The sequence below is a fragment of the Coregonus lavaretus genome (genome assembly GCF_964263955.1).
Source record: "Coregonus lavaretus genome assembly, chromosome: 4".
Classification (NCBI taxonomy): Eukaryota; Metazoa; Chordata; class Actinopteri; order Salmoniformes; family Salmonidae; genus Coregonus; species Coregonus lavaretus.
In genome coordinates this window covers 12904401-13048579 of record NC_139991.1, presented here as the reverse complement: position 1 = coordinate 13048579, position 144179 = coordinate 12904401, and the positions used below count along the sequence as shown (strand labels likewise).

General features: G+C 44.5%; 5 protein-coding genes across 6 annotated transcripts; 3 read left to right on the top strand and 2 right to left on the bottom strand.

Annotated features, from left to right (window-relative positions):
• The first annotated feature begins 20039 nt into the window (after positions 1 to 20039).
• LOC311127149 (B-cadherin-like) lies at positions 20040 to 32264 on the top strand. Its single transcript, XM_084158925.1, has 17 exons — positions 20040 to 20137; positions 20448 to 20719; positions 21268 to 21382; positions 25853 to 26100; positions 26353 to 26493; positions 26601 to 26756; positions 26847 to 26991; positions 27097 to 27269; positions 27379 to 27507; positions 27617 to 27802; positions 29709 to 29953; positions 30052 to 30194; positions 30301 to 30525; positions 30602 to 30820; positions 30935 to 31065; positions 31251 to 31391; positions 31572 to 32264. The coding sequence occupies exons 2-17, from the start codon at positions 20669 to 20671 to the stop codon at positions 31776 to 31778; spliced, it is 2655 nt and encodes an 884-aa protein (XP_084015051.1). The 5' UTR covers positions 20040 to 20137; positions 20448 to 20668; the 3' UTR covers positions 31779 to 32264.
• A 3169-nt stretch (positions 32265 to 35433) lies between these two features.
• Positions 35434 to 37383, top strand: LOC311127915 (zinc finger protein SNAI2-like; the record flags this gene model as incomplete). Its single annotated transcript, XM_084159814.1, has 3 exons — positions 35434 to 35521; positions 36375 to 36986; positions 37121 to 37383. 3 exons carry the CDS (start codon positions 35434 to 35436, stop codon positions 37300 to 37302), a joined length of 882 nt encoding a protein of 293 aa, XP_084015940.1. The 3' UTR covers positions 37303 to 37383.
• An 8732-nt stretch (positions 37384 to 46115) lies between these two features.
• LOC311128280 (E3 ubiquitin-protein ligase RNF166) lies at positions 46116 to 64560 on the bottom strand. 2 transcript variants are annotated; one of them, XM_084160341.1, is made up of 6 exons: positions 64140 to 64560; positions 52988 to 53144; positions 52648 to 52760; positions 51326 to 51440; positions 50944 to 51051; positions 46116 to 50611 (listed from the first exon to the last, which is right to left on the bottom strand). In XM_084160341.1, the coding sequence occupies exons 1-6, from the start codon at positions 64307 to 64309 to the stop codon at positions 50543 to 50545; spliced, it is 732 nt and encodes a 243-aa protein (XP_084016467.1). In that variant the 5' UTR covers positions 64310 to 64560; the 3' UTR covers positions 46116 to 50542. The 2 variants fall into 2 exon arrangements, with proteins under 2 accessions (XP_084016467.1, XP_084016468.1); XM_084160342.1 differs by having other exon boundaries at positions 46116 to 50511.
• A 422-nt stretch (positions 64561 to 64982) lies between these two features.
• LOC311127840 (cytoplasmic tRNA 2-thiolation protein 2-like) lies at positions 64983 to 70132 on the top strand. The gene is made up of 15 exons (XM_084159720.1): positions 64983 to 65327; positions 65500 to 65574; positions 65797 to 65875; positions 65957 to 66016; positions 66193 to 66253; positions 66379 to 66488; positions 66666 to 66961; positions 67104 to 67239; positions 67426 to 67557; positions 67655 to 67746; positions 67977 to 68077; positions 68201 to 68405; positions 69108 to 69174; positions 69309 to 69367; positions 69533 to 70132. The coding sequence occupies exons 1-15, from the start codon at positions 65272 to 65274 to the stop codon at positions 69615 to 69617; spliced, it is 1614 nt and encodes a 537-aa protein (XP_084015846.1). The 5' UTR covers positions 64983 to 65271; the 3' UTR covers positions 69618 to 70132.
• Positions 69906 to 142196, bottom strand: LOC311127839 (piezo-type mechanosensitive ion channel component 1-like). Its single transcript, XM_084159719.1, has 50 exons — positions 142057 to 142196; positions 114272 to 114367; positions 101271 to 101393; positions 100356 to 100398; positions 99967 to 100123; positions 91985 to 92198; positions 90531 to 90744; positions 89441 to 89615; positions 89241 to 89348; positions 88930 to 89118; positions 88538 to 88798; positions 87994 to 88099; positions 87522 to 87703; positions 86783 to 86931; positions 86331 to 86489; positions 86010 to 86116; positions 85642 to 85805; positions 85162 to 85338; positions 84501 to 84626; positions 84076 to 84276; positions 83754 to 83958; positions 83531 to 83635; positions 83184 to 83340; positions 82716 to 82959; positions 82488 to 82584; positions 82162 to 82327; positions 81899 to 81988; positions 81450 to 81529; positions 81015 to 81086; positions 78441 to 78541; positions 78138 to 78267; positions 77970 to 78053; positions 77650 to 77822; positions 77427 to 77548; positions 77098 to 77256; positions 76653 to 76911; positions 76014 to 76202; positions 75601 to 75904; positions 75339 to 75462; positions 74901 to 75048; positions 74416 to 74630; positions 74087 to 74245; positions 73805 to 73952; positions 73509 to 73697; positions 73214 to 73306; positions 72814 to 72986; positions 72528 to 72650; positions 72342 to 72421; positions 71619 to 71817; positions 69906 to 71433 (listed from the first exon to the last, which is right to left on the bottom strand). Exons 1-50 carry the CDS (start codon positions 142118 to 142120, stop codon positions 71169 to 71171), a joined length of 7668 nt encoding a protein of 2555 aa, XP_084015845.1. The 5' UTR covers positions 142121 to 142196; the 3' UTR covers positions 69906 to 71168.
• Between the last annotated feature and the right edge of the window lie 1983 nt (positions 142197 to 144179).

The window sequence follows — 144179 nt, the reverse complement described above, 5'->3', positions numbered from 1 at the left end:
CCTTCTAGGCAGAGTTGCAAAGAAAAAGCCATATCTCAGACTGCCCATCTTAATCTTTTCTTTTTATTGGCCAGTCTGAGATATTGCTTTTTCTTTGCAACTCTAAAGCCACTCTGCCTAGAAGGTCAGCATCCCGGAGTCGCCTCTTCACTGTCGATGTTGAGACTGGTGTTTTGCGGGTACTATTGAATGAAGATGCCAGTTGAGGACCTGTGAGGCGTCTGTTTCTCAAACTAGACACTTTAATGTATTTGTCCTCTTGCTCAGTTGTGCACCTGGGCCTCCCACTCTTCTATTCTGGTTAGAGCCAGTTTGCGCTGTTCTGTGAAGGGAGTGGAACACAGCGTTGTACGAGATCTTCAGTTTCTTGGCAATTTCTTGCATGGAATAGCCTTCATTTCTCAGAACAAGAATAGACTGACGAGTTTCAGAAGAAAGTTATTTGTTTCTGGCCATTTTGAGCCTGTAATCGAACCCACAATTGCTGATGCTCCAGATACTCAACTAGTCTCATGAAGGCCAGTTTTATTGCTTCTTTAATCAGCACAACAGTTTTTAGCTGTGCTAACATAATTTCAAAAGGGTTTTCTAATGATCAATTAGCCTTTCAAAATGATAAACTTGGATTAGCAAACACAACGTGCCATTGGAACACAGGACTGATGGTTGCTGATAATGAGCCTCTGTACACCTATGTAGATATTCCATTAAAAATCAGCCGTTTCCAGCTACAATAGCCATTTACAACATTAACAATGTCTACACTGTATTTCTGATCAATTTGATGTTATTTTAATGGACAAAAAAATCGCTTTTCTTTCGAAAACAAGGACATTTCTAAGTGACCCCAAACTTTTGAACGTTAGTGTATGTAAAGAGAGATTTTTCTTTTTTTACATTGCTGTTTTATAAAACAGATAAGTCATTTTTTTCGTAATTTAACATGTGTTAAGGTGGCTGTATTCAAATTGCAGGGGGCAGGGACACCAGACGAGGCTGCTATGGTGGTGTGACCAGGGGAGACGGAAGAGGCAGTTGGTCCAGAGGAGGCCGTGATGGTGGTGACAGACGGGGGGGTGGTGTGCATCGTGGTGGTGGTGGACAAAACCGCCGACGATGGCTTGGAGGAGCTGGTGTTTGTAATGGTGGGGTTGAGGGGCCGACGATGGTGTGGCCGGGAGAGTAGGCACGTGGCCTTCTTCTGCAGCTGGGGACTCCGGCGGCTCCTACAGGTGTTGCACACTGGGAGGCACTGGCAGTGGTGATGCAGCTGTCAGGAGTGGTTCCAGCAGGGGGTCCAGCAGAAGCGATGGCGTCAATGGTCTCATCCATGACAGCCCTCTCCTGTGCCCTCTGTGTTCTGAGGGCTGCCCAACGCTCTTTCTCCTCTGCCTCGGCCCTCTCCTTCTCACCCCTCTCCTGCCACTGGCGCGTGTATTCCTCCCCGGTGAGGCATGTGGCGACCACAGGGAGTCTTCTGTATCGGTCTAGCCGTACTTCAGAACAGTAAGGATGTGCACCAGGTCCTTCGCTATCATCCCCCCCTCTAGAAGGTGGTGCTCTTCTAGAGCTAGGGCTGGGACTGGAGCAGGGGCTGGGACTGGAGCAGGGGTTGAGGGCCCTCCTGTTGTCACTGGGGAGGAGGTGCTGATGGACGGCACAGTGCTGCTGGTTCCAGGAGAGGCGGCGGTGGGACCCGGTAGGGACCGAGACGGCATTAAACGGGACCCTTCAATGGCTGAAGGGTCAAAAGGGAAGAGGCCACATGGGTGCAGTGTGGTAGAAGACAAAGAAGTATAACCCCTTCCCTTAGTGCCGCTGCGAGCACTTCCGGGTCCATGTGGCTCTTGTGCCCATCGAAGAGGAGAAGGAGAGGGCGCTCCTTCACTGCATGCTTAATGAAGTGCTGAAACCACTTCCTGAACAGGTCCCCGTCAATGTAGCCACTGTTTGACCGTCCATACAAGGCTTGGGGGGGGGGGCATCCCAGTGTGTAGTGGCCACCGGGGAAACACTTGGGGTAGATGATAAACAGGGGGACGTCCTCTCCAGCTGCGTTGAAGCAGGCCAGCACTGTGATGTGCTCCTTGGTCCCCGGAGCCTGCTGGTACACGTGTTTTGCGCCCCGGGGAGCCAGCACTTTGTGCCTACCCAGACTCATCGCAGTTATAGATTTGTCTGGGTTTCTCCCCCAACCTACTCTCCTCCAAGTGCTTCTCATAAGAAGTGAAGAAGGTGTCCATCGTCGGACGTGTGGCACACTCAGCTCTCCCTCTGTCCAGGGTGTCCGGCCTCCTCATGCTCAGGTTCTTGTGCCTCCTCCTGAACATTTCCCACCACCTCTTCCTCAGTGGTGGGATTGTTTCCCCTGGGTGCCGAAACCTACAATAGAATAGAATATATAACTGTCCATCCAGGATGAAAATGTTTGTTTTGGCATCACCACATTTACATCACACACATTGAGAACAGTCAGTCCAGCAATCTACATACATAAACACATAGAACACCAAATACCTGCGTATTTTGTCTGCGTATTTCATCAGCCTCTGTCTGGTGAAGGGGAACCCATGGCTGGCGCAGTAGATACAGTACTGCACCAGATCATTTTCATCCTGGTCCTCTGTAGCTCAGCTGGTAGAGCACGGCGCTTGTAACGCCAAGGTAGTGGGTTCGATCCCCGGGACCACCCATACACAAAAATGTATGCACGCATGACTGTAAGTCGCTTTGGATAAAAGCGTCTGCTAAATGGCATATTATTATTATTATTATTATCCTCTGGTGCAAGCAACGTGGGTGGTCCACTGCGACAACCATGGGTCACCCGGCCGCTCAGCCTGTCCGCCAGGGTCTGCCGAGGTACACCATGCACCTTGGTAGATAAGAAAAGAAAACTGTTACTAGCAGATAAAATTCACATACACGTGGTAATCTCCTAAAAATAAAAGATGCCTAACCTTGGCAGCCTGGCAGATAGACATCCCTGCCCCGTAGTCCTCCATGGCATGGAACATGTCCACCTCACTCCACTGCTTCCTCTTGACTTTCTCCATGCTGTTGTGGTAAATACATGTAGCTAAATAACTTGGCATACTATACACATTTTAGAAAGATAACTCAATCTGAATATGTATAAACATTTACATTTCAAAGCTAAGGCATTGAAAGGTGATGATGAAAGTTTTCACAATAACTGAAAGTGTACCCACGTTTTTGTTTGATGTTATCTGTAATGAAAATTAGTTTCCCAATTACTCTAATACTGATGCATACATTGTAACATTTGACTAAATACTGCCTCTTGTCACGGTTTCGGCCGAGGCTGCTTCTCTCCCTTGTGCGGGCAGGTTTCGGCGTGCGTCGTCTCCGGAATTCTAGCTGCCACCGTTCTATGTTCTTTGTTTCCTGTTTGATTAGTTTTGTCTGTTAGCCACACCTGTCTAGTGTTAGGTCTCATTAAGCACCCTATTTAGTTTCCTTGTTGTTTGTATAGTGTTGTGTGTAATTGTTTGGTCAAGTGTCTTGCGTACCTTTGCCTTGTTTGCCAGTACGCCATTTATTCAGTAGTTCCTCCGCTGTTAGGAGAGTTTTGCGCACTGTGTTTCGTGCGATTGTTTGTGGACGCCTGTGCGCGTCTGTTTGGCTTTCAGCCGCTTTTTGGATTATTGTTCATAGTAAAGTCTTGTTGGACTGTACCTCTGCTTCTGCGCCTGATTCCCCACCACACCAATACAACAACACTGACAGAATTACACACCTTAAATGGAATCAGCAGGAGCCGAAGCAGCGCCGACGAGACTGGAGGTCCAGGTTCGGGAGCAACAAGAACAGATCCTCCAGATGGGAACCGCCCTGCAGGAGGTAATCACCACGCTCCGAGGCTGGGGCGCACCTCCAACACCTTCCTCACCGCCAGCACAGCCAGCACCATCGGCCAGCCCGCCCATTCCAGCGCCAGAACACCGAGGGATCCGACTCGCTCTCCCGAGGGCCTATGACGGAACCGCGGCTGGGTGCCAGGGATTCCTCCTCCAGGTGGAACTGTACCTGGCCACCGTACACCCGGCACCCTCGGGGCATGAGAGCGTGTCTGCCCTGATCTCCTGCCTGTCCGGGAAGGCGTTGGAATGGGCCAACGCGGAGTGGAGGAAGATCAACGCCGCGAGTGTCACCTACGACGAGTTCTCCCGCCGCTTTAGGGCGGTGTTCGACCATCCCCCGGAGGGGAAAGCGGCGGGGGAGCGTCTGGTCTTCCTCCGGCAGGGGAGGAGGAGTGCGCAGGAATTCGCGCTTGAATTCCGTACTCTAGCGGCTGATGCAGGGTGGAATGAGCGGGCCCTCGTCGATCTATACCGATGTAGCCTAAGAGAGGACGTCCGTCGGGAGCTGGCCTGTAGGGACACCAGTCTCTCTTTCGACCAGCTGGTCGACATGTCTATCAGGTTAGATAACCTATTGGCCACCCGCGGACGTCCTGAGGGGGGTCCGTCCATTCCACCCTCCAGCGCATCCGAGCCGTGTCCTATGGAGCTCGGGGGCGCTGGCGCTAGAGATAGGAGGAGTCGGCAGGCGAGGGGGTCCATCCGCTGCACCAACTGTGGTCGGGGAGGACACACCGCGGCTAGGTGCTGGGGATGGCCTCCTCAGGGAGATGACGACAGGTCCCGCACTGGGGATTCCCTCCAGGTGAGTAGGCGCCCCACTCACCCAGAGCTCACTGTTGCCCATTTTTGTATACCTGTCAGTTTCCCACAGGTAGCACCTCATTCCCAGCATAAGGCGCTGGTAGATTCGGGCGCGGCTGGGAATTTTATTGATAGAAAGTTTTGTTTAAGGTTAGGGATTCCCCTTATTCCTGTTGATGTTCCTTTTCCCGTTCACGCCCTAGATAGTCGTCCGTTGGGTACGGGCTTGATCAGGGAGGTCACGGCGCCACTTAGGATGTGTGCGCGGGGGGATCATCAGGAAATGATTCAGCTGTTCCTGATTGACTCTCCTGCGTATCCGGTGGTGCTGGGCATGCCCTGGTTGAGTACCCATAACCCAGTTATTTCGTGGCAAGAGAGGGCTCTGATGGAGTGGTCTGCTCAGTGTGTGGGTCGATGTTTGGGCGTTTCCGTAGGGGCTACCTCGGTGGAGAGTCCAAACCAGGTGCCCGCATTGCACGTTCCACCTGAGTATGGGGATTTGGCTATTGCGTTTAGTAAGGCGAGGGCGACGCGGTTGCCACCCCATAGGCAGGGGGATTGTGCGATAGACCTCCAGGCAGGAGCTGCGCTCCCACGGAGCCATGTGTATCCTCTGTCTCAGGAGGAGAAGAAAGCTATGGAGGTTTACATAGAGGAATCTCTGAGACAAGGATACATACGGCCTTCCACTTCCCCTGCGTCCTCGAGTTTCTTTTTTGTGAAGAAGAAGGATGGGGGTTTGCGCCCGTGCATCGATTACCGTGGTCTCAATCAGATTACGGTGAAGTATAGTTATCCACTCCCGCTGATTGCGACCATGACGGAGTCGTTGCATGGGGCGCGTTTCTTCACGAAGTTAGATCTCAGGAGCGCGTACAACTTGGTGCGCATCAGGGAGGGAGATGAATGGAAAACAGCCTTTAGTACTACCTCGGGCCATTACGAGTATCTGGTCATGCCATACGGGTTGATGAACGCTCCGTCAGTTTTCCAATCATTCGTAGATGAGATCTTTAGGGACATGCAGGGGCAGGGAGTGGTGGTGTACATTGATGACATTCTCATGTACTCGCCTACCCGTGTCGAGCATGTGGCCCTGGTGCGCAGAGTGTTGCGGAGGCTGGTGGAGCACGACCTGTATGTGAAGGCGGAGAAGTGTCTGTTTTTCCAGGAGTCGATCTCCTTTTTGGGTTATCAGTTGTCAGCTTCAGGGGTGAAGATGGAGGTAGACCGAGTGTCAGCCGTGCGTAATTGGCAAACACCAACCACTGTGAAAGAGGTGCAGCAGTTTTTGGGGTTTGCGAATTACTACCGGAGGTTTATCCGGGGTTTTGGACAAGTGGCAGCTCCCATCACGTCTCTCTTGAAGGGGGGTCCGGTGCGTCTGCAGTGGTCGGTCGAGGCGGACAGGGCGTTTGGGAGACTGAAGGACCTGTTTACCTCGGCTCCGGTGCTGGCTCATCCGGATCCCTCTTTACCATTTCAGGTAGAGGTGGACGCGTCTGAGGCCGGTATTGGCGCCGTGCTTTCACAACGGTCAGGCGCGCCACCTAAACTCCGCCCCTGTGCCTTCTATTCTAAGAAGCTCAGCCCGGCGCAGCGAAATTATGACGTAGGGGACAGGGAGCTGTTAGCTGTGGTACAGGCCCTTAAGGTGTGGAGGCACTGGCTTGAGGGGGCTCAACACCCTTTCCTCATTTTGACGGACCACCGTAACCTGGAGTACATCCGGGCAGCGAGGAGGCTGAACCCTCGGCAGGCTAGATGGAGTATGTTTTTGACCCGTTTCTCGTTTAAGATCACCTACATCCCTGGGTCACAAAACGGTAAGGCAGATGCGCTGTCTCGGCGGTATGACGGGGAGGAGAGGTCCGTGGAGCCCACTCCCATACTGCCGGAGTCGTGTCTAGTGGCACCGGTGGTGTGGGAGCTCGATTCTGAGCTCGAGCGGGCATTACGCACCGACCCTAGTCCACCACAATGCCCGGAGGGTCGGAAGTATGTTCCGCTCGAGTGTCGGGATCGATTGATCTATTGGGCTCACACGTCACCCTCCTCTGGACACCCGGGTATCGGCCGGACAGTGCACTGTCTTAGTGCCAAATATTGGTGGCCCACGTTGGCCAGGGATGTGAGGGTTTATGTTTCCTCCTGCTCGGTGTGCGCCCAGTGTAAGGCGCCTAGACATCTGCCTAGGGGTAAGTTACTGCCCCTGCCCGTTCCACAACGACCATGGTCCCACCTCTCGGTGGATTTTATAACTGACCTTCCTCTCTCTCAAGGGAATACTACCATCCTGGTCGTTGTGGACCGGTTCTCTAAGGCCTGTCGTTTGCTCCCCATGCCGGGTCTTCCTACGGCCCTGCAAACTGCCGAGGCACTGTTTACCCATGTGTTCCGGCACTACGGGGTACCCGAGGACATTGTGGCTGATCGGGGTCCCCAATTCACCTCCAGAGTCTGGAGAGCGTTTATGGAGCGGTTGGGGGTCTCGGTAAGCCTCACCTCGGGGTACCACCCGGAGAGTAATGGGCAGGTGGAACGCGTAAACCAGGATGTGGGCAGGTTTCTCAGAACATACTGCCGGGACCGGCCGGAGGAGTGGTCAAGGTACGTTCCCTGGGCCGAGATGGCCCAGAATTCCCTACGCCATTCCTCCACTAACCTAACTCCCTTTCAATGTGTGTTAGGTTACCAGCCGGTTCTGGCCCCCTGGCAGCAGAGCCAGATCGAGGCTCCTGCGGTGGATGAGTGGGCGCGGCGCTCGGAGGAGACTTGGAACGCTGCACACGTCCACCTGCAGCGGGCCCTCCGACGTCAGAAGGCGAGCGCTGATCTCCACCGCAGTGAGGCACCGGTGTACGCACCTGGTGATCGAGTCTGGCTCTCTACCAGAAACCTGCCCCTCCGCCTGCCCTGTCGGAAACTGGGTCGGCGGTTTGTAGGGCCATTTAAAGTCCTGAGAAGGTTGAACGAGGTATGTTATAGATTACAGTTACCAGTGGAATATAAGTGTATTAACCCCTCGTTCCATGTGTCCCTTCTCAGGCCGGTGGTAGCGGGCCCACTCCAAGAAAATGAGATCTTGGAGACTCCTCCGCCCCCGTTGGACATCGAGGGGGCACCGGCGTACTCCGTGAAATCCATCTTGGATTCTAGACGTCGGAGGGGGGGTCTTCAGTATCTAGTGGAGTGGGAGGGGTACGGTCCGGAGGAGCGGTGCTGGGTGCCGAGGAGAGACATTTTGGACCCGTCGCTCCTGACGGAATTCCATCGGGAGTATCCGACGCGCCCTGCGCCGCGGCCTCCGGGTCATCCCCAAGGCCGGAGTCGGCGCGCGTCTGGAGCCGCGCGTCAAGGGGGGGGTACTGTCACGGTTTCGGCCGAGGCTGCTTCTCTCCCTTGTGCGGGCAGGTTTCGGCGTGCGTCGTCTCCGGAATTCTAGCTGCCACCGTTCTATGTTCTTTGTTTCCTGTTTGATTAGTTTTGTCTGTTAGCCACACCTGTCTAGTGTTAGGTCTCATTAAGCACCCTATTTAGTTTCCTTGTTGTTTGTATAGTGTTGTGTGTAATTGTTTGGTCAAGTGTCTTGCGTACCTTTGCCTTGTTTGCCAGTACGCCATTTATTCAGTAGTTCCTCCGCTGTTAGGAGAGTTTTGCGCACTGTGTTTCGTGCGATTGTTTGTGGACGCCTGTGCGCGTCTGTTTGGCTTTCAGCCGCTTTTTGGATTATTGTTCATAGTAAAGTCTTGTTGGACTGTACCTCTGCTTCTGCGCCTGATTCCCCACCACACCAATACAACAACACTGACACCTCTATGTAGCTGTTGTAAGTTGAAACATAGCCAACAGTGATAGGTGTCAAAAAATTAGCTGTTTTCGTGATATGTATTATCTAACGCTTACAATGTATTCCTTTTTGCTTACTTAGCAGTTCTATCAACATTTACCAACTAAGCTAACAACATTAGAAAATCCGTTAGCTATATTTCAGAGGTAAAAAGTTGGATATTAAATTATGTGCGCTCTGTCGCACAGTCGAATTTTACAATATGCAGCGTGTCCCACAAAATGTGTACATATATACTTTTATGAAAACTCTCCAAATCTAACTTAACTTACATTAATTGCACTGAAAATCGGTGGTCAGCTAGCTAGAAGGGTGTCTTTAGTCGCAAAACTTACCGTTATTTTCCAGTCCATTTAAATGTTGAACTCGAGGCGATTTAGTCCTCCAACCGCTAGAGAGTGTCCGAAGTAAGGGGGTGTCCGATGTTGGGGGAAAATGAGCTAATGTGAAAAAATGCAGCTGTTCACCACATAAACAGGACACAGTATTTCTTAAAACGACGCCTAGACATATCACTGGGGCCACAGGTATCCCACAGGACTCAGCAGGTGACAGGAAAGAAAGACCATGAAATAAATCCATTGTGATCCAAATTAATGATGATTTCACCTGCATGAGTCTCATTGAGGTTAGTAAACCTAGTCTGTAGTCGCCATCTGATGGTGGTTATGTGAAATGCACAATGTTATAGTAGGCTGCTGGGAGGGCAAGTTCTGTTTGTCTTTTACCATTCTGCTTCCTGAGAAGAAGAGAAGACCAGTGACAAAGGAATAATTACTAGCCTACTTCATTCCTCATGATTGGAGACAATGCTCAATGCATAAAGTCATTGGGTGGTGTATTGGTGGACAGACTAACGTTAAACGCCTTCTCAAGTGGCAATAACTGTAACACAGTTCCCAAAGGTTTTCAGTTGAATAGCACAAAAACATGTATTGGTCAGATCATTGATTTATGTTTTTCTTTGTTGCCAGGGCTTCTTTTGGTGCTCTATGAAACTTGTTTGACTCACAGGGTTGCTCTGACTCAGTGGTAGCCTGTACTTTTTAACTGGTCAGACAGTGTCATATTTACACTACTGAAACAGTTATTTACACGAAGAGAAGAACAGGCCTTCCTCGCCCAGGGTTGGATAAGCTTCTCTGGTTCCCCATCAGCGGGAAGATCAACATGACCTGTCGCTTTAACAAAGAAAGTCACCTTGCATAGGGCTCTTTAATATCACCATAGATATTTGACCAAAAAATCTTGCTGAGGGAAATGTAGTATCACAAACAATATTCCAATCTGTTTATTACTACATTTATCTTTGAGGATGTTAATATTGCCGATGAATATATTTTCATGTAAATCTATGTTACTTACATCAACCACAGAGGAATAGAAGAAAAAAAAATACAACCCCCCCCCTTGGAATCGCATCAAAAACAATAGAATATTCTTTCGGGGTTATTGGAATTCTAAATGTATCAAGTCAAATAAATACTTAGGGAAGACATTCCAAATACTGTTCTGGTTCTTAATATACTTCAGAATCCAATTGATTTTAAAAGTATTATTTAGAGTATTGAAATCTAAAACCTCAAGACCTCCTTGTTTAGTATTACTGAGAATACCTTTCCATAGATAGTGAGGCTTGTTCCTCCAAATAAATTATAAAGAATCTTATCTGTCCTTTACAATTTTAGGGGGTAAGTCAAGTGATAATGAGACATAAACCGATCTGGATAACCCTTCAGCTTCGGACAATAAAACCCAACCATATAATGAAATATCTCTCAGTAACCAGAGGTTAAGTTTCTTTGTTTTCTCAATAATGGGGTTAAAGTTTAGTTCACTCCTTTGTTTTTCATCCTTGCATATAACAATTCCAAGATAAGTTACCTTATCTTTAATTGGGATACCATATACTTCCTGTAAAACACAGTCCTTGAGTGGAAATAAGACTGACATTGATATTAATTTTCAAACCTGAAACCAAGGTAAAGTCTTCAATACAGGAAACTGCTTTAGAAACCTAATTCCGGTCTCTCAACAATATGGTGGTGTCAGCTGCCAGTTGACATAGTTTAAATTCCTTGCCAAGTGCTGAAATACCTTGAAAATTCCCTTTCTTGATATGAAGAGCCATAATTTGAGTAACCAATCAAAATAAAAATGGACTAATTGGGCAGCCCTGCCTAATGCCACGCCCAATATCAAATCTTTGGGATGTCCCGTGAGCTAATTTCACAGAGCTAGTTCAACCACTATATAAAGTTTGGACTGCTTTTTAAAAATAAGTCACCAAACCCAAAATAACGTATTGCTTTGAACATAAACACATGTTTTACAATGTCAAAAGCTTTATTAAAATCAACAAACATAACAAAACTATCATCAAGGATGAGGTCATTATTGTCAATCATATCTAAGATCAACCTGATGTTATCACTAATGTGTCGACCATGCATAAAACCAGATTGTTCTTCATCAATTATATGATGTAAGCCTTGTTTCAACCTCTTAGCAAATACAAGGGCAAATAACTTTCCATCATTATTCAACAGGCTAATGGGCCTCCAGTTGTCTATATAAAGACTATCCTTATTAGGTTTGGGAATCAAAGTAATTACACCTTGCTTTAAGGAGGCCAGTAACTCCCCTTTTTCTATTGATTGAATGAAAGGAATCAATCGATCATTGAATGTTTTATAGAACTCGCTTGTTAAACCATCATTTCCAGGAGATCTAATGTCCTTAAGGCTTTTAATACAATATTTTATCTCAATTTCGGATAACTCATCATCACAAAAATCCCTGAAATCTTTATCTATCTTCTTAGCAATGTTTGCTACATTGTCTAAGAAAGAATCCATATTGGAAGTTGACTGGGCTGATAAAATGTAAATGTAAAAATGTATACAGATTCTGATAAAACTGGGCTACATGCTGAGAGATTTATTTTGGATTTTCATTGGGAGTATTACTGATCATTAATTTACATATGGAAGACATTTCGCCTGCCCTTTTTTCGAAATTAAAGAAATATTTTGTATTTTTCTCTCTCTCTTCTATCCATTTTCATCTTGATCTTAAAAACGCTCCCGAGCATTTTCCTCGTAGATACAGTCTAACTGCATTTGCAGTGATGATAGCTCTAGTAATTCCTGTTTAGTTAGATAACTTTTTTTAGTATAATCCATTATTCCCTTTATGATGTTATATTCTTTCTCTCTCTTGGCACGAGCAATTTCTTCCCCATTGAAATAGCCAAAAGCCTTGTATCAAATTTCATTAGTTCGCAGTAACTTCCAAACATATTCATAACACACGCACGATTCCAATATTTATCAATAATTCCTGCTACTTCCTTCTTAAATACTTCATTCTTTAGTAAAGTCTTATTCAATTTCCAGTAACCTTTACTAACTTTTTTTGTTGACAAACCATGCATATTTATCTTTATTGAAATCCCTTTGTGGTCTGTTAAAATCGATGGTTCAATTGAGACTATCAATTGTCAGCCATATCTTCAGATTTCAGCCAGAAATCAATATGGGATTGTATAGATAAATCTTTGGTACTCCATGTAAACATAATCTTATCTAGGTTCTTATGTCTCCAAATATCTAGAACACCTAACCTTATATACATATAATTACATATATTCCTTATCTCACAATCAGAGTTGCTATCCTAAAGAGGCCATCTATCTAGATTATCATGTAATACTGTATTGAAATCTCCACCCCTGAAGGGAACCTATTAATTGAGCAACAATTTTGCTATCAAATAAGGGGTACATTAAAGTCCAATGTACTGGTGATGACTGGTGATGATGATACAGTGAGGGAAAAAAGTATTTGATCCCCTGCTGATTTTGTACGTTTGCCCACTGACAAAGAAATGATCAGTCTATAATTTTAATGGTAGATTTATTTGAACAGTGAGAGACAGAATAACAACAAAAAAATCCAGAAAAACGCATGTCAAAAATGTTATAAATTGATTTGCATTTTAATGAGGGAAATAAGTATTTGACCCCCTCTCAATCAGAAAGATTTCTGGCTCCCAGGTGTCTTTTATTACAGGTAACGAGCTGAGATTAGGAGCACACTCTTAAAGGGAGTGCTCCTAATCTCAGTTTGTTACCTGTATAAAAAGACGAATGTCCACAGAAGCAATCAATCAATCAGATTCCAAACTCTCCACCATGGCCAAGACCAAAGAGCTCTCCAAGGATGTCAGGGACAAGATTGTAGACCTACACAAGGCTGGAATGGGCTACAAGACCATCGCCAAGCAGCTTGGTGAGAAGGTGACAACAGTCGGTGCGATTATTCGCAAATGGAAGAAACACAAAATAACTGTCAATCTCCCTCGGCCTGGGGCTCCATGCAAGATCTCACCTCGTGGAGTTGCAATGATCATGAGAACGGTGAGGAATCAGCCCAGAACTACACGGGAGGATATTGTCAATGATCTCAAGGCAGCTGGGACCATAGTCACCAAGAAAACAATTGGTAACACACTACGCCGTGAAGGACTGATATCCTGCAGCGCCCGCAAGGTCCCCCTGCTCAAGAAAGCACATATACATGCCCGTCTGAAGTTTGCCAATGAACATCTGAATGATTCAGATGAGAACTGGGCGAAAGTGTTGTTGTCAGATGAGACCAAAATGGAGCTCTTTGGCATCAACTCAACTCGCCGTGTTTGGAGGAGGAGGAATGCTGCCTATGACCCCAAGAACACCATCCCCACCGTCAAACATGGAGGTGGAAACATTATGCTTTGGGGGTGTTTTTCTGCTAAGGGGATAGGATAATTTCACTGCATTAAAGGGACGATGGACGGGCCCATGTACCGTCAAATCTTGGGTGAGAACCTCCTTCCCTCAGCCAGGGCATTGAAAATGGGTTGTGGATGGGTATTCCAGCATGACAATGACCCAAAACACACGGCCAAGGCAACAAAGGAGTGGCTCAAGAAGAAGCACATTAAGGTCCTGGAGTGGCCTAGCCAGTCTCCAGACCTTAATCCCATAGAAAATCTGTGGAGGGAGCTGAAGGTTCGAGTTGCCAAACGTCAGCCTCAAAACCTTAATGACTTGGAGAAGATCTGCAAAGAGGAGTGGGACAAAATCCCTCCTGAGATGTGTGCAAACCTGGTGGCCAACTACAAGAAACATCTGACCTCTGTGATTGCCAACAAGGGTTTTGCCACCAAGTACTAAGTCATGTTTTGCAGAGGGGTCAAATACTTATTTCCCTCATTAAAATGCAAATCAATTAATAACATTTTTGACATGCGTTTTTCTGGATTTTTTTGTTGTTATTCTGTCACTCACTGTTCAAATAAACCTACCATTAAAATTATAGACTGATCATTTCTTTGTCAGTGGGCAAACGTACAAAATCAGCAGGGGATCAAATACTTTTTTCCCTCACTGTATAATGAGCCTTCACAGACACACATACAGTACTGAGTACAGCAACACAGGCTGTCCCTTTGGCTAAATCTGGGAACTCTCTCCTAGAGCTTCCTCACAGTCACGTGTTATAGCACAGTTTACTTTACCACACTCACTGTAGTATTTGTCCTTTGGGGTTAATATACAAGCACAGATAGCCACACAACCAAATAATGATTAACAAGATTCCCATAGCCTCCTTTCCTCTCGGACTGAAGAGTTGGGAGTCTTCCTCCTAATTAGCACAAAGTCAAGTCCAGCTAGGGAGTGTAGTTCTGGAGAATCTGTTATACATTCCAGCATAGATAAGGAAAACTGAAGTAAATACTGTCCTTCAGTGGCGACAAAGACATGGTAACATTTACAAGGACGTCTCATATGAGACGTGAGTCTCACACAATGGATAAAAAGTGCATGATATGCCTATCTAGGACTGCAGTAGCAAATTACCCTGTAGTGTGTTAATGTATTCATTAAGCAAGAAGTTCAAATGATTTGTGATGTTCTGAGTCAGAAATGGGATGTAAAGCCTAAAAATATATTCCATCAAACAATACGCTACTGTATCTATCTGCTGGGTCATGAAGTGAGGCATGTGATTAAGTCAGTTGTTAGATATGGACTACATACCATGTAATTTCTGATTGGCCTTCACTGTTCATACTTACTATGACAAAGCACAGACACGATTTGATTTACATTTACATTTTAGTCATTTAGCAGACGCTCTTATCCAGAGCGATTTATCATACAATACCAGCTGCTGTCCATTCAGATTGTGGATTCAGAGACGATCTACACAACACAAAGAAGGGAACTGGAAGAGAGAAGATAAGATCATAAAATTACTTGACTCACAATTTCCCACTTTCATGTCAAGTGACTGTGGAGCTGTGAGCATCAGATGAATTGTAAATGGAGGTTCTGATAACTGTCAAATGGTTTGAGTGGAAAGTGGATTATGTTTCACATGGCCTCATTTCCTCTTTTTACACCACTTTGTGTGAGGATCATTTCCTATTCAGAAATATCACAAACTGCTCAATATTACTTATAAAGCAAGTATAAAGCAACACATTACTTGTAAATTGAATTATGGGGCTACCTAGGCCTAGTCAGTGAGATTTCCGGAAAAAAGGGGGGAAATAGAAACAGACAAAAAACGACATGGGGTAAAGAGATAGTCAAATACAGTAACTAATCATCTGAAGCAATATGATAGAGCACGCATTTATGACGTTCACACGCGCCAATCTAAATTCTGCTAGCTACTGTCTTGCTTTGTAGTTATTTATTCAGCAATTGTAGCTAGTATAATAGCTAAGAAGAAGAAGAAGAGTAGAGCACATTATTCAAGCTAGTGGTAAGTGAATTTAAAACCAAAACCATATTCTCCACATTATCCATTGTTGTCAGACTTGTAACTTTTTACAGGGTAAATGCTAGTACCGTTAGTTAGCTAGCTAGTTGCCCCATGCAATGGCAAATGGGCCAGGGCTAACGTTTGCTAGCTAGTTAGCTAGTAGCTCAACTACATTACAGTATGTTTCTGACCTTTTCAAAACAGTTGTCAGAAATGTAATGGTAACGTCAATTCACAACCCAATTGTTGGATTGCATTTTTCTGTATGCTATTTAGCGTCATTATGCCGCATTCACATGACCAAATCACCAGATGGCATGCAAAAGATCGTGGCTAGCTAGCTCTTTTGAAAACCATGCTCTCATGTCCAAATACAGCGCTTTTAACGGCCTCAAACATTCGTTGTTTGACTGTGAAATCATTAAACATTTCCTGAGAATAAAATGGCAAATTACTTACAGTTCTGTTGTTTTAGTGAAGACTAGTCTGGAGGGCTAACATCCATGTTGGCTTTGATATTTCTACTTTCGATGCTATTGAAAACAGCATCTGTTAAATTGCAGTCAGGAGTCAGTAGTTTTGTGCATAGGTTTAGTGCCATGGGAATCATGGATAAACAGGGAGGGACTGCTAAAACAAATTCAGAGGTTATGATTATGCTAGCTAGCAATGCATACCAATATTGTGGATCATGAGTAGAAGCCTTTAAAGTGAAGGAAGAGATGTTTGGTTGTGGGTCATGAACTGAACACATTTGAAACTCATGATCCACAATATTCTCTGTACTCTAAGGTCACTGACTGAATGGATAAAGAAATATCTTGCATGTCATAGTTTCCCTTCCCTTTGGAACCCTCACTTTTATTTTCTCCAACAGGCCGGTCTCTCCATATTTTAATAATTTGATTGATATTATATAGGTTACTTACTACCAAAGACTATGTCTATAGGATGTATTTGGTTCTACAAGGTGACACCATAGACTTATGAGTCAACTCACATCCCTTATCATTCAACCATTGATTCACAAGGCTGCTGGGAATCCAAAGCAAGCAGGGGCTGTAATGTTGTTCTGCCACCATGTCTGAGGTGAGGATGATGGAGATGTGATAAAGAGGATGCATTGAGGACTTCCTGTTTCAATTTTTCCTGCATTTGTAGCCAATCAGGTCCACTGAAAACCTCAGGTACCCTATCTACAGTGAGGGAAAAAAGTATTTGATCCCCTGCTGATTTTGTACGTTTGCCCACTGACAAAGACATGATCAGTCTATAATTTTAATGGTAGGTGTATATGAACAGTGAGAGACAGAATAACAACAAAAAAATGCAGAAAAACGCATGTCAAAAATGTTATAAATTGATTTGCATTTTAATGAGGGAAATAAGTATTTGACCACCTCTCAATCAGAAAGATTTCTGGCTCCCAGGTGTCTTGTTTGGAGGTTTGTTAACACAGTGTCCAATGAAGGGCCAGATGTATACAAAATTGTGTCGTCTGCGTAGAGGTGGATCTGAGAGTCACCAGCAGCAAGAGCGACATCATTGATATACACAGAGAAAAGAGTCTGCCCAAGAATTGAATCCTGTGGCACCCCCATAGAGACTGCCATAGGTCCAGACAACAGGCCCTCCGATTTGACACATTGAACTCTATCTGAGAAGTAGTTGGTGAACCAGGCGAGGCAGTCATTTGAGAAACCAAGGCTATTTAGTCTGCCAATAAGAATGCGGTGGTTGACAGAGTCAAAAGCCTTGGCCAGGTCTGCACAGTACTGTCTATTATCGATCGCGGTTATAATATCGTTTAGGACCTTGAGTGTGGCTGAGGTGCACCCAAGCAAAATGCTTGTTGAAATTCTCGATTATTGTAGATTTATCGGTGGTGATAGTGTTTCCTAGCCTCAGTGCAGTGGGCAGCTGGGAGGAGGTGCTCTTATTCTCCATGGACTTTACAGTGTCCCAAAACATTTTGGAGTTAGTGCTACAGGATGCAATTTTCTGTTTGAAAAAGCTAGCCTTTGCTTTCCTAACTGCTTGCGTATATTGGTTCCTCACTTCCCTGTAAAGTTGCATATCGCGGGGGCTATTCGATGCTAATGCAGTACACCACAGGATGTTTTTGTGCTGGCCAAGGGCAGTCAAGTCTGAGGAGAACCAGGGGCTATATCTGTTCTTAGTTCTGAATTCTTTGAATGGGGCATGCTTATTTAAGATTGAGAGGAAAGCACTTTTAAAGAACAACCAGGCATCCTCTACTGACGGAATTAGATCGATATCCATCCAGGATACCTGGGCCAGGTCAATTAGGAAGGCCTGCTCGCTAAAGTGTTTTAGGGAGCGTTTGACAGTGATGAGGGGTGGTCGTTTGACCGCGGACCCGTTACGGACGCAGGCAATAAGGCAGTGAGGTGTATTTAGAGGGTAAGTTAGTCAGGATGATATCTATGAGGGTGCCCATGTTTACGGATTTAGGGTTGTACCTGGTAGGTTCCTTGATAATTTGTGTGAGATTGAGGGCATCTAGTTTGGATTGTAGGATGGCCGGGGTGTTAAGCATATCCCAGTTTAGGTCACCAAGCAGTACGGACTCCGAGGATAGATGAGGGGGCAATCAATTCACATATGGTGTCCAGGGCACAACTGGGGGCTGAGGGGGGTCTGTAGCAAGTGGCAACAGTGAGAGACTTATTTCTGGAAAGGTGGATTTTTAGAAGTAGGAGCTCAAACTGTTTGGGCACAGACCTGGATAGTATGATAGAGCTCTACAGTAGATTGCAACTCCACCTCCTTTGGCAGTTCTATCTAGATGGAAAATGTTGTAGTTGGGGATGGACATTTCTTAATTTTTGGTGGCCTTCCTAACCCAGGATTCAGACACTGCTAGAACATCAGGGTTGGCGGAGAATGCTAACGCAGTGAATAACTCAAACCTAGGAAGGAGGCTTCTGATGTTAACGTGCAGAAATCCAAGGCTTTTACGGTTACAGAAGTCAACAATTGATAGCTCCTGGGAGTAGGAGTGATACTGGGGGCTGCAGGGCCTGGGTTAGCCTCTACATCACCAGAGGAACAGAGGAGGACTGGAATAAGGATACGGCTAAAGGCTTTAAGAACTGGTCTTCTAGTGCGTTGGGTACAGAGAATAAAGGGGGCAGATTTCCGGACGTTGTAGAATAGATTCAGGGCATTATGTACAGACAAGGATATGGAAGGATATGAGTACAGTGGAGGTAAACCTAAGCGTTGGTTAACAATGAAAGAGATAGCATCACTGGAGGCACCGATTGAGCCGGTCTCCGCGTGTATGGGGGGTGGAACAAAGGAACTATTTGAGGCAGTTTGAGAGGGACTTGGGGCTCTACAGTGAAATTGTATAATAAGAACTAACTGGAACAGCAATAGGCAAGGCATATTGACATGGGAGAAAGGCATAAAGCAATCACCGGTTATTAGAGAGAGCTAAGACAACAACTGGTAATGGCAAGGAAAGTTTGGGCTGAGGCTAAACAGATAAACAGGACAGCGTACCGTGTAAAGGAACAGTCCAGCAGGCATCAGCTGTGCAGCTGAGTGATCATAAGGTCCAGTGAACAGCAATATGTGAGTCCGAGAGCAGTTCGAATTGGTGCTACAGCACAGCGAGCAGGAAGCACGGCTGTTGTTTGCGTGTGCTAGCGGGCCGGGGCTAGCAGATGGATCTTCGTGGTCGTCGCAACGGGAAGCCTGTTGAAACCACAGACGATTACGTCGGCAGACCAGTCGTGATGGATCAGCGGGGCTCCGTGTCGACTCTAGGAGGTCCCGTCCGGTTGACAGAGAGGTAGATAGCCGGGAAATGTGCCTGACTCGAGGCTAGCTCAAGGCTGATTAGCCAACAACAACATCCATTTGGTTGCAGCTAGCTAGTTGCGATGATTCGATGTTAAAGGTCCAGTGATTCAGTGATTCCGGCAGAAAATCCGATATGTTCTGTGCAGACAGTGCAGACTGGCCGATAATAGTCCAGGCTAGAGCTGGCTGGTAGGTAGTGCAGACCACGGACAATGGTGAAAAACCGCTAACGGTGGCTAATAGCAAGTAGCTAGTTAGCTGGCTACTCCCGTCCGGTAGACAGAGAGGTAGATAGCCGGGATATGGGCCTGGCTCGAGGCTAGCTCAAGGCTAACTGGTGCTTGCTTCAGGGGCAGTGGTGATTAGCCTACAGCAACATCCATTCGGTTGCGGCTAGCTAGTTGCGATCCGGTGTTAAGGTCCAGTGATTCAGTTATTCCGGCAGAAAATCTGATGTTCTGGGTGAAAACCGCTAACGGTGGCTAATAGCAAGTAGCTAGTTAGCTGGCTAGCTAGTTTCAACTGGAGATTCTAGATAAAGGTGAGTAAATAATAGAATCCATTCCACATTGAGTGAGGCGGGTTGCAGGAAAGTATATTTAGTAGAAGGATGAAAAGTGTGATAGGGAGATATATACGTAAAATACAAACAAATACAAAAAAACTGGCTATTTACACGGACACACAACAGAGAACACGACCGCACTGCTACGCCATCTTGGAACTAATAAAGTGTCCCAGTCTCATTCCCCAAACTGGACAGGCTTTAGGATCATGCAGTCTGTGGCCAAACTAGCAAAATTAATGGTTCCTTTGAGAGAAGTGGTAGTGGTAGGATAGTACAGGGTCTCTCACATTCACACACAGACTTTACTACAAGCTGGGGAAATGTATGGTGAAGAACATCTACAGCATTTATTTCGACTAGGCTAAATGGAGTAATGGTAAATGTTTTCTTTTACCATGACTAAAATATATGTATTTGTCAGTCATTTGTTAAAATGTAAAGCTTATTTTGACAAATTATAGATTTGGACAAATATAGACTGCTCCAGTCTGTGAAATTATTGTCAGTGTTGCTGACTGTGTTTTGTTTGAAATGGAATGACTGACATCCGTGTTTGATCATGAACCCACTCTTCCTCATCAGTGCTTCTCCTCTCGATCGGAATTCTCACATTCTCGTGTAATAATTTGGCACACAGGACCCTGCTGTGGGTTTCTGGATCATGACAATTTACCTGTGTTTCATAGGTGCGGGTATAAAGAGGCGTTCTCCTCCATGCCCATACTCGGAGCGAGCGGATGGGCGAGGTCACCTGCCTGCTGAAGCCACCTGATTAAAAGCTCATTTATCTAATTTAACCAACACCCAGAAAGCACACATTTGAACAAGAGAGAAGTGTGCCCTCTACGCATAAACGGATTACTTTTTACTGTTGGTGGAACGACTATCCAGAAATTATTCAAAACAAATGGGGGCCTTTTGGTTCGTGGAGTTGGGCATATTAATATTATTTCTCCAGGTAAGATTATTTTTGTTTCTACTCTGAAAGTAACGCGCAATGTAGGCTACGCCATTTACCTGGGAATACGTTGGCTACAGTCTGAACCAGTATCTGTGCTTAGAGATCTCTCTAACACACATATACTGGTTAAGCTACAGCCCTTCTTTAAAAACTTGTTTATGATTTAACTTTTCATTATTCATCGGGTACATTTGTTTTAGTCAGCGTTGCGTTGGTCGGTTATTTGTTTAATTACCAGGTTAACGTACCCGGAAACGTTTTTTTTTTTTTTTACACACCCGGTTATTTTATTATTATTTTGAGCTTCTTTTATCCAAACATATACTACATTTCACAATAGGGTGCTGTGTTATTTGTAGAAGATCAACAATAGTAGTGAGTGGTAATTATGATAGCATTTCTATGGTAATCTGGGTTATATTTATTTTGTGGTAATCTGGGTTATATTTATTTTGTGGTAATCTGGGTTATATTTCTTTTGTAACCTTGTGCAGTTGATTATAAATAATACAACTGACCTTTATTTTATTTTTTCCTTTTGTAAGGCTTTCAAGCCAGGGGCGTCGGAGGAGTCAAAATGTCTACCAGGTTTCAATTCAGAAATGTACATTTTCAAAGTGGAAAGAAATCACTTACAAAGTGGCCGGAGACTAGGAAAAGGTAAGAACTAACTAGTGGTAGCTTTCTTCTTCAGTGGGGTTTATCGGCGGTTGGCATCCAACGTTATGGTGCATTACCGCCACTGTACTGGAGTGGAGTGTGGGCCAGAGACAGGGAGAAACTAAATCCTACCTGCCAGCCCAGTTGCTCTTAAAAAAGATAACAAAATATTTGAGACTATATCTAATGATGTTCTACTCAATATACTCTTTAAACTAATTTCCTGTATCCCCTTCTCCCTCATACTAGATCTCATCCTCTCTCTTTCCCTCTGATACTGCCCACACTGTAGCAATACATGCTCCACGGTGTCTGTTTCCTGACAATAATCACACTTTCCTGTTGGATGCTTTCCTATCACATTTAATGTCTTATTCAATTGGCTGGGTCCCACCCTTACTCTTGTAAAAATAGCCTCCTCTCTTCTGTCCCTTCCTGCTGTCCTCCCCGACTTTCCTCTGTACTTGAAATAAATGCCTTCTTCTCTATTCTACTGCGCCTGCCATCTCTGCACCATCACTGTATATATCAGTATTTTTGCCTCTGCCTTGCTCATTGAAACTTCAACATCAACATCCCCACTACTAAGTGCTTGTTTAGCCAGTTCATTTACTGCCTCGATCCCCTCCACCCCAACATGGGATGGGACCCATGTAAATCTTATCTGAATACCCATCTGTTTAATCCTGCTATGGGTTTGTAGCACCTCATAAAGCAGATCTTATCTGCTATGTGAGCTAATTAACACTGCACATGAATCAGAGCAAATAACTACTGTCTTGTTTGACTTCCTCCACCCACTGCAAGGCCAACAGTATGGCCATCAGCTCCGCCATATATACAGACAGATGATCTGTAATACGTTTCCTGACTTCCACCCCACATTCCTGCACTACAAATGCTGACCCAATATGTCCTGTCCTTGGATCTTTTGAACCATCTGTGTAAATGGCCACAAAATCCTGATACACAGTATCCAGACGTCTCTTAAACAAATCAGATGGATCAACACCCTCCCTATTTGAAATGTCATCCAACTCAAAATTCCAACTCGGGAACTCAGGCCTCTTTCAAGAGCTCCAACTTTTCAACCTGAAGATCACCGACGTCATGATTTGACCTTTTATTCTTCCGAGCCCCAGTTGTTTTGAATGCTGCATAAGGCCTAAGATTTTTGAAATGAGTGTCATCACTTCAGATTACATTGTAGTTTCATTCATAGCAGACAGTGTTCTGCTTTGAATATTTCAGTACACATAGAGATTTTTTAAAAATACATTATTCAATTTGTCAGAAAAGTGGTTCAATTGGAAGTATTTTGTGTTTCAAGATTTGTTCCGTCTCCCCAGACAGCCTTCGTGATTCCTAATCAAACTGTGCATATCTCTGTACATTGTACAGGCAAGCCACTGAGCACACTTCGTTTTTAGATACTTGCAGGTCTTGCTATGATTGTGGGCCTTGTGTCTTTGGCTTCTCTATGAACTTACACTGTGATTCACAAAAATAATTTAGAGCTATAAGGTGAGTGAACTTGCTGACAGCAATTTATGTTCCATTTGGTGTGTCCAAGGTTGTCAGCCGTTGTTTAACGGCACAACAGATGATGAAACACAAGGCTGGCTAGTTTCACAAGGCTGCTTTGTTTCTAAGTAAATCATTGACTCATGTCTCTGGGACCTCCAGTAACTCCCTTTGATAGGACTTTGTAACTGTTTGTTGAGGTGCGGCTGGCAAGATGACCCTGTACATTACTTGGCAAATATGGCATGGCACTGGCCTTCCCCTGTTTTCTCAGTCTTAGTTTATTTACAATAGCATTGTGGTGTTTTGTCTGTCCAGCATTGGTGCTAATGGAGGCTCTTTTTTTTTTTTGGACTGCATGGCCATGCACGTCTCAACCCAATCATAGAGTTTGCAGACGACACAACAGTGTTAGGCCTGATTTACCAACAACGACGAGACAGCCACTTGTAAAACAAATGACAGATGGCCTGATTCTTTATTGTTGATCTGGATTTGAGCTTTACCACCTACAGCTTTCTTTAATTTGTTCAAGACTTTGGTGACGACCGCCATCTTGCCTAAAGAGTGGTAGTCGCTGTACCTTTACCTACCTGATTCTCTAGTACCTAACTATCAATAGAATGAGCAGAAAGCAGAAGTAGGTACTGTGGCATACATCCAATTCAGTTTTACTAATGAAAACCATATCTTTCTCACATCCAATTCAGTTTTACTAATGAAAACCATATCTTTCTCAACCACACATTTCTCGTTTTGTGTGTCATTACAGAATTTCTGCATAACATTTAGCCAGTTCATTAGGCTGGAAAGAGGTTTATTGATTTTGGGTTTCTAAACGGCAACTTTTATTGGGCAGTCTAGGCCTAAGTGAAAGAACTACAGAAAGATGGGGGGGGCAGAATTGTAGGTCATTTAAAAATATAAATAATACTCAATCAACTTATTTTGTAAAATAATAAGGGCATAATGAGACACTAATACCTGAGTGATTCAGACCTCTTTGTAGAGCTAGGCCTATGCCTCAGGATGTTTAGAGTAGTAATGTGAAGCAAGAGGTTGCTGCCCACCTGTCCTTGAGTCTTAACCCAGGATAACCCTGCATAATGTCTTTGCAGCGGATCAGAACTGCTATCATGAGGCGATTAGGCCTAGGTTTTTAAGAAGGTCATTTGCTGCTTTGTTACTATGACCAATATTCCATTTATACAGTGAGGGAAAAAAGTATTTGATCCCCTGCTGATTTTGTACGTTTGCCCACTGACAAAGAAATGATCAGTCTATAATTTAATGGTAGGTTTATTTGAACAGTGAGAGACAGAATAACAACAAAAAAATCCAGAAAAACGCATGTCAAAAATGTTATTAATTGATTTGCATTTTAATGAGGGAAATAAGTATTTGACCCCCACTCAATCAGAAAGATTTCTGGCTCCCAGGTGTCTTTTATACAGGTAACGAGCTGAGATTAGGAGCACACTCTCAGATTCCAAACTCTCCACCATGGCCAAGACCAAAGAGCTCTCCAAGGATGTCAGGGACAAGATTGTAGACCTACACAAGGCTGGAATGGGCTACAAGACCATCGCAAAGCAGCATGGTGAGAAGGTGACAACAGTTGGTGCGATTATTCGCAAATGGAAGAAACACAAAAGAACTGTCAATCTCCCTCGGCCTGGGGCTTCATGCAAGATCTCACCTTGTGGAGTGAGGAATCAGCCCAGAACTAGACGGGAGGATCTTGTCAATGATCTCAAGGCAACTGGGACCATAGTCACCAAGAAAACAATTGGTAACACACTACGCCGTGAAGGACTGATATCCTGCAGCGCCCGCAAGGTCCCCCTGCTCAAGAAAGTACATATACATGCCCGTCTGAAGTTTGCCAATGAACATCTGAATGATTCAGAGGAGAACTGGGTGAAAGTGTTGTGGTCAGAGGAGACCAAAATGGAGCTCTTTGGCATCAACTCAACTCGCCTTGTTTGGAGGAGGAGGAATGCTGCCTATGACCCCAAGAACACCATCCCCACCGTCAAACATGGAGGTGGAAACATTATGCTTTGGGGGTGTTTTTCTGCAAAGGGGACAGGACAACTTCACCGCATCAAAGGGACGATGGACGGGCCATGTACTGTCAAATCTTGGGTGAGCACTTCCTGCCCTCAGAAAGGGCATTGAAAATGGGTCATGGATGGGTATTCCAACATGACAATGACCCAAAACACACGGCCAAGGCAACAAAGAAGTGTCTCAAGAAGAAGCACATTAAGGTCCTGGAGTGGCCTAGCCAGTCTCCAGACCTTAATCCCATAGAAAATCTGTGGAGGGAGCTGAAGGTTCGAGTTGCCAAACGTCAGCCTCGAAACCTTAATGACTTGGAGAAGATCTGTAAAGAGGAGTGGGACAAAATCCCTCCTGAGATGTGTGCAAACCTGGTGGCCAACTACAAGAAATGTCTGACCTCTGTGATTGCCAACAAGGGTTTTGCCACCAAGTACTAAGTCATGTTTTGCAGAAGGGTCAAATACATATTTCCCTCATTAAAATGCAAATCAATTTATAACATTTTTGACATGCGTTTTTCTGGATTTTTTTGTTGTTATTCTGTCTCTCACTGTTCAAATAAACCTACCATTAAAATTATAGACTGATAATTTCTTTGTCAGTGGGCAAACGTACAAAATCAGCAGGGGAACAAATACTTTTTTCCCTCACTGTACATTTACCGAGTTTGTGGTGGCTCTAATCAGTTTCTCTCTAGAAAGCACTGATGAAATAGGGCTCTTGTGTTATTAATTTGAGGTTAATGCGACAGTGCTTTCAATCTGCTCCTGTTGTTGAAGTGCTTTTAATGGTTACTTTTTAGGCCCACATATGTATTATGGTTGTGAAATATTTTTAAAAGGAAATCCTCTGACCACCTTTCTCTTTATGACCTTGAAGTGGTTTTTGATGACTGCACCAGCCGCACCAGCTTTCTCTTTCACTCCGAGGATTCACGCTTCAAAGTAGATGGCGACGGGACGCTGAAACTGAAGAGGGGGGTGACTCTACATAATGGACATGAGGAGTTCTATATCTCTACCCACTCCAAGGGCAAGAAGATCACGGTTCCAGTCAGAGTGCTGCATGAGGCCAGACACGGCCACCACCACAATCACCATCACCATGAGATGACAACCCAGCCCCAGGTATACGACTGGTCAAATTAATAAGACAATGCTGTCCTCTAGGGGATAGATGGGCAACTACATCTCCCTGGAAGTGTTTCAATTACTTGTATAGCTGGAAATATTCTGTCATTGAAACTGATTTTTTTTTTCAGGTCAATTGATGACGTTTGATGGCAGTTTTTGTAAAATGCTCTTTCTGTGTGTGTGTGTGTGTGTGTGTGTGTGTGTGTATAGACTTGATATTTCATGGTTTTTGTTTGAATTCCACAGCCTGGAGCAAGTCTGTCTCTACCAGTTCTGAACTTCCCCAAGTCTTCAGGAGGTCTGAAAAGAAGGAAGAGGGACTGGGTCATTCCTCCCATCAACTTCCCAGAGAATGACCGAGGCCCCTTCCCCAAGGATATGGTGCAGGTAAGTGTCTTGTAGGTTAAGGATCGTTTTTTCCATTACTCTAATATCAGTGTCAGTGTTGCACATTTCTTCATTGACATGTGAATATTATTATCCTTGTAAACCAGATCAGGTCCAACAATGATAAAGAGGTGAAGATCCAGTACAGCATCACTGGCCCTGGGGCAGACCAACCTCCTGTGGGACTCTTCACTGTGGACAAAAACTCTGGGGTTCTCTATGTGACCCAGCCTTTGGACAGGGAGAAACAAGACAAATACATTGTACGGTTTGTGTATCCTAATTTTCTTCCCTTAACTTAATTAAACTGATATGTAGTTGAAACTACAGTTTTTCGCTACTTTTCTCTCTAGCTCCTAGCCCATGCTGTTGCAGTGGGTGCAGGTATAGCTGAGGAGCCCTTGGAGATCATTGTGAAAGTCATCGATATGAATGACAACAAACCTGTATTTACCCAAGATCCATTTACGGGAACAGTTCCTGAGGCATCAAAACCAGGTATGTTGTTCACACACGCTCACTATTTACAATACTTAATAATGTGATATTCTTTAAGGAAATTTATGCTAGAACGATTTTGCTTTAATTTATTTCACTGTTCAGGTGACGAGGTCATGAACGTAACGGCCACTGATGCTGATGAGAAGGGCTCTGCCAATTCTGATGTCAGATACACCATTATCAAACAGGACCCTCTACTACCAAGCCCCAACATGTTTGTCATCAACCCTGTGACCGGATGGATTCGGGTTAACGCACCTGGGTTGGACAGAGAGGTTGGTCTCTTTTCTAATCAATAGTCTTGTCGATCATTTATTCGTTGTGTACATTCTACTTGCGTGACATTTGTGACCCTGACTTAATTTACTACTTAATTTGTTTCAGAAAATTCCCAAATATACTTTGGAAATCCAAGCCGCCGATATGGAAGGAAATGGCCTTACCAGCTTTAGCAAAGCCATCATTACAGTGACGGACAGCAATGACAACGCGCCACAGTTTGTGACGCCTTTGGTAAGCACATTTCTGAAGACATTTCAAATTGAAGCCTTACCACTGTTGTAACACATAATGAAATTGCCCTTTCGTTGTTGCTTTATAATCATGCTTCTCTCCTTTGCAGTACACCGTGTCAGTCCCAGAGAATAAAGTGGATGCCTTGGTGGTGAAAATGCCAGTGACTGATGGAGATGAGCCTCACTCCTCTGCCTGGGCCACCACCTACAAGATAGTTGACGGGGACCCTCAAGGCCTTTTCAGTGTGAGCACAGGCCCTAGCAAGCTGGAGGGCATCATTACGACAGCCAAGGTATGTTGAAATCCTCTCCTATAGATATAATTGAGCTGCTACTCTGGGGGCGTAGCAAAAGCAACCTGTCAATGTAGCGTTTTAGCTGCTACTCTGGAATGATTTCCTGGAGGAAGCAACTTGCACTCCCCTTCGTATTTATTTGGACAGTGACGCTAAAACGTTTTCATTTGGCTCTGTTCTCTAGCATTTTTTTTATTTGAGATCCAATGTTTTATATGAGGCAACATTACATAATGTCACCTTTTTTATTTGAGGGTATTTTCATACATATGTTTTAACGTTTAGTAATGAAAGTACTTTATGTATCTAGTCCCCCCATTTTGAAGGTGCCGTGAGTATTTGGACAAATTCACTAATGGCGTATTGAAGTAGTCAAAAGTTTAGTATTTTGGTCCCATATTCCTAGCACGCAATGACTACATCAACTTTAACTACTTTGTTTTCGTTGTTTGATTGTTGTGCCCAATAGACCCTTTTCCAGTACACGACACACTAACGTCATGCACAGTTGAGCGCGACTCTTGGCAGCAGTAAGAAAGCCATCGCCATCTGCGCCCATTCAACACAGCCTAGATTTCCGTTTTTATTACTTCTAAACAAAATCACTTTTGGGGGTTCTCATATGCTTAAAATTATGTTTTGATTCTTGCTTGAACAGTCGCTAGGGTTATATTTGGTGATGGTCTTTGCAAAATACCTATTTTGGATGCCGCAATTGTTAGCTAGAATGCTAACGCTCATTGATATAGGCTGTAGCAAAACCTAGACAGAGCCATTTTACTTTTTGAAGTTCAAGCGTTTAAATTTTTTTTTATAATGCAGTTGATTTGCGATAATGACACGAATATTATATTAAGCAGGACATTCATACGAGTCTTAAAATCCGATTATAATCCAAAAGTAGTGTGAAATGCACTCGTAAGCAACATGTAAATAGAGGCTTTATTTTTGCTGCCGTTGTGTAAGAACTCCCCCTTCTGCCACCAACTTGAGCGCATCGCCCTTGTGCGACAATGTTTGCAAACACAGAAAGTGGTCTATAGAAATGAATGGTAAGTAATGTATTGTCATTTTGGAGTCTCTTTCTTCTTCTTTTTTTTGTGTGTAAATGAGAATAGAATGTTTCTAAACTCTTCTACATTAATGTGGATGCTACCATTGTGGATAATCATGAATATATCTTGAATCACGATGAGTGAGAGTTCGAGGGAAAAATATCATACACTCCAAAAAAAATTATAACCTCCCCTGTTATTGGTAATGATGAGAGGTTAGCATGTTTTGGGGGTATGATCTTTATGCCTCCAACTTTCTCACTCATCATTATTCACGATTCATTCAGGATTATCCGTAAACATGGTAGCATCCACATTGAAGTAAAATTGTTCAGAAGCATATAGTTATTTACAATAAAAGTGATTCTTATTTACCATTCATTTCTATTGGGCACAAAATAATCCGAAACTGAACCAAAACAAACTGAAAATGCATCTAGCAAGTTTGTAGTCGCATGCTTGATGTAGTCATTGTGTGCTAGGAATATAGAACTAAATAATACTACACTTTTGACTACTTTATTACACTGTGAATATGTCCAAGTATCTATGATGCCTTCAAATGGGGGGACTAGATAAATAAAATGCTTACAATTTATAAATGGTAAAACGGATATTTATGAAAAGACCCTCAAATAACAAGTTACAGTATGTTCTGTCGCTTCATATGAAACATTTGATCTCAAATCAAAAATGCTAGAGTATAGAGCCAAATTAAAAGTTTTGGCTACACTGTCCAAATAAATATATAGGGGAGTGTATGCTTGTAGATATAAACACCAATATCCTGATTCTATAATGTCTGAAGGATTCCTATGCTGATGGGCTATTCTGTTCTTTCAATACAGCCCCTTGACTTTGAGAAGAATAACAAGTACACTCTTCTGGTCACTGTGGAGAATGAAGTCCCATTCGCCGTCAGCATGCCAACCTCCACTGCTACTGTTATAGTGAATGTGGAAGATGTAAATGAAGCTCCAGTCTTCACCCCAGTGGAGAAGATTATCAGAACACCTGAGGATCTCCCTGTTGACAGTGACCTGGTTCCATACACAGCCACAGACCCAGACACTGCAAGGAATCAGAAAGTCACGTAAGATTATAACTTCATTTACATTTTCTTATATGTTTTGTAAGATTTGAAGAGGGGAACATTATTTTTATTTTTTTTACATTACATTTACTCAACAGATACAAGATAGGCAGGGATCTTGCTGGATGGCTCAGTATCAACAAAGACACTGGGCTGATCAAAGTCAAGAGCCTCATGGACAGAGAATCCCCTTTTGTCCAAGACAACAAATACTCTGTTATTGTTCTGGGCATTGACAACGGTACTTCAATTTTCCCTTTCTCTAATGTTAACTATTAATATTTCAAGTTTAGAAGATGACCACACCCTGAACTTCACCTTTTGAGTGACATTGCTCTAATTTGCAGATGAAGTCCCGGCAACTGGCACTGGCACCCTTATCATAGAGCTGGAGGATGTGAATGACAATGCTCCAACCATTGACGAGAGGGTGATTAGGGTCTGCAACAAGGAGTCCTCCCCACAGCTGCTGTCAGTCACTGATAAAGATGGCGCGGGCTTCGCTGCTCCATACACCGTACAGCTTCAGGGGTCGTCCAATTCTAACTGGACTGCCAGAATGAATGACACAAGTATGCATACAGTACTATCCCCCCTTTAAAACAATTGCGTTGTTTGATGTTAAATGTTACCTGTTTTCCATTTCAGAGACTGGTATTATCCTGACACTGAAGACTATGTTGGACAGTGGAGATTACACAGTTGTCCTGAGAGTGTCTGACAACCAGGGCCTGCACCAGGACAGCACCATCCAGGCCTCAGTGTGTGACTGCAAAGGAGCTGATGTCCAGTGCACCGATAAAGCTGTAGCAGGCTTCGGCCTCTCTAGCATTCTGGGAATTCTAGGAGCCGTCTTACTACTCCTATGTAAGTTGTTAATTTGTTAAACCCGTTACTAAAGTGTTTGGTCAATGCTGTCCTCGAAGCCTACATATGTAATTGTTAATAGACAATGAAGTGCTAGTTTGTTGTGCTCCACAGTGTTGTCTCTTCTGCTGCTCATGTTCCTGAGGAAGAGAGGTGGTGAGAAGAAGGAGCCTCTGCTGCAGGAGGACGATGTCAGGGACAACCTCTACTACTACGACGAGGAGGGAGGTGGCGAGGATGACCAGGTGAGGGGAGAGCACACCAGACTAGCTCAGAACAAGCCCACTAGGCTCTCCCAATGGTCAATTTATTATTGGGAAATGCAATGGTTTGCAATAACAAATCTGTCACTCAATGTTTCTAAAGTTTATGGTTCTGTATGTTCGAATCTTGGAATATAATACGTGTCTGTACATCTTTCCACTTTCAGGATTTCGACTTGAGCGTTCTGCACAGAGGTCTGGATAACCGTCCTGATGTTTTCCGTAATGACATCGCTCCAACCATGGCCCGGCCAGAGTATCGCCCACGACCCGCCAACCCAGCCGACATTGGCAACTTCATTGATGATGTGAGTAAAGTCTTGAACTGATTTATACTGTGAGTGGAATACACAGTTAAGATCATATCTAGGTCGTCTGAAGATGATTTGTCATTGAAATAACTGGATTTGACATGGATAAATGTAGTTTATGCTTGTTTAAAATGTATATTCACCAAGGTGCTAAAATGTAATCTTTCTGTTCACCAGAACCTGAAGGCAGCTGACAATGACCCCACTGCTCCTCCCTACGACTCCCTCCTGGTGTTTGACTATGAAGGAGGTGGCTCTGAGGCCGGCTCCCTCAGCTCCCTCAACTCCTCCAGCTCAGGAGACGACCAGGACTACGACCTCCTTCAAGAGTGGGGCCCACGCTTCAAGAAGCTGTCTGACATGTACGGAGGAGGAGAGGATTGAGAAGTCAGTCAGCCACTAAACCTTTCTGCTTGGCAGGCTTCCGGTTCTCTACACTTGAGTCTGTAGACTGAAGACACCTTCTTTATTTCCCCTTTTATGTGTTTCGGGCACATCTACATTTTGGCAATTCGATTTGTGCAGACATGGGACCATTTTTAGAAAAATGTGTTCAATGCTCGTCTTCAGCATGGGGAGGGTGGCACACTCTTGGCTCTGCACTAGCAGGATGTTGACATGGATTTTACACAGTTCAGCAGTGCTTTCTAATGGACTCTTAACAACCCCAGATTATACTTGAATTGAATTTGCTTTGTTTGCTGGTTTTTGCTTCTATGTTGGCATCATAAAGTTCTGTTTTTTTTTCTATAAAGACGATCCTTTGGCATGAAATTTAAGTTACTGAAAGCCAAATCAGCCTTAGGATTTTTTTGTTAACAGAGATTAATTATCAAGCTCAATAAATGCTTTTTAAAATGTTTGATTTAACGTCTAAGTTTGGTCGTTTTATTCCTTTTCATTTTAATCATATTAAGTATGTTTTTTTCTTTTTGCTTCTGAAGAAGCACACTTGTGAATTCTGTTTTTTTTTAATAAAGGATATCCCTTTGGTACAATGATGGACGTGAATAGTTTTATTAAATAAATTACAACATGTCAGTCTTTTTTTTATATATATATATATATACAGTGAGGGAAAAAAGTATTTGATCCCCTGCTGATTTTGTACGTTTGCCCACTATAATTTTAATGGTAGGTTTATTTGAACAGTGAGAGACAGAATAACAACAACAAAAATCCAGAAAAACGCATATCAAAAATGTTGATTTGCATTTTAATGAGGGAAATAAGTATTTGACCCCTCTACAAAACATGACTTAGTACTTGGTGGCAAAACCCTTGTTGGCAATCACAGAGGTCAGACGTTTCTTGTAGTTGGCCACCAGGTTTGCACACATCTCAGGAGGGATTTTGTCCCACTCCTCTTTGCAGATCTTCTCCAAGTCATTAAGGTTTCGAGCCTGACGTTTGGCAACTCGAACCTTCATCTCCCTCAACATATTTTCTATGGGATTAAGGTCTGGAGACTGGCTAGGCCACTCCACCTTAATGTGCTTCTTCTTGAGCCACTCCTTTGTTGCCTTGGCCGTGTGTTTTGGGTTATTGTCATGCTGGAATACCCATCCACAACCCATTTTCAATGCCCTGGCTGAGGGAAGGAGGTTGTCACCCAAGATTTGACGGTACATGGCCCCATCCATCGTCCCTTTGATACGGTGAAGTTGTCCTGTCCCCTTAGCAGAAAAACACTCCCAAAGCATAATGTTTCCACCTCCATGTTTGACGGTGGGGATGGTGTTCTTGGGGTCATAGGCAGCATTCCTCCTCCTCCAAACACGGTGAGTTGAATTGATGCCAAAGAGCTCCATTTTGGTCTGATCTGACCACAACACTTTCACCCAGTTCTCCTCTGAATCATTCAGATGTTCATTGGCAAACTTCAGACGGGCATGTATATGTGCTTTCTTGAGCAGGGGGACCTTGCGTGCGCTGCAGGATTTCAGTCCTTCACAGCGTAGTGTGTTACCAATTGTTTTCTTGGTGACTATGGTCCCAGCTGCCTTGAGATCATTGACAAGATCCTCCCGTGTAGTTCTGGGCTGATTCCTCACCGTTCTCATGATCATTGCAACTCCACGAGGTGAGATCTTGCATGGAGCCCCAGGCCGAGGGAGATTGACAGTTATTTTGTGTTTCTTCCATTTGCGAATAATCGCACCAACTGTTGTCACCTTCTCACCAAGCTGCTTGGCGATGGTCTTGTAGCACATTCCAGCCTTGTGTAGGTCTACAATATTGTCCCTGACATCCTTGGAGAGCTCTTTGGTCTTGGCCATGGTGGAGAGTTTGGAATCTGATTGATTGATTTCTTCTGTGGACAGGTGTCTGTTATATAGGTAACAAACTGAGATTAGGAGCACTCCATTTAAGAGTGTGCTCCTAATCTCAGCTCATTACCTGTATAAAAGACACCTGGGAGCCAGAAATCTTTCTGATTGAGAGGGGGCCAAATACTTATTTCCCTCATTAAAATGCAAATAAATGTATAACATTTTTGACATGCGTTTTTCTGGATTTTGTTGTTATTCTGTCTTTCACTGTTCAAATAAACCTACCATTAAAATTATAGACTGATCATTTATTTGTCAGTGGACAAACGTACAAAATCAGCAGGGGATCAAATACTTTTTTCCCTCACTGTATTTTTTAGCTAAATTATTCAAATTCACAGCTGAGGCACTAGATGGCGATGATTTGAATGAACAGGTCTGGGTCAATGAATGATGGCATTTCCTTGTCCCACAGAACGGATAGTACAAGTTATATTTAAGCAATAAGGCCTGAGGGGGTGTGGTATATGGCTAAGGGCTGTTCTTAGGGACAATGCAACAAGCAGTGCCAGGACACAGCCCTTCGCAGTGGTATATTGGCCAATAATCACAAACCCCCGAGGTGCCTTACTGCTATTATAAACTGGTTACAAACATAATTAGAGCAGTAAAAATAAATAGTTTGTCATACCCCTGGTATACGGACTGATATACCACGGCTATCAGCCAATCAGCAGGGCTCTAACCATTATGGCTATAAGGTGAATGCACTATTTGTAAGTCGCTCTGGATAAGAGCGTCTGCTAAATGACGTAAATGTAAATGTTATAGGCTACCTTAGACATTTAGACTCCCTGTGTGTGATTCAAGGCACAATGTCCAATTTTAAACATGTTATATAAATATTTGTTTTGTCTTACACTTTAGAAGTGTGGAGTAGGTGGTTAAGGTCAGTGTAATGTACCGTGAACTGTTCAAGGAAGTGGTACTTTCACACCATCATTAAAAAAAAGCAGTTACGGTTGGTTTTAGTCCTCCACGCTGCTGTCCTCCCCTCCTTGACCGCTAGTTCGGCTGCCTCCAATAGGACGGACTTCATGGAATGGAAAATGACCGGTCCGGGAATGCGCTTTGTTTCCAAAGCTTTCAAATGAGACATGGAAAGAAACTGAGAATAATAGACGTGGAACCTCTCACGAAACACTTCAAATCTGTTTTTCTATACAAGTAAGAATAAGAAACAAAAAAAAGTGCATTCATTCAAATAAACACTGTTAGTTGGCCTAATCATAGGTTTGGACAAAGAGCAATTTTTTTATGAAGGTGTCGAAAGTTTTTGTAGGCTTGTTCAACCAAAAAAACTAACATTTATTTGCCATTTTTTGCTATACCATGTGATAGTGAGAAAGTTTGTAGAGTAAAGAAAAACAAGTATAAAGAAATACCGGCAGGCCAATATTTTCAGTCAGGCAGGGCAAAGTCAGATCGCCTGTCTACGGGTTTGCAGACTACTGTGTACTGTGTGTATTGCTATGCACCTGTTTTGTTGGGGTATGCTGATCGACTCAGTGGCGCCGCCCCCGTGCACTTGTCCTTTTATTCTAATTGGTCCGACACGGTGTGTATGCTAATTCGCAGTGACCACTGCACCTGACTCTCTCTACTCCACTGAAGAATGCAAGGCAACAGACAAGTAACAGCTATTTTATTCAACAGGTCATCCTAATCAACGAGCGCTCACTTGTTACATTATAACTCAGAGCTTTATGATAAAGATGCCAAGGTCCTTTCTGGTGAAGAAACATCTCACTAATAAGAAGCCAAACTATGGAATTCTGGATTCAAAAGCAGACGGTACAGTTAACTTTTAAAATCGACTTAAATTATACGTTTCTGTCGTTGTGTTGTATATTCTCATCTAGTTCTATAAAAAAATACCAATGTGATTACCTTTGCTATTTTGTCTGTTGGCTAGAACTTGCATTATTTCAGAAAAAAACTATGAACTTATCATTATATATTATATTTTATTCCATTCATAGCCCATTTTAAAAATGATTTTTATTTTTGCCTTGAGTAATTGAACACACTAGGCCTATAACTCAAACAATATGATTACAGCATAGTCTAAAATTATGTTAGTTATAGGAAAGTAAATAATGATGGATTGAACTGATGCCTTGGAATAGGATACAACAAATGCGGTTTTGTAGTTTAGCAGGTGCAAAATCTGTCACACAAAAGAAGGGCTTATTGTTAGTCCCTCCTTCTGGGATCTGAAGGGTCCTATTAAGCGCGTTCAAGAGGCTAATGTAGTGCCCTCCGAGGCTCCTTTTACCCTGAAATTTGCCTGGGTTTTGTTCCAATTCACCCTTTAAAGCAAGCTAGCCTCCCACCCTCCTCTATTTAACTGTCAAGATTACCGTTATAGAAGTGGAAAAGAAAATTAATGTGACTGAAATCAGATGAGTTTTTTTAAAAGGAAAATAGAATAGTTCCTGTTGGCTATGCTATGTGAATGCATTGGAACTTTGGAACTCTGTTACTTTGAGACTGCTCCTAATATTGTAAATTAATGTCAAATGTTTAACTATATGTTTTAACGTATTACTGAATCCTACCTAAATATTCTCATAGAGCATGATTAAAACATTTGAATGTACTTGTAAAACAGTTTTAACATAAAATGGTGTTTGTGTCATTACAGCTTTCCACACCAGCCTGGTCCAGCCTGAGGTACCAAGTTACATCCCCAGCAGTCCTCAGACCCTGGAGGGTTGGCTGCCAGGACCAAGTCTCATCCCCACACCAGCCTCCATGCACTCTCCACAGGTAGACAGGCTGCCTTTAAGGGACACAAGCTTGTCCCTGCATAGCTCAACACAACAAATCACCTACCCCCTGTCAGTGTCTCACAACAATCCACTAAGAGACTCACACTCCGGTCTTGAGCCCCTGGGAACCATGGAACCCCAGACCTTCCTGCCCTCACAGGACTTCAGACACCTGCAGGAGAGGGGCAGCATGCCTAATCCCCTCCTGGGCCTTGTCCACTCTGGTGTTAGTCAGGAGCGCTTTGAATGCTTCGACTGCCACAAAGCCTACTTCACCTTCTCTGGGCTGGCCAAGCACAGGCAGTTGCACTGTGAGTGGCAGTGTCACAAGTACTTCAGCTGCAAGTACTGTGACAAGGAGTATGTGAGCCTGGGAGCTCTGAAGATGCACATCCGAACACACACACTGCCGTGCGTCTGCAAGCTCTGTGGGAAGGCCTTCTCCAGGCCTTGGCTGCTCCAGGGACACATTCGCACACATACAGGTACGGCCGGAGTAATGTACAGCCGGCAACACTTTTTACCTTTATTCACCAGTTTCATGAATTGAGCTTGACTTCACATCGTCCCGTATTCAGTTACCCACTAGGGCTCTGAGTTGATCAATTCCTTTTTTCAGGTGAGAAGCCCTTCTCCTGCCCACACTGCAGCCGGGCGTTTGCTGACCGCTCCAACCTCCGAGCACACCTACAGACACACTCTGACATCAAGAAATACCAGTGCAAGAGCTGCTCCAAAACCTTCTCCAGGATATCTCTGCTCTCCAAGCATGAAGAGGCTGGCTGCTGCCCACTGTCCTGATGCCATTTACTGCCTGTGCTGCCCACTCTGTGCCTGTTGTCTAGACTATGTCTGGTTCTACTAATACCCTCACAAAGCACTGGAGATAAACTACTATTCGTGACACAGAGCTCTGACTACTGAATGTTTTTGGTCTCTGACATTTCAGGCTCATGAAATAAGCTCAGTGGACTGTCCAAAGACTGTATGTCATATATTTGATATATGAAGTAGTTTGACATCAAGAAAAAATTAGAAAAGTTATTGGATGCTGCCAAAAATACTTTAAATGCCTTGAAGTTTTTGATTGTGTTATTGATGATTACCTGTGCCTTTTGTGGAAATGTATAGCTGGAGTATACAATTTTGTATGGACTTTGTTTAAAAACAATACCTATTTTTGTACAATTGCCTTGTATTATGCCTAAATATGAAAACATGCATCATCATGGGAGACATGAACCACTGAGAGGAAAGCACAAGCCCTAGTCTAAGTCAAGAAATATTGAAGAAACCCACTTTTCTAAAATCAAAACGAAGACTGAGTGACTGCTGAAGAGTACACAAGTAGAGTATTAGAACTAAATGTTAGCGCTTTCCTATCAGTGACCCAGCCCGTTCCTACTTTACGACCATTTCTTGGCATTGTGAGATCACTGGCATACTGTAAATATCATCATGGGCGCACAGGAAACTGGAGAATAAAGCGATTAGGATAAACAGAAAACAGTGTGGGTGACATTCTGGAAGTGTTCTTGTGACACCCCTATCCCCAGGCAGGATCTCTTCGGGGTCTCTGAGACTGGAGCATTTAAATCACATTCCCCCCCCCCCCCCCCCCCCTCAGCTAATTAATGTATTTTTGGAGGGCAGCTGGTGAAGGTGGATATTTTAAGAGTGTAAATAAAACCGTGATGTTTCCCATTTTTAATGGTGGATGGAAAATTCTTATTCAATATATCTGTTTATTGGCAGGTGGAGGGAGGCCAGCTGCATGCCGCTGTGGCGCCATGCCAGGCCTTGCGGGAGGGGAGACGGGGGGGCTGGGTCGACTCTTTCCAGTTGCTCAGCACAAGTGGAGCAGCTGAGTGGAGAGACCTCCCCAAACACATTGCCAGTCACTGCCGGCAGGGAGAAACGCTGCTTTTCTCCAGCAGAATCCAAAACATGTCAGGCATGTCCCAAGGCACTCCAAACTTGCACAGGTTGGAGCAGCTTGGTATCAGGACTCAGGCTAAGACCCAGATGCAGACAAAGGAGGTGGATAGTAAGAGTCTCAGAGTTTATTAAATAACAAGGAGCGGGCAAAAGGTAAGTCCAGTCAGGCAAAGAGTCGTAATCTAAATCATGATGTAATCCAAATGATGAGTTGGTTATTTGAATTTAGGTGTGTAGTGTTAGGGCAAAACCAAAAACGTGCACCCAGGGGGGGCCCCAGGACAGAGTCTGGGAAACCCTGCGCTAAATGACTAAAATGTTAATATATACAGTAGGTGACATAGTTGTGGGACTAAAGAGATACCTGGAAGTATCTTTGGCCACAAAACCCATAACGTAGCAGGAAGCCCACGCAGAGCAGAGCTCATCGAGACAGGCCAGTGTTTTCAGGAGGCCAGGTCCCGTGGGGCAGGGCTCTGGCACCACCGTCACAGCTCCCTGGGGTGTTGCTGGGAGTTTTAGTGGAGACTGACATGGCAGACACATGGCAGACGCATTCCTCAGCATATCCTGGCTGGAGCCGTCTCAGCCCATCCTTCACCTCTCTGACACACTAAATTTATACCAACAGAATTCTACAGCAGCAGGACACCATGGACCCGGTCAACCATGGACAACTTCTACTACTACTTACATTGTGGAGATCAATATGAATGTAACCGTTTCAGAGGTTTGGTAGAAACGTTGACCAGCCTTACTGGACAGACCCAGAGGATAAGGACGGTAAACAAACACAAGGCTCCGGCTCCAGACGTGATCTTGACCTCTGTCGCCGTTCTCCATGACGTGTGCGTCAGCTGACGCCGCAGCAGCTCCTAACTATAGCCACTGTGACTCCACAAAAGACCCCTCTCGCCCTATAAATACCCTGTAGCCAGGGCAAGAGAGGCATGGACCTGCTACCCATACAGCAGCAGACGGGTCAAAAATAGAGGCAGTGGGGCTATTTCTGGCCCAGTGTGAATTGGGCCTGGCCAAACGCTAGCGCCTGGGTTGGGCTGACAGGAGGCTCCAGTCCTTCTCAGGTCCCTGGCACTGATGAGTGGAACCTAGAGAGTTTCCAATGCTCTGTGCGAATGAGTTAGGTTTCTCCAATTCCACAGAGCTGTGTCTCGCTGTTTTCCTTTGGAACAATCCCTGGGCCTGATCCAGGGATTCGCCTGTCAGTAACCCTCCCTAACCCCCCCATACTGTTTCTCAGCTGCTGGGGATTTCACCCCCATCTCCACTTGTCCTGCTACTCTGCTGGATACAGCCACCGTATCAGCTCCTGGGATGATTTGATAGCATAGAGGTTGACGAGTTCCCATCCATTGAGATAGAGAAGGAGCTTTGATATATTTGTCTAGAGCATTTATGTTGATCTGTTGGGGGTAGTGATGAGAATCTAGATTAGTGATTAGATAGTATTTATGTGTGTTAGATAAAACTAGTGACAGCTATCTCACGATAAACTCATGTCACAGACCTAAAACATCACAGAAATCATGAAAAGCACATGTACTCTAGAGAAGAGAGTGAAGGAAGATAAATCAATTGTTTGTCTTTAAAATGTTTGTTGAATTTTGAAACACAACTGACTTTAAACAAAATTAAATTAGTCTGTATTTCCTTCAACAGACACAAATTAAAATGCGTCGGTGTCATATTTGAATATCAAGCGCTTGATAAAAGTAATTGCAAAAGTATTCAGGCCCCTTAGATTTCTTCACATGTTATTGTGTTACAAAGTGGGATTCAAATGCATTTAATTGTAATTTTTTGTAAACAGAAAATACTCTGTAATGTCAAAGTGGAAGAAAAATTATATATGAAAAAATATCAATAAAACATTCATAGCTCAAATATAGTCGTTGCATAAGTATTTATCCCATTTGTTTAAGCAAGCCTAAATTAGTTCAGGAGTAAAATGTGGCTTAATAACTCACATAATAATTGACATGGACTCACTCTGTGTGAAATAATAAGGGTTGACATGATTTTTGAATGACTAACCCTTTCTCTGTCCCCCCTAAATACAACATCTGTAAGGTCCCTAAGTCAAGTATTGAATTTCAAGCACAGATTCAACTACAAAGACCAGCGAGCATTTCGAAAGCCTCATAAAGAAGGGCAGTGATTGGTAGATGGGTAACAATAACAAATCAGGCATTGAATATCTCTTTCAACATGGTCAAGTTAATAATTATGCTGTGGATTATGTAATAACCCACACAGACACTTCAAAGATACAGTCATCCTTCTAAACTGAGCTGCAGGACAGGAATGAAACTGCTCAGGGATGTTACCATGAGGCCTTTGGTGATTTTAAAACAGCTACAGAGTTTAATGGCTGTGATGGGAAAACCGGGGATGGATCAACAACATTGTAGTGAAACAACAATAATGGCCTAAAAGACAGTGAAAAGACAAATACAAATATACGGAATACATTTATGTAAAGTAATACTGCAAAAAAAAACGGCAAAGGAATACACTTTTTGGCTTAAATGCAAAGCCTTTGGGGTAAATTCAACGCATCCCTGAATAACTGCCTCCTTATTTTCAAGCATGGTGGTGGCTGCATCATGGTATGGGTATGCTTGACATCGGCAAATACTGTGGAGTTTTTCAGGATAAAAAGAAACAGGATGAAGCGGAGCACAGGCAAGATCCTAGATGAAAACCTGCTTCAGTCTGCTTTACACTAGATACTGGAGTTGCTTACCAAGAAGACAGTGAATGTTCCTGAGTGGCCAAGTTACAGTTTTGACTTAAATCTGCTTGAAAATCTATGGCAAGACACAATAATTTTTTTAAGAATAATCGGCAAATATTGCACAATCCAGGTGTGCAAAGCTCTTACAGACTTACCCAAGAAGACTCACAACTGTAATCGATGCCAAAGGTGTTTCTAACATTTATTGACTCAGGGAGCTGAATACTTATGCAATTACTATATTTTAGTTATTTAATTTGTATTAATCTTTTAAAGTATTTTGTGTAGTTTGTTGACAAAAAAAAAGACAATTCAATCAATTTTAATCCCACTTTATAACACAATAAAATGTGAAGAAATCCAAGGGATCTGAATACTTTTGCAAGGTACTGTATTTATGTATTTTCAAACTGGTTTCCAATACGCCAACGTGGCATGTGGTCATACAGTATTAAGTTGTAATCGATGCCAAAGGTGTTTCTAACATTTATTGACTCAGGGAGCTGAATACTTATGCAATTACTATATTTTAGTTATTTAATTTGTATTAATCTTTTTAAGTATTTTGTGTAGGTTGTTGACAAAAAAAAGACAATTCAATCAATTTTAATCCCACTTTATAACACAATAAAATGTGAAGAAATCCAAGGAATCTGAATACTTTTGCAAGGTACTGTATTTATGTATTTTCAAACTGCTTTCCAATACGCCAACGTGGCATGTGGTCATACAGTATTAGTCTATTGGAAAATCTGAATCAATGAAGAGTGTAAAAAGACCATCCGGTAATAGATCCATTTAGAATAGCACTGTAAATTAGAGATAGTGCCTACAGCCCTTAGACAAAAGAAGAATCCTATATCGGCACCAGGTTTAAGATTTGTGATTAGCGAGTGAGTCAAAGTTGACATTTTTCCAGTGTGTGTTGGCCTATGAGCGCATCATGGACACACCCCTACTACCTACACCCACATGTCGCCATGGCAACATTGTCAAATCATGAGTGCATGCAAGCTCAGCTTGACTTCAGGGGATATCCAGCCGGGTCATGTCTATATGGATATTAATACAAACTTTTAGGCATATAAATACTGGATAACCTGTTTATAATAAGCATGCCACTACTCAAAATGCTAGTATCATAGTAATACAATCCCAGTTGCCACTTATAGCCCCTTTGAAGACAAAATGGGGCTATTTTTAGTTTATCCAGCGGATGCTATATGGCCTGGTGGGATATTTCTATAAACGACCTCAGCACAGCCTTGCACCGACTCAGATTTTTGGAATATTTTCCACAGTGAGTGTTGGGCATTTATTAATATAGCTCGGTCCTGTAGCTCCCTGACACCCTGCGTATGAATGCAATGTGTTGCACTTGTTACCAAAACCCTGCCACTATGCTGCTGTGGACTGGAGATGGGAGGATTCAGGGGGGTAGTTATATCTGTCCACTTGTTGTGGAAGAAAAGCCCTGCAGGCCTGAACAGGTGCAGCTTGGTAACATTTAGAGGCCCGTCAAAATCGCCCTATTTTCCATCTGATATCTGAGATTGCTTTTAACCGCGATCGATAAAAGACAGTACTGTGCAGCCGTCTTCATTGACCTGGCCAAGGCTTTTGACTCTGTCAATCACCGCATTCTTATTGACAAACTAAATAGCCTTGGTTTCTCAAATGACTGCCTCGCCTGGTTCACCAACTACTTCTCAGATAGAGTTCAATGTGTCAAATTGGAGGGCCTGTTGTCTGAACCTCTGGCAGTCTCTATGGGGGTGCCACAGGGTTCAATTATTGTATATCAATGATTTCGCTCTTGCTGCTGGTGACTCTCAGATCCACCTCTACGCAGACGACACCATTTTGTATACATCTGGCCCTTCATTGGACACTGTGTTAACAAACCTCCAAACGAGCTTCAATGCCATACAACACTCCTTCCGTGTCCTCCAACTGCTCTTAAACGCTAGTAAAGCTAAATGCATGCTCTTCAATCGAACGCTGCTTGCACCCGCCTGCCCGACTAGAATCACTACTCTCGGCGGGTCTGACTTAGAATATGTGGACAACTACAAATACCTAGTTGTCTGATTAGATCGTAAACTCTCCTTCCAGACTCACATTAAGCATCTCCAATCCAAAGTTAAATCTAGAATCGGCTTCCTATTTTGCAACAAAGCCTCCTTCACTCATGCTGCTAAACATGCCCTCGTAAAACGGACTATCCTACCGATCCTTGACTTCGGCGATGTCATTTACAAAATAGCTTCCAACACTCTACTCAGCAAATTGGATGTAGTCTGTCACAGTGCCATCCGTTTTGTCACCAAAGCCCCATATACTACACACCGTTGTGACCTGTACGCTCTCGTTGGCTGGCCCTCACTACATATTCGTCGCCAAACCCACTGGCTCCCGGTCATCTATAAATCACTTCAAGGCAAATCCTCGCCTTATCTTAGCTCATTGGTCACCATAGCAACACCCACCCGTAGTATGCATTCCAGCAGGTATATCTCACTGGTCATCCCCAAAGCCAACACCTCCTTTGCTGCAAAAATCTCTGAAGCTGGAGACACTTATCTCCCTCACTATCTTTAAGCATCAGTTGTCAGAGCAGCTTACCGATCACTGCACCTGTACACAGCCCATCTGTAATTAGCCCACCCAACTACCTCATTGTTATTTATTTTGCTCATTTGCACCCCAGTATCTCTATTTGCACATCATCTTCTGCACATCTATCACTCCAGTGTTAATACTAAATTATAATTGTAATTATTTTGCACTATGGCCTATTTATTGCCTTACCTCCATAACTTACTACATTTGCACACACTGTATATAGATTTTCTATTGTGTTATTGACTGTACGTTTTGTTTATTCCATATGTAACTCTGTGTTGTTGTTGTTTTTACCGCACTGCTTTGATTTATCTTGGCCAGGTTGCAGTTGTAAATGAGAACTTGTTCTCAACTGGCTTACCTGGTTAAATAAAGGTTAAATAAATAAATTTAAAAAAACCAAAGTTCAAGTTGTCCCATTATTCAAAGGAGTCCATCTTCAGAGTGCATAGCAATAGTAATTGTGAAACACCTATATAATTGTCAACATTTGATTAATGACCAGCCAACAGTAAAGGTCCTGATGTTCCAAAATTATATGGCTTGCCATGCTAATTCTATTGTACTTACAAAACATTGTTTTTATCAACAACAACAAAAATAATTGTACCTGAAAATGATAAATGAACATGATCTGAAATATAGTATCATTGGTAAAGATTATGTGTGTGCACTTTTGCTGATAATCAAATGCAGCATTGTTCAACGACATTGTTTCATATGAAAGCTCAACAGACAGAAGGGTATTTCTGCATGATCCCTCACTATCCCCTCCGTTTGGTCTCTTTGCCTGTATGTGTGCGCCATTCAGTAACACACTTTCAGGCCTGGCCTGCACCTCATCAGTGGCTGACCCATGCCTGGTTCCCAGGACCCAGTATGGGGGTGGATAGGGAGGGAAGGGGGTTCAAGGGCCAGGTGTTTTGGGGACAGGAGAGCGCTGGACTACAATGGTGGTCACTCTCAAGGGTGGAAGATCACGTCGACTGATGCACTCAAGATTAATAATCCCATATTTAATGACAAACGGCAAGATGATAAACTCTGTATTTTGATAACATATTATTTTGATATTAAATAATTAGATAGGTTGATTATGCAAAAACACAAAATCCTTCTTTCTTCATTATAAGAAAGGTCATTGTAGTGTCACTTGTCATTTCTTTCTCTTGGGGTGAGTGAAATGTTTTTTCTTGACTGTTTTCACACTATGACACCAGTCATCATTAAAACCTGCATAGAGGTGAAACACAAACAGAGGATCTTAGAGATGACGACGGCTAATGAGGAGAATGTTTTCAACCAGTCTGAATAGTGTGTGTGTGGAGTTTGAACGGTCTTTATAACCAAGCCTCAGTTGTATTAATGTAACACAACAAACACCACCAATCCATAGCTCAATCAAAAGCATCCTCCAGTGTGGCCCAGGTCACAGGGGCTGCCCTCTGCTCTGTTTAGATTGTGGTTAATTGGACCACTTCAACTTGAGTAACTACTGTGTAGGACCCTTATGTCCTCTTATAGACTATCCCAGACTATAGCAACACCTCCACACTTGCTCAGAACACAAATGCCTAAACTTAACAGCTGGACAATGCCATATCCATTCACCTGGCACCCAGCTTCTGTCCCATGTAGAAAGGTAGACAATGACATTATCATTATTAATAGGGCCAGGGGGATAATCCCAAACAACAGAGAAACTATTGTTGGGTGAAGCGTTTACAGTTCTGACACCAGGCCAGGCCCCACCACAGAGTAAAGGTCTGAGTGCGAGAGCAGTTTTGCTTCAGGTGCTGCTCCTGCCTCCAGACACCACACCGGTTTGGAGGCTCTGCATGCTTGTCGCCTGTCTTCCGTCACCCCGGTGCTGCAGTGTTGTCACAGAAGGCCCCTGTCTCTTTCCATTTAGAGCATCTCCAAAGAGAGGCATCTCCCTGGCAACCAGTGGTTGTTTACAGGCCTCTTGGGTCCACAGTGAGCTCTGGGTCCCCCCATTCTCCTGTTGAAAAAGGCCCCCACTAAAGGAGATTGTCAGGCCTCTATTCACTGCCAGTAATTATGTGTTGTACGCAATGTCCCACACCTCCCTGTGTACGCTACTTGTTACATACCAGCAGAAGACAGGGATCTTCTCCTGACCATACTCCTGATTAAAGTTAGTCTCTAATTTCAGTTCAAAGATCACAACGCAGTAAATATGTTACCCATTCAAGGTGAAGGTAGTAGTGGGGGTATCAAATAAAAAAATCTAGTGACAACATATCAGGAAGGAAAAAGAGAGAGTGGGATGGGTCAGTGTTTTTATTGGGAAAAAATCTGCTACAAATACAATATCTTATTAAACTTCAAACAGTGTTGTAACTTGAATATCCACATTGTTAGCATCATAATCAACCATTGTTATTACTGGTATTATTACTATTTTTAAAGAATGCATAAATCCCATTTAACACACACACAGGCCCTGACAGTAGGGCCAAAGCCCAAGGGTGGGTCTCTAGGTCACAGTGGCCCTGAAATAAACTTCCTGGTTCAAGTGAGTGTAGCTCAGTCCCCCTGGGGAGGACAACATCAGCCTGAGTCTAGCAGAGTTCTCACTGTAGACTGAGTGACATATGACATTACATGACACTCCCAAGGCAGCCGAGTCCTGGGGGACACAGTCAGAGACACAGGCTGTGTCTAAGGACAGCCAGCCTTCGCTGATTGCTGTGATACCAGTCTATACGGCAGTCTGTTTCCTGTCAGCCTTACCAAGTTCAGAACAGACACAGTCGCAGTAAGACCCAACAAAGTTCATACAATATAGTTTCCTTTTTACTGTCCCTGTTTTTGGTGTTTTGGTGGATGTCTCTGTTGCAGGTGGTCTATCAGTGTGTGACCTGCAACATTGAGTTTATTTTACGGAGATTGGGCTGGTTTTGAACACAAGCAGGACATCTGGGATGATGATGCACAGTACAGTTGCATTATGCATGGATGCAACAATACACAAAGAGTGAAAAGTATACATTTCAGGTATACTCCATACAAAATCTACATGTTAGGCTACAGCTGTGCACATGAACGCTGATCTAAACATACAATACCTTTTACCTTACAAACATTTATAAAATAGCATCATTATAAGGTAGTAAAAATTATTTAATTAAAGATGCGTGACAATGCCCCTCAGGACTTCTCATGGTGACGACAGTTTTTCTCTAATGGCCACCCCTGTCATACCGTGCCATCAACCAGTACAATACAATTAAACACAGAAAATATAACATGTCAATGTCTATCAAATAAGGATGCATTATCTCCAAGAACACTTTGACTAAGCCGAGAGTCCATTTTTGTTTGCCACACTTTTGTATATCTGGGATGGTTTTCTCAGTTGGTTTTGCAATCTATACCCATGTATAAAATATTAACGACACAACAGATAAATTGGCTGTACATTTTGTACCATCCCAGTGCTCCAAAACATCACCATGTTATGACTGAGATAATACTTAACCTTCCGTCTGCTCTTACACAAAAACAGCCACAACTTACATTATCATCCATCATGAAATGTACACATTGGAATGAATTAACGTTACAAAAATAAAAACAATTGAACAAAATTCCTACCCTTCTTCAAAATATATTTTTGAATTAAAGTGCAATATTTCAACGCATTCCTCTGTGGAAAATATATAACTTACGAAAAAACGAATACATTCTCAATCTTAGTTACCACAGGGACCTAAACCTAAATGTTGCATTCTCTACCGTATGTACAATTCTCCTCGGAAACAAGGAAAAACACATAAATGGACAGACCATTATACTTTTACTAGTCAGTCTAGTAACAACTAATCACAATCCATAATATCTTCCTCCATTGGTCACTATATAAGAACAATCTAACTATTTCCCTATAAGACATCCTTCATCAGGATGAACCAAAACATTATCTTAAATCTCCATATATCAATGCTAGCTCAACGGGTACACTACTACTCAAACATGGCTTGTTATTGGACATGATCATTTTATCCCTTTGAAGCAAAGTGCCTTTAAAGAAATTGATCTCATATTATTGAATATGCAGCTGTCCTGCACAGTTCTGTTTAAATCCAACTTGAATAATTAGTGTGCTATCAGAAAGTGGATGTCTTTAACAAACCATTGGAACATAATGATTGCAACAGACCTGGAATGTGTATGGTATATTCAAACAGATTTTCACAGCTCTGACCAATGGGTTTTTGGGAGACCCCACTGAGATAGGAGCAGTGTGGATCGTGGAAGGTACAGTGGCTTGCGAAAGTATTCACCCCCCTTGACATTTTTCCTATTTTGTTGCCTTTTTTTAAGCAATGGCTTTTTTCTGGCCACTCTTCCATAAAGCCCAGCTCTGTGGAGTGTACAGGTTAAAGTGGTCCTATGGATAGATACTCTAATCTCAGCAGTGGAGCTTTGCAGCTCCTTCAGGGTCATATTTAGTCTCTTTCTTGCCTATCTGGTTAATGCCCTCCTTGCCTGGTCGATGAGTTTTGGTGGGCGGCCCTCTCTTGGCAGGTTTGTTGTGGTGCCATATTCTTTCAATTTTTTAATGATGGATTTAATGGTGCTCTGTGGGATGTTCAAAGTTTCTGATATTTTTTTATAACCCAACCCTGATCTGTACTTCTCCACAACTTTGTCCCTGACCTGTTTGGAGAGCTCCTTGGTCTTCATGGTGCCGCTTCCTTGGTGGTATTGCAGACTGTGGCCTTTCAGAACAGGTGTATATATACTGAAATCATGTGACAGATCATGTGACACTTAGATTGCACACAGGTGGACTTTATTTAACTAATTATGTGACTTCTGCAGGTAATTGGTTGCACCATATCTTACTTAGGGGCTTCATAGGAAAGGGGGTGAATACACACCACTTTTCCGTTTTTTAGCATTTTTTGAAACAAGTTATTTTTTTCATTTCACTTAACCAATTTTGACTATTTTGTGTATGTCCATTACATGAAATCCAAATAAAAAGCAATTTATATTACAGGTTATAATGCAACAAAATTGGAAAAATGCCAAGGGGATGATTACTTTTGCAAGGCACTGTAAATGGCCTAGGAACATTGTACTGATTCTGTACAGTGTTGCAATGTACACTTTTACATTTGCATTTTACTATCAGACCAACATTGGTGTTCAATAAAATAATGAACATAAAACTGGACTTTTACAGCGCAACAACCAATTCAACCACAAGGATAGACTTATCCAACAGTACTCACGTCATATTTCACTTCTTGCACTTTACAATGTCAATTTCCCTAACACTTCTCATAGTGGGCACTAAACCAAACAGCTCATACATTTAGGCAACACATGGGCCTTTTTCACAATACTGTGCATGGGTATAAACATGATGACTTGGAGTAACACTGACTGAAGAACACTGGGCTTTGAATGACTTTTGACTTGTGCCCGGTCTATTTCGAGACTGGGCTGCCCTCTTGTGTTTGGGACAGTGTATTACACATAGGCCCTAAGATCCTGCTAACAACTGTTTGATGCCAGCAGTACAGTACCAATGAATACTTTGAAAAAGGTGGTAAAACAACAAACACATCCCCAATAAACACGTTTCTTATTATTAGTACAGCATTTGAAACTGAAACATTTTCCAAAAATAGATTTCATCTTGTCTGGTGCTTCATAAAAATATCAGCAGAGCAACAGCAGAGTGAAGACTAAATGCAGTACTATAATTCTGTTTCTTAACTATGAAATAAGAACAATCTATAGTTCAATTATGTAGAAAAATGTGACAAGTGCAAGTATTCACAAGAACTCTGAATACAAAAGGGGATAGTTTGATAGTTTGTTTTGATTTGCAAATGTTAGTGTGTGTTGTTGTCGTGATGGGGATGTGAGAATGTCCTCCCTCTCTGTTTAACTGGTTATGTCTAGACTGTCACCCATCTGTAAGCTTATCACACTGACAATGGGGTCAAGCCATTCAACTGTAGTCCCTCTTATTCAAAAAGCCATCAAATGATTCACTTGAGAATAAACTTTAACAGAACTAATCTGTGGTACTTTTACCAGAACGTGTGTCATGTGATGGCTTTTTCCTGGAGTTTGAAAACATTTCATTTGAACAGTGAAAAATAAAGAGTCAAAGAAAATACCTTAAATCCTTATTTTTGGGAACCTTCATACTTTCTGCCGAATAACAAAACTTTTCCATGCTGTACTCATTGTTTTGCATTGCAGTGGTTTTGAATTGCAACATTTATTGGAGGCCAAGCTCCCTTTCTCCCCAGTATACAGGAAGTGAAGGGGCTGCTGCTGGCTGAGAGGATATGATGTAATGGTAATGGGCCTTGACGAGTTAAGCAGGTGAGCAGAGTGGATGAAGGGCCAGGTAGAGGATCGGGGACAGGGTTAGGAGATAATCCCTCTGGAGCTCTCCCAGAGTGGGAGTCTAGGCCAGGGCCAAGGTCCTTCCAAACTCTCCCTGTGAGGTGGCTGTGGAGGGGGCGGGATATGGGGTGGATCCAGAGAAAGAAAGAGAGCTAGTGGGGTGTCAGGATGGAAGTGCATCCCCAGACAGCAGAGTGGGGGACTCAGAGGACCAAGGGGACTCAGTTCTCTGCCATGGAGAGAGCCAGGGCTGCCTGTAGTGCCGCCTCTTCATCAATACTGTAGTCCTGCAAACACAGAGTCACACAGTCACTCACTTTAACATTTGATTTGACAGGACAGGGCCATGGCTGCCTGCAGTGATGACTCCTCGTCAATGCTGTAGTCCTGCAAACACAAAGTCACACAGTCAACCACTGAGCAAATAATGCCAGACACCAAATAAATAAAGCAGACTGCTTTGAGATATGCAGTGCATTCATGTTACAGTACTGGGATATTACAGTGACAGTACTAGGATATTACAGTGACAGTACTAGGATATTACAGTGACAGTACTAGGATATTACAGTGACAGTACTAGGATATTACAGTGACAGTACTAGGATATTACAGTGACAGTACTAGGATATTACAGTCACATTATTGACAACAGAACTGCTCTAGTCCTATCTAAAGAACAGACGATACAGAGCCCAGACCCCAACCCTTATCCTCACCACAAACGTGTCGTAGGAGAACTTGTGCCGGTGGAGGAGGTGCTGGAGGAAGTTGGAGCTCTTGTAGCTGGGGTCCCCCCAGGGCATGGCTGAACATACAGGACACACCTGGAGGCACACCAACCAATCAACAACCCTGTAATTACCTCACCAGTACACCAAACCAGAATGCATTAGAATCTGTTGGTTTAGGATGCACTCTCATGAAGAATGACGTCAACGTTGCGTAACACTTCATATCAGCACATAAATGCTTGAGGAAATTCAGACTAGGACAGTGTCCATGTTCAGACTAGGACAGTGTCCATGTTCAGACTAGGACAGTGTCCATGTTCAGACTAGGACAGTGTCCATAGTTCAGGGTATAACATAACAGACTGACCACTTTGTTGGGATCGTTGCGGTGGTTTTCCATACAGTGTTTGACCAGCTCCTGTTGGTCCAGATTGCGGGCTCCACAGAACGGGCATGAAAAGGTGGAGCGGTTTGGAATATTGCTGCAGGGAGGGAGAAAACACACGTTTAGTAGGAGCCATAAAGGAAACAACATGGGTATGCGCACACACACACTTTGCCAGACACACACTGATGGTGTGTTGTTGTGTGTGAGTAGAGCGCCAAAGTCTGAGGCCCAGTTCTCAGACACTAGCAGGATGCCAATCATGTCCAGCAGCACACCTAGAAGGACAGCTGGTCTGTGTGGACATGAGGGTCAGAAAGCAATGTGCTGCAGTGACATTTACGCTAGCCGAGCCACACCCCTTAACAATGTGTTCATTAACTCACTGCTCCATCAGCACTACAGCAAGACAACAGGGCCTATTCACACACTACACTCCACAGCTAACCAGGAGCAGCCCATTAGAGTCCCATCAGACTTAGGGTTGACAGGTCTCTCAGGTAGGACAGTCTACTAGCTAATGGGAAATGTCTATTTGACAGACATGTCTATTTGAATAGCCGATAAAGGTGCACACTGTACTGTAGACTTCATAGAACAGCAATGTCCTCAGAAAAACTATACCGACCAAACATCATTTCAGCCTTGGGCTAAGAAAGTGACAGTTTAGTCAGAATAATGACTTTCTGACAAGTAGACAACACCAGCAGATGGTCCACTGTGTTCTCTGGGCCTTCAACTAGATGAGACTCTGCCTTTGTGGTGCTGGCAACATCGCCCAATTAAATTGTGTTTTGGAATGTGGTAAAAACAACAACCTTGAAAACCGAGAGAAGACACAAGATAAGCTATTCTGTGTTCACCCGTGAGTTCCAGATGGTCACTATGGACGTCACAGAGCCTGATCACAGTACTCTTCCTCAGACTAGTAACTCAGTGCTTCTTGCACATGTTGGGAGTGGGACCTCCTCTGGCTGAGTTGTTCACAGACCCTCCAGACAGAAAGACCCTCCCGATAGACATACCCTCTAGACAGAAGGACAGACAGACATACCCTCCAGACAGAGAGTTAGACGTGACGTGATGTGACAGAAACACTGAAAGGGAGGGAATGAACCGATTCCTCTTTGAAGAGCTAATTAACTGCCTTTCAATGTATTGGGAGTGTGGTTCTGCAGATCAATGCTAGGACAGAAATATTGACTCAAATCTCTTCAGTCTGTCCAAATGGACCCTGATGTCCCATGTCACACAATGTCTGACATGGCTTCCAGGAGCGACTGAGAGCCCCTCAGAGAGCTTACCTGGGAATGGGCTGTGAAGTGGGGACCACAGGCACAAACTTTGGGCAGTTGGCCATCTGTTCCTGGACCTTTGCGCAAGAGGAGATGTGTGACCTCATTTTGACCAGAGACACCTGGAGCCCACCAGTGGAGAGAGGAGGAGAGAGAGAGAGAGAGAGAGGAACATGAGAGAGAGAGAGAGAGAGAGAGAGAGAGAGAGAGAGAGAGAGACATGTTATTAAGTGAATAAATGGGCAGGGAGATGTTTTGTGAGTGTGTGTGGTATTGTGTATCATCAAGTGTGCGTCTGTACAGTATGTGTGTTGGCTTGAGACTGGGAAGCCACAGTAGTGTAGTTCACCTTCTTACTGCAGCCCCGACAGGGGGCCTTGTAATTGGACAGCTGTTTCTCCACACTGGAGGACTTGTCCACCTTCTTTGGGTCAAAAGGCATGCGGCACAGAGGGCAGAGGGGAGAAGTCACCTGGAGACAGGGCTGCAGACACTCCCCACAGAACCTGCACACACACAGAGAGGCAGTCAGTCGTTGCACTGGAACCAAATAATCTAGCCTATACTCTGAGAGAAACAGACTGACAATCGGGACATGTGTCGATTGATACAGTTGAAGTCGGAAGTATACATACACTTAGGTTGGAGTCATTAAAACTAGTTTTTCAACCACTCCACAAATTTCTTGTTAACAAACTATAGTTTGGTTAGGACATCTACTTTGTGCATGACACAAGTAATTTTTCCAACAATTGTTTACAGACAGATTATTTCACTTAGAATTCACTGTATCACAATTCCAGTAGGAAGTTTACATACACTAAGTTGACTGTGCCTTTAAACAGCTTGGAAAATTCCAGGAAATGATGTCATGGCTTTAGAAGCTTCTGATAGGCTAATTGACATCATTTGAGTCAATTGGAGGTGTACCTGTGGATGTATTTCAAGGCCTACCTTCAAACTCAGTGCCTCTTTGCTTGACATCATGGGAAAATCAAAAGAAATCAGCCAAGACCTCAGAAAATTAATTGTAGACCTCCACAAGTCTGGTTCATCCTTGGGAGCAATATCCAAACGCCTGAAGGTACCACGTTCATCTGTACAAACAATAGTACGCAACTATAAACACCATGGGACCACGGAGCCGCCATACCGCTCAGGAAGGAGACGCGTTCTGTCTCCTAGAGATTAACGTACTTTGGTGCAAAAAGTGCAAATCAATCCCAGAACAACAGCAAAGGACCTTGTGAAGATGCTGGAGGAAACAGGTGCGAAAGTATCTATATTCACAGTAAAACGAGTCCTATATCAACATAACCTGAAAGGCCGCTCAGCACGGAAGAAGCCACTGCTCCAAAACCGCCATAAAAAAGCCAGACTACGGTTTGCAACTGCACATGGGACAAAGATCGTACTTTTTGGAGAAATGTCCTCTGGTCTGATGAAACAAAAATAGAACTGTTTGGCCATAATGACCATCGTTATGTTTGGAGGAAAAAGGGGGTCGCTTGCAAGCCGAACAACACCATCCCAACCGTGAAGCACCTCATGATTATATCTATTTTGTGAAGTGCACCAGTTCCTCCTGCAGCAAAGCACCCCCACAGCATGATGCTGCCACCCCCGTAATGAAGGAAAATGATGTGGATATATTGAAGCAACATCTCAAGACATCAGTCAGGAAGTTAAAGCTTGGTCGCAAATGGGTCTTCCAAATGGACAATGACCCCAAGCATACTTCCAAAGTTGTGGCAAAATGGCTTAAGGACAACAAAGTCAAGGTATTGGAGTGGCCATCACAAAGCCCTGACCTCAATCCTATAGAACATTTGAGGGCAGAACTGAAAAAGTGTGTGCGAGCAAGGAGGCCTACAAACCTGACTCAGTTACACCAGCTCTGTCAGGAGGAATGGGCCAAAATTCACCCAACTTATTGTGGGAAGCTTGTGGAAGGCTACCCGAAACGTTTGACCCAAGTTAAACAATTTAAAGGCAATGCTACCAACTACTAATTGAGTGCATGTAAACTTCTGACCCACTGGGAATTTGATGAAAGAAATAAAAGCTTAAATAAATCACTCTCTCTACTATTATTCTGACATTTCACATTCTTAAAATAAAGTTGTGATCCTAACTGACCTAAGACAGGGAATTTTTACTAGGATTAAACGTCAGTAATTGTGAAAAGCTGAGTTTAAAATGTATTTGGCTAAGGTGTATGTAAACTTCCGACTTCAACTGTACATAAAGTCTAAATACAAAGTGAATCAGGGTGATCATTCGGCGCGAGTGTCCCAGAGAAATGTGTAATCTCTATGCTTTAATAACATTCTATGAATCTCTTCAAGGTTTTCCCACACAGTGAACTCCAGTCAGTCTCATTCGACACACACCACAGTGCCAGTAGAGTAGTGGTGTGTATATTTGCTGGGGCAGCATCACTCACAGTCAGACAGACCCAGCATTCACCCATCATCATCTCCTCTGGCGGCTCTGAGCAACGTGGGCACCGCTTGCAGCGCTGGGGCCGAGAAATGACCCTGTGGTGGCATGCACACAGGCTGAGCAATGGGCAGTCACCTCCCATGATGACATGAGTCAGCAGTCAGCACTGCCAGGGGGACCACTGTCAGCAAACAGAGGGCCCAGAGAGCTGGTCTTGGGCTGGCCATGAAACCTCCCCTGACAAATGAGCCAGGAGTTTATACTGCCAGAGTACTGAATCACTGCAGATTTTGACAGCGCTGCCGGATGCTTTATGGCCCTGTCGGCCTGAATGAGAGCGGGTAGGGTAGGGAAATACTTAGTTTCCTCAGGCTCAGGGCTGCAGAGATCAGGGAAGGGCAGAGGACAAAAATGGTTCCCTTTGAACTTGACCGATTTCAGCGTGTAATCTGAACCTGACCCAGTCTGTATTTCTTCTCACTGTAGCTAAACATTTAAGACAGTACTACTAGCACCCCAGAGCCACACACCTGCTACTTCATTTGTTGCTTTGAAAGCACTTTCGGCAACTCTTTTCCCCATTAAAAACAACAAATCCTGTTCAGCAAATTGGTCCCTTCAAAAAAGTCCAACTAGAGAGAAAAGCCAGGTGTGGAAAGAGAGAACATAAGAATAATCATCCCCTCGATGCCCGAAAACAACCCCATCAAACCAGCTACATGCTAGAGAGCAGAAGAGCAGCCAGCCAAGCAGAGAAAGAGGCATGATGGTGAAGGAGGAGAGGAGGCTATTGGGGAGGGACGGACTCCATCAGCTCATCCTAACAGCATCCACAGCACAGCCCAATCTTGTACTCTGATTACCTGGAGGTGGGTCTCCACACAGTGAGAGGGAGGGTAAATGTTTCCATTAACATTACGTCCACAGAGGCCTGCACAGACACAGATACAATACTGCCCACACAGAGCTCAATTGAGCATGAAAACGTCCCTTCATTCAGAGAGAGCGAAGAGAGAGGAGAGAGAAGAGAACAGAGATAAAGAGAGTAGCAGAATATTATTAAAGCAAAGAGCTGAGTGGTCCGATATGCAAAGAGCCATGTTGCACTTCAGAATTCAAATCTCCCTGCATAGCCACAACCAGTCTTGGTTCTAACTATGTGGGTCTACCACTGTTCTTCTCTTTCAGCTGGTGGCCATCTCCACCTCTCTGCCAGAACTCACCACTTGTGGAAGAAACCATGCAGTCCGCCCTCAGGCAGGCTAATCAAGTGGCTAATAAACTCTTAACAACACAGTGGGCACTGTTTCAGCACCTTAGTTATCACATTAGCATGGGCTTAGTTTTAATAGCTAAACACCTCTCACTTCACTCCATCCATATTCAACTAGCTACATGACCCATGTGACCTCCTCTGGAGTCACTTCCCACTTACATAGGAAACCCCAAAACACAGCCAATCTAGTCAAAACATGGTCAAATATCCACTTAAGTACCAGATCTGTTTGTTTCCATCCACCCAACAACACTGTTGAGCGGAGATCTGGATGAAGCACAGCCTATGTGCCGACATTAAGATGAAAAGATGCTAATAATTAGGCCTAGTGCGTAGACCTAGACCTATTCTCAAGAGAGCCCACAATACTTGGAAATAAATTGCTTTGAGAAATTATACATGAGTGTATAGGCTGGTAATAATATTATCTGGGGCTATCATTGCCTCATAATCAAAGGTATACTCAGCTAGCCTAGGCTATATACACTAACAGTCAAAAGTTTGGACACCTACTCATTCAAGGGTTTTTCTTTATTTTTACTATTTTCTACATTGTAGAATAATAGTGAAGACATTAAACTATGAAATAACACATATGGAATCATGTAGTAACCAATAAAGTGTTAAACAAATCAAAATATATGTTATATTTGAGATTCTTCAAATAGCCACCCTTTGACTTGATGACAGCTTTGCACACTCTTGGCATTCTCTCAACCAGCTTCATGAGGTAGTCACCTAAAATGCATTTCAATTAACAGGTGTGCCTTCTTAAAAGTTAATTTGTGGAATTTATTTCCTTCTTAATGCGTTTGAGCCAATCAGTTGTGTTGTGACAAGGTAGTGGGGCTATACAGAAGATAGCCCTATTTGGTAAAAGACCAAGTCCATATTATGGCAAGAACAGCTCAAATAAGCAAAGAGAAACGACAGTCCATCATTACTTTAAGACATGAAGATCAGTCAATACGGAACATTTCAAGAACTTTGAAAGTTTGATGAAACTGGCTCTCATGAGGACCGCCACAGGAATGGAAGACCCAGAGTTACCTCTGCTGCAGAGGATAAGTTCATTCGAGTTACCAGCCTCAGAAATTGCAGCCCAAATAAATACTTCACAGAGTTCCAGTCACAGACACATCTCAACATCAACTGTTCAGAGGGGACTGTGTGAATCAGGCCTTCATGGTCGAATTGCTGCAAAGAAACCACTACTAAAGGACACCAATAATATAAAGAGACCTGCTTGGGCCAAGAAACACCAGCAATGGACATTAGACCGGTGGAAATGTGTCCTTTGGTCTGGAGTCCAAATTTGAGATTTTTGGTTTCAACTGCCGTGTCTTTGTGAGACGCGGTGTGGGTGAACGGATGACCTCCGCATGTGTAGTTCCCACAGTAAAGCATGGAGGAGAAGGTGTTATGGTGTGGGGGTGCTTTGCTGGTGACACTGTCTGTGATTTATTTATAATTCAAGGCACACTTAACCAGCATGGCTACCAAACATTCGGCAGCGATACACCATCCCATCTAGTTTGGGCTTAGTGGGACTATCATTTGTTTTTCAACAGGACAATGACCCAACACACCTCCAGGCTGTGTAAGGAGTGATGGAGTGCTGCATCAGATGACCTGGCCTCTACAATCCCCCGACTTCAACCAAATTGAGATGGTTTGGGATGAGTCGGACCGCAGAGTGAAGGAAAAGCAGCCAACAAGTGCTAAGCATATGTGGGAACTCCTTCAAGACTATTGGAAAAGCATTCCAGGTGAAGCTGGTTGAGAGAATGCCAAGCGTGTGCAAAGCTGTCATCAAGGCAAAGGGTGGCTATTTGAACTACATGGTTACTACATGATTCCATATGTGTTATTTCATAGTTTTGATTTCTTCACTATTATTCTACAAAGTAGAAAATATATATATTTTGACTGGTAGTGTAATTGCTGCCCATCTTAGTACCAGAGCAGTACAAGTCATCTGTCGTCCTTTTCTACTACCTTAATAAACCAATAGCATCATGAAAGCCAGATGTTGGCCAAATTATTGCTACAATGCTGACACTAGGATCCAAAAACATAAAATGTTAGTGTGTGAGGCTCGGCTAGCATAAATGTCACTGGAGCACATTGCTTTCTGACCCTCATGTCGGAGTCAGTTGCTCCGTGAGGTGTTGTTCGAATTGCGTGCCTGTGTCTATTTTGCAAAGTGTGGTGTCTATCAGGTTAGATAAAAATAAAGTTTGCAGTCTGTCCTCATACCTATTTACGTTCCAGACACTCCAGAAAACTATCCCAAACACCTATTTATAGATCAATAAAACAGATGGGTGGGAGGAAGGGACTCAAACATTTTTGCAGCTCCAAAACAGACCGTTTGGGGAGCCGTTTGATCAGCTCCCAATCACGGCCGGTTGTGATACAGCCTGGAATCGAACCAGGGGGTCTGTAGTGACGCCTCAAGCACTGAGATGCAGTGCCTTAGACCACTGCGCCACTCGGGAGCCCAATATAGGCTACCTAAGGAAGGTGTTAAAGGAGCAGGCGAGAAACTGCCTATTTCTCCAGGAGTAAAAGAGAGTCACCAAAGAACACTATTTTTACACATAGATAGGCCTATCTCCCCATTATAGATAGAGACAATGGCATCGCCTGCCGTCACAACGCAGCACACACCTGACCCAAGGATACGGGGAAGACTTGCTGATGCATATGGTATATATGATGATGTATGGTGCTATAAGGAGAGAAGCTCTATAACTGTGTATATTTTATCTACCCTCTCCACCTCCCTCCCTGAAGAAATGGAGAGAGCTGACCATATTTCCTGTGCAGAGAAGGGAGATGAAGCTCTCAGAGAGATATCTACTGCCACTTCAGGAGAGCAGAGGTAAGCTAATGAGAGCAAATTAAGCCAGGTGCTACTAGAACACAGAAGCCCCAGGGTTGGCTCCTCACCATCTGCACCTCTGCTCAGTTCAATCTATTCTCAGAACTACAGTACAGTAGGCACTGCAGCGCATAGAGAAGCAGTAGGATCTCATGGTTGTTTCCCCCCCTGAACAAACACACAGTATAGGAATAGGATACAGGCTTCCTCCTTAAACAAGCCAATTTAACAGAGCAGAGAGGGTCTGAGTTTGCGAGGGTATTTCACACATTCAGCAAGTTTGACACGCCAGAACATCTTTACATATGACTTTCAGAAGCTTTGTTCTCAGCTGAAATAAGGCTCTTATCGCACGCTGTCAGATGGGTTTGTCACTGTAACGTCACAGGACAGAATTAAAGGCTCGACGTCACAGAAAACCAGAAGCAGACGGCTAGATGGCTTCTAGCCGCACCACGCATGACAATGAATCCTATAAAAGAAGGTTTTCATTTCCAACCAGTTCTGTATGAACACAGCATCTGCTAGGTAGCCATACTGAACCGTACCAAGTTTCCAATCTGTCAGCGGTGTCGATTAAAAACCCTGGGGTAACATCTCTTGAATAGAAGAACCCTGGGATTTTACCAAATCAAAATATGTCTAAATGAGGGAATCCATAGAGCTAGCCTGTATAATCTCTTGCAGTGTCAGACGAGACTAAGGCTAAGACCTACTGGAGCTGAGCTCCTCACATATGCTTTTTACTGCCTCTGCAAGTTATTTTGTTTCACGACAACAGGTTTGTGGTCGTCCCCTTCAATGTGCAAGAGAATCGCTTCCTTGGATCTTACAGTATAGCCTAGTAGACTGTGTAGTGCAATGTACATCATAGTGTGAGCACTAGGAATGAAAATCCAGCAGTAGGCTAGGTTGTGAAACAAATACATTTTTCATAGAGAGGAAGCCAAGAACAACAGTCTCAGTACTCAGTAATGGCTTAAAAATAGCCACCTGCTCTTTGTAAAATAACCTAAATAGATCTGAGGACATTTAAGGACTGCTTCTGCAAATTACTGTCTGCATGAGAGAGAGGCAAAACAAACCCCTCAGTTCTGAGCATTGTACTGAAACTACTACATTTAAGACACTTAAGTAAGCCTTTCAGGCTACCACCCACATAGGAAGGTTCAGCTAAAGGTATCCTGATGCAACATCACAGACCACACAATCTGCATGATCAGTTTTCTGCCAGGTTGCAATGCCAATGGTGCTTAGCAACAGTCTTTAGTAGTCTACTGTTTTGTTGTTGTAGCTACAGTAGTTACACAGTATATTGTCCTTTCCCACAGACCCATTTAGCAGAATGGGGCAGTGGGGAGCTGATTGGAAAGCCATATTGGCCAGAGGAAACAGACTTCAAATCCACTGTGTGACAGTGGGCTCCATGCCAACGCCACAGGAAGCAAAGCAGGTGCATGAGTCTGTGTGTATGTGGTTGTGTGCGAGAGAGACTGCATGCGGAAGCAATGCATGCATACAGTAGTGTTGGAGGTAGAATGTAGTGAGTCACTAGAGTGAGTGGTCTCCTCCATGGCCTGAGGGAGCAGTAAGAGGCTCTCATGTGAGACCTGTGTTCAATCTCCCCAGCAGCAGCTCAGCTAGAGCAGTGGAGAGACACTGAAAGGTATGCCGGCACACTGCATAGCTGAGTGTGAGAACATGAGAATGCAGAACAACCTTGAAGGAATAAAAGCTCCTGCTTTGCTCCTTTCTTCCCTCTGTCTCACTCCCTCTCTCAATGGGCAAACTTCATCAAATTACCCAAGACAAGGAGGGAGGTGGGGGATGGGTCAGGAGTCAGGCTTCCAAGACTGCCTTGGGTTCAGCCCACTAACAACGCCACGTGAGGAAGCGAGGGATGGAGGGAGAGAGACACAGAAAAAGAGAGTAGGCGAGGGATGAAGCTTAGGTAAAGGCTTTGAGCAGGTGTGTTATTGGACTGGGTTATGCTTATGCACACTGTATGAGACTCAACCATTTATCCATTGAAGCTTTTGTCTATGTTCAAGAGAAGAGTGGGGTAAGGGGTTGAAACAGCCAGATGGAGACTTCACCACTGAGTGGGATAAGGATTAGTTCTGGCATCAGAGTTTTTAACAGATTAGGGTTTGCGATGAAGACTAAAGTGCATGCTCTGGAGAATTTGAGTGAGATAACATTGGGATTGTGGAGGGGTCCTTTTGGGGGAGGGATTTGGAATTTACAAACTGATATTCGGTTCCTATCTTAATCATAATATTGTCTATAATGCTGAATAGACCGGAGTCTCTCTGTTTTGTCCAGGGCAAGGTAATACACACACTTGAAAAAGTCATCTCATACCAAGATCAATGGCAAAAAATTAGTTGTCCACATGGATACATGCCTGTGAGTCAGTGGAGGCTGCTGAGGGGAGGACGGCTCATAATAATGGCTGGAGTTGAGTCAATTGAATGGTATCAAACACCTGGTTCCCATGTGGTTGACACCATTCCATTGACTCCATTGCAGACATTATTATGAGTCGCCCTCCCCTCAGCAGCCTCCACTGCTGTGAGTACGCCTTTAGCATCACCATGACAATGAGCAGCACCAGGACATGTGCGTGCATGTGTACTTTTCTACTCAGCTCTGTGTGTGTGGTACTGATAGTGCAATCATGACAACAGTGTGAAATTCCATCATCCCCAGCTCTTTTTTCTCCTGCTGGATTACATCCATGTACATTTCATGCTTCAAGTGTTATTGTCAGGATAATAGCACAGACAGGACTTTTAGTTCTGGGTTCAACCAGAACCACTGAGGTTTAATAGAAAATACATTAATTTCTATATTTAGACTGACTGTATGCATATGTCCTCAAATAACATTTATATGCCTCTCACTGGCCTTATGCTGTATGGATAAAGAGCAGAGAAAAATGTGTTGTACTTAAGAGAGACATTGGTAATATCTGAGTCAACGACATAACCACTCCTAGTTGAATTAACGTTAAACACAAAATATAATAATGTACCGTATTAGCATATATTACACAATGTCATGTTTTCTACAGACTTTCATGGGTCTTGATAACTGCTTGGACGCTTTAACTCCTGATGAGGAAGAGGATGGGTTGTGCAAGTGTTAACCTCAGCAATGGTGTGAGATGTTGACATCCACAGAGCCAATCTCACACAGATCGGACTAGCCTACATGCTTGTCAGATAGAAGCGAGCCACAGAAAAGCTGTATGTCCCTGAAAGCAGCAGGCAAATGAAAGAGAGAAGAGCTGCTCTGACAGTGTACCTCACCGAATGTCATCAGCAAACTCAGTACTGCTGGTGGGACAGGCCAACAGACAGCCACACAGCAAACATCTGGAGCAGACTATTCAATCAACCCACCAGACCCACGTTACATCATATCAAAGATGTGAGTCAGACAGAGCCCCGTCTTTAAATGAGCAGCCATATTAAAGCTCCCATTGTCACACTCATAGAAAAATGTCATCCTAAAAGGGCAGGAGGAACGGTTTGTTTGGCGAGTGACAATGCAGTCGGCTTCAAGTCAACCATACACATTCATTCCTGCAGACACACAGAAGGTGTCAAAAAGGAGAATGAAAGGGAGGTGTTTTCAAAATGCCAGTAATCTTCAGAGTTGACAGCAGAAGAATGGACATCAAGTTGCCCTCAAAAAGAGGCAGAAAAACAAACACAGGTGGTGTTACTTAGTCTACAGCGCTACAATGATGTTCACTAATGTTCAGTTTAGGGGAACTAGGCATAATTGGTCAATAACTGGTGATGATGTGGCTCCTCCAAATTGCTTTTTTAAACTCATTCCAAATGGCTTATAAAACTAGAGAGCTTTCGAACCCCATGGTTTCCAATAATCAACCTTGTGGTGTACTTAAAAAAAACAAGTGTGGCTAAAGATTGTAAAAATGAGTCTTATTGAGGCATATTCATGCCATGTTCACAACCTAACTTTTACAACCACTATTCAGCGAGCTTCCTTTCACAGCTGCAGTCTTTTCATGTACATGTGAAATGTGAAGTAATCACAGTGAGAGAATGGTGCAGGCAGAAGCTCTGCTCAATGTTCCAGAGGCAGCACCTCACAGATCAAAGGCAACTCTCATGTGCCACACTGGGGTTACATTACCCACGTGCCCGAGGCCTAGTCAATGACATTGTGGCTAGCTTATGGTGGAATGCAGTGGTGGGAAAACAAACTTCATGAATAATTCGGCTTTTCCTCTGACTGAGTGCTAAAACGCTACAGAAACATGATAGATCAAACAATGCAATGAGCACCATGAGAATCAAAAACATTTTAGCCTAGGCAGCCGATAGATAGCGCCCACTATCGGCTGCCCAGGCTAATCTAATTTGTGTTGAGTTAGCCACGCATTCCCCTGTCTGTAGCTATTACGTCTTTATTATGAAAAAGCTGTTGTCCAACATTTCTCATCAAATCCGCTATAATGATCCTAGCTAGTATTTCACGTCGATATTGCGTTCCGGGAAGCACTGAACTACCACCAAGCCCGCTTCGTTCTACTGTCTGAGCTCCCTTGCATTCCCTTTGGCAAGTTGGCATCCCTAGAAAAAAGGAAACATTATCCCTATCCCAGTATCAATGCAGTTTTTTCTATCATAGATGTGCCATTTCTGCTGTGAATCATAAGCATTTTATTGCAAAACCGTTACTTTAAGTGAGAGCAAAAATTAGCTTGACAGCTCTATCTGCAGACTGATAAGTGACAACATCTAATACAAATATTATGTGAGAATATATGCTATATACACAATAGCACGTTGTTGTTGTTTTGTAAGTGAGAGACATTTGTCTGAGAAGCAAGATATCACAAATCCGTCAACTTACGTGTGGGCACAGCTTGCAATGGTGACAGGTTTATGATACACCTCCAGGCAAATTGGGCACGAGAACTGGCTCTCGAGGCTCTCACCAGAGGCAGCCGCCGCTGCCCCGTTCTGTTGATGCTGCCTGAGCTGATGAGTTGCCGACACAAAGCTGCGAAACATCGCCATCATGAACGCGGATCTCTGCTCGCACTTCGTTCTCGACTATGGCTGTAACTACCTGGGAGTATTCACATCGAGTATTTACATCGATTGTGCGCGATGGACATCCTTCGTGTGAATAATGCGTATGAATAAAGCTACCACGCCTATGTATTGTTTGTGTAAAATAATTTAGCTAACATCAGTCCGCTACACAAGCGCTCGAGAGGACACGCCGAAGCACGAAATAAGTAAACATTACAAGACAGTGCTGGTTGACAAGAGTCGACCAGAGCAGGGCGCTGAACAGATTATTCGATCTTCAAATAATCTTTATTTACAAACAACTGACCAAAATATATCCAGATTATTAAAAGATCAGGGATTTTGCGCAACTGCTAGTTCAGGGCGACTCTCACGAACAAGCAGTACAGCTACAACAAAAAGATTACGTTTCTGGGCATTGAAGTCTAGTTCGCGATTTCACCAACTCAGTTTACAGCTTCTTCAAACTACACTCCCCAGAATACATTGCTTCATTTTGTTGTAAAATGTTTACGCTATTAGAGTTCTAATTTTCTCTTTTAACTATGTGTTGCAATATTGATTAATGTGATATGTTATACATCCACAAAAATAATAGTGTTCCAACTACAAAACGCTCTTCACATGAGTGTGGACAGAATCTCGCTACGTCATCAAAATGCGCGATGTTGTTATTCAAGCGCGAGCCTTTTGACAGCTATAAGAAATAGGCTGAATTAAATACATCTTGAAATAGCTAAATTAATCTAATGAATTTATCTAGCTAAATAGAGTTTCGAAAAACTCTGGTATCTGCTCACATAGTTTTAACTGGCTCGCTGGCAAGCTTGAACCGAAACATTTGTGACAGCTACATTCTGCAATTGTTAGCTAGCTAAAGTTAGCTAGCGAGCTACAAGGAATTAGAGCTCTTCATCACATAGCTAGCTAACTTGTTAAACTCGACCATGTGCCAGGTTGATGAAGAATACAATGGACAGCTAGAACACAGAGTGACCCCACGGTAAACTATTTGCCCATTTAACAGCTAGATTACCCAGTTGCTTTAGCTGCAGTCAAGCTAATGTCCACGTGTAACTGAGTTCAGCTCGCTAGCTAACGTTAGTTTAGCTACTTATAATTTTATCTGCTGTAGCAACTGCTTCCATCCACTCACAATACATTTTTGATCGCAGGGTCTCCAAGAAATGTGTCAAATGCAAAGAAAATACAGCTGTATTGATCATCCGAGCTGGAGATGCCTTTTGCAGGTAACGTTAATTGAACAGCGTTTTGTAATTAAACAGGAGAGGGTTGTCATCGCAAACTAGATGTATTTGTCTCAAGAACTGACCCCACAGAATTTACAGCAAAAATTAGAAAGTGGTAATTTATACTTAGTTGTGCATTTTTTGCTATCATTGTCAGCACATATGCTCTTTGTAGTTAATCATGAAAAGTAATGTATTTATTTGGGTATGTCTTCTGGCCAGGGGCTGCTTCAAGGAGTACTTCATACACAAGTTCCGGGCCATGCTGGGAAAGAACCGGGTCATATTCCCTGGAGAGAAGGTATTGAATATCCATCTATATCATTTTTGTAAGGTCTTACATAAATCAAACAACTGAATTGGCATTGTTTCTCTGTTGTAGGTTCTTCTTGCAGTGTCTGGAGGGCCAGCCTCTAGCTCCATGCTGTCACAGGTTCAAGAGGTAGTTGGGTCAATGTCTTTCTAGATGTGTAGTCACACTGTATGTTGCAATTACTGAAATATCACAGGGATGACATTTTAGATGTAACACATTGACAGTTTCTTCAAATTATTAAGGGTTTCAAACTGTCTTTGTTTTGTTTTTCTGAATGAAAATGAACCTTTTTCCTCTCTCAGGGTTTGAGTCGAGACGCACCGAAGAAGTTGAGATTTGTCCCCGGAATTATCTACATAGATGGTAATGCACAGATGATCATCGCTGCTCTTTGGCGCAAAGTTTTTTTATTTTTGTCAAATAACAGCTTGTTCTGGCCCATTAGACTTGCTCATGTGTGATGATTGTCTATTGCTGTGTCTTGACAGAGGGCGGTGCCTGTGGTCAAAGCATGGAAGAGCGGGAGAGGGCAGTGGCTCAACTGGAGTCTGTTTTCAGAGGCACTAATTACCATTACCACATAGTCCACCTGGAGCAGGTGAGCTGGGTCAGAAAAATGTTGTTTGTAATTCTTTCTGGGATGTGAGACTGAGGTTTGATCATTGGAATTAAATATGTATTATAGCTTGTCACTGTTTAGAATATATGGTTGCATCATCTACTCTTACAGTTGCATCATCATGTCTATTGTCTTTTGCTTTCCATGGTGTTTCAGGTACTCAGTCTCCCCAGCTCAGTGCTAGAGGCAGGATCCTCGGCCACAGAAAAACCTCAGACTGGGTCGAGTTATAAAGCTGCTGTGGACCAATTCATCCATACCAGGAAGAACCAGAACCAGCACCCAGACCTCTCTGTGGAGAATACCCAGAGTCACCTGTCCAGTCAGAGCATGCAGGAGGTCCAGAATGGAATAACCAGCCCCATCACCCCTGAACACAGCCAAGCCCTTCAGAGACTGTTTGCCTCTGTGAGAACACTGACAGCCAAAGAGGATTTGCTACATACACTGAGGTGAGAGATTAGACTGTATCTCCGAGACATGCCATTCAATTATCAGAGCAAATGGGGGATGAAAATGTCTGAAATGCTTCTGAAGGTCTAGTTTGTGTAAAGGCCATTTGACTAATGAGGTGTAATGCATTGCTTTGTCCAGGCAGCACCTGATTCTCCACACAGCGAGGACGCAGGGCTACACCAAGGTGATGATGGGGGACAGCTGCTCCCGCCTGGCCATCAAACTGCTCAGCAACATCTCTCTGGGGCGAGGGGCATCGCTGGCCACGGACACGGTGAGGAAAAAGACCTCACCTCTTTCAGCTCAGTGGAATAGTGAACATTATGTTTATGCCCTTCTATCGCAATATTTAAAGTACCGTTCGTAGCATCACTGCAGCATTAGCCCACATAGGCACACATTGTGTATTGAGCTCTGACAGCAGCAGCTGTGTCATTTAGAAATGTTGCTGTGTTCACAGGGCTTCTCAGATCCTCGCTACGGAGACGTGGTCATTGTCAGACCCATGAGGGACTACTCCTCTAAAGAAATAGCATATTACAACAGAATGTTTGACATCCCCTCAGTCTTCATCCCTGGCCTGGACACTAAGGTGAGTCGGCTGTGCTCTGATTACTATCATTGTTATGTAGTGTGGCGCTGTGTGCCAAGTCAGTATTTAAGTTTTCTTCCTTCACCGCCTCTTCCAGGCACAAGACAAGGCCAGCATCCAGCGCCTGACAGAGAGCTTTGTCACCAAACTCCAGACTGACTTCCCCTCTACTGTCAGCACAATCTACAGGTGAGGGTGGGTAGCACAAGGAGGCACACTAGGAACCACTTGTAAGAATGACTTCTATATGGTGCAGTATTTGTAAAGAAAATAGTGGTTGAAGGGGGATTTTGTTAAAAGGATACTATATCAATCTTAAATTAGCCTGTTATGTATCTAGACTAGTGTTAAGATAGCTGTTGATAATGTATTTTTGAGGATTTTGGTAATGAACACCTGTGTTGATGGTTGTCCTCCAGGACCAGTGAGAAGCTCCACACAGCATGTCCCCCAAAGAACACCAACACACAACCCTCTGTTAAGTGCCTACTGTGTGTCTGTGCCTTGGACACTAAACTAGGTGAGTCACACTGCCAATGTACTGTACTCACTAAATAAAAATACGGCATTTTGTACTGAAAGTAGTTTTTTTGTTTTTCGTAGTCACAGAAATATCTCATCTCTACCTCCCCCTGTTCTGTAGAGGAATTCTCTGCCTACCAGGCCACACTGATCTCAGAGCAGCTGTCTCAGAGGCGGGGCCCAGGCCCTGGGTTCACCCCTGGTACAGCAGCAGCTCCAGGGCCGCCTCCAGCCTCCTCGGCAGGCCAGGGCCAGTGCTGCTCCACTGGAGGGGGCCAGAGTCAGGGCTGTGGGACTGGAGAGGGGGGCTGCTGCTCCTCTGCTAAGTCAGTAGGCATTTATGTCTCCAATGTTTGCATTACAGTACAGCTGGATTGTGTACACTGAGTGTACAAAACATTAAGAACACCTTCCTAATATTGAGTTGCAGCCACACCCCTTTTGCCCTCAGAACAATTCGTCGGGGCATGGACTCTACAAGGTGTTGAAAGCTTTCCACAGGGATGCTGGCCCATGTTGACTCCAATGCTTCCCACTGTTAGGCAAGTTGGCTGGATGTCCTTTGGGTGGTGGACCATTCTTGATACACACAAATCTGTTGAGCGTGGAAAAACCCATCAGCGTTGCAGATCGACACAAACCGGTGCGCCTGTCACCTACTATCATACCCCGTTCCAAGGCACTTCAATATTTTGTCTTGCCCATTCACCGTCTGAATGGCACACATACACAACCCATGTCTCAATTGTCTCAAGGCTTAAAAATCTTTAACCTGTCTCCTCCCCTTAATCTACACGGATTTAAGAAGTGACATCAATAAGGGGTCATAGCTTTCACCTGGATTCACCTGGTCAGTCAGTCATGGAAAGAGAAGTTGTTCTTAATCTTTTGTACACTCAGTGTATATTCACACGTTTACATTTAGGGTGAAGTGCCAAGCAACTTGAGGTTGCTTGTACAATAAGAGGCTGTGTTTATTTTGCGACGTTGATGCTATTGAATTAATACAATACTGTGTGTTCTTTCAGGGAACCAGAGATAGTGGATCTTAAAAGCCTGTTGTGTTACAGTTGTAGACTGACCATCAAAGACATGGTAAGTGAAAGGACATCTATCACTTCACATTACTCCTAAACATCAACAAGATCATCTTTACAAAGACTACAGCAGGACAATGTCCAATGTGAACAATTGCCTTTGTTTAACCATGGCCTTTCTCTGTTCTACAGACTGCAGAAGATGCCCTTCCCCAGTACATACTGTCAGAGGCTGAGAGGAGGAAGAGAAGGTGAGATTTACACTACATTCTTTACTCAAAAACATGAAATACTTGTGAAATAGGTATTTTAATTTGCCCATAATTGCTGCACAGAATATTGAGTTATTACCAGTAGAATTGCACTTAGCATATCCTTATATTTACCTTGTTACTCCTCTTTATGGACTTGTCTAGGTCTCAGATGAGGGAGGAGATCAGTGAGTTCCTGCTAGATGAGGAAGAGGATGAAGCCATCCTGAGGGTCAATGGGTCCTTGTGACAGACATTAATACCCAGTGCTACTGGACAACGTCCAACGGCACACCTAAGTGACATTGTTCCCCTGGCAACTATACAGCCAAGGCTGTTTGTCTCAATATGAACTGTAATACCAATAGCTTTTATATTTATTTTCAGTCAGTTGATGAATTATTTGGCTATAAGACAACTATAGACTGATTTTAAACTTTAACTGCAGCCAAAATAAAGCTGCTTTGTACATGGCACTGCTTGGTGGTGAATCTAACATTGATTGTATGATGCTAAAACAATGAATAGTTTTTCCATGTCAGGAATGAGAATTATCATTTATTTGTACACATTAACAATATTTTCATTGGTTTAGGAGCTGAATCACATTGTATTGGAAATAGAAATATGGTTATTCTTCCACAACAGAGATCCCACAGCAACAACCTACATGGTTCTACATTAGGACTCCCATCAGCATCACCCGGGTTCTCTGAAAATGAGAGCGAACATTTGGCAATAAAGTATAACATGTTTATTAAAGTTAGGAAATGTTTTGGTTTTAAGTTTGTGCATTTAGGTTTGTGCATATTGGCAACTGCTCAAGCAATGGTTGAACCATATTGTAACCATTCAGAACAAAATATGATTTAAGGCACAATGGTAGCTGTGTGTTCTGTATAGTGTCACAATTTATGAAACTACTCCAGCATGACATTTTCCAGAGATGGGGCTAATGTTGCCTTATGCAATATTCCAGCATGGAGACGTTTAGTATGGTTCAGTCTTTACTCTGAACAGTGTTGCTATACTCTGTCATTTAACCACAACGTATTTTACACTTTTTACAAGATTCAAGTCTTGCCATCTATAAGCCTGGAACTTGTTGCAATGTACAAAGTTAGCTTTCCTCCCAATTGAAGCATTTCAATTTGTAAACAGTTTGAGTAAGATTCAGAGATGTGGCTGAATATGATCTAATAGTGTTTTGATTGGAAACAAACACTCTACTTTAGGCCCCTTTTCTCTCAAATTGTCCCCTTTGGGGCTGCATTAGTCCACACTGTGCTGGTCAGTGTAGTGAGGATCCAGCCTGTGACCTGTCAGGGGGCCTGGCTCTTCATTACGGGGTAGTGTCTGTAGGTCGACCCGGCCATCACACCTTCTCATTCAGAAGCCAATCTTTCTGTTGGAACCCAAGCAATAAGACAAGAGGAGACTGGCTTTAGTCTGTGGTCAAAGTGCAAAGCATCTAACCTGCCCTTCTGATTGGAGAGGCTTAGCCAAACCTTCCATAACCAGGGGAGGGGCACTGGAGCAGACCCTTGGCTGCCACACAGCCTCTGGCTCTCTGTCTCAGTACGGTCCAGCAGCAGAGGCAAATAGTACTCTGTGTACAGAAACAGACAAAACATCCCTTTCCCCCTGGCTAAGAGGAGGGGTTAGTGCACAGCGAAAATAGACCCACTGGAGCTAGCATTGGGTCTGTTAGAGGAAGACCAGGTAGAGGCACCCCTGTGTGTCAGACAGCCCTAGCCAGGGGTGCTCTGGATGTGATGGGACAGCACAGCCAGGGGGGAGGCTAGCGATTGTCACTTGATAGCTTGTCTCTTGTCCACTTAATCATGGTCTCTGGTGAGCGGTAGAGGAAGATGAGTTTGGAGTAGAGCTCCTCCTCCAGCTCTAGCTCTCCGGTCTCCCTGACCAGGAAGATGTCTGTGCACAGCTTGAGGATACGGTTAACACAGGGCAGCTCCTCAAACATAATGGAGTGAGAGATCTCACTGAAGAAGCCCCTCACAAACTTCCCAATCACCAGCACCACCGACACGTACAGACCCATGATCCTGCAATGGACAACAAGTATAGAATGAGCATAACTGAACATAGAGCTCTCTGTCTGAAAATGAAATTATGGATATCTTCTATTCAAAATACAGTTCATTTCCCACAAAATAGTGTGAATGTAAATCTAGTATTAGATTTGCTGGAATGGGCTACCATTGAGAAGACAGACAGGCACAGATCTTACCCATATCCTGCCAGGAAACCTAAGCTGGGGGGGCTGACTTTGTCGTTGAAGATGACCATGGGCAGGACGCCGCAATCCCCTGTGGATGGAGGACAGTCGGCGATGCTGATGTCCCACCACTCCTGGGCCCCACGGGTGCTGTTCAGAGAGCGGTCCCTCATCAGAGACAGGGTTACATCCTGGTAGCCCTCCTCATCACCTGCAACATAACATGGTGTCAGGGAGACAGTAACACAGACCGACTGCCTATGTTTTAGCTTTGAGCTTCCTTGTAGACGGGTTGATTGTTTAGCAACAAAACTGACTCGTGTGCAACTATGGGGAAAAACAGACGGGGTTGGCTTAGATTGTTGATAACATGTAAACTGTATATTATCTCCAATGTTAATTGAAAACATAAATAAAGCTGCACAATGAGCACTTGTCTCTCAAATACATCGTTACAGCTAGCAAATTTGAGCCATATTAGCATAGACGTGACATCAGTCAAAACAAGACATTAAGAACAAGATCAAGCAAGCTGAAACGAGCCACTTACGATTCACCACCATGGCAGCTTCTTGTCATTGTTGCTAGCTATCTGGCCATCCAGAACCATAACAACACTTGGCCTTCTGCCCCTTTGAAGCGTGTGCATAGTTTTCGTGACGTTGTCAGCTAACCCGTCTATATTTCTAGCACTGTATGGCAAGAAGGATGTTTATAAATAAAAGCTCCTCTGACCTTTATACAGCTGGTCGACTGGTTTGGCCTCGGCTCCGTTCGGTGCTCGGATATAGTTGGGGAACATGTGAGGCACACGTCTGAGGAAGAAACAGTACAGAGAATGTCAAACAGAACTCAGGACAGGATTTCACACAACATAAATTGAAATACTACATTTGACTTTGTGTAGAGAGCAGAACATACACTGGGTCTGTGCGGTTCCCCACTAGCAGTGAAGCAAGGTCTGCTCTGACTGGGTTGCCTGGTTCCAGATCGATGGAGTACTTGTCAGACGTGTGCTCCACAGTGCCACCCTTGCCAAGGTCCCTGAAGAAAGAGACAGACAAAAATACAATACATACTATAGAAAACCACAGGGCAATTGCATAAGCAAATGTTTTTACTTCTACAACTACTTAAAAACACACAAACAGGTGCATACACATACAGGTGGGCACACACACACACACACCCCCCACACCCAGCTGACCTCTGAAAGGTCCAGGCCAGGCGTAGGGTCATGTCCACAGGGCTGCCCAGCAGCTCCTTGACCACCTCCTGTCGACTAGGTGGGCTGATCCTCCACACTGACCCGGAGCTACCCTCGATTTTAGCTGTCACTATGTCCTCATAGCTGTAGAGGGTGATGAACTGCATAGCCCTCTGCAGGAGATGCACACAGACACTCAGAAGTTACAACTACCTACCGCTGAGGCAAATGGAGAGCAGCGGAGCTCAAGTCCATGTTTGTTGTATTCATCATTCAACAGGGATCACTTACTCACGGTTACACAGTTGTACACATTTTGTTTAATTATAATCTAAAACAGGGCACCCAAGGGAAGGAAATGAGTTCAGCTCTTTACAGTAGGGTTGGAGGTATTACGTACAGCATTGTCATAGAAGTTGGTGGTGAGTTTGTTGTAGTCCTCCTCAGTGAAGGACTGAATGGACTGCTGCTGGACACTCATGGTGAACAAGGGCTATGGAGAGGGACAATGGTTAAATGTTTCAGTACAACAACTCTAACATGAGCACATTTCAAATGTATCTTCCATAGATTCTCCATTGCTTGCTTTTTAGTGCTGGACTAGACTTGCCATTGAAGATGACCATGGGCAGCATAGGTCCAGGGCCCATAGAGTGTAAACTGTGCTCACTTATAATTTCCCCCCCAGTAATTACCTCATATCCTCCCAGCTTGACGGTCACTGTGACATCCACAGGGTGATTGACCACGCCCACAACCGATCTGACCAATGAGATGAAGAGCAGCGGGAACCAGATGATGCAGATGAGGAAGAAGATGATGAGTCCTCCCATTCCATACTTCACTATCTTCTTCTTCTTCTGGCCTTTGGGCTGAGGGTATTTCTGAGGATGAAGAGGAACCAGCTGTAAGAACTGCTGGCCTAATCACACACTACAATAGATAGCAAGTGATTTTATCAACTACATTTGTAACCTAGAGGTCTTTGTACCTTCTCTGTCTCACGGCTACACTTGATGATGAAGATGTTGGCGTAGATGTCTTCCACACACATCCAGTTGGAGAGGGACAGAGTGGTGTCAGTCCACACCCAGTCCATCACTGCCCGGAGCTCCACCAGGAAAGGCACCAAGCGGAACCTGAAAGCACAGACAGACAATATCACCCTGTACCAGTACCCAACCTCATCCCATCACCTCCCTGAACAGGGAGACTCCTTGACTCAAACATACCATATGGTGTGGCAGAGGAGGAGATGAATGGACAGACTCACCCCTGGAAGAGGAAGAGGTTGAGGTGGTTGAACTTCTTAGTGAGGAAGTTGCCCAGGATTCGGGTGGGGTAGCCACAGCGGATCTGATAGGCCGACAGGGCAAAGTAGATACACTTGAAAAAGTACCAGAGCTGAGCCACCGAGTTTTGACTGAACATCCTGAGAGGACAGAGGGAGACACACTTCAGTATACACCTCAGAGAAATGATGCAATAGACACACTGCTTCAGGACTGTAGAACATCATGAAGATAGACAAACATAGTGTGATTAAATAGACATGATGTAATGAGATGTATCACTCTGCGGACACACCTTCCTCTTCCTCACCTCTCAGTGACAGCAGGCAGGATGAAGAACATCCAGAGGTGGATGCCGAACACCAGGATGATCTGGAAGATGAGCTTCCCCAGGACGGTCTTGCGGAGGTAGAGGGCTCGGTCGATGATCATGGTGCTGAACTGGATGAGCAGCATCACTAGGAAGGCCTCGGGCACCTGGTCCTCTGACAGCGTGGAAGCAATGTCTGCTGCGGCTGAGTGTTTCTGAGGCACAATGGGCAACCGTTTAGTCCACAGAATGCTATTATAGTATCCTGGGACCAAGTACAGAGCTTCTAGAGATTGTGTTTTAATGGTTTAATCGGAATAACGTGTAGGTGGTGATGCAGTAAGGAGTAATACAATATCGGAACTGTATTTGAGAGGTTTGAAAGGTTTGAGAGCTTGTGCCGGCACAAGTATAGGAAAGGTTGTGTGTCAAGAGTGGCCTCGGACAGAAAGTGCATTCATTGCAGTCATATAAACAGTACTCACTCCAAAGGCCCAGAAACCGAAGACAATGATTATGAAATCCACCACGTCAGTGAGGAACATGAGGGCGTAGACATCAGTGGCAGCACGGTACGGTGCATGTAAGATGTCGCTGAAGAATTCGTGACAAGGCTTGTAGACATTTCGCACACTACAAAGAAGATTGGGAAATCAAATCACTGTCCATGCCCAAATATGGCAAGATTATAGAGGACCGCTGATTCATACAGCACAGTAATCACGTCACAACCAACTACACTTCTAAATGCAAATCAAAACCCACAGAATTATTTATTTACCATAATAACACTATAGAATTCACTGGTTATGTAATTGTGTGACGATTGCATTGTCTGACGAGCTTTCCTGTGAGTGACTCCTGTGTACTTTCCTGTGAGTGACTCCTGTGTACTTTCCTGTGAGTGACTCCTGTGTACTTACACGGTGATGGTGAGGTGCTTGATCTTCTCTCCCACTGCTATCAGCTTCTTACTGGCTGCCTCTCTACGTTTACCCTTCTGCTTCTTCTTCTGCGCCTTCTTCTCAGCCTTGATATCTAAGGCTTCTAGAATCCAAACAGAATACAAATCATTTCACTGTAACTGAGGCGGGCAGTCATAAGGACACACACTCCTATTCTGAAATCCCAAGCCTTTAATTCATGAATGTCTTCTTTCTCCCCTCTATTGTTTCTTTAACTGACCTTTGCTTAGTTGTTTTTTCTTGCGGAAGCGCATGATGCTGCCCTTCTTCTTGGGTCCCTCCACAGGCGGCTCTGGGGTGGGGGCTAAGCTGGTGCTGGGCTCTGGTTCAGGCTCTGGTCCAGGCTCTGGTTCGGCCTTCTGGTCCTGGTCCGGTTTGAGTTCCTCCAGGTCCATGAGGCTGGGTCCTAGGCTGGGATGGACCTCCACCTCCTCCCCTTCTCCTTCCTCCTTCTTGTTGGCCTCCTCTGATGGCCGAGAGGGCTTCTCCTCCAGAGCACACTCCTGGTCCCACAGGCCATACCGCTGATGACAGTGAAGAGTATTTAATCCAAATCTTGTGGTATAAACATATAATTATAAATGTCAAGGCCAACAGAGTCCTGGCTGAGAGTTTTATGGTGGACTGGTATACCTGTAGCAGTGAGCGATGGAAGAAGAGAACCAGCAGCTGCAGCAGATCATAGCGGATGTAGTTATCAGTTTTCTCCAGGCCCAGGATACGAGGAGGGAAGAAAGGCTTGTCCTCGTTCAGTGTGAGCTCATATACACTGTTCCACGGGAAGAAACCAAACTGGAACAGGTACTTAACCACCACCATGACCTGAGTAGAACCGGAACAAACCGGAACAATGCAGAGAGAAACATAGTTTAACATAAAGAAACGTATCTAATACATGAGCATCTGTTAAATACTGTGATTTTTGTATTTATATTTGTAAAAGCTAACAGCCTGGAACGGGAACTGTGGAATAAAGCCCTAAATTAGGGTCGGGCAATCTAGACTGCTTTTTGGTTTCTACCGTTGGTTTACACCAGGTGTTCAATAAAAAAGATCTTACACATTACATACTTCACATCTTACGCAATGTTTACACCACTTTAGCCAACGAAGGCAAGAAGATGGACAAGATAGTAAGCATCTGCACCTATGCAACGGCTGTCTCAACAGGCTTGCATAGGTATGCACTAACATACTACATCAGTGCAACAATAACAATGCATAAACCAGCTCTGTCTTGGTACCAGCATTTTCAACCCAACAGCGACCCACCTCAGTGTAGACAATAGCGGTCATCCAGAACTTCTTGGTGGGGCGTGGCACGGCCAGCATTGCCCAGAGGAAGATGAGGATGGGCAGCACCACTGAGATGACGGAGGCCGTCACCATGTTGTTGAGCACGATGATGAAGTAGCACACCAGCTCGGAGTTGGCAGCCAGGAGGTTGTACAGGGCAAACTGCAGCTTCAGCAGGCGGTTCTGAGAGGAGTAGAACTCTCTACACTGGACCAACTCCTCCACAAAGAACTGCCTGAGTTAGGGGGAATCGAGACATGGGGGTCAGTACAGTTCGTACACACAGGACATACACAAGCTGATACGTGGGGACAGTTGGCAGTCTGTGTCGTGAAAGGAAATCGATCAGGCTACAAGCCGGGGTCTGTAGCATGTCAACTGTAGAGATTTTCTGGGAACATTGTTACGTATATGTCAGTACCTGTCAGTGAGCATCTCACTGGCGGTCCTGGAGTGGCGGTAGTGGCTTTTGTGCTGTGGTTCTGGCTCCTCCCCCAGCAGCTCCAGAGTGGGCTCTGAACAACACAGGGTGGTGCCGCTGTGACGCTCACGCTCGCTCAGCTCCTCCAGCTCCAACCCACTACAACATAACACACAGGTCAGCAATAACACTTAACACTGACTGAATTATAGATGATTACAAACCAGTAAGAAAAGGACATTCTTCAGTTAAATTCTGTTCCTCCCTCAAAAGAGATATTTAATATTCAATGTGCCCAACAGGTTAAATGGGCTATCACCGTCACCAACCTGGTGGCACTGGTTCTATTCACGTGGTCTGTGTCTCCCTCTGCGTCTCCCAGACATGTCTCCATAGTGGGGCTCTCGCTGCCCTGGGACAGCTGATCCTCCATAGGCTCCCTCAGAGGCCCCTGTCAAACACTACAGGGTTAGGGTCCATCACTGGTCATACTGGGACAGTGCCCCCTAGAAGTAGATGACTTCTGGGTGTGGGAGGTACCTTATAACTGACCTGGCTGACGTTGTGTATGAGGAGGTAGCGTTCGTTGCACAGCACAGTGGAGGTGTCCACGTACTGCCTGGTGATGAGGTTGAGCCACTCCGTTAGGCCGTCCACCATGGCCAGGAACACGATCCACAGCAACATGAAGATGTCCAGGATCCTCTGCACGATGTCTGCCTTCCCTGGAGCACAGCATGAGATTACATTGCATTAGGTCATACAGACAATAAAATGTGTGAAACCTAATGAATAAATGGCACTATATGAAACACTGTGAATATAGTGGCCAAAATATGTAGCCTACATCATTAAATAAACCCCCAAAATACCTGAGCCCTCTCCTTCAAGTTCATCATTGTCATCTATCTCTTCGTGTGAGATACTTTCATCAAATTCAACACTACCTTCATGACCTGTAACAGAAAAAACAAGTTAATCAATGTGTGTTTGTTTGTGTGTTTGTGTGTGTGTGTGTGTGTGTGTGTGTGATCTCTGACCTGATGCTGGAGAGCTGTCCTGTTCCCTCTGCCGTCTCTCCTCTCTTTCTAGCCTCCTCTGTTCTTTCTGTCTCTCCTGGCGTTCTCTCAGCGTTGCCTTGGCGCTGGTCACCCACGCCCGGTACGCCAGCTGTGGGCACAGGGGGGCAGGAGGAATTCACATGCTTCAATACTCCATTGTGAAAAGCAAGCTTTGGAGTATTTTGAGTAATTATGTTGTTTTTGCACATTTCAGTGCATTTTAGCACTGTGAAAATGTTGTGGTGGCAGAGGCTGTGTTTAATGTCTGTAAGGTGAACTCACCTGAAAGGCAGTCTGTTTCTGAGGCTTTTTTTCTTCTGAAAATAGTTCTTCTTCCTCCTCACTGTCCGACTCAAACAGGTAGTAATCTCCAGAATGCAACACTGCAGAGGTAAACAGAAACCATCCACATCATATTAATACATGGGGACAGGACAGACCTTGGGTAGTGAATGCATTTACCGGTAGTACAACTAGTCATAACTCATATAGACTGAGACCACTACAACCCAGGAGTGTTTAGTGCCTGATTTTCGAACAAAACAGAAACAAAAAAAACTGACTAGCAGCACTGTCTGAGGAAGGAAATAATGAAAACAGATGTGGGGAAAGACAGGCCAAAAATACCGGGAGATTACGATCCTCTACTGGACTGCAGCTGCAATTCAAAGAGTATAGAGAAATATGCGTAAGACCTATTCCATTATGAAAACACTACAGGTCGGCTAATAAACTGTTTGACAAACTCTGATTGGTTCTGTCCTAAGGCAAACTCTTCCAGATTTCTGACAGTGCACGTAAACAGTGCAGGCCGGCTCAGCCAACCATTTCCCCAATAGACAGAAGACATCAGATGCCGCTCACCGCAGGAGAAAAATACTCCTATTTCAATATCAAAGAGCCCAGACAAATCTAATTTCCGGACCTCCTGAGGCAGACAGACGGAAGGTATTTTATTTGAGCTAAGGGCATCCGGGGACACAGCCTCGGGTAATGATGTGATTCTAACTGACTGGATGACCTTCCAGAAGTCGGTCAGACACAGCTGCATTACAGAGGATAGAGTGTGCACAGGCACGGAAAGTATTCAGACCCCTTGACCTTTTCCACATTTTGTTAGGTTACAGCCTTATTCTAAAATTGACACAATACCCCATAATGACAAAGCAAAAACGGGCTAATTTATTAAAAATAACAAACGGAAATATCACATTTACATAAGTATTCAGACCCTTTACTCAGTACTTTGTTGAAGCACCTTTGGCTGCAATTACAGCCTTGAGTCTTCTTGGGTATGACACTACAAGCTTGGCACACCTGTATTTGGGGAATTTCTCCCATTCTTCTCTGCAGATCCTCTCAAGCTTTGTCAGGTTAGATGGGGAGCGTTGCTGCACACCTATTTTCAGGTCTCTCCAAAGATGTTCGATCGGGTTCAAGTCTGGGCTCTGGCTGGGCCACTCAAAGACATTCAGAGACTTATTCCGAAGCCACTCCTGCGTTGTCTTGGCTGTGTGCTTAGGGTCGTTGTCTTGTTGGAAGGTGAACCTTCACCCCAGTCTGAGGTCCTGAGCGCTCTGGAGCAGGTTTTCAGAAAGGATCTCTCTGTACTTCGCTCCGTTCATCTTTGCCTCGATCCTGACTAGTCTCCCAGTCCCTGCCACTGAAAAACATTCCCATAGCATGATGTTGCCACCACCATGATTCACTGTAGGGATGGTGCCAGGTTTCCTCCAGACGTGACGCTTGGCATTCAGGCCAAAAAGTTCAATCTTGGTTTCATCAGACCAGAGAATCTTGTTTCTCATGGTCTGAGAGCCTTTAGGTCCCTTTTGGCAAACTCCAAGCGGGCTGTCATGTGCCTTTTACTGAGGAGTGGCTTCCATCTGGTCACTCAACCATAAAGGCCTGATTGGTGGAATGCTGCAGAGATGGTTGTCCTTCTGGAAGGTTCTCCCATCTCCACAGAGGAACTCTAGAGCTCTGTCAGAGTGACCATCGGGTTCTTGGTCACCTCCTTGACCAAGACTCTTCTCCCCCGATTGCTCAGTTTGGCCGGACGAACAGCTCTAGGAAGAGTCTTGGTGGTTCCAAAATTCTTCCATTGAAGAATGATGGAGGCTACTGTGTTCTTGGGGACCTTCAATGCTGCAGACATTTTTTGGTACCCTTCCCCAGATCTGTGCCTCAACACAATCCTGTCTCGAAGCTCTAAGGACAATTCCTTCGACCTCATGGCTTGGTTTTTGCTCTGACGTGCACTGTCAACTGTGGGATCTTATATAGACAGGTGTGTGCCTTTCCAAATCATGTCCAATCAATTACATTTACCACAGGTGGACTCCAATCAAGTTGTTGAAACATCTCAAGGATGATCAATGGACACAGGATGCACCTGAGCTTAATTTCGAGTCTCATAGCAAAGGGTCTGAATACTTACAGTATGTAAATAAGGTATTTCTGTTTTTTATTTTAAATACATTTGCAAAGATTTCTAAAAACCTGTTTTGGCTTTGTCATTATGGGGTATTGTGTGTAGATTGCTGAGGATTTTTATTTATTTAATCAATTTTAGAATAAGGCTGTAACGTAACAAAATGTGGAAAAAGTCAAGGGGTTTGAATACTTTCCGAAGGCACTTTACTTTACATGGATGCTCATAGACACATCTGGAACATGCACATACAGGTACACGACAAGCAGCTGCATGCACAAACACATCCACAAACACATCCACTTAAGCACTTGGTGTGAGATAAATGTGGGGTCAGATACTGTAGAGATGTGGAGAGAGTCAGTCTGGCACTGACATAGACACAGACAGAGGGATATATAGTGGTGGGATATGGAGCAAACCTTTAGCATGGTCCAGCCAGGGCTCTTGCCACTTCTTGCCACGCTTGTGGCTCCTCTTTTCCCTCTGTGGCTCTGTGGGGTGAGATGAAGGGCCTCAGGCTTTACCAAACACACAACACAAACACTCTCAAACCATCATCTGCAGCGATGGGTTGTTGAATTACTTTGAATAAATGGATTAACGGTTAATAGGATGATTCATGACAGTGAGAGCAAAAGTCCAAACCAAAGCTCATTTGTAGCCTCCTGTAGCTCAGTTGGTAGAGCATGGCGCTTGCAACGCCAGGGTTGTGGGTTCGATTCCCATGGGGGGCCAGTATGAAAAATGTATGCACTCACTAACTGTAAGTCGCTCTGGATAAGAGCGTCTGCTAAATGACTAAAATGTAAAATGTAATGCCTGCCGGATCAGTATAGCGTAATGAAGTTGAGTACCTGATGCCGGATCCGGCTTGGTGTCTGACTTCCGACGGCCCTCTTTACACTTCTCCTGTTTGGAGCGGATCCGTTCCATCCTGAGGGGAAGGGCAGACATATTCTGATGTCATCATGACTCATGATTAGCACTGACTACTTTACACTGTATCTCTCATTCCTCTCTTTGCTCAGTTATCTACATTAGTTGTATATGATTAAGCAGTCACATATGGCACCTGACCACACTACCATCTTGGTTTTGGACATGTGTTTTCCAGAGAGTCCATCTGCTGTCACATTTCATCAGACATGTGCAGAGGGAGATTATTGGCCTGGCTAGTGGCTATTCCTGGCTATGGGCTAGTTATGAGATCTGTCTCTCTCATTAGCCCGTTTTGGCTTGATACATGAGGAATGTCTCCATGTGTTGAAAACATGGAAAGCGGTCATTTCTACTGGTTACTCACGATCTCTTGAGCTGCGAGAGGGACTTCTTCTCTACTTCCTGGTGGAAGCGCATGTTCTTCACAATGCTGGCCCTGAACAGCTCAAAGCCCCTGTCACAATCAAACAGTAGGTCAACACAACATGTTTCCATACAGTATATACAGACTGAACACACAGTAAAAACAGTATCAGCGTGAGTCTATTAAAACACTGTGGCAGTTGCAGGGGACTGTCGTGGCTCTTAGGGTGCCCTCCAGGGGGTGCTGTGGAGACCAGTGCTCACCGGGAGGCTTGGCGGACAGAGGCCTGCAGGTCGGCTGTCACATGCAGGAAGTAGCAGCTGAGGAACACTCTCCTCTGCAGCAGGAGGAAGAAGAAGCAGATACTGTCCCAGATGATCCCTGCCTCCTCTACAGGCAGAGTACACGCCTTATCACTGACACTCTTAGCTGTAGGAGACACACACAAGCATACAAAGTCCGCTTTGGTTATTCTATAATGCTCAGACAAATGACTTGATAATAATTGTTTTCCTGCCAATTTGGAGGGTGACATGTGTTCACTCAGAGATAAAACAACTGTATCTATCTTTATGTGTTGAGTACTCACGGTCGTAGTAGCCCTTGACTGTGCAGACCAGACTGAAGAGTTGGATCACCCAGCAGAAGCTTTTCTGCATCTCCACCACAAACACACAGGCCAAGATCTGGGGACACAACACACTCTCACTTAAATGTATACAAACATAACAGTTCACCTAACAACGTTTATTTCCACCCTGTATAGGCTTATGGTTACAGTATGTGGTTGTCCACAGCGAGCTGCATAGCCACTCACAGACAGCATGTTCTTGGAGATGATTACGGCCACGTTGTAGATGATGAGGCAGTCCCACATGACCAGGCGCGTGCGGGAGGGCTTCCTGAGCAGCTTGGTGCCGAAGAGCAGGAAGAAGAAGCAGGCCAGCAGGTAGCCCAGGCCGAACACACTGATCCTGGTGGCCCCCGTCACAAACACCACCGACAAGACAAACCAGAACATGTGACGGAACACCAGCACCTTGGCCATGTCCAGGTAACACCTGGAGGAGAGGGGGAGAGAGAGATGAGAGTTAATGTTGATACTGTATACTGGTAGGCGTAGTTGAGGATGTATAATAATTAGTGCCCTGAGTTTTTCCTGGTCAGGTCGCATGGTCAGGAAAAACTCCTGCCCCTCATAATAATGCCTGAAGGGTATGAAGAGGATGAGTGTGGTTATAACTGCTGTTAGGTCAGTTGTTCTCTGTGTCTGGTCATACCGTACCTGCAGTTGATGAAGTTGGGGGCAGGATTGAAAGGTCGCTCGTCCATGGGGTTAGGGTCGTCTGTGTTCTCCCCAGCCAGAACCATCCACTCCTCTCTCTTCTCATCCTCAAACACCTTCCACTGCTGGGAGGCACACATCAGGAGGACAAAGTCCGCTGGAGGGACCAGATACAGACTCAACCATCAGCATCAAACATGAGGAACACATCATCATCAAATTACTAATTAACCATTTTTGATATTATGCATCTATAACCAGGATATTTTAAAGTCAAAACACAGGTCGTAGCGTTAGTAAGCCACAATATCACTGAGGTCAGGGGTCAGATGAGGCAGGAGACTCACCAATGAGGTTCTTGGAGTTGGGGATGGTGTAGAAGTCTGGCAGGTAGATCCATTTGATGAGCGCCGAGTTGATTATGATGGGGGTGTTCCATCGCCAGGGGTAGTCTTTAGAGGGAGAGAGATACACTGTCAGGTACTGTCGGTAAAGAAGGTGATGTTGTTGTATAGCTACTGGGAGGCTGGCAACAATAGTGATACATGGAGACTAATGAACCCCACTCACCTATACAGAGTGCAGGGGGAATGCCCACACACAGTATGTACTGGTAGATCATGAAGATGCTGAGGAACAGGCAGTATTTGGGCCAGATCTGAGCGATAGCCGCCCGGCGACGCCGTACCATGATGGCCACCAGCCAACAGCTATGGATTATGACTAGGAAGTTCATCCGTTGGCCAATCACATTCACCGTCATCAGGAAGCAGATCTTGGAATGACACATGGATAGAAAAAGACATGAAAGATATGAGAGGAATCCAAAAGTATAGAGAAATACACCAACATGCTTTTGTATAGTAACTCCAAACAGCAGCAAGAGGCCTACCTCCAGGCCAAACTTGTAGAAGCTGTAGTTGAGTAGGTACTTGATGCAGGCCAGCAGGCCCTGGTCCAGGGTGTCTCTGGTGGCCTGGGGGAAGATGGCTGGGATGAGGGGAGGGGACCTCTGCTGCTGCCTGTAGTGGTGGGCCTGGTGGCGGTTCACTGTGGCCTCAAACACCAGCAGCATCAGCACCAGCAGGTGGTTCTGGAAGGACACAAACACGTGTTCCTCATTGAAAAGCATTGAAGAATTAGAATTTCAGTGTTCTTCCTGAATTGAAATGGAATTGACCCCAACCCTGCCTAGTACACATATAAAAAATTAATCACGACGACGAAAATAGCTCAATAACATTACTTTATAATCACAGTAATAAAAAAAAGACTGTCCCCTTGAGAGACGTCAAGATCGAAGAGCATTGATCTCACCTTGCTATAGCCCAGTACGGTGGCATCCTTCCTGAAGCCAAACCAGTTGGCCGGGTCTACAGGCTCTCTGTACAGAGTGGAGTTCAGGACCTCAAAATCTTTCAGATTGGTTTCATTGGCCAAGGGCTATAATGGAAAAAAAGAGCACAATGGAGAGAGAGCGAGAGAAATTAGAGAGAGAGAGAGAAATGAGAGAGAGTTTATTTCACTTTTGTTTACTATCTACTTCACTTGCTTTGACAATGTTAACATTTGTTTCCCATGACAATAAAGCCCTTAAATTGAAATTGAATTGAGAGAGAGAGAAAGACAGAGAGAAAGACAGAAAGCGGAGAGAGCGAGTGTATATGAGACAGAGGAACTGCAGCCAGAACGTCTCGCTGCAAATCACAGAAAAACTAAACAAAAGGCTGTTCTTCTCTAAACAGCCATAAAGCAGCGAGACTAAACACGTCAACAGAATTCACACAAGAAACTGGCTGTAATTAGCACCAAGGTATTCGCTTCTCACCAGGGGTAAATACTAGCATAGTGTGCACTCAGCAGAACGCTGGTAGCAGGAGTGTGTGAGAACGCTATCAATATAAACAGAGAGCATAGCTCTGTACACATTCATCTGTACTCCACTGTGTGTGTGTGTCTTTCCAGACTGGTGTCTCACCACAGTGCAGTTGTTGGTGTACTCGACAGGGTCGACGATGCTGAGCTGGTAGAGCATCTTGCAGACGATGATGATGCAGACCCAGACGGTGGACAGACAGGAGGCCATGTGGCGGAAGCGGGAGTAAGGCATGGCAAACGCCCAGAGCACCACCAGAACCAGGTTCATCACAGACGGCTGAGACAGACAGAGAGAGACAGAGAGAGAGAGAGAGAGAGACAGAGAGAGACAGAGAGAGAGAGAGAGAGAGAGAGAGAGAGAGAGAGAGAGAGAGAGAGAGAGAGAGAGAGAGAGAGAGAGAGAGAGAGAGAGAGAGAGAGAGAGAGAGAGAGAGAGAGAGAGAGAGAGAGAGAGAGAGAGAGAGAGAGAGAGAGAGAGAGAGAAGAGAAAGACAGAAAAAGAGGGGGGGGATAAGGTCTTGGTTCCAAATTCACACGGTACATAATAGACTTTAACAGATGACTGCTGTGGACTACTGACCTCTCCCAGAGCCACCCAGACCACAAAAAAGGCCACCATCTTGAGGATATGCAGCTCCAGGACCCTCCAGATTAACACTTGGATCTGGGTCAGTGTGTCAGAGAACTTCCTGAACAGAACCATCAGCCTGTTCACCACCAAACCCCACTTACTGGGCATCATCTCTGTACAGCAGATATAGAGAAAGAGAGCGAGACATCATTATAGACATGCCACATATACAGAAACACTTGTTTTGTACTGTTTTTGTTTGTACAATTGTAAGCAGTCTTTGGGTCCTAGAAAAGCACTATACAAATCTAATGTATTAAGGGCTGCAGGAGACTCTGCATTAAGCTCAACAACATTACCACAACATCTGTGCCTACCATCATCCTCTGATTCGTCATCCCCCAGATCTGTCACCAGTTCTTCCTCCTCAAACACAGCCCCATCAGCACAGTGGAGGACCTCTGGTCTGTGGCTCTTCTTCTTCCTGTGGGATCAAAATAGTGTCATCATATAGGACATTGTTTCTGCAGAGGTGGACAACGGCTTTCTCTGGCAGTGATATTAAATGAGATGGACAGCACACAACTGAACTCATTTACTATGGACTTTATTACATGGACTTTTGACGAGGACGTTATCTATTATCCTCTGTCTGGCAGTGAGTCATACTGTGTGGGAGGAGCCTGAGACGAGCGTACCTGTGTATGGGCGTGACGTGGTCCAGGTCTGTGATCCTCATGAAGGGTCTGTGAAAGTAGTGAAGCTGCAGGATGCAGGCCAGCAGGAAGAAGCCTGGGATCAGGATGCTGGTGAACAACTCGGTCAGCTTAAAGGTCTCCAGGCCGATGTCAGCCAGCCTGCAGGGAGACAGAGGTGCAGGACTCGCTTCAATTTCCAGAGGTTTCTACTGTACTCATAGTACACCTCAAACCCAGATGGGAGTGATCAGGACAACGTAGAAAATCTGGAAAAACTAGATATTGGTGTGGAAATTGATTATATTTAGGAATTCCTGATTAAATCAGTAAAAACCACATCCTTGAACCCAAATTGATGTTAATATAGGCCACTTCATCATCAAACATAATGAGAAACCTAATAAGAAAGTGTGTATTAGTCTTGACCACACAGTGAGGTGGGGGGAACGTACTGCTGTTCAGTGAAGCCGGTGAAGTTCTTCCAGTAGGCAGGGAAGTCCTCAAACTGGAAGGTATAGATGGTGATGAGCACCAGCATGGTGTAGGCCACTACCAGCCACCAGAAGGCCTTGAGCAGCCTCCTCCACAGAGAGTAGTACACCTGAGGGTATAGGGTCACAGTAACAGTTACAGTGACGGTGGACAACAACAACATTCATTAAAATGTCAATGACCAGTCAGTTTGACCACAGGTCAAATCGAGGTAATGGAGTTATCCCCAGTGCGACCAGGGGCAATTTGCCATTTAAAACCAGTTTGTTGTGTGCTGCACTTTGGCTAACCCTGTGTTACTCTCATGCTTGTATGTTGTGTGGAGTGTTGAGAGCAGAGCAGAAAACACATGTACGAAGTAGCAGTTGGACCAATAAAGTAGTATTGTAATATATTTTTATTTATTTAACCTTTATTTAACTAGGCAAGCCAGTTAAGAACAAATTCTTATTTACAATGACGGCCTACACCGGCCAAACCTGGACGACGCTGGGCCAATTGTGCGCCGCCCTATGGGACTCCCAATCATGGCCGATTGTGATACAGCCTGGAATCGAACCAGGGGGTCTGCTTTAGACCGCTGCGCCACTCGGGAGTAGTATTATAGTATTGTAATATGGAAATCACAAGGAGTTCAGGATGGGGTCATAGGTTAAAGGACTTTAGAGTGTGACTCTTGGACTGATGGTCCCTACATACCTGGTAGAGACAGAGGCAAAGCAGGAAGAGCAGCATGTAGATGATCTTGTAGCCCACCAGCTTGCCAGCGAAGCTGACCATGATGAACATGCCTCCACACACGTAGATCCAGTACTTGGCATAGCAGCTCATCACCAGTCTGCCCACAAACTTCAGAACCGACTCGTTCCGCCCGCTCTCCTCTGTGGACCCGAAGGGAGAAGAGCACCTTGTTACTAACCAAACTGAACTGAAGACACTGCCATACTGCAGGGTACACATGATTCACAGTCAGTACGAAAATGTATGCACTCATTACTGTAAGTCGCTCTGGATAAGAGGGTCTGCTAAATGACTAAAATGTAAAATGTAGACAGTGGGAGAGAATGTTACTGGGCCAGACCATACTAAAGCACACACCTGGGAACTTCATAACTTTCGTGAAGTACTTTATTGTGTAGAGAGTGTGTGAATCAGAAGTGGTCCCTCTCACCTCCAGTGGTGACCTCCTGTAGAGGGGCAGACCTGCTCTTCTTCCTGCTGAAGTTGTCCTTCACTGACTGGCGCAGGAGCAGCCAGAACGTCAGTGTGTAGAGCAGCTGACAGGATCAACAAAACAGACAGAGGGAGAAGAGAGATGTGAAATTAGCCACCATTGGAGTACAGTCTTGACACTGTTTGGGAGATTGACTGCAGGACCGCACTTTTAAGTGGTTCTAAACCTTTAAGAAAGTGCCTTTCTCACAGCTTTAAATCATTTGGAAAGTATGAGCATATACTGTTAACTAGCCAAAAGAGCATATGTGACAGGCATGTTTTACCCAAAATACTTGTTGAGTGGGTGAACTTTTCAGGTATGCACTAAATAATACCTTGGGGACATGTTTATAACAGCACTACAGTCTTCAGAATACAGATTACTGCAATATCCATTTCCTGTAGGCACTTAACAACAACTTTGCATTCATTGACATTTCCCAGAGCCTCTGTGCCACTGCTGACCCGGTCCCCTCCACCCCTACCCCCTCTCTCCTCACCATGGCCCCCAGGCGGAGGCAGGGGTACTGGGCTCGGTCCAGACCCAGCTGCCTGAGGCTCATGGTGCCCACGGTACGGGGCAGCTCCGGCTGCAGCTCCATGGCCCAGACGTACTGCAGGAAGCAGAGGGCCAGGCCGTAGAGCAGGATGAAGGGAGAGCACAGCGTGGCGAAGTGGCGCCTCGCACGCATCATCCAGATCAGACACGCCCACAGCAGCAGCACAAACGTCAGCCAGCTGTGGTAGGTGATGCTCCACACCTGCAGGGGGGCATCATGGGAGATGGAGTTCAGGTAAGACACGACATACCCTCACTTGGAACATAGCCTAATATACCAATGGCGCTCATAGAGAGGATACATTTAGAATGTGAATAAGAGTTCAGTGTTACCATCATGGCGATGAGAGCACACACGTAGCTCTGCTGCATGACCACTCTACCCAGCAGGTGCAGAGGGTGGTCCCCATGCTGTCCATCAGGGGCGCTACTGAGCCCTGGGCCCAAGTCCTGATGACTGGAGCCATTGGTGACGCCATCTCCTGTGCTCTCCATAGACTCCCCAATAGACAGAAGCATGTGCTGGAACACATACACATCCCACCTTTATAAACAACACCAACACACAGTCATAGAATGGCGGATAGTAGTGCATTGGACAGCATGGAGCAGGGCAGGGGTGCAATCAGGTATCTCATGCTCACCTCAGTGTCGTCCTGGCTGGGTCGTCTCTGAGCGGACCAGGGCTTCAGTTCCACCTCCTCTCCTCCTCCAGCCTCTGTTCCTTTGACCAGCTGGGCCCCCTCCTCACCCTGTCATATAAGCAAGTGCTGATTCAGTAAGCAGCACATGTCAATCAAGACAGACAAGCATGTTTCATGCCTTTGAGTGCTGATGTCAGTACCTTGTCAGCTGATCTATGGTGGCTGCTGATCTTCAGGACCATTGCCATGGTGATGTACAGGAGAAGCAGGATCCCGGGGTTGACATACACAGGCCAATCATGCTCCGTGTTGAAGATGAGGTCATAGGAGGCGGAGCAGTTGCCAGGTTTGACGATATCCTTGAGGCCAAACAGTCTGGGGTTGAGAAGAGGTGAGAGGGAATGTAACAGAAGCCTACATATGGGGTTGAGTTTAGGAAACATGGTTTCTCTGTGAATCAGATTATGTAAACTTTATTGCACAGTTTAGCCCTGGGTTCACCCTGCCATGACACCCATTGATTATAGTTTCAAGGCAGGGGAAATGTCAGGTTATATTTGTGGGCTGGAACTGACTTCTAATGTTGATTGCTGAGCGTGGCTAAGAGCCAGAGGTAGAGAGGTGAAGATAAAGAAGGAGAAAGCGAAAGAAAGATCACAGGTGTCTCCACCTGGGAGGCCTTGATAACAGCAGTACATATCTCTCCCCCTCTATCTCTCTTAAGCATCCTATGCCAAAACCCTGAGACTTCAAGATGGAATGCTACAGAACGGCTTCATCATCACCCCCACCCCACCACCCTGTATCACATCCCAGGTGTAAGAGAGAATGAGACGAATGGGGGGTGGGGGGGGGGGCATTTGGTAATATTCCAAAAACAACTTGCTAGTATTTCCTCACATAGCTTTCAGTCTCACTCCTCCCCTCTCATTTCACTCCATTCCTTTCCCCTCCTTCAATTCTGAGAACTATGAAACAAAACTGAGAACTGTCTCAGTTCCACTCATCTGCTGTTAAGTAAGAGTGCAGTCTGCAACTGTCTCAACAAAATCACAACCCCAAAAAGATTATATGTTTCAGAAGCTTGTGAGCCAAGGAGTCAGTGTACAAATCACTTCTGAATCAATGTTTGAATCATAATCTTGAGGTAGTGTGCCAACCAGGAGCATCGCTATGGCTGCTGCCAGTCCCTGTGAAAAGTAAAGCTGGGTAGGTACTAGAGACATGAAATACAATGACTAAAACGGAATAGAATGACTTATTTCACTAGCGGTGGGGAGGGGCACTGACCTGGCCCACAGGCTGGCAGGGGGGAAGATGCCCTGGGCAATGGGGCACTGGTACAAGTAGAGACACACCAGGTGGCCCGCCGTGAAAAAGCCCACCATCACACACAGCACGTTGAAGCCTAGGTGGCTGATGGGAAAGTGGCAGGCCCACCATGTGCACACGCCGATGAACAGCAGGAAGTAGATTGCAGAGAAGGCCGAGGGTAAGGTGATGCCTGGGGAACAGAGATATAGGCAAGGGACTTTATCAACACAATACAACAATAATGCACGTCGTCTCTCAAATACAACAAACCATACATGGATATCTTAAAGCTGTTCCCCCATACTTTAATGCAGGGATGGGTAACTAATAGATTAATTATTAATGACTAATTATTACACCCTGAAACTGTGTATAATGTGTTAGAAATGTGTGAGTGTAGGACCAGTAAAGGCTATGGCATTGAGCCACTATTTAGCAATGTGAGTAAGAGTTAGGCCAGACAACAAAGACAACTGAGAAACTAAGATAAAGAGGCCTCCCAATTTAGGGAGGGGAGAAACTGTTATGAAAACATGGTGCAGAATATTGTGAGAACGGCAATAACTGAGTAATGCAGGGAGTAGGATGTGTGTGTGTGTGTGTGTGTGTGTATGTATGTGTGTATGCATGTGTGTATATGTGTGTGTGTGTGAACTGAAGGTCAGTAGAGCAGTTTTAGAGTGGAAAACTACAGCCCGCCTACAGATGGGAGGGATTTCTTTTTGTATGACGTATGAGTATAAAAGATGGACTCTGAAATTGTGATGGCAGAATTCTCAATGAATAAATATCTCTGACTATGCAGACCGGGACTCTGGCCGTTACTTAAATCCCAAAAGACTTACAACCTTTTGGGAGACGCACAGAGAAACTGAAATAGTTTGCTAAATAATTCACATAACAGTAACTGGCGGCCAACGGCCCGCACCCCTTTTGAAGAACCTCAGATCAATGTTCCCCCATAAAATAAAAATACATTACATTTTTTGGGGAACTCAGTCAGGGTCTCAACTTACTGTTATGAGGTAGAATACTAGAATACAAAAGGTGCAATTTAGAAATATGGTTGTGCATCAACAGTTTTTCTCTTGTTATGTCAGCCACTGTTAGTAACTCAATTAGCCCATGTCAGCTATTTTTCTTTAAATTGGTAAATTTGTCTAGCGGCCAGCTATCTAAACTTTTAGTAATCAAGGTCGAATTAGAGCCCGTGGGGGCCCCATTGATTTTGTTAGTCAGTCTCACTCAGATATCATATTAAAAACGGCAAACATTTCTCTCCACCCAAAATGTGTAGAATTATTTAAGATTTATTTCACAAATAAATCAACTATTACCAGTATATTAATTTCCTTTTATAATGAAGCAGTAAACAGGGGTTATTCCCTTGACTCCACTCCACCCTACCCTCTCCTCCCTCCAGTTCTCACCAGCCAGGGCCAGCAGGGTGATGGCCAGGATCCGGCCCAGGTCCCTCAGGACCTTCTGGGCTGTGGCTCGGAGCCGGGCCGCCAGCTGCTTGGCACGAGTTGCCGCGGAAACCACGGCATCCCCAGGATCACTGGGAGACAACATGCCTTCCTCATCTCCCTCCTCTTCCTCCTCCTCCTCTTCACCCTCCTTTGTCTCCGACCCATCCTCTGTCTGGAAAGAACCATGAGCCAAATGTAAACTGATATTCGTAAATCTAATTCATAAATGTTTTTATTTAACCTTTATTTAAGCAGGGAGTCCCATTGAGACCAAGGACTATTTAGCAAGGGAGCCCTGAGGCACAAAGCCAGCAGCAATTGCACAATACAACTTATGAGAACAAATACTTCAATAAAGTGTAATGTCAACAGTACTGTAAATCTCAGATCCAACGCTATCTGTATCCCATTATCAAGAGCACTTAACTTCTATGACAAGAACCTGGCACAAAGAATAACCATCAGCCATACATACGCAACACTATTCAAGTTATCTATAGTTACGTACATGCAGTAGATCAACATTGTAAAAGGTAAAACTGACATGGCACATTACACACTCATAGGGATCACTTTCTGACTGGGGCACTATGTTCATTACTATCCTTTACACACTAGAGTCCCAGAGTTGGCCAGAGGAAAGCATACAGTGTCTGTTCCAGCTTAGGGAAAAAGACTGGCACCACAGATAAGATTATAAACACAAATTACAGAAATGATAACATAGTTACAAACGTAATATGCCTGGACAGCCTGGTAACAATGTTATGCTTTTATGGCGCAATAGTCAATAAAAGTGTCTTCAATTTTACAACCTATTTTTATGTAGAGACCTGCCAAGCAAACCCCTCAAAAACACAAAGTTGATGTGCCCTTTGTGACGAATCTGGAGAAATCAGGTGTGTCATGGGAAGTCTTATAAAACGAATATGTGAGACTGTTTACCAGGTTCTGTGTTGTTACCATGGTGACCTATGTACGGTCAGTCTTTTCTTCTTTTTGGCAGTGTCACTTTTCTCAGTAGCGGTCCGGAGGCATCTTGGCCTAGACCGGCGGCCATGACGGAGAATGTTCCCACTGAGAGGATGAGTACACAAACGAGACGACAGAGCCCAGAGCACAACAGAGTGACCTTACTGTCACTCTAACCTCAGGTTATCAGGAGAGACAGATCTAATGGGGTGTGGAGGAAACCACCTGTCAGTCACAGGTGTTAGGTTGCGCACTGTACCAACGTGCGAGAACGAGAGGGGGATTCATAGTTCCTTCCGCAAACTGCTAAGAGCATGCCCTAAGGGTGCTTGCAGCACTCATAGCTGTCATTTCCCTCTGACACTGTGAATGATGTGGTAAATGTATTGGCATCACTGACAGGAGTGTGTCAGAGGGCCAGATGTAACTGGGACATTAGTCACATGATACTGAGGTCACAGTATCATTCACATCCCTCCCTGATCAGCACCCCAGTCGCAGGGGGATAACACAACACTGGGCCTGGGTGGGCTAATACTGTGATACTGTGATAGGGATTTATAACATAGCTTTACAAACATGCCCGGCACCTCATCTGTCACATCACATTAATGTGCCAACAACAGGTGGCATCTGTTGCCACAATTCGACCCTGGTTATTCCCTTGGCCTGAGTAGTCACGTCCTGTTGCGCATATAACTAATTCCACTGTTTCCCCTCGTAAATCAACTTGGCCTGGCATCCTGTCTGTCCACTGCTCCTAACCTTAATGTGTATGCGTGTATTTGTGTTTGTACTGTACTGTACTGTAAGTACATGTGTGACATTGATTATCATGAGGGTCATGAAAAGATGCAATAGAAAAATCCATCAACCAACCAACCAGAGGGTAGAGTCTCAAACATGGTATCTATCTGCTCCATAAGATTCTGTGTCATTGAATACGGTTCAGGACACCAGGATTCATTTCATAGGTCACAAGAGATTGGGTTAGCATGTCACTATAAAAAGGTTAGTGTAACACTTGAAAATATAAATGTAAAATATTTTTCCACCATTAAGAAATGTCAATGCTTCATAACCTGATTTACTTTCTTTCTCCGAATGAATTAAATGTAAAGTCCTAATACTTAAGCAGAACTAACAATTTTTAATAATCTCCTTCAGAATCTGGGCTCGTTTGTTGTGTGTAGTTTCATTAAACGCTGCTATCTAAAGCTCTCACTGGTTGACTTCGCTGGCATGAGACAACCAGCCATAGGCTGTCTCACTCCGTTACAGTCCCAAATGGAATAACAGGCAGTAGGAGACAGAGATTATAATGCTGTGTTTGAGTCTGGGAAGAGAAAGATAACTATTGATGTGTGGAATAGAGGAAAGGGGAAACTCCCTGACAAACATCTCTATAGTCTCATCATGTGCTTAGAAACCCTGCACCTAAACACATCTCAACTACCAGTTAGCCAGTGTGCCCATACACTCTTAGAAAAAAGGGTTCCAAAAGGGTTATTCGGCTGTACCCATAGGAGAACCCTTTTTGGTTCCAGGTAGAACCCTCTGTGGAAAGGTTTTTACATGGAAACCAAAAGGGTTCTACCTGAAACCAAAAAGGGTTCTTCAAAGGGTTCTCCTATGGGGACAGCCGAAGAACCGTTTTAGGTTCTAGATAATGCATGTTCTTCTAAGAGTGTACTATCTTAAGCATCAGCAACATTATTCTCGATGATGGAATACTGTACATAAGAGGCAGTGTGTGGTAGTCCAATTACCTGGAGTCCCTGTAGTCTTCTGTTTAACCTAGAGCATTAGGGTTAATCTGTGTGCTGCTGACTGCTCAGTGGTAGAATCATCAAAAGACAGATAAAAGGAAAGTAGGCCTCTTTCGTCCCCCTCTCCCTCATGTTTTATTAATACAGTTTCTCTCTCATCCTATGACCAGAAGTATCTCTCTAGACAGATGCTTGCCTCTCACTAACTTTTCCCTTCTTTCAGACGCCTCTCTATCCTTCTAGCGAGGTCTTATGATTGTCTAGGGGAAGTGTTGTTAGAGGCAGACAGGTCAAGCACCCAGAACATTCCTTCATCTAGGGTTCCTCCCAAGAGATCATCAACAACATAATTCCCTGCCGCCGGCACTCCCACACCTCTCTCTCTCTCTCCATCTGTTATACACTCCCTCTCTTTCCCTCACACCCTCCCTATTTCCCTCCATTATGTCTCCTCTCTTCTCCTGACCGTCCAGTGGCTCCTCTGTGGTCTATACTGCTGCTCTGATGACTGCCTGGCCTTCATGACTCCAGCCTCCTCTCAGTGTGACCTGTTCCAGGGGAGTCGTTTACACCCCCAGCGTGTGAAGTCAACCACTGACCACGGGAGTCTCATTACTGAGGAATCCCGCTTTGGGTGGGCTAAGAGGGCTGGCATTCCTCACACACACCAACCTGTCACACACATATAGTACATCATCCCTTTACGACACCATCCCTCACACACATACACAACCTGTCACCCGCACACCATCTCTCCCACACACCCCGGATCAACAGGGGGGACAGGGTCAAGGGTTAGCTACATGTACAACCTAATGTGATTCTGTTTTTGGAGCTGCACATGGAGTATGCTTGGGGTTTTCATGAAGACTAATCCTCCTCTACAAAAGTTTATGTTACTGACAAACCACTGCTGACTCCCCTGTCCTCCCTTAGATGTAGTTCTGATTGAAACCATGTGAGCCAGAGGGACAGTGAGTGCAGTATGATGAGAGGGTGGGGTGAGGTATACTGTATGTGTTAAAGGATGTGCCCAAACTGCCCACTTCACAAACACACAGTCTCCCGTCTCCCCAGCTGAACACCACCAGGCTCCACAGCCAGTCCCGGCCACATCAAAGACAATTGTCTCAGCCTCTCTGGCTGGAGGCAGCCGCTCATTCCCACACACAGGAACAGCCGCAGAACGTTGCGGTGGGAACGTTACAACAACGTGACAGAGATGTTGTGAGAATGTTGTTTTTGATGTGTGTGCAGGTCTGAAACTGTGAGATAGGAGAGCGCTGCTCAATTGATGTTGAGTCATGTACAGTCAGGGAGAACTGCAGTGCACCCAATGGCAGGGCTCAGCCTTAGTGGGCGTCTGTCTGAACGACATATTGTCTGAGAGGAGCAGAGGGGCAACCCATGGCATTCAGTCAACACATGGCAATCAATCGTCAGAGTGCTGCCTCAATCAGCACAGCACTTCTGAAGCAAAGAATACAGTATGCAGGAACATTCTGACTGACATACAGATTTAACAGAGAGAGGAAAGACAGGAGAACAGACTGTTCTCTTAATGAAGAACAAAACTTGAGAAATTGTTGAAAAAAAGGGTTGCCAATTGTAGCTATGTAATAGGTTCTTGTCAGAGAGTGGACACAAGAGGCTCAAGAGCAGTTTGGTTGTGTTTGTTAATTGATCGAGTCAGGGTCCGTTTTTCCTTTTTTGACACAGATTGGGGCAGGCTATGTTTGTTTGGGTGGTTGCCCTGGCTACGAGCAGAAAGCTGTTGCGCTCTTGGCAGCTGTACAGGGAGTGTGCTCAGATGGTGCAAGTCAACAGAAAGAAAGAAAAGAGGGAGAGAGAGAGAAAAATGAGAGTGAAAGTACAACATAGGCTGGAGAGTGAAGAGCAGTCGAGACTGTCAGCAACAAAGGGAAGAGAAAAGCTTCCACTAATAGACTGACTGGTGAAACCTCTGTGTCTGTCTGTGTGTGTCTGTGTGTGTGTGTGTGTGTGTGTGTGTGTGTGTGAGAGAGAGAGGCCCATGGGTAGGAGGCAGCATTACGTCTGGGGAGCCCCTCTCTCTCCCAGGCAGGCTCAGGCAGGGCTAGCCTCCCACACTGCGAAGCAGAGCCGGAAACCAACTCAGCTGGTAGAACAATAGCTACCTCTGTCACCAGCACCAGGCCTGAGGGAACCTCCCCATTACCTCACTGTGTCGCTCTCTGCCCCAGTAACACCACAACAAACACCAACACACCACAGTAAAACTAAACTACTGTAGCATACCACAACACTGTTTCACGTTAAGATACAGTTCCATAGAGAATAATGCTGCCATCCAGTATCTGTATGTCCTCTTGCTCATAGGCTGACAGTAGGTGAATCTGTTCATACTAGCAGTGCTTGCACAACAGTGCTATCAGCAGTATCTGGCTGCATCAAAACAAAGATAGCCTTTCATGGAGGCATGCGGTTGTGCGTCTTGTGAGCTTAGATTCTGTGACTATTCTGAACGTGATGTCATATTTATTCTGCAATTTTGGAATATGATTCAAGCGAAGTAATTATACACAAATATGTTTGTTACTAAATAATTATTTAACTTAAGAAACGGTTGTGCACAAAACATGAAGTTAATATGAACCGTGTGGAAGGGCTTGAGGCAAGCGCGTGGGTGAGGCGGACATGGCCAGCCCAGCTCAGAGGCAGTGATCAGAGAGACCTCAGCCATAACCCCCATGGGGCGCCATAACGTTCCATAAGAATGTATCATTCTAAAGTTCCATTATATATAGCAGCCGATAAAGCAGTGACTCAGCAACTTCCATTTCCTGAGTAGTGGAAGCCAGGGACACTGTTGTTTGTGACTCTGTGATTCGCAACACAAGACCATTCCCACTACTCTATATATGGCTTGGAGTATTACCATACAAGTGTTTCTGGGGTAATGTACCTAGCACTCGCATGAGAAAGGTGTGTGTGCGTGTTAGGGCTGCACAATTAATCAAATTCACATCGAAATCCATATCGCAAAGATTCATATCGCATGCAATATTTTGAAACGCCACTCAAACGCGTCACAGACCAAGCCCGCCCCGTCAGTCAAGCAGCACAGTTCCTCCTCCTCGCTGTTAGATCCACTAAATGTTTGCATGCTGTTCTGTTAAGTCAAATGCTGTCAACAGATGGTTCCAAACAAGAATGATGCTGATGCTTTTAAATATACAGTGAGGGAAAAAAGTATTTGATCCCCTGCTGATTTTGTACGTTTGCCCACTGACAAAGAAATTATCCGTCTATAATTTTAATGGTAGGTTTATTTGAACAGTGAGAGACAGAATAACAACAAAAAAATCCAGAAAAACGCATGTCAAAAATGTTAGAAATTGATTTGCATTTTAATGAGGGAAATAAGTATTTGACCCCCTCTCAATCAGAAAGATTTCTGGCTCCCAGGTGTCTTGTATACAGGTAACGAGCTGAGATTAGGAGCACACTCTTAAAGGGAGTGCTCCTAATCTCAGCTTGTTACCTGTATAAAAGACACCTGTCCACAGAAGCAATCAATCAATCAGATTCCAAACTCTCCACCATGGCCAAGACCAAAGAGCTCTCCAAGGATGTCAGGGACAAGATTGTAGACCTACACAAGGCTGGAATGGGCTACAAGACCATCGCCAAGCAGCTTGGTGAGAAGGTGACAACAGTTGGTGTGATTATTCGCAAATGGAAGAAACACAAAAGAACTGTCAATCTCCCTCGGCCTGGGGCTCCATGCAAGATCTCACCTTGTGGAGTTGCAATGATCATGAGAACGGTGAGGAATCAGCCCAGAACTAGACGGGAGGATCTTGTCAATGATCTCAAGGCAGCTGGGACCATAGTCACCAAGAAAACAATTGGTAACACACTATGCCGTGAAGGACTGAAATCCTGCAGTGCCCGCAAGGTCCCCCTGCTCAAGAAAGCACATATACATGCCCGTCTGAAGTTTGCCAATGAACATCTGAATGATTCAGAGGAGAACTGGGTGAAAGTGTTGTGGTCAGATGAGACCAAAATTGAGCTCTTTGGCATCAACTCAACTCGCCGTGTTTGGAGGAGGAGGAATGCTTTCTATGACCCCAAGAACACCATCCCCACCATCAAACATGGAGGTGGAAACATTATGCTTTGGGGGTGTTTTTCTGCTAAGGGGACAGGACAACTTCACCGCATCAAAGGGACGATGGACGGGGCCATGTACCGTCAAATCTTGAGTGAGAACCTCCTTCCCTCAGCCAGGGCATATAAAATGGGTCGTGGGTGGGTATTCCAGCATGACAATGACCCAAAACACACGGCCAAGGCAACAAAGGAGTGGCTCAAGAAGAAGCACATTAAGGTCCTGGAGTGGCCTAGCCAGTCTCCAGACCTTAATCCCATAGAAAATCTGTGGATGGAGCTGAAGGTTCGAGTTGCCAAACGTCAGCCTCGAAACCTTAATGACTTGGAGAAGATCTGCAAAGAGGAGTGGGACAAAATCTTTCCTGAGATGTGTGCAAACCTGGTGGCCAACTACAAGAAACGTCTGACCTCTGTGATTGCCAACAAGGGTTTTGCCACCAAGTACTAAATCATGTTTTGCAGAGGGGTCAAATACTTATTTCCCTCATTAAAATGCAAATCAATTTATAACATTTTTGGCATGCGTTTTTCTGGATGTTTTTGTTGTTATTCCGTCTCTCACTGTTCAAATAAACCTACCATTAAAATTATAGACTGATCATTTCTTTGTCAGTGGGCAAACGTACAAAATCAGCAGGGGATCAAATACTTTTTTCCCCTCACTGTAAATCATTCTATTTCTACGATTCCAACAGTTCACCCAAGTGTTTTGATCTAGGCCCTATATCGCAAGTCAAATCACAATATTTGGTAAAAAAAGAAAAAATTGCAATTAGATTTTTTGCCCATATTGTGCAGCCCTAGTGTACATAGCTCGAGAAGGACTTTAATGCCACTTGAATAGGAGATTCACTATTTCTATACATTCTCACACTAGAGGAGAGCCATAATACTCTACAGAATGTTTTCAAAAATGATTGAACACTTTCATTGCCTTTCGGATTCCATACATATAGACTGGTATAAAGAGCGGATGTCCCATATTAATAGCAGCATAGCGGTGAAGCCCAGTCTGTGTCTATAGAGCAGAAAACCATTCACCCCCTGTGTGGAGTCTGAGGCTACGGGCAGGACAGTGACGTCATCTCTCTTCTTGACCAGCCGGTTACACACCACCAGGGTAACCAGGGAGATCACAAACACCCCCAGGTCAGGGGTCAGCAGATGCACCACACTCCACACGTCATCCAGGGGCAGCCTAGAAGACAGAGCCACATGCAGGGGTCAAAGGTCATCAAAGAACTACAAGTGTACATTCTCACACACGTACAACAAAGACAATAAAGAACAAACAGAAATAACAAAAAGAGATGTAAGAGTGAACATACTGCAGATAACAGTAACTGATCTCCACACAGTTCAGAGAGGGATGATCCTCAGTGACAAGATACACAGACACAATGTGCTTTTTCCAAACATTCCTCACATACCTGGATACACCAACATGCCTCGATAGCGTCTCCCACAAGCTACCTGTAAAGACAGAGAGTGTTAGGACTACCAACTCTCCCCAGGCCACTCGGTCTCTGCCATGGAGTGTTGTTTAGGGGCAGGAAAGGTCATACCAGGTCTAGACTCTAGAGAACAACTACAACATAGCATACAGCTGCAGCTACCATAGATGTTCCCATGAGCCTCCAGTATTACTAGGAGTAAGCCAATGTGTCGGTATTTGAATGGGTTTGTGAGGAGCCCAGGCATGGACAGACTGAAGCTGGAGTCAGCATGGTGGACTAACTCACATGGTCCAGAGAAGAAAATAATATGACATCAAAGAATACTGCTTTAGCTATTAAAGCTCCTTGAGGACATGTTTATTGGGGCAGGCCAAAATAAGTCCAGACCACAAAATAAAATCCACATATTCTACAGTAAGAAGGTTGTAAGCATGGAGCATTCACAAGCATACCTGATAGTATTCCACGCTGGTGGCTAATGACAGAGTAATAGACTGAGCGGGAAGAGAGCTGGACTTAACATGTCCAAATAAATCAGAGGTAGAAGCTATGATTTCATGGAGTTTCTTTAGTCTAAGTCAAGGGTGTCAAACTCATTCCATGGAGGGCCTAGTGTCTGCTGGTTCTGGGTTTTTCCTTTCAATGAAGACCTAGACAACCAGGTGAGGGGAGTTCCTTACTAATCAGTGACCTTAATTCATCAATCAAGTACAAGGGAGGAGCGAAAACCCGCAGACACTCGACCCTGGAATGAGTTTGACACGTGGTCTCAGTGATTCATTTAACCTAAACAAGCCACTTATGAATGGCACAGGCCATTGTTTAGAAATGCTGACTGAAAATATGACAACGAAATAGCCTTTGGCAAAGACGTCTATATTCACTCACAGTTGTGTCCCAGTGCATGGTCCAGGTCAGGGATAGTGTACAGGCAGATCTGGAAGGAGACATGGGCTAGCAGGAAGAGAAGACTGGTGCAGAACAGAGCCTTGATGAAGCGTCCAGTATGTCCTGGAGAAAAGAGAGAGATGGAGTTAGAGGAGGAGAATGGGGGGACAATGTAGAATATGAAAGGGAAGATAACATAACAATCAGTTCCTCCCATCCCTCAGGTAAAATAGGTTCAGGAAATAGCAGGGTGCACAGTACTGACAGTTTTCCAAGGACTTGTCCTGATCTGACTCAACATCCTCAACACCATCCCACCTTCAACTGATGCTTCATTTTCCACCAGTCAGAACACATACTGAGACCATGGAGGCACTAGTAATCACAGCAGTGTGTTTATAGTCTAAACAGGAATTGCTTGTAACAGTTAATTGCCCGTTTTTAAACAAAATGGGAACATTAGACTATTATCAAGCCTGTGGATGGCATTGAGGTACTGCCCGTGCCAAACTGTGCTGCTGACCATAAAATGCCCCCTTGCCCGCTCTAGCCCCGAATCCCCACCTCCTCGCCACAGGCTTGTGTGAGGCAGCTTTGATTGGTCTCCTCATAAAGCTGTCAGCTCCCATTGGTGGTGTAAAATGGGCCACTTAAGACACAGGCACAAACTCCCAGTGTAGTGAACGAATGCTGCAGGTCCCTGTGGAATCCTGGGGGATTTTCCTTTATAGGCGTTGACTGGCTCAAGAAAATTAGCAGCTACAACAAGTCAGTGTTAGGGGACGAGCTTAGGGCTTTGATTGTGTTTTATAGGGCTGTTTTTCTCTGTCGCCTGCAGGGCGAAGGGTAGTTTAATGGCTCAGTGCTGCTCTACCACCCCCTCAATTACAGCAGACAGGAGGTTAGGTATTGCATTTACAGGCTTATCCCTGATCCCAGATTTAGGTTTATTCCACGTACACCAATTTACATTTATGACTAATACTAGACCTGAGGATGAAAATAGTATTTAACGTGGCATTGCTAGCTAGATGTAGTACACCAGAGCAGTGAGAGAGTATTATTCATGAACCTGGTTTCTGAGCATCATCATCCTTTTAAATCATTTAATGCCCAGTGAACCATTCACATTTGATTTCACGTGCCCCCTGTCAGTGATGTGATGTGAACTTTGTGAAAAGGTTAAGATTATGAATTTTTTCCCCCTCTCCAATTGTGCAGGATCAAGATCCATCACAGCCACTCTCTGTGTTGGACATGTTTATCTTTCCATGTATGAGACGGAAGGAAAAAGAGAGAGACATGACAGGGCTGATAAATGTCAGACACGCCTACCGTAACCCCCAGTGGACACACGTCACACATTACATTTACATTTTTGTCATTTAGCAGACGCTCTTATCCAGAGCGACTTACAGGAGCAATTAGGGTTAAGTGCCTTGCTCAAGGGCACATCGACAGATTTTTCACCTAGTCGGCTCGGGGATTAGAACCAGCGACCTTTCGGGTACTGGCACAACGCTCTTAACCACTAAGCTACCTGCCGCCCCAAGTCCGTGTGTGTTTTGGAAAATAAGGGATCCGTCCAAGAGAGGAGTAAATAATATAGGAGGCGTTGTACACAGCCAAGACCCCCTGTTGAAGATGAGGTCACCCTGACTTACTGCAGACAGCTCTACTCAACTGCTGCTACCCAAACCCCTGCACATAAGCTCCACTGTCTCCAAGTGTGTGTGTGTTTAAGTTAACTGCGCTGTCTTCCCTCTTTACATTTACATTTTAGTCATTTAGCAGACGCTCTTATCCAGTGTGACTTACAGTTAGTGAGTGCATACATTATTATTATTATTATTTTTCATACTGGCCCCCATGGGAATCGAACCAACAACCGTTGGCGTTGCAAGCACCATGCTCTACCAACTGAGCTACACGGGGCCCTCTTCAACCACCCGGCTCTCTACCCCTGCTACTGGAAAATCATGATGTCATTGCCTCTTTAAAACTCAACTCCAAATCAAATTCTGTAACTGCCTTGCTAATATTCTGCATGTATCCTGTGTCACAGTATAGTTCAAGGCTATTGAGTCCATCCCTCTCCTGTAGGACCTGAAGGGCTATAAGTAGAACCTATCATAGTTCTTTGCAGGGTCATCATGAAGATATCCATCTACAACATTCCTACGTTACATTACTCATGACTGTCAGCTAGAGTAACATGACCTCTAAAACATCAAAAAAAATATGCACGCCTAGACCCACTTACCTGCATTTACACTGTCATTGCACACCACTCATGCACTCTGCACCGTAATCTAAGTTTGGGGGTAGTTTCCTATTCTAAGAGATAAAGTAGGAATGGAATGTGGAGGTGCATTCCAGTGTCTTAAAACAAGGCCAGAGGGAGACAGCTCCTCATAGGGAACCAGAGCATGGTGTGTAGTGTTCTTTCCAGAGCAGGTTTCATATGATGGAGATCTCTCTGAGGAGAGACCAGCACAGCCACCAATGTGGTGATGACATCTGAGACCTGCCATCACTATTCTTAAGTACTATCAAGACATAACTCAACACAAACATGATATTAAAATCTTCATACCAGGGATAGCATGACATGACAGCCAATGACAATCATTGCAATCATGGCCTCATCATCTCTCATTAGATAGTGAACTATCTGGGAAGGTCTGGTTTTGGATCTGAGTGGGGGCAGCAGTGTTCTTGGTGAAAGCCAGAGGTGAGCAGAGGCCACTGGGTAGTGTAGTTCACTACAGGGAGATCAAACCCTAAATCTGTGAATTGCAGGACATTTTCTAGGCCATGTTTGCCTTTTCTAGTTTGTATTTTCAGAGACAGGCAGAAATTTGCTCTGGTGACGTCTGTAAAAAAAAATGTTTCAGCGGGCGCCCTCTTTCCCCACTCACCCTGGTGCTGTATGTGTCGTAAAACCTCAACTAAAATCTGCAATCTGGGGTGACATTACTGGATTTTCCATGAAACAGGATAATTTGGAGGAATTCTCAATTGTACGAGTGTAGCTCTGAACATTGTTTTAACAAGTCTTGTGACTGTAGTGCACCTGACATGGAGGGGTGCAGCAGAGTTTCTGGGCCCGGGTTAGAGTGGAAAGAAGAACAGTGCATGTTAAAGAGCAGGACATTATGTTTAATACTCAGGCCGCTAAAGAGCCACATAACTTTCACAGTTTGCTCTGCAGTTGTTGGCTTTATTTATTCTTATACACTATTTAGACTGAGGGGAGATGGAATAATAGTTCCAAAATTACTCTTTCACAAGTCGAAAACAGAACCTAATTGAGTTTCATCCCTGAGAAATGAGCCGACTCCTGCCAGGCACTCTGAGCGATACTGTGCTCTGTTTGTTTTCATTCGCTAAAAAACCCAATGTATTTTCTTTAATTCAATTTACCTCATTTGTAAAGCGGGAGCTTTCCAAAAAGAGGACCTCAGGCATACCGGCTTATTTTTCCAGCGCATCGTAAAAGGCTGGTTTAGCTGGCCAGTGTAAACATTGCTGTTATGGAGAGGGGTCCACAGGGCCAGCCTACGGACACAACAGTCCAGGGTACAGAGGGCGTGGTGGTTCAACGAGGCCACTGTGGGCCTGTTAAGAAAGCTATGTTCTGATGATTATTCCCTATTGGAATTTGGCCTTTAGGTACTCTCTTTAATGCTAGAGGTCACCGTAAAGCAGGTCTTAGTAACTGGTATCTGGGCCCTTGAGCCATAACAATCAGCCATGGGTGTCCTTAAGCGATTAAGACGTTTCAAATGTATAGTCTATTCTACCCCAAGGTCTCAGCCTTGATTTAATGCTTTGGCACCAGGCACGGAAGGGTGAAACAGCGAACAGATAAGGCAAGAGTATTTAATTCTGCCCTCCCCTCTGGAGTGGGAGAGATTTGCTGCGAACCTCTTAGAGTAATGTCTTCCTATATGCATGTCTGTCTGTCTGTTAAACATAGAAGTTGTTCGCCTTGTATTATGCATCACGCATGTCTCCACACCTTGACCGGTTTTCAATTCCTAACACCATCCACTGACTGGAAACACACACACTGCATCTCTGGCTTACACCACCCGTACTGTACTGCTAAAATATTAGAGTGAGAGAACACACTGACCCTGCTAGTTGGTCTGCTTACTAGAGGGATCTCATTCACATGTTCTATGTGTGTAAACTCATTACACTAAAGGTACATTTGTTTAAAAACTTCTACCAATCAGCAACAATAGTCAGCAACCTGAAGAAACAGCTACCCGACAGTAAACAAAAATGACTGAAAACACTGACATTTATTTATGTTTTGTTGTTTTGCATTACATTTGGATCGTACACCATGTCCTGCTGCCTACGCTTATCTGTGCTGTTCTCTGACATCCTGTCCTGTCGCAGGGCTGCGTTGGTGTGAGAAAAGCTGGCGTTTGCGTAAGAAGACTCTGCTGAAATAACAGTGGCGTGTGGAATCCCAGTTCCTATTGGGAGCGGAGGAGCGGAGGGCACATAGCAGGCACGCCTCTGGGAAAAGCTCCTCTCTGGCCCCATGGCCTCTCACTCTCAGGCCACTGATCTAACCAAGAGAAACAACCAACCAGGGGTCCACAGACCCTCACTCCTCCCACCAGGGTTGGGGTCAATTCCATTTAAATTCAAAATGTTCCTCATTGAAAAGCATTGAAGACAACTGGAATTGAAATGGAATTGACCCCACCCCTGCCTCCCACATAACTCCCAGCAGCAGTGGAGGCTGCTGAGGGGAGGACGGCTCATAATAATGTCTGGACTCGAGTGTAATGGCTGGAATGGAGTGAATGGAATGGTATCAAACAGATGAAAACCATGTGTTTCATACCATTCCATTCCAGTCAATATTATGAGCCGTCCTCCCCTCAGCAGCCTCCACTGCCTAGCAGGTAAAGGAAAGGAAGGGTCAGACTGGGCAAATATCCATAATATAGCCAATATGTTTGTAGGTGTACTTTACATGCCATTTAATGAAGATAGTAATGTAACTTGCTTTCATTATTAAAATGATTTACAGGTTGACATGATTTGTGATGAAATATACAGTCTCTTTTCAGTGCACACTAGCAGTATATTGTTTTGCTCCATGTGGCGGTGGACAGATACCTTACATACTGATGCTAGTTCTCTCTCATTATTCAAAATGCCGGACTCTATTTTCATTGGCTAAACCTGCTCCATTTCTCCAGATAGGCCTATTGAGAGTGGTCTCATATTTGTCTGAGAACAAACAGCTGTCTTGTCTAATATATCAGCATTGGAACAGAAATAATCTGAAATCAGCTGCAAACTTGTTGTCAACTGCACTTACGGCCCTTCCCACAGTCTATTCTCTGCCCAGTTTAAGCTGTGGTCGGCCTTGAGTACTCATTTAGGGAGGCCTGGCCTGGTGTGCATTTCCCTCACACCCTCTCATTTATCAGCATGACAGTCAGTGACAGTTGGGCTTTGGGGCCTTTCAAAGCCACACGATGCCTTCCTCAACAAAAAACACACAAAACAAAAACCAGAGGGGACATTCATTCCTCCATGTCTCAAACTGCTGTTTCACCGGCGACAGGAAAGCTGTGGATATGGACGTGGTCTCAACAGCGGTGCCTCAGGAAGGGATGTTGTAGAGCCCCTGCAGGTGTGAATAGAATACACAGGGGAAGAGATTTGATGCAACACCCTGCGAGCGTTGGACCTGAATACCAGTGAATAAATCCCCTATTATTTTCCTAAGTTGGGAACAGTGTAACCCAGCAGGCTCCAGACAGGTGCTCAATATTTGTCCTTTTGCTTATCAGCTCTGGGGAAACGACAGTGTGTCCAGATTGTACAATACAGGGGATTTAGATAATGGGGAGCGAGCAATGGAACATAGTCTTTTGAAGGGAATGTCAAACACAGTGTATCAGGTGATATGTATTTGGGCTGGGGAGGAGCTGAAAGGGACTATTAAGGCTTACCACAGTCCTCTCTGTCAGTGGCCTCAATGAATCCAATGATACCTTGGTGAGATCCACTTAATTGAGTCTTAGCTTATGTTACTGAATGAATGACAACAATATGGGATCGATTCAATAACACTAAAGGGGAAAGCAAGAGCGCACATGCATGTGGTAGCCTGTATTAATTGTAATGTGTATAGAATAAGCTTCCTCTCAGTCTTCCTCTCAGTCACTGGAAACAGTCATAATTTCCTTCCAGACAGGCCAGAGCATCTATAACCAGGTCAGGTCTCAGGGCAGTATGACATAAGACAACAACTCCTTTAACCCGCTAATCCACAGAGGAAATTGTGACCATGGCTACTCTCAACCCTAATATGTCCCATGCTCCACCAAATTCACGGAGGGTGAGATTACATTTTCCCTGGAAAGGAGGAGCATGTGGAGGTGAGGCGAAGGGGGTCGTTTCTGCTTGACGTCTCCAGAATCCTCCTGGTTCATCCATCTGCCTCCATGATTACATGCATCTGGTCCTCCCATGGCAGCCCAGACCAAGAAATGTGCTGATAATTGGAGGCAGGGAACGATTCAAGATGGTTTTCATTAAAACCGTTAATCCTATTCTCTGTCAGGCTTCATTTTATAAGAGGCTGGCAGACTCTGGGATTTTCCTTCAGGGAATCACTTCCACCAGCGAGTCCCCCTGAAATAAACCTCTCACCATTTACACATACTCAGTTCCCCCAGAAATAGTCATGTGACCCCGCACAGCTTATCATGCTCAGATTTCCCCCGTTTTCCCTCTAAAAGAAACGTAGTTATTGAACCTAACAGCACTGAGATGGAATAGTATTAAACGCAGCTTGTTCATATAATCTCCCATCCTTTCATCGATGGAAAAAAAATAACAAAGGAGAGAGAATGGGAGAATTCAACTGTTTTAATGATCTATAATTAGCGTGCTTCCGGTTCTGTGTTTATTTTACAGAGGCGGCAGGAACGGGGTCTGATTCACTGTAGACCTTATCACTAGTACAGGAACTGATAGCGCCCATTGGCTCTCAGGAGCGTGAGCCAGATGATATGTTGGATAAACAAGCCTCTGGGGGTTAAGGCTGGGTGCAGGGTGTGTGTTCTTATCTGTGGTGTTAAAAATCAGTACCATTTCTATTGTTCGGTCTACAGCAGCCATAGATCACTAAACTGCTACCACAGACAGGGATGTGGGTGGAGGATATGGGAAGGATGTGGAAAGAGCGGATTTTCCAGACCTGAAATAATATCCACTGTTTATTGGTATTTGATTAAGAGCACACCAGGAGATTCGTCTGTCTAAAATAGAGCAATATTTATGTTGAGTCAATCAATGAAACCACTTGGGCTTTGCTGAGCAAGAGCAGAGGCAGCAAAATAATCAAGCTGTCAGGAGGAGGTTAGCTCTATAGTTCTGTATACCCTCTTTACTATAGAATAAGGACATCATTGAGCAGTAGGTTTGTGCTGCTGACATAATTCTTTGTACAGCTCTGAAAAACAACATCTGCTGTGTTTTTATCATGTCTGCAGGAGATTAACGCCGATTGTAACTAAGTACTGTGAAATCAGAACTTTATATTGAGGGAATACTGAGGGAAAACACTGCACCATCAAATCATGAGAAGATAGAGATAGAAAAACTCTCAAACATGAAGCGAGAAATCCCTGTAATACAGCCTCTCAACAGGAGTGTATTGTGGGTAATCAAGTTTGGCTTCCAGAGCAAAGTCAAGAATAAGAGGTTTCTGCATTTTTCATATTAATTCCTGTCTCGTTGCCATCGCATATTACTGACCATTAGGTTTTTCACTTTACACATTAATATCATAACAGGGGTAGACCACGGAACTATAGCTATTTCTCTGCAAATTAGTTTTTATTCATAAACAGACCCCACATTTTTACATAGAAATACAAACATAGATTATTCACACCCTGACCAAACTGGCTAGAGTTATATAGGCCAGGGCGTGACAGTACCCCCCCCCCCCCCCCCCCCCCCCAAAGGTGCGGACTCCGGCCGCACAAACTTGACTGAATAGGGGAGGGTCCGGGTGGGCTTCCAGCCTCGGTGGCGGCTCCGGCTCCGGAGTGGAGCCGCTGACCGGTGCCGAACCAGGCACCGGTGGAACGGGCACGGGCCGTGCCGGACTGGCGACGCGCCCCACTTGCTTGGTGCGACGAGCAGGAACAGGCCGGGCCGGACTGGCGACGCGCACCACTGGCTTGGTACGAGGAGCAGGAACAGGCCGGGCCGGACTGGCGACGCGCACCACTGGCTTGGTACGAGGAGCAGGAACAGGCCGGGCCGGACTGGCGACGCGCACCACTGGCTTGGTACGAGGAGCAGGAACAGGCCGGGCCGGACTGGCGACGCGCACCACTGGCTTGGTGCGAGGAGCAGGAACAGGCCGGGCCAGACTGGCGACGCGCACCACTGGCTTGGTGCAGGGAGCAGGAACAGGCCGGGCCAGACTGGGAACACGAACCACTGGCTTGGTGCGGGGAGCAGGAACAGGCCGGGCCAGACTGGGAACACGCACCACTGGCTTGGTGCGGAGAGCAGGTACGGGGCGTACCGGACTGGGAACTCCGTCCTTTACACTCCGCGCCCCGTCCTCCTCCAGTGAGGACTCCTCCTTGAGCCCCCACAAGTGCAGTGGTCGAGGCTCCTCTCTGTCGCTCCCCGACCACCCTTTTAGCCCCCCCAAAAAATTATTGGGGCTGTCTCTCCACCCTGATCCCTTTCAGGGCCTCCATCTGCCTTGCCAGATCCTCTCTTATCTCCTGCCAGGTCCATCCTCTCTGCTCCTCCTGGGCACGCTGCTTGGTCCATTGGTGGTGGGTTTTTCTGTCCCGATCGTTCATACACGGGACGGACCAAGACGCAGCGTGAAATGCATCCATGTTTATTGAACTGAATAAACATACAAAAACAACAAAACGTGACGTCGGAAGGCTAACACTAACAAGCCACACTAACCGAACACAAACAAAAACCCACAACACAGGCAGGAAAATTGGCTGCCTAAGTATGATCCCCAATCAGAGACAACAAGCGACAGCTGCCTCTGATTGGGAACCAAACCCGGCCAAACATAGAAATACAAACATAGATTATTCACACCCTGACCAAACTAGCTAGCGTTATATAGGCCAGGGCGTGACATTTACACATAAAAGTAATCAGGAAATAGAACTTGAGCTTGGGTGGCCCTGTGTGTTATAGTCAAAAGGCCCAAATTCAATCACTCTTTAAAGGGGTAATCCGGAGTTTAAAAAATTACAAAGTGGGTACCCCACCACTTGTTTTGGTAAACAGCTGAGGGATGGTGCTTGAGAAATATAACCACTCTCAAATTAATAGACAGAGCTATGGATGCCAGGACTGACCTGACCATCGATGAGATCAAAATGATAGTTTTAACCATGTTTGTTTACATTGACTTTGTTTACAAACATTGGAGTAAAACAAGCTTATACTTTTATTCTTTATTTTTACTATTTTCTACATTGTAGAATAATAGTGAAGACATCAAAACTATGAAATAACACATATGTAATCAAGCAGTAACCAAAAAAGTGTTAAACAAATCCAAATATATTTTATATTTGAGATTCTTCAAAGTAGCCACCCTTTGCCCTGATGACAGCTTTGCACACTCTTGGCATTCTCTCAACCAGCTTCATGAGGTAGTCACCTGGAATGCATTTCAATTAACAGGTGTGCCTTGTTAAAAGTTAATTTGTGGAATTTCTTTCCTTCTTAATGTGTTTGAGCCAATCAGTTGTGTTGTGACAAGGTAGGGGTGGTATACAGAAGATAGCCCTATTTGGTAAAAGACCAAGTCCATATTATGGCAAGAACAGCTCAAATAAGCAAAGAGAAACGACAGTCCATCATTACTTTAAGACATTAAGGTCAGTCAATACGGAAAATGTCAAGAACTTTGAAAGTTTCTTCAAGTGCAGTCGCACAAACCATCAAGCGCTATGATGAAACTGGCTCTCATGACTGCCACAGGAAAGGAAGACCCAGAGTTACCTCTGCTGCAGAGGATAAGTTCATTAGTTACTAACCTCAGAAAATCGGCAATTAACTGCACCTCAAATTGCAGCCCAAATAAATGCTTCACAGAGTTCAAGTAAGACATCTCAACATCAACTGTTCAGAGAAGACTGCGTGAATCAGGCCTTAATGGTCGAATTGCTGCAAAGAAACCACTACTAAAGGACACCAATAAGAAGAAGAGACTTGCTTGGGCCAAGAAACATGAGCAATGGACATTAGACCGGTGGAAATCTGTCCTTTGGTCTGATGAGTCCAAATGTGAGATTTTTTGTTCCAACCGCCGTGTCTTTGTGAGACACAGAGTATGTGAACGGATGATCTCCGCATGTGTGGTTCCCACCGTGAAGCATGGACGAGGAGGTGTGATGGTGCTTTGCTGGTGACACTGTCTGTGATTTATTTAGAATTCAAGGCACACTTAACCAGCATGGCTATTTGAAGAATCTCAAAAATAAAATATATTTTGATTTGTTTAACACTTTTTTGATTACTTCATGATTCCATATGTGTTATTTCATAATTTTGATGTCTTCACTATTATTCTACAATGTAGAAAATAGTAAAAATAAAGAAAAACCCTGGAATGAGTAGGCGTGTCCAAACTTTTGCCTGGTACTGTATATAATTAATTTAACAGTCCAAAAATTTATGTAGCAACTGCTGATTGGTCCTTTTAAAGGCTGTCTGTCTGTTTGTCAGTCCATACATTTGACATGAGATATTCATAATATTCAACACCTCCATTCAGCGCAAGTGCATTATTTGGGCAATATCAAAGGGAGCTGGTTTAGTCACCTGCTGTGTGTTTTGGCAGGCCCAGGCCCCAGGCTCTCACTCAAGACCCAGACAAAGCTGGATGTTAAGCCCTCTGTAAGTGCCTGTCTACCTGCCTGGCTAACCTGGCATCATCCTGACACTGCCCAGCCCAGTGGACACACAGAGGAAATGAGAGAGGGCAAAGCAAAGCCACACACCTCAATCTAATCCATGGCTTAACATTACACAACACCCACAAACATCACCCCCAGCTGTCTAATTGAGATTATAAACCAGGTAGTTTGGATACTGGATGCTGATTGGTTAAAACAGCATTTAGCCGTGTGTATGTGAGACCATATACAGACGTTTATCCTTTTCACCTTTATCGTCACGTCGATAAAACGGCTAAATCAACAATAGCTCAACATGCAAATGTAGAAAATAAGTGTTTAGATTAACTTGAGAGAAACCGAAACGAAAATAACATCGTGAAACAAACAAAGTGGGCACTTACCTGCTTCACTGACTGGTGTGTGGAAAAGGGATACATTGTGAGTTTGGGAATACAACAAAAACGGAGCTGAGTGTCATTCTACGGGACTTGTATCGTTCAGTGAGAAACATGAATGGCGAAGAATATGGGATTAGCAGCTACACTGGACTCAAGGCTGGTTTGAACCGACATATCAACGACCCCCCGTCTCAGTCTGGCATTGAGTATACAGAAAGACACAGAATACACAACGAGCAACAATGTGTCTGTCGGCGTAATTAAAAAGTTGAGGAAAGAGGGGCGTGACAAAGCTGCCCACCAGTGAACGGCTACATATGGTATGTAACTGTTATCTAGCTAAATCATTCTAATGTACCCTGACAATATAACTGGTAGCTATATAGGCCTAACTATTAGCTAACGTTATTTTGTCTTATGTTTCAGGTACACAAAAGAGCCGATGGGAGTGAACACCCTCGCAACAATGCTGCCAAAGATCTGCAAAATAGCTGGCCCGTCGCAGATTTACACAAACCACTGCCTTCGAACCACCATGATCCAGAAACTGTCGGATGACAGAGGCATGAGAAATACTGTATGTCAGAGGACACAGATTCGAAAACTCTCTTCAAAGTTACTGGAGGCCAAATCTGGAAGCGAGGAAGCGGTGGAACACTATTCTCTCTGACAACACAGCAGCAGCTCCCCCAGTTAAAAGAACGGCATCCATTTCCAGCAGCGTGGAGCCAACAAACGACAACATGGGCAAGCCAACAACAAACGTTAACATGGGTCAATTTTTCTATTCGTGCACAATAAATGGTAACATTCAGATCAACATTAATAAATAATTGGCACGTGTTAGTCACTCTAGAAGTGGCGCTAAGCTCGGTTTTTGCATACATTTAATGTAAGCTTGCTACCTAGCCTGTGGTTGTTGCATAGCAACCAGTCTAGCAACGAGTATTTTGTCCGGACTACTTTTTCTGGCGGAATCTATTTATTATGAATTTATTTATTAAAGCAACATTTTCAATTTAGTTGTGTAGTTCCTTGGCTTACTGTGTTGGCAACCAGTTTATAAAAGCAATAAGGCACCTCGGGGGTTAGTGGTATATGGCCAATATACCACGGCTTAGGGCTGTATCCAGGCACTTCGCGTTGCGTTGTGCGTAAGAACAGCCCTTAGCCGTGGTATATTGGCCATTTACCACACCCCCTCTGGCCTTATAGCTTAAATAGCTGAGAGAAAAAACCAATCACTTATAAACCCCCAAATATCCTGTATTTACTGGAGGGTATCAGAGTTGCAGCCCAGTCCTCATAGGTTTGGTGGTAAAATATAGATTGAAGTTAGTGGTTAAGATTTTGCCATGTCATTTACGGAAGCTGTCTGTCTGAAACAAACTCCAATACAGATGCTGTGGTATGTATGAGGATGTGAACCATGCTCTGAAAGCCTGTTTCATTGTTTCATCATTCATGTTTTGTCCGGCTCTTCTGTTATATTGCACAACTTCCAAACATTGCACCATTTGATCAACGTCAATGCTGCGGTGAGAGATCTTGGCGTTCCCACTTACAACCACACCTACCCACCCACACCTGAAACTACAAAACAAGCAGGAGTTGCCAAATGAAGGGAAGGATTGGCGTGTCGTCTTACCTCGTAGTGTGTGTTTGTTAGGCCACAGGAACCATGGCAGTAGCAGCAGGTAGAGCAGGTAGACCAGAGACAGACCATTGTAGCGAAACAGGCAGGCTGGGGACACACAGAGGGACACAGAGGTCAGAGGACAGGCACAACACAGACAAACATTACAGTCAATGACTACTACACAGCAATATTTCTGAGTGGTTGAATGATCTAGGTACAAATCTGTGAATTGAGGTCATCAACAAGTCTCCCTGACACCCTCTGACCCTTGTATTGGTTTGTAACCGCATGCCTCACACAACCACACACACCTCCCTTACTGGAAAACAGTGGAACATCTAATGAGTTTACATACAGGCAGGGCTCTCTCCTGTCCCTGTGAAAGTTGCAGGGCTGGACTGTGTGAACAGTAACACAGTGCTGGATGGCAAGCCAACCGTGGCCTGCTCTGCACTAAATATTGCTTTAATAATGCTGATTGATTATTATTATGCTGATATTACACCAGACCCTGTGATTATCCAGGCATAAGCTTGTTACTCAGCCTGTGTTCAGTGAACTAGCTAGCTGCTGGTCATTTGAGCGGCTTCCAGGGGACACGAGGGCTTTCCAGGGCTGCCTTCACACCCCCTCTTCTCTCTCCTCTTCCCAGCTGAGCTCTGAGACTGGAAGGGGGAGCTGGGAGCCCAGCGCTCTGATCCCCTGTGCTGTGCTCTGCCCCTTGGGCTCTGGATCCTAACCAGGCCTTTGTTTTATTTTTTTTATTTTTTTATTTCACCTTTATTTAACCAGGTAAACCAGTTGAGAACAAGTTCTCATTTACAACTGCGACCTGGCCAAGATAAAGCAAAGCAGTGCGATAAAAACAACAACACAGAGCTACATATGGGGTAAAACAAAACAAAGTCAAAAATACAACAGAAATACATATATATACAGTGTGTGCAAATGTAGCAAGTTATGGAGGTAAGGCAATAAATAGGCTATAGTGCAAAATAATTACAATTAGTATTAACACTGGAATGATAGATGTGCAAGAGATGATGTGCAAATAGAGATACTGGGGTACAAATTAGCAAAATAAATAACAATATAGGGATGAGGTAGTTGGGCGGGCTAATTTCAGATGGGCTGTGTACAGGTGCAGTGATCGGTAAGGTGCTCTGACAACTGATGCTTAAAGTTAGTGAGGGAGATAAGTGTCTCCAGCTTCAGAGATTTTTGCAATTTGTTCCAGTCATTGGCAGCAGAGAACTGGAAGGAATTGCGGCCAAAAGAGGTGTTGGCTTTGGGGATGACCAGTGAGATATACCTGCTGGAGCGCAGACTACGGGTGGGTGTTGCTATGGTGACCAATGAGCTAAGATAAGGCGGGGATTTGCCTAGCAGTGATTTATAGATGGCCTGGAGCCAGTGGGTTTGGCGACGAATATGTAGTGAGGACCAGCCAACAAGAGCGTACAGGTCACAGTGGTGGGTATTATATGGGGCTTTGGAGACAAAACGGATGGCACTGTGATAGACTACATCCAATTTGCTGAGTAGAGTGTTGGAGGCTATTTTGTAAATGACATCGCCGAAGTCAAGGATCGGTAGGATAGTCAGTTTTACGAGGGCATGTTTGGCAGCATGAGTGAAGGAGGCTTTGTTGCGAAATAGGAAACCGATTCTAGATTTAACTTTGGATTGGAGATTCTTAATGTGAGTCTGGAAGGAGAGTTTACAGTCTAACCAGACACCTAGATATTTGTAGTTGTCCACATACTCTAGGTCAGACCCGTCGAGAGTAGTGATTCTAGTCGGGTGGGCGGGTGCAAGCAGCGTTCGGTTGAAGAGCATGCATTTAGTTTTACTAGTGTTTAAGAGCAGTTGGAGGCTACTGAAGGAGTGTTGTATGGCATTGAAGCTCGTTTGGAGGTTTGTTAACACAGTGTCCAATGAAGGGCCAGATGTATACAAAATGGTGTCGTCTGCGTAGAGGTGGATCTGAGAGTCACCAGCAGCAAGAGCGACGTCATTGATATTCACAGAGAAAAGAGTCGGCCCAAGAATTGAACCCTGTGGCACCCCCATAGAGACTGCCATAGGTCCAGACAACAGGCCCTCCGATTTGACACATTGAACTCTATCTGAGAAGTAGTTGGTGAACCAGGCGAGGCAGTCATTTGTTAAGAGTCCTGCCACAACCATCCTTCTCACAGCGTTTCATCCTCACAACCAACTCTCATCTGGCCCTCTGGGTCTGCCCCACAGTAACCTAAAGTAGCAGGCGTAAAAGAAACGCCTGAGCAGGGTCGGCAGAATCCAGAAGCATCTGGTTTTCAGGCTTCACCTCTTCTCTGCTTTTCCCCTGAAAAGCGGATGCTTCTGGTTCAGACCGACCCCGCTGAGGGTGGCCCCACAGAGACCCTGCAGGGAAACACTGCACTGCACAGTGTCCACAGCTGACTGCTGCGAGCCCACCCAACACATCACAACATATCCACCATAATAATGCCTTGCAGTCAGTCACTGTACCCAGTACAGTACTGTGTCCCAGATCCTCAGGCCTCCACCCCGGCCTACAGTCTGCTATAGATCTATAATTAACACAACCAGCATGGGAGAACAAAGACAGGCTTTGTCCTATAAGTGAGAGTCAATGAGCTAGCTAGCGTGTGGCGCACAGCGCTGTTTGTACTAAGGATTTCACTGGCCCACTCGAGGGAGCCTTTCTATTAACTCTGGCTTAATTGTTAGCGAAATGGAGTCCCCCACTGGTACAACTTAAACAGCTCTCACGCTCTCCTTCTTTCATGTGGATCATATAGGAACAACATATATTTTTATATAACACACGTGCAAAATGTCAAGTGTCATGTGCAGTGTAATGTCTTTAGCAAACTCACAGTGGCAGAGAACCTGCCAATGATCCTGAGGATGGACCAGTTAGGCTGACAACATTGGCTGAGGGGCGAATGACTGCGAGTTACTGTTTTGACTTAATGTATATATTCCCATGGTTACCTCACCCTCGCATGACGTAATGGGTGTGACATGAGCTAATGCTGGGTTTCACAAACTCGGTCCTAGGGCCCCCCTGCGTACACGTCTTGTTTTTTGCCGTAGCACTACACAGCTCAATCAAATAAGCAAAGCTTGATGATGAGTTGGTTATTTGAATCAGCTGTGTAGTGCTGGGGGGGGGGGACCGAGTTTGGGAAACCCTGAGCTAATGGACAGAAAAATAAATGACATTTGTATTCCCTCTTCTCAGATGGGCTGATAAAAGTGACAAAGTTGACTGTGGTTTACTGGCTCGCTAGTCTCCGCCCAGCCAAGAGTGAGGTCCACCTCAGAATGTGTGTGATTCAAGTTAATCTTTTCAACACTGAGGGACCACGACCACAGACTGCTGCAGGGCTGCTGTGAGGTTTTATGGTCAAAGACCAGCAGTCCTGTGTCTGTCTCTAAACAGCTGGTTCTGGATCAGAGGGTGAGGTCATCAGCTTCTCATCACACAATCAACAAGCTTCGATAGAGAGCAGAGGGGGGAAATGCCCCTAGTCTACTCTTAGTATACTGTCAATCTGTGCTGCTAAAAGGAAGGGTAGTAAGAGCTTTTTCCTTTCTATCAATCCCTCTCTCAGTCATTGAATCTCAAGCATGCTCACTCGCATGTGCACACACACACACTCGTACACACGCACTAAACCAGCCGGTGACACAGTGCAGAAAAATGGGTCGCAACTCAACTGAAGCAAGGAAAAGTTAAAACAGTGTGAGAAGTTCATCCTGCGTTTCCTTCTGTCTTTCCATCTCCCTTCATCCGTCTCTCTGACTGTCTGGCTGTCTGTTTACCTCCTCTGTAGCGTAACCACAGTGTTTCCATTCCCCTGCCTGCCTGCCCGCCTACCTGAGCAGCTACACTACACTACCTATTGCACCCAACTAGGAAAGTAGAGGTCAGCAAATCAGGAGTACTATAAGTCAGGGGCTTTATACTGTATGGACAGTGTCCACTTTTCAATTACTGAAGACTCTCCTTGTTAACAATCAATGTTGAGATGAGCGGCTGGGAGAAGGAGCAGTATTAGACGTTCTCAAACAAACACGCTTTCACACACACGCACACCAAACATCTGTCAATCAGGTGTGGCGTGAGTGTGACAGACAGAGTACTGAGCTCAGGGATCCTGTGGTGCAGAAACAGAGTGAAATGCCCATGTGATCAAGGGGGATATGAGCCATCCGGAGAGAGAGAGCGAGAGAGAGGAAGAACCCACTCCTCGAAAAGCAGCTGTACTGGAACTGTCCACTACCTCACTCTGTTGCTACTACAAGGTCAAAGCCCTAACATCCCAGCCTAGACTCCCACCACCAACGACTCTAAATAGCAGAGCCCATAGACTCTCAAACTATGCATCGGATAGATTCAGGAAATTATGGTAATTGAGATTGGAAAAACCAACAGCATGCCGCAGAGCTGGGGTCGTGACGCACCTCTGAGGAACACACTCGGAGTGTGTGTGTCCCAGCTTGGTCTGTGCCCTGTGCAGAGTCAAACACGGTGAAAAGCTGGTCTCTTATGCCCAGGGCCTTCTGATGTATGCTCTATGGTAAAACACCTTTGGACTCAGTCTACCCTCACTGTACCTGGCTCATTTAGAGGTGCCATTTATACTCAGCAGACATCACACTGAATTAAGTCTCAAGCTCTAATTTGTCTTTAATAAATCTGCCAATGTTTGCCCTCAGAGTTGCATAGCTACTTCTGGGAACTGTGTGTCACCAAAATCCATTTCAATATCATTCCTCTTTATTAGAGAAAATATTAAGAGTGGTTGTTTCTTGAGGGTCTTGATCACTGTCAATCCTTTACCATACCAAACCATGGACCAAACTACTGACAGAATTATGCATCGCAAACGGCAAAGACTAACAGACTTGTTACACCTTACTCTCTCAAATATCTTACCATGACATCGTTGTAGACTCAACAGTAGTCTAATCCTTAACGTCAATTGACAGTCACACTTCATATATACAACACCCAGTCCAACTCCTGGCCAAAGAGGCCCTATGTTTCCCATCTGGCATGTCATTGTTTTATAGCTCCTGTGTTGACTGAGGGAGGAGATGTGGACTCTTTAGCTCCACTGACTTACAGTCAGGGACTCTCCTGTATTGAAATGTTCTTGGGCTTTGGCAGTTTTTCCTCAACTTTAGGTTGTTTACTGTACGGCAAATAGAAAGGTCTCCACAGAGTAATCCTGCTAAGCTGACTGAACATAAACCTGCAATGGAAGAACACTGAAGAGAGCTGACCTTTTACACACAGGTGGTTTTCATTTTCTGGTGGACACTCAAATGTCATCATCTACATTTGTTTTAACTGTATGGGCCTGTCTGTAAAGCAGTTTATCCCACATCAGCTTTAGATCAGCAGTGAATCATCTCAGATCACAGTTTTCGGTGTCTGCTGCCAGGGCCAAATCTGATTAAAAGCCATTTCCAATGTGCGTAATTGCCACAGGTCATGAGCAACACACTCACAGTGGATCTGTCTAATATCAGAGCTAATGGATCGCAATTCTTTCCACCCTCCAGGCAATTACAGTGTTTTCAGTGTAGTGGTGCTTCTGAAAACACATAGCAAGGCAGTGACTGTGACAAGCAGCGCCCCAGAGAAACCAACCCAGTCAGTTGAAGGCTCCTCTCACTCAGACAAAGCAGTGCTTTGACAAATAATAAGAGGCAGTGGCGCCAATATGATCTCTGCACTCCGCTGCAGCTTGCCTTCCCTGGTAGTGTGGCCAAATGCCTGTTTATCAGATGGGCAGACTTCCAGTTTTCAGGGACCTCACCCTGGTCCTGACAGCAGCTCCTCAATCACATCTTAGCTACTCCCTGGAGCCAGCTGAGTCAAGGCAGAGGCACAGCAACATGACAGTGTCACCAAATGTAACATGAGAGCAAGAAAATGAAAGACCTAAGGAATGTCCTACGACAAGGCAGGCACACCACAAAACACTGTCAGACAATGTCAACAGAAAGTGCCACGAGACTGCAGCTCACGTGCATCCAGAATAGAGCTACCCCACCGCAGAAACACTACACACAACACACAACCCAGACGGTTCATGGCAGCCACATCAAAGGCAATTGAAAATGACAAATAACCTTCAGAAAACGGACGGAGGAGGTTGAGAAAGCGAGGGAAAACATAAGCGAGGCCAACTGCGATCACTCGGTTGGGTCTGTGAGCATGTGCGCCTGCCTGCATGCCCGGCCCAGTGAAGCCAACAGCTACAGGACTCCAGGGGCCCATAGCTGGCCCTCACAGTGACCTCACTCTACAGGTATGTGAACACAGCCCAATCCTGCACGGGTCACAGAGACAGGAAGAGAGACGGCTGGAGAGGGAGAGGGGGGAGGGTAGGAGAGAGAGGAACAAAGAGACAAATGGAAAGGAAGAGCAAGGGGAAAGGGAGGATATAAAGAGAGGGGGAGGTGGGGGAGTGAGAGAGAGAGATGATATGGGAGAGGAGTGGGTGAGTAAGCGTCTTGGATGAGCCAAGTGGGTAAAGGGTAGTGAGAGGAGGGATAGATACTGGAACATGGAAACATCTTCCATCTTCTGAATAAACAGAAGGGTGCTGTTCTCAAGCAAAACATCTGGGAAACTCTAAACTGGTAACCGTGTAACCGTCCTTGTCAACAGTGGCTATGAGTAATCCTGCACTATAATTTGCGCTATTAACTGGAATAACTATGACGCTCAAAAAAGACAACACTATATCAATGTCTACATGTTAAAGTTTGTTAAGCACAGAATGATCCTGAATGCAATCTTAGGTTTCTTTCCAATTCATCATGATGTCCTGGTTCTTAGTGGGTGTAATTGCAGTCATAAAGATGTTGGCTACATAACACAAGGTGGTCAGATCTCTCCAATATCATGTATAGTTCTGAATGACATATAGATCCCTCACAGAAGTTGAGTGGATTATGTATGTATCTCTCATACAGCGGTGCGGGTTTAATGGGTCTCTATAGATCCCTGTGATTCCTCCTGACTCTTTGGCTCTGGTTAGAATGAGTCACACAGAGGTCTTCCATTGGAGCGGTCCCAGATCTGCCGTCTCTAACATGTCTTGTGTTTTCACTACTATACAGCTGGACGGACTCTTATTCAACTCACCAGTGGAAAGTACCCTAACTGGGCTCACTACCCACTCATACTGATCCTATTATTCTGCTGGAGTGCGTGGCTGAAGAGAAAGGGGTTTAAGGGGAAATGTAGGGAGCAGTTTTCCATAGACACCCCAGTGTTCCATGATGTCAGCTGAACTCGGGGAGAGAAACAATGGCTCATGGAAGCCATTAAGTGATCAACTGCGTGTTTAAATAGGACCCGATCTCCATACGGACAGTGAGGCGATCAGCTAATGTGGACGGCTTTATGTGATAATAAAAATAAAATGGCCAGTCTGGATGTGACAGGGCTTTGACTGTTTTACATGCTCTAATGCACCTCTCTGGTACAGTGGGGAAAAAGACACATCCACAGTTTTGGAGCCACGGCTTAAAACCATATGGTAGCGGCTCTAGCTTGCCTTCTGATTGCCATATTGCGGTATAGCCTACCTATCCAATCCATTCATATCTACTAGGGCGAATGGGTTGTTCCTGGACTGAGACTGGCCCAGGGAGCCTGACTGATCCCAGCTCCTCTGTTCTGATGGAGAGAGGAGAGGGTGGGGAGCCAGAGCCAGGGCAGCTCTCCCAGCCAGACACAGAGCTGGCTTATAGGGGTGAGTTGGGAGAGTCAACCCCTCCCTGGAGCGTAGGCTGTGAAGGGCTTCCAGGACGTTGAATCCCATGCCAGCTGCTAAAGCCTATAGATCTGGCAGGCCTGCATGAGGCCTACAGCCAGAGACAATCCCCCTTCCTCTGTCTTTCCCACACACACACTGCACACACTGTATGCTCAAATACTGAGCTTCCCACAGTTGTGAAAGACATTAAACGAAAATCTTCCTGTGTGCCTGTGCGGAATTGGAAAATAGAAAGCAAGGAGAACTGAGAATCTGGAAGCAACCAGCCCTCCTGTCAGTGTCTGTTCCTGGAGAACTAGCGGCCACTCTGACCTCCATTCTCGATCATTTTGATGTTTCCAAACAGACAAATTCCTTTCCACAGACAAGAGTTAATTTACTTCACTCGAAAACGTTCCAGTTTCTGCATGCTATAACTGTTAACATTTCAGAAAGAGAGAGAAAGTCAAGAATCATAACATGCCCTTAAGAGTCACAAAAAAGCCATTAATGTGTGATCCGCAGGACAATAGTAGGGCCTAAACAGAGACAACTAGACAAAACGAAACAAACCAGAACAAAGGAAAGGAACTTTGTCAACTAGAATCACTCTCTGAAAGACACCTTGCCGCAGGAATGAAAGCTTCACAAGGCCCATTGAGTATGCGTGGGTGTGTGAATAAGAAATTGGGAACTTGAGCTGCCCTCCTGGGTAAAATATGGAGACTCATATATTCACTCATATAACTAACTGTAAGTCGCTCTGGATAAGAGCGTCTGCTAAATGACCCCCCCAAAAAAATAAAAAATAATAACCTACTGAAACCTGAGAACATTTCTCAACAAATATCAAAATCCTAACAAAGTCAAATCCTAACAAATTAGCTGGCATGGCAAGAAGTGCATGCTGCCAAGTCAATCTTTATTCATTGGTCATGCACATTGCAGCTCTATGAAACAATGCTCATTCTTCAATCCTCTAAACAATCACTTCCCCTTTGGTTTCCCTTCCCTCCATGATGGGTGAAACTGTTCTACTACTGTGCCAGCAGACTGGTCTCATAGATTAGACGTAACATAGTAAATGTAAATCCGAGACACTCAAATTAGTATGATATGTTATGTTTGGTATGGTTACATAAGACAGAAGGTTACTTCAAACAAAAATGAAAGTAGGTTAGTTGGTCAGGGTGGATGGGTATAACGCAAACGTCTAGCAACCCAAAGGTTGCGTGTTCGAATCTCATCACGGACAACTTTAGTTACTTACTACTTTTTAGCTACTTTGCAACTACTTAGCATGTTAGCTAAACCTTCCCCTAACCCTAACCTTAACCCTTTTAGTTAACCCTTCCCTAACCTTAACCCTTTTAGCTAACCTTTCCCTAACCCTAACCTTAACCCTTTAACCTAACTCCTAACTTTAACCCTAATCCCTATAGCTAGCTAACGTTAGCCACCTAGCTAAATGTTAGCAACAACAAATTGGATTTCATAACATATCGTAATAATTGCTATTTGTAACATATCATACGAATTGTCATTCGTAACATATCATACGAATTGTAATTCGTAACATATCAAACTAATTGTAATTCGTAACATATCAAACTAATTGTAATTCGTAACATATCAAACTAATTGTAATTCGTAACATATCATACGAATTGTAATTCGTAACATACCATACGAATTGTAATTCGTAACATACCATACGAAATAGATGATGGAGATCCACAAATGAATACATACCATACGAAACGTAACATATCATACTAAATGGAGTGTCTCCGATTTATGTACAGAATAATACGAAATACTCTGAGACCACTTTGGTGCCAGGGGAGGAAACAGCCCTGAGATAGAAGTTTTGCCCTTAAAATAGAAAATATGCATCTAATACATGCCCCTTTCAAACACTATGAATATTTCCATTAGTATGAATGTAGTATCTTGTGACAAACAGCCAGGTCTGCCCTTTGTAGGTCTGAATGGCCATGCGGTGCTCAAGCAGGGGGTATTACTATTTCTGCATACATAATAACCCATCTATCATCCTGTTCTAAAGGGTAAAAATGAACACCACTCTCCACCTATCTGTGGGAGACTTCTCCACCCGACGGACACATAGAGCAAAGGCGTGCGCCATGTGGCCCGAGAAGATAACGGAGCTAGCCAAGCAGCCTGAACAGACCTTCACTCTTTCACTTCACTCCATCCCTCTCCTTTCTATCTTTGACAGTAAAGGCGGCTTAGGCTCTGAGACCATGTGTGAGGAAGATATTGCACCACCATCTCAATTCAGATCCAGAACTCAGACGATGAAGCAATTTTCCATTAAATGGCCCATAACAAAAGTAGCATTCAGCGTGAAAAACAGAATGTGGATCCTGTCGTAAAAGTCAGACGGCATTTTGATATGCCCAGCTCTCATCTCAGCCTGCAGCCTGCTCTTTAACACTTTACAGTCCTCTCTCTCTCTCTCTCTCTCTCTCTCTCTCTCTGTGTACTCTGCCCCTCTCATCATCATCTGATGCCTGCCTGCCTCCCCTGACAAACAGGGAGATCAGGGTCAGATCATTATGAGAGGCATTTTGTAATCCCGTTACTGGAGGAATCGAAAGTAAAAAGCACAAGGCTTGTCAGGGCAAGTGTGTGAGGAATGCTTACACAGAGGCATAATCTAACACGTTGCATGGTGTGAGTTTTAGCTTGTAGCTCCCACTTGGCTGTCATTTCTTCTTTGGGAGTTTGCTAGGCCATTTGGCCTAGTTACAGTTGTAAGAAGTGATGTAACACTTTGAAGAGCAACATGAGAACTAAACCACTCTACAGTTTCTTTTGAAATTCGGAAGAAGAACTAAGCTTTCCTACAGTGTTCCCTTACAGACTAGCCCCAGTCAGGTTAAAAACCAAGAATGCAGAATAACTATGACTGGACAAAACACAATGAATACTATTAGGTTTACTACCCATGCCGTTTGAACCAACGTACATCATCACACAAACATAGGAGCACCTACAAACTAGTGCCCTTAACCTCAGCGTGTTCACCTTTGTACTCCAAGGTAAGTCAAGGTATTCATTTCAAAAGAAATATATGGATGTTAGCAATTTACATTTTCAGAGATCAATTAAAGAGACAAATCCTTTCCATTGCAACAGACAGCCTAATACTTCGCTTGACACCTCTATAATAGCTTAACATTGAATTGGATTTAGAGCTGTTGAAATGCTCATCATTCATTCCCATGAAGAGGAGATGAGATGGAGTGGAAGATCATGGTGAGACCTTAACCCCATAAGTGTATCACTGTCACTTACACTACTGGTCAAAAGTTTTAGAACACCTACTCATTCAATGGTTTTTCTTTATTTTTACTATTTTCTACATTGTAGAATGTTAGTGAAGACATCAACACTATGAAATAACACATATGGAATCATGTAGTAACCCAATTTTTTTTAAACAAATCAAAATGTATTTTATATTTGAGATTCTTCAAATAGCCACCCTTTGCCTTGATGACAGCTTTGCACACTCTTGGCATTCTCTCAACCAGCTTCATGAGGTAGTCACCTGGAATCCATTTCAATTAACAGGTGTGCCTTCTTAAAATGTTAATTTGTGGAATTCCTTTCCTTCTTAATGCGTTTGAGCCAATCAGTTTGTGTTGTGACAAGGTATTATTATGGCAAGAACAGCTCAAATAAGCAAAGAGAAATGACAGTCCATCATAAATTTAAGACATGAAGGTCAGTCAATATGGAACATTTCAAGAACTTTGAAAGTTTCTTCAAGTGCAGTCGCAAAAACCATCAAGCGCTATGATGAAACTGGCTCTCATGAGGACCGCCACAGGAATGGAAGACCCAGAGTTACCTCTGCTGCAGAGGATAAGTTCATTAGAGTTACCAGCCTCAGAAATTGCAGCCAAAATAAATGCATTCAAGTAACAGACACATCTCAACATCAACTGTTCAGAGGAGACTGCGTGAATCAGGCCTTCATGGTCAAATTGCTGCAAAGAAACCACTACTAAAGGACACCAATAATAAGAAGAGACTTGCTTGGGCCAAGAAACACGAGCGATGGACATTAGACCGGTGGAAATTTGTCCTTTGGTCTGGAGTCCAAATTTGAGATTTTCGGTTCCAACCGCAGTGTCTTTGTGAGACGCGGTGTTCGTGAACGGATGATCTCCACATGTGTATTTTCCACCATAAAGCATGGAGGAGGTGGTGTTATGATGTGGGGGATGCTTTGCTGGTGACACTGTCTGTGATTTATTTAGAATTCAAGGCACACTTAACCAGCATGGCTACCACAGCATTCTGCAGCGATACACCATCCCATCTGGTTTGGGCTTAGTGGGACTATCATTTGTTTTTCAACAGTACAATGACCCAACACACCTCCAGGCTGTGTAAGTAGTGATGGAGTGCTGCATCAGATGACCTGGCCTCCACAATCCCCCGACCTCAACCCAACTGAGATGGTTTGAGATGAGTCGGACCGCAGAGTGAAGTAAAAGCAGCCAACAAGTGCTCAGCATATGTGGGAACTCCTTCAAGACTATTGGAAAAGCATTCCAGGTGAAGCTGGTTGAGAGAATGCCAAGAGTGTGCAAAGCTGTCATCAAGGCAAAGGGTGGCTACTTTGAAGAATCTCAAATTTAAAATATATTTGGATTTGTTTAACACTTTTTTGTTTACTACATGATTCCATAGGTGTTATTTCATAGTTTTGATGTCTTCACTATTATTCTACAATGTAGAAAATAGTAAAAATAAAGAAAAACCCTTGAATGAGTAGGTGTTCTAAAACTTTTGACCGGTAGTGTACATGTCATTGGAAACCAGAGTGGGCTGAATTACAGTGAGAAGACCCTTCAAATGCGTCATCCATCCATGGGCCTAGGGCCCCTCAGCCATATAGCAGTTACTGTTATTATCAATATTAGTGCCAGAGATAAGAGACAGCTCTCATATAGCTCAGACTCAACAGCAAGCTGTAACACAATGTCCAATATTCATAACTATGTAGACAGGCAGTGTTATAAATGTCTGTCATATCACACAATCACCACTTTATTAAAACAGTTTCAAAAAATCAAATAAGGTTTTTATGAGCTATATCCTCTAGAATAAATAATAGAAGCTATAGAATGGTGGAGAAAGTCTTTGATCTAAATTTAAAACTTTGAAATGAAAAAAGAGATGCCTGCCTGCCAAGCAGATAAATTAACCAACTGTAATATCATCTTGCTTAAAGATGTGTTATAAAGGTGTTTTATCATTTCAGACAGTAGTTTTAAAAGTAGCGCTCACAAGCAAAAAATAGGTCCCTGAAAAAGGTGACCAATTGTGTACAGTCATCCATTTCGTATGATATGTTACGTTATGCAAAAATATAAATATATGTTCTTCATGCAATTCATATGATATGTTACGAATTCCAATTCGTACAATATGTTACGAATTTGTAAGTGCTCAAGATCCTGTTCAATCTCTAATTATTCTCTTCATAAAATAACTCAGTGAGGTGAGAAAGCTCAACTTCCTCTCCCTTATACACTCACGCTGTGCCATATCCTTTTGGCTTGGAGGGACTGGACCACTGGGCCTATAGGCAGTTGGCCTGGCAGCAGACCCAGCTCTGCCTAATGCCCTAGATATCCGAGAGGGTTCTCTCTGGCAGTGGTCAGCCAGCCTCAGCCCAAGGAAGCCAGCTAGTTCAGCACGTCTAAATGCGTGCCTGTGTGACCGCAACAGGTGTTGGACATTGGAGCTCCATGCTCCTCATTAAAAAGCGCTTTAGCACTCCTGTGTCTGTGGTGGCTGGCCAGCACGAGGCCAGTGCGGCGGTCTGTTATCTGGTTACCGGTCAGCCAGAGACATCAGCGGGAAGTCAAATTCACATTTAATGACTAACCTCCATCTGTATCATGGTTTACTGCAGCCTGAGAGACAAAGCTCTGAAGCCGGGCCAGTCCCACACCTGTCCTTGGCTCACTGTTAATTCACCAATAATGAGTTTGGATGGTGCTGGCTGGTGTCAGATTCCGGACCTAACATACAAACAGAGTGGTTCTGGGGCCTAGCAGAGAGGCTAGTCTTCCCTGACTGAGTCCAAGTACTGTACTGTAGATAGATGCGTGAGTCATAGCATTTAATTGAGCGCTCAAGCAGTATGTTTATGATTATGGAACTATGTCTTGTTTAAGATCAACATTCAACTTCCTCCCACTCATCTCAATCCAATTTTGCTGACAGAAGCAGCACCTACATGGAGGATTATGTCTGAGTTCATTCAAAGGACACTCATGACAGCACCTTCACAGCAGTGTGTGGGTGAGAGAGAAGAGATGTTAACCCCTGCTCTAATGAAGATATGCAGAAACTGCTTCTCCAATAGAAATTCCCGATCACACCTGTAGGCGATGTCATGGCGACGTTAGCTAGCATAGCTCATGCGCAGAAACACGCCATCAGGTCTAACGGTGTGTCGCGCCGAACTGCGCATGTGCAGGCCGTTAAACCAAGCGCACTCCTTCAATATAAAACTGTCTTTGACAAAAATGAAAACGTGTCAGTTTGTCACTTTCACAAGGTTGTAGTAATGAGAGGTTCAGCTACTTAAGACATCGGCTCGAATCTAGGTTTTGCATTTAGAATGAGAAAAATTAACAACTAAGGATACATTTTTCACTTCTCCCATTGACTTGCCAAACCCTTGTCTGGTCTGTCTAATCTGCTTCGCAACGCCTTCCTGGAATTATCACGATGTTGCACCTCTGGGTTTGAAAACTCTGTGCTAATACAGTGTTTCCCGAATACTTACACTGGTCAGAATGTGTCTCACTTTGTGTGATAAAATACTTGATCAATTGCTCATAGGGAACAAAAGTTAGTGACAAACAATACAGATGTATCTCAGGCATTGTTTGAATACATTTTGGTAATTGATTAAGGCAATAGCACAGATCAACATACACTTGCTTGGGGCCAATTTGCACCATAGGTCTTCCAACGCTACTGATCACATCCTACAGGTGTTAACGACCCACAAATAAAAATATATGATCAAGGTCATTCAAATTTCAGACGTTTTTCATCATTCATTTGGTTTTATAGTTGTGAGAAGTGTTGTGTGTTAATCTGCAAGAAGAAGATGGGAAAGTGGATCTTCACAGTTATAATTAACTGTCCCCTTCATGATTCAGTTACTCTACTGGGGCAATTCATCAGTATGGGACGGAAACTTTCAGCATTTTCTCCATGGAATTTGAGGGTAGATTTAACCTAAATACATACGTAGCTAGAACTTTTCTCTTTCCACCTCCTGACTTAGGTATTTCTGGCTGAGCAGCATTTCTTCCAGTCTATATTTAATTTTCACAAAGCACAGCAACCAAAGGCATGTGACTTTCCAGAATGCTGTTGTGTTTAAGTGATTTTTAAGTCAGTTAGGTTTCCAAACATACCATAAGCATATCAGCCTTTAATTAAAGGCAACACAAAAGCCATGGCCTTATTTTCTTCTCTAGACTTGGATACCAGTCAAACTTTGACACCGAGAGAAACACTGCCAAGCAGTTGAGAGCACTAACCAGGATGTGTGTGTGGATGTGTGATTATCAGTTTACATGTCAGTTTGTGGTGTTTGGGAAACCCTGACATACACTATCTATCATGACTGTAAGTCGCTTTGGATAAAAGCGTCTGCTAAATGGCATATTATTATTATATTATTATACAAAAGTATGTGGACACCCCTTCAAATTAGTGGATTCGGCAACCACTTTGCGGCTGAGCCGTTGTTGCTCCTAGACCTTTCCACTTCACAATAACAGCACTTACAGTTGACCGGGGCAACTCTAGCAGGGCAGAAATTTGACAAATTGACTTGTTGGAAAGGTGGCATCCTAGGACGGTGCCACGTTGAAAGTCACTGAGCTCTTCAGTAAGGCCATTCTACTGCCAATGTTTGTCTATGGAGATCGCATAGCTGTGTGCTCAATTTTATACACCTGGCTGAAATACTGTAGCCGAATCCACTAATTTGAAGGGGTGTCCACATACTTTTGTATATATAGTGTACGTTGTGCACCGGGAGGACAGTCAGTCAATAGACTCCCCCACAGTTCTGGCACAGCCACTTCTGCTGCACAGGCCCAGTTACAGCCTCTTATGTACACCTTTTAGCACCACTATCTGAACCAGAGACCATACAACGTCTCATCATCCAGCACCCTTTAACCTAACAAGACTGATGTCCCTGCCAAGTTTATCAGTGTTTTACGTCAACTTCTCGTCAGTAGTGCAGCTATGAGATCATTGTAGTTCCTCAGGTCATTGTGCCCACGGTGACACACAGGTTATGTATGTTAAACCTGCAGCTTAAGCAATGAGCACACTAACAAACAGGATGTGACACACTGAATATCAACGTGAACATCCAGAGGATGGGAACTCATGGAGGCCCGGCCATTCATACCCATGGCCATCATCCAAACAGAGCAAAACTCTTAGAACCGATACACACTCGTTTCTGGTTGAAAATGCTTTCATTTTCAATCACTATGAGTTTTTAACTTCAACATTGTGTGAGGTTGAATGATAAACCGATTTTTCTTCTCCTCTCTTCAAATACTAGAGTATCTTAAATCATACAGGGGTTTTCCTCAGTCTTTGTTGTGAGTACTGCACTAGACGTATGCGATACCAGACCCGGTCTCAGGAGATCCCTTCGATCTCGACTGAGTTAGGGTATATCTGCTCTTAGTTGTTTTGCACCTTACTTGTGGAATGATCTCAAAGGCTCTCTAAAGTTGGATGAATTGGTGCCTCTAGGGCAATTCAAAACACTGATTGAACACCTTTTTACTGAAGAATATGTTTGTTTTCGATGATTGTGTTAAGCTTTTTGTGTACTGATGTGAATATTGATGTGTATATTGATGTGTTTGATGGGTATACAGGGCTCATCTGAGAAAGAGACATTGGTCTCAGCATGACTCCCTGTCAAAATAAAGGTTAATCAGAATACAAAAAACAAGTCCGATACACATTCAAAGTGTGACCCGTCTGCCATTCTTATCACTGCCCCAAAGACAGACACTGTGCACGGTACACTTACCGAATTGTCTCCCCAGTAGCAAGGCAGTTAACCCCCAACAACAACTGCTCCTCGGGCGCGATGACTTAGACATTGATTAAGGCAGCCCCTTGCACCTCTCTGATTCAGAGGGGTTGGGTTAAATGCGGAAGACACATTTCAGTTGAATGCATTCAGTTGTGCAACTGACTAGGTATCCCCTTTTCTTTCAGCCCTATTCTTCTCCATGGTTAACGTACATGGGGTGGAAAAGGCATTTACACTCAGGACTGTGTGTGTGGAACACATTACTGCATTTGGGAGTAATAAGCACACTGGACTGTGGCATCTATGGCAGGCTGTGTGTTCCCTAAAGGCGTTATTTGATTTGTCTGTACTGTACTTGGCCAAAAAGTCTTACTTCCTCCTTTTAGCAGCAGTGAGACTGTTGCACGTTACTCAACTTTCACATTAATATATTGTAATTTCTTCGCTTTATGAATCATCAAACTCAAAGTTGTGTAAACGCAAGAAGACACATAGGACTTTGTATTTAGCTGTACTGGTGACATTGACTTTCAGAGAATTTGGGAAGTTGACTTGCCAGTCTGAAGGTGGAAGCACGAGATTCATCTCAGGATGTTGCCATGGCACTCATCGTTACCATGGTAAACAGTCTGAACATCTGGCTGTGGTCGAGACACACTGAGGGCCGTCGCTACAGCTAGTGGAAATGACAACACTCAGTTTACTCACAAAATAAACTCCTGAGTAATGGAAAACCATGACATACTTGGATTCAACTTTCAAACTACCATACATGAACATGTAACTGACTTCATGTATACTGAACAAAAATATAAACGCAACATGTAAAGTGTTGGTTCCATGTTTCATGAGCTGAAATAAAGATCCCAGAAATGTTCCATAAGCACAAAAAGCTTATTTCTCTAAAATGTTGTGCCCAAATTTGTTTACATCCCTGTTAGTGAGCATTTATCCTTTGCCAAGATAATCCATCCACCTGACAGGTGTGGCATATCAAGAAGCTGATTAAACAGCATGATCATTACACAGGTGCACCTTGTGCTGAGGACAATAAAAGGCCAATGTGCAGTTTTGTCATACAACGCCACAGATGCTGGTATGCTGACTGCAGGAATGTCCACCAGAGCTGATGCCAGAGAAATGAATGTTAATTTCTCTACCATAAGCCGCCTCCAACGTCGATTTAGAGATTTGGCAGTACATCCAACCGGCATCACAACCACAGACCACGTGTAACCACGCCAGCCCAGGACCTCCACATCCGGCTTCTTCACTTGCGGGATGGTCTGAGACTAGCCACCCGGACAGCTGATGAAACTGTGGGTTTGCACAACTGAAGAATTTCTGCACAAACTGTCAGAAACCATCTCAGGGAAGCTGACAGACAGCGTGTATGGTGTCGTGTGAGCGAGGGGTTTGCTGATGTCAACGTTGTGAACAGAGTGCCCCATGGTGGGGTTATGGTATGGGTAGGCATAAGCTATGGACAACGAACACAACTGCATTTTATCAATGACAATTTGAATGCACAGAGATACCGTGATGAGATCCTGAGGCCCATTGTCGTGCCATTCATCCGCCACCATCACCTTATGTTTCAACATGATAATGCACGGCCCCATGTCGCAAGGATCTGTACACAATTCCTGGAAGTTGAAAATGTCCCAGTTCTTCCATGGCCTGAATACTCACCAGACATGTCACCCATTCAGCATGTTTGGGATGCTATGGATCGACGTGTACGACAACGTGTTCCAGTTCCCGTCAATATCCAGCAACTTCGCACTCCCATTGAAGAGGAGTGGGACAACATTCCACAATCAACAGCCTGATCAACTCTACGCGAAGGAGATGTATCGTGCTGCATGAGGCAAATGGTGGTCACATCAGATACTGACTGGTTTTCTGATCCACGCCCCTACTTATTTTTTAAGGTATCTGTGACCAACCGATGCATATCTGTATTCACAGTCATGTGAAATCCATAGATTCGGGCCTAATAAATGTATTTAAATTAACTGATTTCCTTATATGAACTGTAACTTAATAACATATTTGAAATTGTTGCATGTTGCGTTTATATTTTTGTTAAGTGTATAACAAAGCCTTTCCATTGTTGGTGGAACATTGGGGCTGCTGGCTGGGCTGGGCTCACCTGGCTCGACCTCCTTCCTGTTTTTGTGGGAAAAAATGCCTGCGGTACCATTGACAGTGGGTCTGTGTCCAGGACATAGTAAAACAAACACCCGGCTTTGGGCTACGCAATCAATGTGTCTGTGGTAAAGGTAATTTAAGGGCAGTGGTTCTGCCTGCCGGCTCCTGTAAACAGGCGTGCCTCCTGCAGGTCGTTACTAATGCGGAGCTAGATGAGCCGGGGATGGAGCCCTGCCCTGACCACAAGGCATGTGTCACATTTCAGACTAGACTGTGAAAGCTGCTTCAACCGCCTCAACTGGTGCTGACTCACTCACTGACACACACACAAACAAGTAGCGGTGTGTGGGTAAAATCACTGGGGAAGCCAGAAACAAATGCCATTACAACCTATCTGTTGTGATAATTGCGTTGTTTGCTCAATCAACCTGTTAGTTCATATGCCTTGCAACCGTGATATATAGGCCTAAAGGCTGAGGCAATAAGAAGACACAGTGGCAGAATAAATTCAACCACACCTTTGTTTCATCACAAAACCAGAGAGCAACCTCTGTCCGGTGAAGTCCCCAAAGCATATTTAATGTAACAAACAGTTACATGACCTACAGCATGGTCAAGCAAGGTAATGTTTCGGACATTTTCGGAATACTAAACAACGACTGATTTAGAACCAGAGTTACCGCAAGTCGCAAAGAAAACAGGAGCTGCCTCCTCTATTCCAGCACCATTTCAACTTCAACATTTCAACATCATCTAACCAGCTATGCTTAGTCTAATACAGTGACAACTAAAAGATACCAAAAACAATTTAGTCCAATCAACACAAGCTAAATATGATGTGGCTGTCCATGGTTCAGATTTCTGTGTGTGTGTGTGCGCGTTCGTGCTAGTAGAAAAACATGTTGACTCACCCTACTTGTAGAGAAACACCAATGCCATCCTCCTCTCTTTCATGTTGACGAAACGGTCTATGACTCTGTCATACTGTACACACTTTTATTTTTGTTGTCCTAGGCTACCTGGCTAAAATGCTTGCTTTCATGGGCAACGTTAGCTAGTTAACATTAGCCTTCTACAACTAGCTACATATTGAACTTCCATCCTCTCAGGCCAGGGGCACAATGTATGAATGAATGGTTGGATCAGAATTGCCGTTATAATCATTGGCCAGTACAGAGAATTAAGTAAATCCACAATACCAAATCCCTATCTCCATCCATGGCTAATTCAGGAAAGGGCCACCGGAGGACAACAACACGCAACAATTCAAGTTGTTTCTGTCAGTGACGTATGCTCTCAATGCGATTTGATAGGAGTGACGCCAAATCCAAACTGGCTTCCCTGAAAAGATTTTAGTTTAGCACAATGCTGATTGGCTATTATTTTACACTTTTTTTTTATCAAGGGAGGCCAAATGCTCGCTGGCTTCCCTTGCATTCAACGCTACGGGCGGCAACAATGTCATACTTTTTTGGACCAGACAGTATCAGGTAGATGGCCTACACATACTGAGACAGAGGAGCGCTGTTTCACTCTGTCACGGTCGTCGAAAGGAGGAGACCAAGGCGCAGCGTGTCCAAGAAACATGTTGACTTTATTACTTAAAACAACCAAAAACAACAAACCAAAGCGACGAAAGTGAAGTTCAATACTGATAAAGACTACCAGCAACAAGGAAACAAAAACCCACAAAACCAAGGTGAAACCACACAGTTTAAATATGGCTCCCAATCAGAGATAACGAGCCGACAGCTGTCACTCGTTACCTCCGATTGGGAGTCACATGAATACAAACAAGGAAGACAACCACCTAGACACCCCAACCAAACAGCACACAACAAAACGAACACACCCTATACCCAACCTAACCCACACAACACCCAACAATACAAACACACCCTGGTTCATAAACAACGTCCCGGAACCAGAGCGTGACAGTACCCCCCCCTAAAGGTGCGAACCCCGGGCGCACCAACATAAAGTCTAGGGGAGGGTCTGGGTGGGCGTCTGTCCACGGTGGCGGCTCTGGCCCCGGTCGTGATCCCCACCCCACCACAGTCACAAACTGCTTAAGTAGCCTCCTCCCACTGACCACCCTCCAAACTAACCCACCTGGATAAAGGGGCAGCTCCGGACGAAGAGGCAGCACCGGACTAAGGGGCAGCACCGGACTAAGGGGCAGCACCGGGCTAAGGGGCAGCACCGGGCTAAGGGACAGCACCGGACTAAAGGGCAGCACCGGACTAAGGGGCAGCACCGGGCTAAGGGACAGTACCTGACTAAGGGGCAGCACCGGACTGAGGGGCAGATCCTGGCTGGCTGGCTCTGGCGGATCCTGGCTGGACGGCTCTGGCGGATCCTGGCTGGACGGCTCTGGCGGATCCTGGCTGGCGGAAGGCTCTGGCTGATCCTGTCTGGCGGAAGGCTCTGGCTGATCCTGTCTGGCGGAAGGCTCTGGCTGATCCTGTCTGGCGGAAGGCTCTGGCTGATCCTGTCTGGCGGAAGGCTCTGGCTGATCCTGTCTGGCGGAAGGCTCTGGCTGATCCTGTCTGGCGGAAGGCTCTGGCTGATCCTGTCTGGCGGAAGGCTCTGGCTGATCCTGTCTGGCGGAAGGCTCTGGCTGATCCTGTCTGGCGGAAGGCTCTGGCTGATCCTGTCTGGCGGAAGGCTCTGGCTGATCCTGTCTGGCGGAAGGCTCTGGCTGCTCCTGTCTGGCGGAGAGCTCTAGCGGCTCCGGTCTGGCGGACGGCTCTGAAGGCTCATGGCAGACGGGCGGCTTTGCAGGCTCAGTACAGACGGGCAGTTCCTGCGGCGCTTGGCAGACGGACAGTTCAGACGGCGTTGGGCAGACGGGCAGTTCAGGCGGCGTTGGGCAGACGGACAGTTCAGGCCCCGTTGGGCAGACGGCAGACTCTGGCCGTCTGAGGCGCATCGTAGGCCTGGTGCGTGGTGCCGGAACAGGAGGTACCGGGCTGAGGACACGCATCTCAGGGCTAGTGCGGGAAGCAACAACAGGACGCACAGGACTCTGGGGACACACAGGAGGCTTGGTGCGTGGTGTATGCACTGGTGGTAAAGGGCTGGAGACACGCACCATCGAGCCAGTGCGTGGAGGAGACACAGGGCTCTGAAGACGCACAGGAAACCTGGTGCGTGGTGTAGGTACTGGTGGTACTGGGCTGGAGCGAGGAGGTGGCGCCGGAAATACCGGACCGTGCAGGCGTACTGGCTCCCTTGAGCACTGAGCCTGCCCAACCTTACCTGGGTTGATGCTCCCCGTCGCCCGACCAGTACGGGGAGGTGGAATAACCCGCACCGGCCTATGTGGGCGAACCGGGAACACCATGCGTAAGGCTGGTGCCATGTACGCCGGCCCGAGGAGACGCACTGGTGACCTGCTGCGTGGGACCGGCTTCATGACATCCGGCTCAACACTCAATCTGGCCCGGCCGATACGTGGAGCTGGACTGTACCGAACCGGGCTATGCCTGCGTACAGGAGACACCATGCGCTCAACTGCGTAACACGGTGTCTGCCCGTACTCTCGCTCTCCACGGTCAGTCCAGGGAGTAGGCGCAGGTCTCCTACCTGACTTCGCCACACTCCCTCTTAGCCCCCCCCCAAGAAATTCTTGGGTAGTACCCACAGGCTTCCAGTCTTGCCTCCGTGCTGCCTCCTCATATCGCCGCCTCTCGGCTTTAGCTGCCTCCAGCTCTTCACGAGGACGGCGATATTCTCCCGGTTGTGCCCAAGGCCCCTTACCATCCAGAATCTCCTCCCATGTCCATGAATCCTTTATGGCTGGGTCCTGTTGCCGCTTCACACGCTGCTTGGTCCTTTGATGGTGGGTTTTTCTGTCACGGTCGTCGAAAGGAGGAGACCAAGGCGCAGCGTGTCCAAGAAACATGTTGACTTTATTACTTAAAACAACCAAAAACAACAAACCAAAGCGACGAAAGTGAAGTTCAATACTGATAAAGACTACCAGCAACAAGGAAACAAAAACCCACAAAACCAAGGTGAAACCACACAGTTTAAATATGGCTCCCAATCAGAGATAACGAGCCGACAGCTGTCACTCGTTACCTCCGATTGGGAGTCACATGAATACAAACAAGGAAGACAACCACCTAGACACCCCAACCAAACAGCACACAACAAAACGAACACACCCTATACCCAACCTAACCCACACAACACCCAACAATACAAACACACCCTGGTTCATAAACAACGTCCCGGAACCAGAGCGTGACACACTCGCTCTGATGCTTTCTCTGGTGAGATGCATTCAGCCTCTTGCAAATTTAAGGAAAATTATGAAACACAGAGAGGCGAAAGATAAATTATTTGATATGTTTTTTTTTCTTTTTGTCTTGGTCAATTTTTTTGGGAAGCCTGGCTTCCATTGGCATCCATGAATACACGCCACTGACACACACCTTTTATTCCACAACTTGCTGTGAGAACACTGTGAATCTCTAAACACTAAAACACACCAGAGACATCTGTGATTTAGTTTGGCCCAGTAAGCCCACCCCCATTCATTCTTGGGATTGGGCATAATTGTCTCTTTAGATCTATAAAAACAGACGGGATTAACGGAGGTAATGCAATGTACTCACACAATTTAGCAAGCAGGTCAACCATACTGTTTATGGCTTTGAACATGAGGTAATGAGCAGCATGCCAGGACTTGAGGGTGAAATATTTTCCTCACCCACTTTGCCAGTCATGTCCCTCTCACAATCTCTTCTTATAGAAGCAAAGTCTCAGCCCTCGAGTAGGCCTCTTGCAGGTTTATAATAATATAATAATAATAATAATAATAATACTATGCCATTTAGCAGACGCTTTTATCCAAAGCGACTTACAGTCATGCGTGCATAAAAAAATGTTGTGCATGGGTGGTCCCGGGGATCGAACCCACTACCTTGGCGTTACAAGCGCGTGCTCTACCAGCTGAGCTACAGAGGACCACTTTACATCTCACAGACTATACCTCATCTTTATGGTAATGAGTGGACCAGGTAAAACATAGATAAATCTATCCTTGTCCCCGGGCAAAAGGAGAACTAACATTGATCGAGTCTATCTTCCATTCTCAAACAGCTCTTCAACAGAACAGCACTTCAAGGCTGTGAACTACACTTCCACCAGTTGAATCAAAAAGGTAGAGATTGAAAATAATATATTCAAAATAAAAGTGATGTTCCAGTGAAAACGCCTCTATTCATCTGCAGCGTTTACATTGGCTGTCTCCTGGCTGTGTAATGTTAACAGTGTTTGGAGCATCGTTCAAGTTTATGGGTGTATTTATGCTGTGCTGGAGCGTGAGGCCTTTGGCAGACTACAGGTGTTTTAACTATGTACCGCAGCTGGAGAATAAAACGCACGGTTTATCAGACCATTGCAGCAGACTCACTGCACGGCCCTTGTTTATTACCTGAGCTTTACCTCACACATAACTATACTCACACAGCACAGGACTCATGTTCCATTCTATAGCTGCTTGATTGGGCACTGGGTTGGGTTTGTATTGTCATTAAATGAGCACTGATTGCCTCTACAGTACTGATTGCCTAGTATTGTTTGTCAAAGACAGTGTTGCATCATAGAAGGATAGGGCACTCACTGGTAATTTATATGGGGTTTTGAATGAGAAATGATTTATATTTACATTGTCAATGGAAATATATGTAAAAATTCGAAATGGACATTTATGAAGGAGGTTACACCACAGTACTGGTAGGCGACGCCAGCATGGAACATTTCATTTTTATATCATTGTGCCGAGACTGGCATGCAGAAGAGTTCAAAAATGAAAGAGTTAATATCACACAAGTGTGTCTTTGTGTGAGTAGAACATATCATTGATGCAGTAGGTCATTATTTGAACTATATTTGATTGCTTGCATCAAACAAGTCCAGGTTTTCTCCAAATGAATATAGAGTTATTGTATTGTGTCTTCACATATTCCACCTTGTTCTAAAATCTTTATTCCACTATGATACAGGTTCATTACCTTCTCATTGTCTCACTTTCATATGGTAGTAAACACACCAGCCAACTATGTGGTCTTGATTAAACAGGTCCTATATGCCCTTATGTGGAACACAGCACTGGTCAGGATGACCCAGTGTCTGGAGCATATTTATTGCCTTCAGTGATGTACACCTTCCAGCCTTGGATTGATCACAAGGACAGCAGGGTTACAGTCTGCATCCAGATTTGGCTGACAAAAAAAACAGAGCACATGTATGATGAGGCCTGCAACTTCCTAAACCACATGTATGATGAGGCCTGCAACTTCCTAAACCACATGTATGATGAGGCCTGCAACTTCCTAAACCACATGTATGATGAGGCCTGCAACTTCCTAAACCACATGTATGATGAGGCCTGCAACTTCCTAAACCACATGTATGATGAGGCCTGCAACTTCCTAAACCACATGTATGATGAGGCCTGCAACTTCCTAAACCACATGTATGATGAGGCCTGCAACTTCCTAAACCACATGTATGATGAGGCCTGCAACTTCCTAAACCACATGTATGATGAGGCCTGCAACTTCCTAAACCACATGTATGATGAGGCCTGCAACTTCCTAAACCACATGTATGATGAGGCCTGCAACTTCCTAAACCACATGTATGATGAGGCCTGCAACTTCCTAAACCACATGTATGATGAGGCCTGCAACTTCCTAAACCACATGTATGATGAGGCCTGCAACTTCCTAAACCACATGTATGATGAGGCCTGCAACTTCCTAAACCACATGTATGATGAGGCCTGCAACTTCCTAAACCACATGTATGATGAGGCCTGCAACTTCCTAAACCACATGTATGATGAGGCCTGCAACTTCCTAAACCACATGTATGATGAGGCCTGCAACTTCCTAAACCACATGTATGATGAGGCCTGCAACTTCCTAAACCACATGTATGATGAGGCCTGCAACTTCCTAAACCACATGTATGATGAGGCCTGCAACTTCCTAAACCACATGTATGATGAGGCCTGCAACTTCCTAAACCACATGTATGATGAGGCCTGCAACTTCCTAAACCACATGTATGATGAGGCCTGCAACTTCCTAAACCACATGTATGATGAGGCCTGCAACTTCCTAAACCACATGTATGATGAGGCCTGCAACTTCCTAAACCACATGTATGATGAGGCCTGCAACTTCCTAAACCACATGTATGATGAGGCCTGCAACTTCCTAAACCACATGTATGATGAGGCCTGCAACTTCCTAAACCACATGTATGATGAGGCCTGCAACTTCCTAAACCACATGTATGATGAGGCCTGCAACTTCCTAAACCACATGTGAAGAGTAACAACTAGCCTACATTATGTGGTCAAAAGAGGAAAAGCAGGCCTGTGGGTGAGACATAGACCTTAGATTGAAACAGTTGCAGCCAATGTGGAAATTAGTGGCGATTGGTTGGCCAAGTGTTATGGGTAAGGAGGCTTGCGAGACACTTTCTGTTTCCTGTGAGCCACAGAGAACCCATGTGACAAAAGATGCCACATGTTCTATCAGTATCCTGTCAACAGTCTGAACCATATCTATACCAGCCACAGAGCTCCTAGTAAGACCAGTAGGAGAATAGCTGGAGTTTTGTGCATTAAAATTGTCTGGTGGTGGTGGAATGGAAAGTTTCAGGGACAAGGGTGAGATAGAAAGGAATCTTTACAGATGACACAACTGAGGAGGACGGTTTCCTGTTAAAACACTTACATGACACTAAGAGGCCTACATGTGGGGGACAATGTGCTCAGTTCAAGTCATAGGCCTACTACACTTGAAGCTTCAATTACAAAACGTTTATTTAATCTACCATTCACACTTGCATTTTCCTGTGGCACAGCATTGTACCATTATATAGGCACAGAATAGAGTGTGAACAATGGTGTGCACTCTTAGAAAAAATAAGTGCTATCTAGAACCTAAAAGCGTTTTTCGGCTGTCCCCATAGGAAAACCCTTTTAAGAACCGTTTTTGGTTCCAGGTAGAACCCTTTTGGGTTCCTTGTTGAACCCTTTCCACAGAGAGTTTTACATGGAACCAAAAAACGGTTCTACCTGGAACCAAAATGGGTTATCCTATGGGGACATCCAAAGAACCCTTATATATATATATATATATATATATATATATAAGAGAGTGTGTGTGTTTTAACAGTAAGAGGTCCAGTCTAAAGCCTTAGGTAGAAAGGAAGCCAGGCCTGAGTGTGTCTGCTAAATAAACACCTGATGAATCAGGAGAACTCACTGGAGTCTATCGGACTGGGGAGAAGAACAGGAGAAGTAGAGAAAGAAGTATAGCCTATTTTCATTGGGCCACTGTGCAAAAGAGTGAGGGTAAATACTTAATCCATAATAATCCTATTCATACAGAAGTGATCCCAATTTTCAGATTATGTGACTTTTATGTGATCTATCAATGTAATTCTGTCTGTGTAGGCTGGTCATGTTTTTATTGTAGCCTACCCCTGCCCGAAATTACATGAAAAAAATATCCTTAAAAGTAGACTACAATAAATAATCTAGCATGACATGCAAATTAATTATGTAGCATAATAACATAATATCAATAATTTAGGCCTATTGAGCACTAAAATAGAATTCTGGCTTAATTCAATTTACATGAGAAACACTGACATCTTACCTGCTAACAAGAACGTCGGCAACAGAAAGCAGTAGAGCAGTCCACATACCACCTGAAGTTCCATGAGCGCGCGTCCCAAATGCACTGCTTAGCTCCAGTCTACAGTCCCATTAACATTCCTCGACGGAACGTTAAATTCCACCCAATCAATTTTACTAAACCCAGTCCGCAATAATTGTTCATGGTTTTCAAAACAGTCTTTTGAAACGAGAAAATAACGCGGTGCGGTCATTCCACTAGGCAGACATATGACTTCCAAAAGTAAACTTTTTCAAGTATCCAGAATGGTGGACCAATTAAATCTATTGATGTTCTTGTTCTGTAAATCCACAACACATCTTCACCTCCTCACATTTCGGGGATATAACGTTTATTCGCACGAAATTGTAAACAAAAACTACCAGCTCTCCCGTATTGAAACAACTCTCCTCTCTTGCCGCCCCTTGGACTGAATATTCCCTGTAAAGCAATATCTTCATGGAAAATGTGATTCACCAGTAGGCCCTACTGCAACAGTTGAACTGTTCTTTCAGTCGCTGTAAATCCAATTCACTCTCACTGGGTTGGCACTCCCTCTGAATGTTTTTCTCTCTTCATATCCTAGCTAACTATTTTAAGGTGTCTTTTAGAAAGCAACATGTCCACGAGGAAGACTATCCCACAAGTCTACCCAATTAATGTATGGTAATTTCGAAAGAAACGATTTAATGTTTCAGCGTATTCAGCTATTCTACATCATAGTTAACGCATGTTTGAGGACCTCTCACTGTCAGCAGCATCAGCTATCAAATCAATTAAAACCTGCGGTTGTCCTACTTAAAAGAGCACATCGTCGTTTTGCGTTGACACATTACACTTACACACTTTAGGCTATGAAAGGAAATTATAAGAGAAACTTTGCTATAAGTGACACTCTTACAGCAACATGCTAATATATAACCCTACCTTAACTGCGCAGTAAAACCAGTAGCCTATGATTTTTGATATTAGACCACCGAAAACTTCTCGGTACTCAGTAATCTTCTGAAGAAGTTTGACACTGTTGTAACCTGCTTGAAATTGACTCTACATCTCCTAAATAAAGATTGTCCGGTAAATCATTAGCGTCCTCTAGCGGGAGACCAAGCCCAACTCATCACACACACACACACGCACACACACACACACACACACACACACACACACACACACAATTTACAACATCAAGAAAAACACTTCAAATAATGTCCATGAAAAAAAGAAAAGTAAAAGGGAACATCAGATAATCCCATCACACTACTCAGAAAGATCCAGAATGCATGACCTACAATCATCTCAAAAGTACATGGCCAGATAGGAAACCATCACCAACTCAAATATAGAAATAACATAGCATTGACCTACCCTACAATAAAAAAGTTACTATTTTCTCTGCATGCAAATACAAGTACAAATTATACAGGCCAGTGTATCACTGGGGCCAAGCTTCCTGCCATCCAGGACCTATATACTAGGCGGTGTCAGAGGAAAGCCCAAAACATTGTCTAAGACTCCAGTCACCCAAGTCATAGACTGTTCTCTCTGCTACCGCACGGCAGGCGCCAAATCTAGGTCCAAAAATCTAATTAACAGCTTCTACCCCAAACCATAAAACTGCTGAACAATTAATCAAACGGCTATCCGGACTATATACATTGACCCTCCCCCTTTGTTTTTACACTGCTGCTACTCGCTGTTTATTATCTATGCATAGTCACATGTACAAATTACATCGACTAACCTGTTGACTCGATACCGGTACCCCCTATATATAGCCTCGTTATTGTTATTTTATGGTGTTACTTTTTTATTTTATCTTTTACTTTAGTTTATTTAGTAACGCGGTAATGTCTAGATGGGATACAGCTTTTGTCAAATTCACGTCAAACGTTTTGGGGGAGTTTTTTGCATTTTAGCTAACCCTAACCCTTTTTCTAACCTTAACCTAAATCTCCTAACCTGTTACTTTAATGCTCCTAACCTGCTACGAAAAGTTAATTTTGACTAAATCTGTATCCCTTCTAGACAAAACCGGCTCACGCCGGGAGGCAGCCCGGTCCCAAATCGAATGCAATCAACTCTACCGGGCATGCCAGGGGCATTAA

Bases quoted from the DNA above. Each gene is read 5' to 3' on its own strand.
- LOC311127149 (XM_084158925.1), top strand. From the start codon at position 20,669: ATGGGGGCCTTTTGGTTCGTGGAGTTGGGCATATTAATATTATTTCTC. The intron at 26,101-26,352 runs GTATACGACTGG...TGAATTCCACAG, and splicing joins AGATGACAACCCAGCCCCAG to CCTGGAGCAAGTCTGTCTCT. The intron at 26,757-26,846 runs GTACGGTTTGTG...TTTTCTCTCTAG, and splicing joins AGAAACAAGACAAATACATT to CTCCTAGCCCATGCTGTTGC.
- LOC311128280 (XM_084160341.1), bottom strand. From the start codon at position 64,309: ATGATGGCGATGTTTCGCAGCTTTGTGTCGGCAACTCATCAGCTCAGG. The intron at 53,145-64,139 runs GTAAGTTGACGG...GTGTGTGTGCAG, and splicing joins ATTGCAAGCTGTGCCCACAC to GTTCTGTGGGGAGTGTCTGC. The intron at 51,052-51,325 runs GTCAGTCTGTTA...GTGTGCCTCCAG, and splicing joins GCAACGATCCCAACAAAGTG to GTGTGTCCTGTATGTTCAGC.
- LOC311127840 (XM_084159720.1), top strand. From the start codon at position 65,272: ATGTGCCAGGTTGATGAAGAATACAATGGACAGCTAGAACACAGAGTG. The intron at 67,558-67,654 runs GTGAGTCGGCTG...CGCCTCTTCCAG, and splicing joins TCCCTGGCCTGGACACTAAG to GCACAAGACAAGGCCAGCAT. The intron at 69,175-69,308 runs GTAAGTGAAAGG...TCTGTTCTACAG, and splicing joins GACTGACCATCAAAGACATG to ACTGCAGAAGATGCCCTTCC.
- LOC311127839 (XM_084159719.1), bottom strand. From the start codon at position 142,120: ATGGAACTTCAGGTGGTATGTGGACTGCTCTACTGCTTTCTGTTGCCG. The intron at 84,277-84,500 runs GTGAGATCAATG...GTGTCCTTCCAG, and splicing joins CCGTACTGGGCTATAGCAAG to AACCACCTGCTGGTGCTGAT. The intron at 75,905-76,013 runs GTATACCAGTCC...CACTGTCATCAG, and splicing joins TCCATCGCTCACTGCTACAG to CGGTATGGCCTGTGGGACCA.